This window comes from Euleptes europaea, chromosome 7, assembly GCF_029931775.1.
Source record: "Euleptes europaea isolate rEulEur1 chromosome 7, rEulEur1.hap1, whole genome shotgun sequence".
NCBI lineage: Eukaryota > Metazoa > Chordata > Lepidosauria > Squamata > Sphaerodactylidae > Euleptes > Euleptes europaea.
The window spans coordinates 99664144-99805686 of record NC_079318.1 but is presented as its reverse complement, the minus strand read 5'-3'; the positions used below and the strand labels follow the sequence as shown (position 1 = coordinate 99805686).

General features: G+C 49.6%; 6 protein-coding genes across 6 annotated transcripts in view; 2 read left to right on the top strand and 4 right to left on the bottom strand.

Annotated features, from left to right (window-relative positions):
* LOC130481035 (zinc finger protein 687-like) overlaps positions 1-221 on the bottom strand; it is a 12758-nt gene extending 12537 nt beyond the window's left edge. Inside the window, exon 1 of the mRNA XM_056853686.1 lies at positions 1-221. This exon is cut by the window's left edge and continues 791 nt beyond it. Coding sequence (XP_056709664.1) covers positions 1-208 — 208 coding nt within the window. The 5' untranslated portion in view covers positions 209-221.
* Positions 222-245: 24 nt separating this feature from the next.
* LOC130480924 (zinc finger protein 687-like) lies at positions 246-1472 on the bottom strand. Its single transcript, XM_056853547.1, has 2 exons — positions 315-1472; positions 246-267 (listed from the first exon to the last, which is right to left on the bottom strand). The coding sequence occupies exons 1-2, from the start codon at positions 1454-1456 to the stop codon at positions 246-248; spliced, it is 1164 nt and encodes a 387-aa protein (XP_056709525.1). The 5' UTR covers positions 1457-1472.
* A 27348-nt stretch (positions 1473-28820) lies between these two features.
* LOC130480923 (uncharacterized) lies at positions 28821-38652 on the top strand. Its single transcript, XM_056853546.1, has 7 exons — positions 28821-28853; positions 28996-29142; positions 33023-33145; positions 34981-35091; positions 36898-37015; positions 37906-37973; positions 38530-38652. The coding sequence occupies exons 1-7, from the start codon at positions 28821-28823 to the stop codon at positions 38650-38652; spliced, it is 723 nt and encodes a 240-aa protein (XP_056709524.1).
* Positions 38653-42054: 3402 nt separating this feature from the next.
* Positions 42055-55364, bottom strand: PSMD4 (proteasome 26S subunit ubiquitin receptor, non-ATPase 4). The gene is made up of 10 exons (XM_056852479.1): positions 55324-55364; positions 50466-50606; positions 49132-49246; positions 48471-48557; positions 47780-47848; positions 46859-47074; positions 46667-46775; positions 45650-45781; positions 44065-44132; positions 42055-42311 (listed from the first exon to the last, which is right to left on the bottom strand). The coding sequence occupies exons 1-10, from the start codon at positions 55347-55349 to the stop codon at positions 42144-42146; spliced, it is 1131 nt and encodes a 376-aa protein (XP_056708457.1). The 5' UTR covers positions 55350-55364; the 3' UTR covers positions 42055-42143.
* An 8815-nt stretch (positions 55365-64179) lies between these two features.
* On the bottom strand, positions 64180-124175 carry PIP5K1A (phosphatidylinositol-4-phosphate 5-kinase type 1 alpha). Its single transcript, XM_056852589.1, has 15 exons — positions 124152-124175; positions 97183-97220; positions 94518-94604; positions 89176-89306; positions 87923-88040; positions 85247-85399; positions 84414-84713; positions 81086-81291; positions 79639-79722; positions 75942-75990; positions 75181-75265; positions 73725-73862; positions 72923-73052; positions 66927-67011; positions 64180-64267 (listed from the first exon to the last, which is right to left on the bottom strand). The coding sequence occupies exons 3-15, from the start codon at positions 94602-94604 to the stop codon at positions 64265-64267; spliced, it is 1569 nt and encodes a 522-aa protein (XP_056708567.1). The 5' UTR covers positions 97183-97220; positions 124152-124175; the 3' UTR covers positions 64180-64264.
* An 11343-nt stretch (positions 124176-135518) lies between these two features.
* The window catches only part of VPS72 (vacuolar protein sorting 72 homolog), an 8478-nt gene continuing 2453 nt past the window's right edge, over positions 135519-141543 (top strand). Inside the window, exons 1-5 of the mRNA XM_056852858.1 lie at positions 135519-135667; positions 137366-137518; positions 138296-138407; positions 138513-138695; positions 141201-141345. Coding sequence (XP_056708836.1) covers positions 135530-135667; positions 137366-137518; positions 138296-138407; positions 138513-138695; positions 141201-141345 — 731 coding nt within the window. The 5' untranslated portion in view covers positions 135519-135529. The remainder of the gene's footprint in view (positions 135668-137365; positions 137519-138295; positions 138408-138512; positions 138696-141200; positions 141346-141543) is intronic.

Below are 141543 nucleotides of genomic sequence, written 5' to 3'. Positions count from 1 at the left end.
CCAGGCTGATGATGTTCTTGGCCACAGCTTTGCTGGGCAGCACCACTGCCTTCTGCTGGGCCACGCTGGCAGCCATGAGCATGGCGCTGCTGGCGTTCTGGATAGTGGAGACAGGCAGCACCGTCCCTTTGATCTTGGTGCCGTTGCCCAGCTGCACGCTGACAACCTTTGGCCCTTCGATCACCTTCAGAGGGCTGGCCACCGGCATTTTCGGGTTGGGGGACTCCACCACGCCCTCCTCTTTCTCAGCGGCCGCGGGGGGCGCAGCTTCTTCGGCCATGGGGCCCACTTGGGAGTCCTGGTCGGAAGCTGGCTTGGCTGCGCCGGGCTCCGAGTCAGAGGAGACCCTCGTGACGGTCCTCGTGACGCTCCCAGAAGAGGTCTTGATGGTCTTGATCCTCACTTTGATAGGCCGCGAAGAGTTGGACGAAGGTGAACCTGTACTCTCATCTTCATTCTCCTCTTCCTCCCCACTGGACACGTCCTCTGGGCACTGCAGGGGCTTCTCCATTGGCTCTTCCTTTATGGACTCTCCTCCCAGTTGTTTGGGGGATAGAGAGGGGCCGAGGCTCCCATCTGCTGGTGGAGAGTTTTTGAAAAACGGATCTGGAGGGCCGGCGGGAGAGCGCTTGACTCCGGGGACGCTGCTGGAGCCACTGTCGAGATTTGTGTCCGAGCTAGACCAAGGTCCTCTGGCAGAATCGTCAGTAGGATAGCAGACGGAGCTTGGTTTCGGGGGGCCCAAAGGACTAGCCCCTCGGCAGGGCGCATCGGCATCTGACTCCTGTTTGATGGCCAAAGGAGCCAGCGGAGGAGGGCTAGGAGGAAGTCCCGTTCCGCCAGTCGAACAGCTTTCAAATGGTGGCGGAAAGGCCGGCGGGAGAGACCCGGTGCTCTCCATCGCCGGCTCTCGGCAGTCCAGCGGCTGGGCAGAAGAAAGGGTGGGGGATGGAGAGAGGGAAGGCACAGAGAGGGCTTTCTCCTTTGGCTTGCATTCTCGCGGCTGGTCGATCAAGTTGGCCGCACCGTCCTCGCTGGGGTTGGGGCTGAAGTGCGAAAAGAGGTCCAGCCCCTTGGCCGATTTCTCTTTTGGCGTCCAGCACTCCCCGTTCGTAGAGGCCGCTGCTTCGGCCGGGCCAGCCGACGGGGAGTGGGGGACCTCGGAGGGGGCAAACCCGTTCTGCAGCAAGCGGGGGCCGATCACGTGGCCGTCTTTGACGCGGCCGTCTGGGGGGTCGAGCTGCTCCGGGCAGACGGTGTTCTTCACGATAACGCTGACTGTGGTGATGTCGCCGTGGAGGAGGACGTGGTCCGGGACCACGGCCTCTGCTGGGATGGGCTTGATGTGAGCTTCAGCCTCCTCGGGGCCAGAGTGGATGGCCTCGTTCGTGTCTATGTCCGGGATGTCGAAAGCGGCCAAGAGGTCATCGAAATCGGGTGTCTTCATGTCACCCATGGCGAGGACTTCAGAAGGTTCTAGAAGGCAACAGGAAAAAGAACAACCGGGTCAGCCTTCCTGGGGTGATCATAGAATCAAATCTTAAAGTTGGAAGGGACCACCAGGGGCATCTAGTCCAACCCCCTGCACAATGCAGGAAATTCACAACTACCTCCCCCCCACACCCCCAGTGACCCCTACTCTATGCCCAGAAGATGGCCAAGGTGCCCTCCCTTCTCATCATTTGCTTAAGGTAATAGAATCAGCATTGCCGACAGATGGCCAATTAGCCTCTTCTTAAAAACCTACAAGGAAGGAGAGCTCACCACCTCCCGAGGAAGCCTGTTCCACTGAGGAACCGCTCTAACTGTTCGAAAAGTCTTCCTAATGTCTAGACTCCAGCGGATGGATCCAAGATGGTTGCAGTCAAGAAACCCAAACTGCAGAAAGAGAACCTCAGAGAGAACCTCAGAGAGAGCCTCAGAGAGGAATTCAAGTCCACGGCAGGCTTGCCCACCCAGAGTGTATGGTTACCAACCTCCAGGTGGGGCCTGGAGATCTCCCAGAACATTTTTCATAAGAACATAAGAGAAGCCCTGCTGGATCAGACCCAGGCCCATCGAGTCCAGCAGTCTGTTCACACAGTGGCCAACCAGGTGCCTCTAGGAAGCCCACAAACAAGACAACTGCAGCAGCATTGGCCTGCCTGTGTTCCACGGCACCTAATATAATAGACTTGCTCCCCTGATACTAGAGAGAATAGGTATGCATCATGATTAGCATCCATTTTGACTAGTAGCCATGAATACCCCTCTCCTCCACAAATATGGACACTCCCCTCTTAAAGCCTTCCAAGTTGACAGTCATCACCACATCCTGGGGCAGGGAGTTCCACAATTTAATTCTATGTTGTGTGAAGAAATACTTCCTTTTTATCTGTTTTGAATCTCTCACCCTCCAGCAGATGATCCCATGTCCTAGTATTATGAGAGAGGGAGAAAAGCTTCTCCCTGTCCACTCTCTCCATACCAGGCATAATTTTATAGACCTCTATCATATCTCCCCTCATCTGCCTTCTTTCCAAGCTAAACAGCCCTAAGGGTTTTAACCGCTCCTCACAGGGAAGTTGCTCCGGCCCCCTGATCATTCTGGTTGCTCTTTTCTCTCCAGACTACCGAGATCAGTTCCCCTGGAGAAAACGGATGCTTTGGAGGGCGGACTCTACGGTACTGTACCCTACAGAGGTCCCGGTCCTCCTCAGATTCCATCCCCAAATCCCCAGGAATGTCCCAACCTTGAGTTGGCAGCCCTACCAGGTAGGCCTGTCTGTACAGTCACCACTCCGCAAGCAAGCCAACTCACATCCCTGCCCATTTGTTGAGAGAGTAACTGAGGGGAAATTTCTCTTAAGGACAAAATGGGTGGGGAGCAAACCAGCAGCTATTTTGCTACTGCAGGCCCTTGATCCCTTTTGGCTTGGTTTCGTTGCTGTTGGTTCCGGCTGCTCTTTTCCGATTCTGAGTCCTTTAAGTGCTTGCTGTTTTGAAGAGAAAGGGAAGGGAAAATGGCTTTTCCGGTCCCCTTCCTGATCTTCCTAGAAACACCCCCTCACACACACACACACACCCCATGTATTTTGCTCTCCAGAGGAAGCCGCCGGACACGCATTTGCCCTCTCGCCGGCCTCCTCACCCCTTGGGCACAGCTGCCGCTCATGCCAACTGGGCCGGTTGCATTGCCAACAGTGCCGTGACTTAGGCAGATTAGCTTCTGAGGATTGGGGGGGGGGCTTCTTTGGAGGAAAGGCACCCGCCAGCTGGCCAAGAGCTAAATAGCAAGACCCAAGCACCAGCCTCAGAGAGATAAGAACACAAGAAAGGCCCTGCTGGATCAGACCCAGGCCCATCCAACAGCCTATTCACACAGTGGCCAACCAGGTGCCTCTAGGAAGCCACAAACAAGACGACTGCAGCAGCACCAACCTGCCTGTGTTCCATTCTGTCCTCTGATCCTGGACAGAAGAGGGATGCATCATGAGTAGTATCCATTTTAACTAGTAGCCATGAATACCCCTCTTCTCCACGGACATGTCCACTCCCCTCTTAAAGCCTTCCAAGTCGGCAGCCATCACCACATCCTGGGGCAGGGAGTTCCATTTCCCCTCTCTATCTCTTCAGCAGGGGCTGCCCTTTTGAACTAGACTCCTGCATTTTCAGCAGCAATCTCAGGCATGGAAACCAAGAGGATGAAGTTGGTGTTGGGAGTCTGGAAAAGCTTCACCTGGCAAATTCCTGCAAATTAAAGGGCACAGGAAAGAGGCCGGTCTGCGTCTCAGCCACCAAGACCCCCTTTCAAGGTTCCACAGAATGATAGAGTTGGAAGGGGACACCAGGGTCATCTAGTCCAACCACCTGCACAATGCAGGAAATTCACAACTGCCTCCCCCCCCCCAGTGACCCCCCTACTCCATCCCACCTGAAAGCAGATCCCTCATGGCTGAAAAAGACAGCTGGTTCCTGCTTCTCCTTCCCTTTCTCATGCCTGCTAAGCCAGGACTAGAAAGCCCCCTTTCCCCATGGGGACAGGAAAGGAATTGGGGAAAGCTGTTCCTATTGAGGTTCTGCCACACAGCTGTTGAAAAAGCACAGCAGCCCAGCCAGGAAGGAGAGAAAGCGTCGACAACCTTCCCTGACCCCCTTGTGTGATTCAGGGTTCACACAAAGGCTGTGTGACGATGCTACCAACCATAGGTCACAGAAACACATGAAGCTGACTTATACTGCCTTTTGGTCCATCCAAGTCAGTACTATCTACTCAGACCAGCAGTGGCTCTCCAGGGTCTCTCACACCACCTACCTACCTAGTCCCTTTAACTGGAGATGCAGGGGACTGAACCTGGGACCTTCTGCATGCCTAGCAGATGTTCTGCCACTGAGCCACAGCCCCTCCCCTGTAGGATCAATGTCTGTGAGATGTGTGTTAAGGCACACGTTTCATTTTTAGAATAACAACTTTTCAGATTAGTGTTACAGTTATATCAAAAAAATTACTGATTTGGTTATAGTATTAAAAATACGTAGATAATTTTGAAATTATTGCATGGTGAACTATTTCCAGTTTCATTCGGGCCACCAGGCCTTGCCTTTCTTTGTTGCAGTATATGCATTTTGCTCTCACCCAACTCCCTCCGGGCCTCACGGGCGTCTGGCCTCCCTCCCTGGCAACTCTCTTCTCCTGCCCCCTCCCCTTACCCATAGGAAATATTATTAAAATATTCCTCTTTTCATGGCCTGCTGCCAATATAGATGTTTTCCTCCAGGGAGAGAATAATACAATAAACTTCAGGCCATACATACAAAGTTCCCAATACTTGTGGGGTATTCTGCTGAAAAGGATGCACATCTCTTTTGTGGGGGCGTTGGGGGACAAAAAGGGACACCCCCCCCCCCAGTCCATAGGTTTCCAGACACCAATGTTGACAACAGGAAGGCGGATGAGACAGACCTGATATAGCATAGAAATTCTTAGGCAATTTGACCTCTGATTTCCAGAGAGGAGGGGCAGTCAGCTTAACATCAGGGGTTTAAGCTACAACACTAACAAAGCTTCTCGGTAAAATTTATTAATTTTCATTTTATTTACTTCATTTACACACACACACACCCTTTTCTCTCCCACGGGGGACTCAAAGCGGCTCACGCCGTTCTCCTCTCCTCCATTCCGTCCTCTTAACAACCCTGTGAGGTAGGCTGGGCTGAGTGTGCGTGACTGGCCCAAGGTCCCCCAGGAAGCCTCCGAGGCAGAGTGGGGATTCAAACCTGGGTCTCCCAGATGCTAGCCCGGCGCGCTAACCGCTACCCCACGCTGGCAATGGGGCACGAGGAAGCCAGGATGACGTTTCCAAGGACATGAGGGTTTGCAGGGCAAAATTCTGGGAGGGAGGGAAACGTAGGGAGGGGCCGTGGCTCAGTGGCAGAGCATCTGCATGGCATGCAGAAGGGCCCAGGTTCAATCCCCGGCATCTCCAGTGAAAGGGGCCAGGCAAGTAGGTGAAAGGCCTCCGCCTGAGACCCTGGAGAGCTGCTGCCGGTCTGAGTAGATAATTCTGATTTTGATGGACCGAGGGTCTGATTCAGTATAAGGCAGCTTCATGTGTAGAAGGAAGTGGAGAGGAAAAGAGTCCCGGGGGGGGGGATTTCTTCCAGTGCTCAGCAGATAGGCCAAGAGCCTCTTGAACACAGAACTCACCTGATGATGTCAGTTACCAGAGAGCAAAGGCCTGAGCAGGTGATGAAATCAAAGGAATGAGGTAGGGTGCGGCGGGGGGGGGGGAAGAGAAGAAAGGTGGCAGAGCGAAGGGGCTGGGATCAGCTGCCGCTCGGAGGCAAAGGGCCATGCCAGCCGCCTCCGCCAGCATCCCAGCACGATCCCATGAGGTCAGGACGGGGGGGGGGGTGCAGCTGCGAGGAGAGGGGCTTAAACCACAATAATAATAATAAAAAGAAACCGTGAGCAAAACAAGCACCCAACTCCCTCCGGGCCTCACGGGCGTCTGGCCTCCCTCCCTGGCAACTCTCTTCTCCTGCCCCCTCCCCGCCCCCCCATCGCAGGGCCCCCATTTCATAATGAGCAGATAGCAGCTCTGCCTGCCCTCCGCCTCTGCCATCTGCCAACAAGGCAGGGGAGCGGGCGGAGGGCTAGAAATTCGACACAGCCCCCCCGGGACACCCAGCAAAAAGCATTTTACGAGGGAGGGGGGGCGGGAAGAGGAGACAATGGCGGCACCCGCTCCAACACTAGGGCTGCCAACTCCGGGTTGGGAAATTCCTGGAGATTTTGGGGGGCTGGGGAGGGCAGGGTTTCTGGAGAGGAGGGACCACGGCGGGGTTTCTGGAGAGGAGGGACCACAGCAGGGTCCACGCTCCGAAGCATCTGTTGACAGCAAGGGAACTGAATGCTGCCTGGAGATCAGCTGTCATTCCAGGCGAGCTCCAGGCCCCACCTGGAGGTTGGCACAGCCCTCTCTGAGAAACTGACTCGACACCGGCTTTGTCAGAGTAGAAGGACACTCTGAGATGAAGGGGGGGTAAGGAGTAGGGTTGCCATCCAGGGAGCCAGCGTGGTGTAGTGGTTAAAAGCAGTGGTTTGGAGCGGTGGACTCTGATCTGGAGAACCGGGTTTGATTCCTCTCTCCTCCACGTGAGCGGCGGAGGCTAATCTGGTGAATTGGATTTGTTTCCCCACTCCTACACACTAAGCCAGCTGGGTGACCCTGGGCTAGTCGCAGTTCTCTTAGAGCTCTCTTAGCCCCACCTACCTCACAGGGCTATTACAACTGATCTCCAGGAGATAGAAATCAGTCCCCCTGGAGAAAATGGCCACTTTGGTAATTGGACTCTATGGCATCGAAGTCCCGCCCCTTCCTAAACCCCACCCTTCTCAGGCTCCACCCCCAAAATCTCCAAGTATTTTTCAACTCAAGAGATGGCAACCTAGTAAGGACCCATCCTTGGAGTAGCCTGATGCCCATGCCCACAATCACCATCAGCTGCAGGGCTGGCAAACCCAAGCCAAAGGGGGCATTTTGGCCCAGCGGTTGCCAGCGGCAGACCTCACTCCAGGGGATGCCTAGAACTGCTCTGTCTTTTTTTAAAAGGGTAAAGGTAAGAACAAAAGGACATAAGAAAGGCCCTGCTGGCTCAGACCCAGGCCCATCAAGTCCAGCAGTCTGTTTGCACAGTGGCCAACCAGGTGCCTCTAGGAAGCCCACAAGCAAGAAGACGGCAGCAGCATGTATCCTGCCTGTGATCCACAGTGCCTAATATCATAGGCCTGCTCCTCTGAGACAGGAGAGAACAGGTACGCATCATGACTAGTATCCTTTTTGACTAGTAGCCATGGATAGCCCTCTCCTCCTTGAACATGTCCACTCCCCTCTTAAAACCTTCCAAGCTGGTAGACCGCTGGGCAAGCACCGGGTCATTCCTGACCCATGGGGTGACGTCACATTCCAGCGTTTACTAGGCAGACTATGTTTATGGGGGTGTTTTGCCATTGCCTTCCCTGGTTGTCTACACTTTACCCCCCAGCAAGGTGGGCACTCATTTGACCAACCTTGGAAGGAGGGAAGGCTGAGTCGACCTTGAGCCGGCTACCTGAAACCGACTTCCTTTGGGATCGAACTCAGATTTGGGGGCGGGGGGAGGTAGATTTAAGAAGCATTGTCCAGACATTTGCCCTGGGTTTCAAAGTGGCTCAGAGGAAGGTGTTGTCACAGGGGCGGCCGGTGAAGCCGCCTTCCCTCAAGAGCCCCTCGCCTGCCATATGGGGCTCACAGCACAAGCCCGCCTTACAGGGGTCCACCGCAGCGATCTTCTCAATCTGACTGGTATCCAGCCTTTCCCTCCTACGGGGCCACGCACGTGGGGCATCCACCCCATTTTTATCCGCACAACCACCCCCCACCCAAAGGAGGTCAGGTGGAGAGCACGGGATCTGAACCCAAGACACCCCAACCCTAATCTGGCACCTACACAGCTTCAGCAACACGCAGGTGTGTCGCCCCCAGCTTCGGATGAGGCCTGTCTGGTTTTGAAATTTGCTATTAAGCAGGCGTGTCTGGTTGAATTTATGGTTCTTGTGAGGTTGCTGGGGATTAAAAAGTGAATTCCAAAGGCATTCCCCACCCCTCCCACTCCCCTAGTAGTATGATTTTATTCAAGAGGGCTTTTTGTGCAGGTAAATAGGACGTCTCTTGACTCGAAAACTGTACAAGGTGGCCATAAATCAGCTGGGCTTTGTCAGCAAAAAATAATAAAAAATAGGACTGTACTGTAAATGAAATCATCAGAAAGATGCACTGGTAAAGGAACTAGGGACTGTGGCCTACATCACTGTATTACTGCCTATGAAAAAGAAGAGTTGGTTTTTATACCCTGCTTTTTCTCTACCTTTAAGGAATCTCAAAGCGGCTTTTACTCTCCTCCCCTCCCCTCTCCAACAGACACCTTGTGAGGTAGGTGGGGCTGAGAGAGTTCGGAGAGAACTGTGACTCGCCCAGGGTCACCTACCAGGCTTCAGGTGGAGGAGTGGGAAATCGAACCCGAGTCTCCAGATTAGAGTTGGCTGCTCTTAACCACTACACCACACCGACTCTCACTGTAAGCATGCTCCAGACTAGGTACTTCTAACATGACTTAACGTATCATGTTTTAAAACTCACATGAAGTTTCAACTCTATTTTGAGATTTTTGCTTGTTTTCATATTTCTGTAGGCCAAACCCTCTCATACTGTGAATTGGGTGTCCCATCCGGTTTACTGGACTTTATTTACATGCAATCTGCCTTGAGTCAACAAGAAAGGGGACCCATAAATAACTCAGAGAAATAAATAAAACTGGCCAGGTGCCTCTAGGAGACCCCAAAACAAGACGACTGCAGCAGCATTATCCTGCTTGTGTTCCAAAGCACCCAATACAATAGGCCTGCTCCTCTGATCCGGGGGAGAATAGGGATGCCTCATGACTAGTATCCATCATGACTAGTAGCCATGGATAGCACTCTCCTCCATGAACATGCCCACTCCCCTCTTAAAGCCTTCCAAAGTTGGCAGCCATCACCACATCTTGGGGCAGGGAGTTCCACAATTGCCTCGAAAATCCTACAGGGTTGCCGTAAGTTGGCTGCAAAAAATAAGGGGGTAAGGTGCTGCCAGACTCAAATCCAGGTGTCCAAGACAAGCACAATCTGGGCCCAGCTGACAGTCTGCCCAATTATCCTGGAGGCACGAATGCTGGAACCGTTCCCAGTGACCTTTTGATGCACGCATTCCTTCGAGATCCTCCCAGCAACTGCTGAAGCAGAACCACCAACTTGCAAGCAGACAAGAACATCAAACCACAACCAGGGCCCCCCAAATCCTATCGCCATCAGCGGGGGAGGGGGGGAACGGGATGTCAAGCATTTTGAGTTCAGGGCATTATAGGGTTTTATAAAGAGAAAAGAATAATGTATTAGTAGTGAATTAGTGCTCTGTATGTTTTTGTGTATTTTATGTTTACTGTTGTTGTATTATGATTTTATTATTTTATTACTATTATAATTTTTTTTCTTGTTTGTATGTTTTATTATAAAAAGCAATAAAAATTTTTTTAAAAAAAGCATTCAGAGAGAGATCAAGCCAAGCGCCCTTGTTTTCAGCCATGGCCTGCAGCTAGGCAGGATCTAACTGATGGGGGCATTTGTATTTAAATAGAAGGCTGCAGCTAAGAGGAGGAAATCGGCCCACTCAAAGGCACAAGCTTGGGGGCGGGGAGAGCGAAGAACCCCCTTTCCAACCCAGAACTTCCCCTTCAAGGACTGAAGCTTAAGTGCGGCATTGTGGGGGTCACATGCATGACAAAGCAAGCACATGGAACCCTATAGGTTGTGTTTAAGGTACTGTAATTAACGATTCGCCTCTATTCCTTCCAAAGATTTTTTTTTAAGGGGGGGGGTGGACACTGGGAGAAAAACACACTCTTGGCAGAGACTAAAGAAGAGGAGTTGGTTTTTATATACCGACTTTCTCTACCACTTAAGGCAGAATCAAACCGGCATACAGTCACCTTCCCCTCCCCTCCCCACAACAGACACCCTGTGAGGTAGGTGAGGCTGAGAGAGCTGTGACTAGCCCAAGGTCACTCAGCTGGCTTCGTGTGTAAGAGTGGGGAAACAAATCCAGTTCACCGGATTAGCCTCTGCCGTTCATGTGGAGGAGTGGGGAATTGAACCTGGTTCTCCAGATCAGAAGCCACTACTCCAAACCACCGCTCTTAACCACTACACCACACTGGCTGGAAACTTGCTCTCAGGAGCGGCTAAGAAAGAATCTCTTGTTTCCAAGTTCAATCTATGGTGATGGTTTTGACCTTTCAAGCCCTCCAAGATGTGGGATCCACATCTTTGGAGAGCCGCCTCCTTCTGTATGTCCCTGTGCGCCAACCACGGTTGGCAGGCAGCCATCTGCTGGCTAGCCCACCACAACTCAAGGTGGGCCGGTCTGGCGTCGACCAGAGCCCGGGACCTTTTCCGTTGTGGCTCCCTGGAATGGGCTCCCTGAAGAGGCGAGAAGGGCCCTCTCCTTGGAGTTCTTCTGGAGGCGCTTGGAGGCCTGCCTCTTTGCCAGAGCTTTTGATGGAGGTGGAATGGCACAGGGGAGATGTGGCTCAGTGGTAGAGTATCTGCTTGGCATGCAGAGGGTCCCAGGTTCAACCCCCAGAATCTCCAGTTAAAGGGACTAGACAAGTAGGTGATGTGAAAGACCCCTGCCTGAGACCCTGGAGAGCCGCTGCCTGTCTGAGAAGACAATACTGACTCTGATGGACCAAGGGTCTCATTCAGTAGAAGGCAGCTTCATGTGTTCATGTGAGATTTGGAGTTTGCTGTTTTGTTTTTGGGTTTAGCTGAGAATGTTTTGAACTATTATTCCAAGATGCCTTGAACCACAAGGAAAGCAGGGGTGTCAATGTATTAATAAGTAGCTAAGTGGTGTTGGAGGAGAGTGTTAGGGATCCTGTGGACGGCCAAAAAAAACAAACCAGTGGTTTATAGATCAAATCAAGCCTGAATGGACACTAGAAGCTAAAATGACTAAACTGAGGCTGTCGTATTTTGGTCACATCATGAGAAGACAAGAGTCACTAGAAAAGACAGTCATGCTAGGAAAAGCTGAGGGCAGCAGGGAAAGAGGAAGACCCAACAAGAGGTGGATGGACTCCATCAAGGAAGCCACGGCACTCAATTTGCAAGATCAGAGCAAGGCTGTCCAAGATAGGACTTTTTTTTTTGGAATTTTTTTATTTTTATATCATGAAACAAAAACAAAGAATAAAAAAGAACAATACAGAAGGGTATATACAAATTGTTAAAAGTTCATAATAACATAAAATTACAATATTGAAAATACCCTATAAACCCACCACCCACCTAAAACTGTGTCCCATCACCACATAAATGGACTTCCGGAGAAGTGTCAAGATAGGACATTTTGGAGGACTTTGATTCCTAGGGTCGCCACGAGTCGGAGGCGACTTGACAGCACTTCACACACACAAGATAGTCAGACTTGCTGGGACTTCTGGTCTGCTGCTGCTCATGATTTGCTCGGCCTAATCAGCAACTGCCCCACACTAGGCATCCACATGACAGTCTGAACTGCAGTGCGCGTGCATGGTGAAGGGGCACGCGCATCTCACCGCGCCTCTCAAAACTGCCCTGCGTCTGGCACCAGGCAAAGGACAGAGTGCCATACTGCAGGCTCGCCATCTCTGGGGTTGAACCGGGGGACCAGGTGACCTTGGGCCAGTCACCCACTCTCTGCCTAAGCTACTTCACAAGGTTGTTGTGAGGATAAAATGGAGGAGACGAAAGTAAGCTGCTTCGGGTCCCCCCACTGGGGAGAAATGTGGGATATAAAAGAAGTAAACATATGTCAGTCTCCGGCCTGATTTGGAAGCGACGCCGTCACGTGGCATGAGGCACTTTCCTTTCCATTGAGCGACCAGCTTTGCAGGTGGCGGCCCAGTTTAAGCGAGATGCCCGGCGAAAGCAAAGTCCCGCTGCCGCCTTGCCAAGGTCACGGCTAAATCAGGTCCACGTAGGCTATCCTCTTGCAGCCTCCTCCCATTACGCAAATTTTGCTTGCAAGCTCCTTGGGGCAGGGGACAGCGGCGTTTGCTCCCATTACCCTTTAAAGCACCCCGTTCAGCAATGGCACCACACTGACCCCATCAATAAGAAACTCTTCATGCCTGCGTGCGCATAACACAAAGTCCAAAGCACCGACAAGAACCATACTATAGACACCAATAAAAAGAACTACACCTGCATCAAAGACAGAATGCACAAAAGGTAAGCGGACTTGCTTTCCTCCCGCTTTTCAGTTTTCCCACCTTTCCCTCTCCTGGCCTCCCCAGACAAGACCAAGTACTTGAAGGGCTGTCACATAGAGGAGGGTGCCAAGTTGTTTCCTGTTGCCTCAGAAGGTCGGACCAGAACCAACGGGTTGAAATTAAATCAAAAGAGTTTCCATCTAGACATTAGGAAGACTTTTCGAACAGTTAGAGCGGTTCCTCAGTGGAACAGGCTTCCTCGGGAGGTGGTGAGCTCTCCTTCCCTGGAGGTTTTAAATCAAAGGTTAGATGGCCATCTGTCAGCAATGCAGATTTTGTGACCTTAGGCAGATTATGAGAGGGAAGGGCACTGTGGCCATCCTCTGGGCATGGTAGTTGTGAATTTCCTGCATTGTGCAGGGGGTTGGACTAGATGGCCCTGGTGGTCACTTCCAACTCTATGCTTCTAAGATGCAGCATGCGTGCCTATCGAGGGCAGGAATCGCATCTGACGGACAAAAGCACAGCCAGCGGTGCGACAGCAAACCCACGCCCTGACAAAACCTCACCGAGTCAGATTTCCACCGCTGTGGCTGAGCGACCCAATAAGCCGCTACGGTTGGAAGAGCTCTGTGGTTATGCCGAGGCTGGCCACTGATCTGCAGAACTTAGTCCTGCCTGCTGGGCCTGGCACGGGGGTCTCAGTCCTACCACCGAACTGGAGACACACACTTCCCACAGGCCCCTTTTCATGCCACTAAGTTTCTTTTTATGCCAATTCACAACCATAAGGTTCTTGAGACAGTGTATTTAAAAACAAAGCACAGTAAACTCCAAACAGTAAAACCAACTTCACAACACAGATCAGCAAACAGAGATACAAAATATAGAGACCACATTGAGCAGCAATAAAATTCAGCAGTAAAACCACTAACAAACGATTAAAACGGGGATCAGCCACATGTATAACCACTAAAAGTCAGGGGGAACCTCAAAGTTATTGCTAGTGGTGGAAAGTGCTGTTAAGACACAGCTGACGTTTAATGATCCTGGAGGGTTTTCAAGGCAAGAGACATTCAGAGGTATTTTGCCACTGCCTGCCTTGGCATCACAACTCTGGACTTCCTTGGTGGTCTCCCATCTGAGTACTAATCAGCGCCGACCCCGCTTAGCTTCTGAGATATGATGAGAGCAAGCTAGCCTGGGTCATCCAGGTCAGGGTAAAAGACATACAGAGGTAGTTTGCCATCACCTGCCTCTGCACAGCAACCCTGGACTTCCTTGGTGGACTGCCGTCCAAGTACTAACCAGCCCCGACCCTGCTTCGCTTCTGAGATCGGATTAGATTATACTAGCCTGGGCCATCCAGGTCAGGGTAAAAGACATACAGAGGTAGTTTGCCATTGCCTGCCTCTGCGTAGCAACCCTGGACTTCCTTGGTGGTCTCCCATCTAAGCACTAACCAGGGCTGACCCTTCTTAGCTTCCAAGGTTGGACGAGATCAGGCTAGCCTGGGCCATCCAGGTCAGGGCAGATCTGGGTTCCTGAGACCGAACCATGGAAGCAGTAGATGCACCCAGGTCGGGAAGCGTTCCACAAATGAGAAGTCCCCACGGAAAAGGTTTGGTGCGCACATCTTCCTTTGCAAAAGCGGGGGCAACCCCAACAGAGCCTCAGGAAACGACTGAAGCATTTGGACTGCTATGGTTCCGACGTGTCAGGTGGGATTCATGAAACAAAACAAACCATGAACAGAGTACTGTGGCATCTCATAAAACGATGAAAGCTTGTGATGCTGCTGTTTCCCATGCGGCACAAGGAACTCCAGGAAGCCAGCGCACCTGGGGGCCGTTGAGAAGACCATCACCAGCGACTCCAGAGATGGACTCCATAGCAGCCCTTCAGACCTCTGTAACCCTGAGTTTCACTCACTCCCGACAGGCCCCAGATTTTTTCCTTAGCCCTTTTATCTCCAGCCAAAATTGGGGCGCAGTTAAGATCTTCTACAGAGGTCCCCAGTATGGACGCCTCCACACACACACACAGTTTGATTCCCCTCTCCTCTACATGAGCGGCAGACGCTAATCTGGTTAACCGGGTTGGTTTCCCCACTCCTACACACGAAGCCAGCTGGGTGATCATGGGCTAGTCACAGCTCTCTCAGCCCCACCTACCTCACAGGGTATCTGTTGTGGGGAGGGGAAGGAAAGGTGATTGTAAGCTGGTTTGATTCTCCCTTAAGTGGTAGAGAAAGTCGGCATATAAAAACCAACTCTTCTTCTACTGGGGAGAGGTCCTTCTCTGTGTTGGCCCCCTCCCCAAAAAACCTGGTCAGGGGCCAGCAACAAAAACAACCCCCCTCCAGCTTTTAGAGGTAGGCGAGTTCTTCACTTTGCTGCATTGATGTGGTTGCTTACCTGTGGTTGTTATTTCGTAAACACCACGGAAGCGTCACAGTCAAAAGACAAGTCGGCAGTGGCTTTGCGAAAACCAACACAGAGCCGGACGCGCCGGTATTTGCTCACATTCCTCTCGCTAAGCCAGCCTCCCCCCTCCCTCCATCTTCCAACCCAGCCGCAAAATCCAGCCTGCGCACTGGAGCAAACCCTGTGCTGGCAATTGAGTGCCCATACGGGGCACTGGCCGCACTGGGGAGAGCTGGGTTCAAATCTCCACCCAGCACTGGCTCCAAACTGGGGGATGTTATAAAGGGAAAGATTCAGGAGGGTGATTTTATACAGGAAATAGGTTGCAGCCTATTCCACTGCTTATTGTCTGGGCGATCCTGTTCTGTCTGCATTGTTTTCTATTTTTGTAATTCCGTTTGAGAGTTTGCTTGATTTTTTTGGATTATCATAATATCATGTCTGACACTTTTTGGCACCCTTTATACATTTTGTAATCCTGTTGTTGGCTGTCTCATGCTGTGGAACACATGAAGCTGCCTGATACCGAATCAGACCCTTGGTCCATCGAAGTCAGTATTGTCTACTCAGACCAGGAGCGGCTCTCCAGGGTCTCAGGTAGAGGTATTTCACACCACCTACCTGCCTAGTCCCTTTAACTGGAGATGCCGGGGATTGAACCTGGGACCTTCAGCGTGCCAAGCAGATGCTCTACCACTAGGCCACGGCCCTTCCCCACCCTTGGCCCATCAAGGTCAGTCTTGTCTACCCAGACTGGCAGCGGCTCTCCAGGGTCCCAGGCAGGGTCTTCATCTACCACCTACCGGTAATCCTTTAGCTGGAGATGCCAGGATTGAACCTGGGACCTTCTGCATGCCAAGCAGATGCTCTACCACTGAGCCACGGCCCCACCCCATGCTGTCTGGGTGCACAGTCTTGTGCTGTCTGAGGGAGAAAGGCTGGCTATAAACAAGGTCAATGAATAAATTTTGGGCCGGTCGTCCCCAGCCTGAACAACTCTGGAAGACTGTTGTGAGGATAACATGGAAGCCGACTACACAGCCTTGCCTCCAACGAGTCAGGGTGGGATAAAACCATGATCGAGATGATGGATAAGCTGGGGGGAGGTCCAATCAACCCTCGTCTCCTGGTCACCGAAGACAAGTAAGAAATACTCACTGCAAGACGACCAGCTGGGGAAAGTTTACAAAAGCAGACACAGATTTTTCTTCCAGTCTACTTGGGTTGGTTTTGGTTGGGTTTTTTTTTTATATGCCAACTTTCTGTACTATTTTAGGAAGAATCAAACCAGCTTACAATCACCTTCCCTTCCCCTCCCCACAACAGACACCCTGTAACATAGGTGGGGCTGAGAGAGCTCTAAGAGAACTGTGACTAGTACAAGGTCACCCAGCTGGCTTCATGTGGAGGAGTGGGGAAACCAACCTAGTTCACCAGATTAGTGTCCGCCACTCATGTGAAGGAGTGGGAAATCTAACCCGGTTCTCCAGATCAGAGTCCACCACTCCAGATCACCGCTCTTAACTGCTACACCACACTGGCTCACATCCATGGACAATTATTGCCTTTGAAAGCCACTCCAGATTTTATTAAAAAATTAGAATGGAGGCAGGCTGTCAGACTAGGATCTGGGAAAACTCAGGTTCAAATTCCCCACTCTGTCACGGAAGCTCGCTGGCTGACCTTGGCCGGTCATGCCCTCTCAGCCTAACCTACCTCACAGGGTTGTTGTGATGATAAAACGGAGGCAAGGAGGATGACGTGAGCCACTTCGGGTCCTCGCTGGGGAGAAAGTCATGGTACAAATAAAGTAAATAACATAAAAATAAATAAAATCTGGTGGTTGAGTAGCGGCCTGACACTTGTGCCAGTGGTCCCTCTGAGCATGTGCCAAATGTCTCCGCTGTGTCTCCACAACTGAAGGGATATCATAGAATCATAGAGTTGGAAGGGGCCATACAGGCCATGTAGTCCAACCCCCTCATCAATGCAGGATCAGCCTAGAGCATCCCTGACAAGTGTTTGTCCAGCCTCTGCTTAAAGACTGCCAGTGAGGGGGAGCTCACCTCCTCCCTGGGTAGCTGATTCTACGGTCGAACAACTCTTACTGTAAAAAATTTTTCCCTAATATCCAGCCGGTACCTCTCTGCCCACAATTTAAACCCATCATTGCAAGTCCTATCCTCTGCTGCCAACAGGAAGAGCTCCCTGCCCTCTTCTAAGTGATGGCCCTTCAAATACTTCAAGAGAGCCATCATGTCCCCCCTCAGCCTCCTCTTCTTCATACTAAACATTCCCATCTCCCTCAGCCTTTTCTCGTAGGGCTGAGTCTCCAGGCCTTCAAGTCACCCTCGTTGCTCTCCTTTGCACCCGCTCGATTCTGTCCACATTTTTTTTGAAGTGAGGCCTCCACAGAATCATAGAACCATAGAGCTGGAAGGGGCTGTAAAGGCCATCTAGTCCAACCCCCTGCTTAATGCGGGATCAGCCGAGAGCATCCCTGACAAGTGCTTGTCCAGCCTCTGCTTAAATACTGCCAGTGAGGGGGTATCTGTCAACAGGAAGATCTCCCTGCCCTCCTCTAAGTGACAGCTCTTCAAATGCTTAAAGAGAGCAAATCTGTCCCCCCTCAACCTCCTCTTCTCCAGACTAAACATTCCCAACATCCTCAGCCTTTATTCACAGGCCTTTGAACTCGGGTATCTCTGAAGTTCGCAGAATTAAGTACCATATTCCAGGTGAAAAAATGCAAAACTCAGTTACCCCAAAGCTTGACCCACAAGTCCCGTCAAATGGTGAACTATTCCAACCACAGCTGCCCTGCACACCGCCACGGCACAGTCTGGCAAGTGATTAAATTCCAGTTACTTTAACTGAATTAAGTCTTGACCATCTGCTAACTTCCACTCAGGCACCAAGGCAGAGCCGGGCTGGGGGAAATCACTGCATACAAACACGAGAAAGACTGTCAGGCACGAACTGGGAGCTGTTTCAGAAACTGCAGACTGGCCCAAACACCTGCCCAGAAACACTGGCCCAGAAATCCACACTGCCCGGCCCCCAGACCAAACTCTAAAAGCCAGGGTACGCTGGCAGGAGGATCTAGGGGTGAACCTTTGTGGGGACTGTATCACCTCAGGCTGCCAGTGAGAAGAATTTTTTTATATGGCGACTTTCTCTACAACTTAAGGAAGAATCAAACCGACTTACAATCACCTTCCCGTCCCCACTACAGACACCCTGTGAGATAGGTGGGGCTGAGAGAGTATGACTAGCCCATGGTCACCCAGCTGGCTTCGTGTGTAGGAGTGGGGAAACAAACCCAGTTCACCAGATTAGCCTCCACCGCTCATGCGGAGGAGTGGGGAATCAAACCCGGTTCTCCAGATCAGAGTCCACTGCTCCAAACCACCACTCTTAACCACTACACCACACTGAGGAACAACGCAACTGATCGAGCATGATTGTGACTAAATCCCTGCAAACAGAAAGGCACCATGCCGGTAAGAAGGATCGAGCCTAGCTCTCCCCTCGATTCTAGGCTTTTCTTGGTGCAGGGGTTATTGCCCACCGTGTGTAAAGAGCACCCACTCCGTGCCTGTGCCTGGCATACTTCGACCAGGAGGACCCAGCTGAAACAGCCATGTTTTTGGAATAGCTCCCAGATCTAGGAGACTCACGAGGGTGTGCAGTCATGTGACTCTATCAGCAACCCAGCACACGAGACCCGTCTTGGCAAGACCAACGTGGGACCCAAGAGAACGGTCCCTCCGTCCCCAAAGAGGCAGAAACATCTTTGGTTGGGAAAAAAAATTAAGATATTTCAGCAATCTAGGATAACCAGTGTCAGGATCAGGCGTCTGTCCCTAGCATCCCATAAGCAAACTCATCCAGGCAGGTAGCTCTGAAGCAGTGATACTTTATTAGGAGCAAAAAGACAGATTAAAGGACTGACTGCCTACAGGCAGGTGAGGCTAGTAATGGTGAACACAGGCAGGTTACATGCTTAAGACACTACGGACTGAAAAAGTAAACATTGCTAGGCAACCCCGAGATAAGCGGTTCCCAGGAAGACAGACTAAACATTATCGCAGCTGCAGAAAACAGGATGAGCGAAACTGTACACAGACGTTCATAGGCATGAGAACCAAGGAATTGACGTGTGGCCAGAACCTGGCCTAACTCATGTCAAGAGCCTTTGCTCCAGCTAAAAGGCAAAGGCCTGACATTCTGCTCCCCCTAAGGCCCCCCTCCCTCCCAATAGCTGGGCAAGGTTTTTGGGGGTAAGCATCGTGAAACTGGCGAACTAGACGGGGGGCAATCACATGGTGCTCAGCTACCCATTCATCATGACCAGGCCCCATGTGTTTCCAGCGCACCAGATAGTAGAGCACCTTATTGCGGATCCAGGAGTCTAGGATCTTGGAAACTTTGAAATGTTCTTCCCCCCACCCCCACCAACACCGGGGGCTCGGGAGCAGGATCGGGATGCCATTTTGGTGCGTGCTTGTATCTCTTTAGCAAACTGATATGAAACACCGGATGGATGCCCCTCAGGGACGGAGTTCTACTGTGACTTCGTTTATGAGCCGCGAGACTGGGAAGGGTCCCACATACTTCTCACTGAGTTTTTTACATGGGCGTAGAGAGCGATGGTTTTTTGTTGTCAGATATACTTGGTCCCCCACTTTGATGTCCCACCCCGGAGAATGGTGCTTGTCCGCCTGTGCTTTGTACTTGCACTTGGCCCGTTCCAAATTTTTCTGTAACCAGGGCCAAGTATTTTGTACCATGTTCACCCAATCAGCCACTTCAGCGTCGGCGCCCTTCCCAGAATGATCCATACTCCCAAACGGTCCGAAGTCCTTTCCATACACTACCTGGTAAGGGCTAAAACCAGTGGACTGATGGGAGGCATTATTATAAGCATAGCATACTCAGAGGACAGCAATCAATGCATATCTTTTACCTTTATGAAATTTTGTGGGTGGGAGGCAATTAATTGCTACCTCCCAAAATATGGAACCTCACACTTTCCAAAAAGGATTTTCTGGGGGTGGGGGAAAGACACTGACACCTAATTCTTGAACACATGAAGCTGCCTTCTGCTGAATCAGGCCCTTGGTCCATCAAAGTCAGTATTGTCTACTCGGACTGGCAGCGGCTCTCCAGGGTCTCAGGCAGAGGTATTTCACATCACCTACTTGCCTGGCCCCTTTCACTGGAGATGCCGGGGACTGAACCTGGGACCTTCTGCATGCCAAGCAGAGGCTCTACCACTGAGCCACAACCCCTCCCCTCCTCTTCAAAGTTGATGGGTTGGGTAGGGGGATTGCGTATTAACCCCTTCCCAAGTGAGAGTTCCCAATGCCCGAGCAGACGTTTTGGGTGACGGGAAACCATGACAACGAAATGCACACAGGCTCTTCGTTAGAATGCCAGACTAGGATCGGGGAGACCCAGGTTCGAATCCCCACTTTGCCATGGAAGCTTGCTTCGGTGACCCTGGGCCAGGCACACTCTCAGCCTGGCCTCCCTCACAGGGTTGTTGTGAGAAAATAGAGAAGGGAAGGACGATATCCTCAAGCCACTTTGTGTCCCAAATTGGGGGGGGGGGGTGGATAAAGAGATCAATACATAAGTGACTGCAAATGCATGCACTCTCAGCCTAATCTACCTCAAGGGGCTGTTGTGAGAGTAAAATGGAGGTGAATTAAGTATTTTTTTTTAAAGCAACACTCACCACATTCCACTCAAAACCTCGGACGCTGCCAAACCCCAAACAACGGTGCATACCTTGATTATCCCCGGCTGGTGAATTGACCCCCCCAGGAATCGACAGGAGCCCCAGTTCACTTCCTGCCCCCATCACCAAACCTGGAAACTCAGCCTCGTAGGCAAAGCGGGGCTGGACAACCAGCAGGCCATGCCCCTTTCATTCTCCCAGAATGCTTTGGGGACGGATGGGGGGGGGGAGAACAGGACACCAAAAACACCGAAGACTCAAGGCCACCCCCCTCCCCATGAACCTTGTGGGGGGGGAAGGCTTCCCCCCTCCTAAAATCTGGAGGGTCCCCCCTCCCCGAATTCGTCCCTCTCTCCTACACAGGCGCAAGGGGGGGGGGTCACCATGCCATATTGGAAAAGGGGGGGAGAAGGGGGGGAAAGGCAGGGACCACTTGCTGGCAGCAGCCCCCTTCCTCTTCCCAAGCCCCCCCCCCCAATTTTGGAGCGGGACAGATCATCGCCTTCCCCCCCCCGCCAAACATCCCAAACGACCCCCATCGATCACCCCCCTTCAAGATGGACACCCCCTTTTCAATGGAGGAGCCCCCCACCCACAAGCCGTTTCCTTCTGTGTTTTTTTTTGGGGGGGGGGGTTACGAAGGCACCCGCATCTCACGTGTTTCCTCGGGGGGGGTTCCTGCATTCCCCCCCCGGGTCTGCAAATGCAAATTGCCTGCTTGGCTCCCCCCCCAAATCACCACCACTTTTTTGGGTGGGGGGTCTAATTTATCCAGCCCCCCCCCAAATACACTCCAGACCCCCCCTTCACGCCCCCTCCCGAGCACAACTGGGGAGCCCTTTACGCGCGGGGGGGCCCTGTGATTTTTACCCCCCCCGCAGGCCCCTCCCCCGCCCGGGACCGCGATCCCCCGCGGGGGGGCTTGGGGGCGGGACACAGCGAGGCCCCTCCCCCATACCTGTAGCTCCGGCTCCCCTCTCGGCGGCGCCGTGTCCGAGGCGGGCGCGGGGCGGCCGGTCCCTCCGGTGCCACAACCCCAAGGCCCCTCTCCGGACTGCAGGGGCCTCCGCCTCCTCGGCCGCTTCCTGCTTCTCTCCGTCCCGGGTTCCGTTCTCCGATTGGCGGCGCCGCTTGTCAATCTAAGAGTGCCCCTTGCCACCCTGGCGCGCCGTTGGGCCCGGCGCCTGTCGCTCAAAGGCAGCCCCGTTTCCCATTGGGTGGAGGGTTCGGTCGCTGAAGAGGAGCGCCCCGCCCCTTCTCCTTGGTGCCTTATAGGATAGAGAACGGGATGGAGGGAGCTTTTCCAGTCTTCACGGTCTGATTGGCCGGCTCACTTGCCGCTCAACAGTTTGACCAGCCTCGTCCGCATTTTATTGGATGGCATTTCGACGCTCGACCTGAGGAGCGAGATCAGCCGAGATGCCGCCCTCAGCCAATGCTCGTTGGCTAAAGAGGTTATCAATCACAGACAATTTTCTTCAGTCAATTGGTCAACTGCAATGTCGCTCGGCTCTTCACCAATTAGATCGTTTCAATTGGCTGAAACGACGAGAGAGGCGGTTCTTTAAGTCCATTGGCTGGTTGGCTGAGGTACACAGAAACTGCCGCAGGTGTCCATTTGCTGAGGAGGCCGGTCTCGTAAACCTCCCACAGAGGTTGGGTGGGCGGAGCCTCTGATTATTCTATTTCAATTGGATATTAAAACTGTCAATCGAACATTTACGCTTATTATTCGGAGAAGTAGCTGCCACTCTAATTATATTCCCTTATCCTATTTCGTTTCCCTTTGATGATTCTGCTTCTCGCGTATTGGCTAAAGGATTCTTAGAAGGCGGGCCCTACTCCTGCCCTGCAAAACAATGCGCCCGCCCTCATTTAACATTCTCAACCTATGAGCAGCCCGAGCTGATCCTGAGGCGCACGTTGATTGGTCAAGATGAGCGTCCCTCAAGTGGTCCTACCTGCAAACGGGTGGAAAACACTGAGCTGAAAGGGATTCTGGGGTAATAGGCTTACGAGAAGGCGGCGCGCAAAGGGTTCTGGGGAAAGTGTTAAGGCTTGAGAGGGCCAGACTGTGGAGGATTGTGGGTAATGGGTTGTACGGGCTAAGGGCTGCCAACCTCCAGGTGTGGCCTGGAGTTCTGGAATTAGAACTCAGATCCAGGCTATGGAGATCAGTTGCCCTGGAGAAAATGGCTCCCTTGGAGGGTGGAGTCTATGGCATTGTACCCTGCTATGGTCTCTCTCCTCCCCAAGCCCCCTCCTCCCCAGGCTGGGCCCACAATTCAACCAGAGTTGGCAACCCTATCAGTGCATATTATTCAGCTCTCAATATATATATAGAAGAGCCATTTCCTCTAAAAAGGGTTTGCCCTGGCACTTTATTTATTTCATTTGTGCCTTGCCTCTTCCCGGCAGGGCCAGGCTCAGGGCAGCTTATATAAGCACAATCAATAAATAGATATATAATATAATTTTAAAACATGTAATGATAACTATAATAGCTAAATCTAATAACAATACAGGATGGCCCCTGCTGAATTACAACTAATAATGAAGCTCAAGACTATGCATGCTCCAGGACTTAATAGAGATCTGGGATTCCTGTCTCATTACCCATGCTGATATGGTCCCTACAACTACGTGGTGGCTGGCAATCTCCTGCAATGACAACTGATCTCCAGGCGACAGATTAGTTCAGCTGGAAAAACTGGCTGCCTTGGAAGGTGGACTCTATGGCATTATACCCTATTGAAGTCCCTCCCCAAACCCTGCCCTCCTCAGGCTCCACCCCTAAAATCTCCAGGTATTTCTCAACCTGGAGCTGGCAACCATACCTACAACTCACTCTAGTCAACATCCTGGCAGCCGCATTCTATACCAACTGAGGTTTCCAAGCACTTTTCAGGGGCAGCCCCGTGTAGAGCACATTAGAGTAATCTAATCTAGATGTAACCAGGGCATGCTCCACAGGGCTCAGACCTTTTCTATCCAGGAATTATTTTATATAGAAGAAGAAGCGGAGTTGGTTTTTATATGCCGACTTTCTCTACTACTGAAGGAAGAATTAAACTGGTTTACAATCATCTTCCCCCCCCCCCACAACAGACACCCTGTGCGGCGGGTGGGGCTGAGAGAGCTACAAGAGAGCTGTGACTTGCCCAAGGTCACCCAGCTAGCTTCATGTGGAGGAGTGGGGAAACAAACCCGATTTACCAGATTAGTGTCCGTCGCTCATGTGGAGGAGTGGGGAGTCAAACCCGGTTCTTCAGACTCCACTGCTCCAAACCACTGCTCTATTTTTTTAATTAATAATTTTTATTTTTATAAGTAGGATACAGGAAAAAAAAGAAAGGGGGGATAGTGAAAACATTGTATCTGTGTCCAAGTATCAATGAAACAATGCATAGATGCCTCCATCATCAGCTCTTATCTCATCCAAATCGTTATAACACTAATTATTAATTCATACCTATTGTTAATTGATTATTGACCTGCTAAAAATATATTTATATCAGATGATTAAAAAACATTTAATTAATGTTTTCTAGTCCACTACCAACTATTGTATAATTGTACTTTTTTCACTCTATATCCGCAAACTAAATTTAAGTCTACACACTCTATGTTCCGATGGACATAAAAATGTTTTAAATCCATAAAAACGAAGGCAATTATTTTCCGTGTCCCTTTGCAAAGGTGCTCCGGTGGGCCCTGAGGAGTTAAAGGGAGCGGAGTTTTGCAGGGCTCCAGTTTCCTCTCCTTGAGCCATCCCTGCGCTTTGTTTTTCTGCTGGCCCAGAGAAGCCAAGTCTGATTTTTATCTCCCCTGCCTGTCAATTGCAACTGATCTCCAGCTCGCCTTCTCGAAAACAATCTTCCTTTTATGCTGCCTCGAAACCGGCTCCCTTTTCCCAAGGCCGAGGCCCTGCTCTTGGGAGCGGACCGTGACGTGGCGTTTTCCCTCCAAGACAAGCTCCCATTTGTGCCCTGCTCTTGAGTGTTCAACAGCCGGGCTGTGCGGCTCAGTTGTCGGGACCTCCCGTTGTCTTTCAAGAGTCCTTTTTTTCCCCAGGAGGCTGAAGGAGGAACCTGATGGCATCATCCGAAAACTGAGAAGGGCTTTGCCTTCTGGACTGTTAAGGACAGGACCCAGCTCCTCTGCACAGCACATGGGGCTGGGTGACGAGGAGGATCAGGGGCCTGGAGACCACCCGAGCCCTACCAGGAAAGGCTGAGGGAGTTGGGGATGCTCAGAAGAGGAGGTTGAGGGGGGACAGGGTTCCTCGCTGCAAGTATCTGAAGGGCTGTCACTTTAGAGGAGGGCAGGGAGCTGTTCCTGTTGGCAGCAGAGGATCATAGGACTCGAAATAATGGGTTTACATTGCAGGCAGAGAGGTAGCAGCTGGATATTAGGAAAAATTGTTTACAATGAGAGTAGTTCAGCAGTGGAATGGGCTGCCGAGGGAGGTGGTGAGCTCCCCCTCACTGGCGGTCTTTAAGCAGAGGCTGGACATGCCCTTGTCAGGGATGCTCTAGGCTGATCCTGCATTAAGCAGGAGGTTGGACTAGATGGCCTCTATAGCCCCTTCCAACTCTATATGATTCAATGGACCGGCCTCTGTTTTCTTGGGCCAGGATGCTGGGTTTTTAGTAAAAGCAGGAGAGAAACAGGATGACATTCAACAGATAAAGCTGGGGGGGGGTTGGTTGCAGAAGGCAGCTTACCTGGTGAATTTCTAAATGTCAGACTACTATTTAAAAGCACCAGAGTAAAGCTGGCCACGGGAACGTGGAATGGTATGGTATAACTCAGTCTTGTCAGATCTTGGAAGGTAAGTAGGGTCAGTGCTTGGAAGAAAGACCACTTGAGGGGAAGACTCTGCGGAAGGAGGCAATGGCAGACCGCCTCTGCTTCTCACCTGCCTTGAAAGCCCCTTGCTGGGGTTGCCATAAGTTGGCTGCGACTTGACAGCACTTGACACTAGGGTTGCCAACCTCCAGGAACTAGCTGGACATCTCCTGCTATTACAACAGATCTCTAGCCGACAGAGATCAGTTCACCTGGAGAAAATGGCCGCTTTGGCAATTGGACTCTATGGCATTGAAGTCCCTCCCCTCCCCAAACCCGCTGCCGGTCTGAGTAGACAATACTGACTTTGCTGGACCAAGGGTCGCCCATCATGTTTCTAGTTAAGGGGAAGGAGGCTTTATTCTGTCTTACACTGGGAGAAAAGGGGTCACCCCCAGGCCCCCCCATGTCCACAAGGAGAAACAGAAGTGTCCGAGCAGACAGACCTTCACGGTTGATGAGCACCAGGTATGGTGGGGGGGGGGGGATAAAAGCCTAACTCCACCTGCCCCCAGGAAACCAGACACCTCAATCCAGGCACAGAGAGGTATTGTTCAGCTGGGCTGGGGGCCAGCGGCGGAGAGCCAGCCCCCACCTTATAAGAAGGCACCCGGGGGGCTCCTTGTTGCCGCTCAGCAAGGGGATCCATTCGCTTCAGAGGGCAACCCGCACAGGCAGGATGGCAAGCGAGGAGAAGAGCACTGACTCATGGCCGGCGGGGCTTCACCTCAAAAGCCCCCCCTACGTAAGTGGGGAGCAAACAGGGAGGGTGGCCCCCATTCCTGTGCAGTGGGACAGACAGAAATCCACTGGGGTGAGAACTCCACTGCACTTCCATGCCGAGGGAGAGCTGCCCCGGTTGGACTTCTGCCTGCTTTTGCAGCCTTGCTAATATGAAAAGAGCACACAGCACAACCCACGGCTAGGAACAAAAACATGGCTTTGCAGTGAGTATTGCAATTATAATTTCCGCAAATATTAAAAGAGAAGGCCAGACAGGAACGGAACGCCTGTCCTTTGCTTTCGAGGGCATCTAGGATTAGTGGGGAGGGGGGACCAGGGGGTCTTTCCAGGCAGCGGCGAGTCCCCCAAACCCGCCCAGTATGGAGGAAGTCCAAACTCTCCCCGCTTTCAACTGCTATTACCACAGGTAGGGTTGCCAGCTCCAGCCTGGGAAATTCCTGGAGATTTGGGGGATGGTGCCTATGGGGATGGGAATTTGGGGCGTGATTTCATCTAGAATCGATGGTATGCCATACAATCTTGACATCTGAAGCTGCCATTTTCTTCAGAGGAACTGATCTCTGTGGTCTGGAGTAATTCTGGGAGATCTCCTTGCCCCACCTGGAAGTTGGCAACTACCCCAGTGTGAAGGGCAGCAAACAACTGCAGTCTTTTTTCTGTATGGTGGTTTGTAATCCCTCCCTCAGAATTAAAAACAATCTGGCAACGGCTCATGTTCAACATCCCCAAACGTTGGGAGAGACCGTTACATATTAGTGGATTAAAAAAAAAAGTTGTGATTTGTATTTCCTGATAGTAACGCCAGCAGTACGATCAGAGAGCTGATCTTCCATAATACTGATGGATGTTGAACTTGTTTGCTTTGAAAGATGTTTTGGTTCCCCTGCATGACTAGGGCTAAATCTTGCAAATCCATTCCACTAATGAAAGCGGTTTCCCCAGTACAAATAGTCCCCCCGACCTGAGATGTAATATTTCCAAACATTTTGAAGCTATTGGGGGGGGGGACATGCCCCCCCTTTCTTGGGGGAAAAAATTGGGGGAAATCAAAATATGTTCAGTACTTACTTTCCTATCAAACCAATTTTTGATTGATTTAACAACTTAGAATGCATCATTTACACCTTAGTACAATTTAATTTGATAACTATTTGGCATACTTATATAATTTAAAAGTGCAAATGACTTTATTTTCTGTAAGAAAAATTGCAAATGTAGAGGGGAAATAAGTGAAAAGTAGAAAACAAATTCTTGAATAAACAAAAGTGTTTGGATTGAAAACCTTTCATACAGTCACAATAGGTTGGACTATTGGTGTACTTGGATATTAAGTTAAGCTTAATAAAATTTAAAACAAACTCTTTAATAATATACAAACTCTTTAATAATATATTATTGAACTCTTTTTAGCATATTAATTTGTTGCCAACATTATTTACATTTAAAAAAAAAATCTTGAAAATTGTGAATGCATAAGAATTATTTATGTAAGACAATCTACAGTATGAGATAATAATTTCATACTACACATTTTGAGTAAAACCCTATCTTTCATGTCACTCTTTCCAAAGGAGAGGAAAAAATATAGGATTTTTTTCAGTATTCCCCCAATTCCCCAATTTTTCTGTTGGAAACATTGAAAAGGAGGCCTAAAAAAAAATTGGGACTCCCCAATTTCCCCAGTTTTTTCTAGACTTTCCAATCTACTCCCAGAGAAAGTTTTGCCCTGTGCGAAAGAGATCCACGGCATCTAAAATACTGTCATGTTTCATCTTCCTCAATTTGATGCCCAAGAAACTAGTCAAGATACTTTTTGTTTCTTAGATGATAAAATTATCCCTTATACTTAGGGGAAACTGTTCCCTTTTTCTAGGGTCCTCCAATCGATACCGCTCATGGAGATTCTGCATTGTGTATATTTAAGAAGAAGAAGAGTTGGTTTTTATATGCCCGACTTTCTCTACCACTTAAGGAAGAATGAAACTGGCTTACAATCACCTTCCCTTCCCCTCCCCACAACAGACATCCTGTGAGGTCGGTGGGGCTGAGAGAGCTGTGACTAGCCCAAGGTCACCCAGCTGGCTTAATGTGGAGGAGCAGGGAAACAAATCCTGTTCACCAGATTAGCCTCTGCCGCTCATGTGGAGGAGTGGGGGATCAAACCTGGTGCCCAGATCAGAGTCCACCGCTCTTAACCACTACACCATGCTGGCTCTCCATGTGCGATTATCTAATTGCTGGGGAGACCCAGATTCAAATCTACCTCTCCCCCCCCCCGCCAGCTATGAAGCATAAAGGGTCACCGGGGACGGGCATATTATCTCGGCCAGACCTACATCACACAAGTAGGTTTGCCAACCTCCAGGTGGGGCCTGGAGATCTCCCAGCATTGCCGCTGATCTCCAGACTACAGAGATCAGATCCCCTGGAGAAAATGGCTCCTTTTAGAGGATGGGCTCTATAGCTTGGTACACCACTGATCCCCCACTAAACTGCACTGTACACCACTGAGCTCACCCCTAAACTGCGCTGTCCCAAAAGGCAAGAAAAAGTCCTGATTATGTCGAAATGACAGCTACTCAGTCTTGGAGAAGGCCCACTGTCGTTCAAATCATTGTTGTGGACATGAGTCTGCTCAGGATGGGAATGTTTACTAGGTTTTTGTCCCGGGTGTGATTAATGAATTCGGTCACAATGATGCAGAGAAGGTGAATTACAAAGATACAAGGCCAGAGCAGGTAATCATGCCAAGACACAACAAGCAACCTCCTTTGCGGGTAGGTGTTTTGAGCTTCCATTATTTGAGCCATGGGTTTCTTGGGGTGGACTAATGTTTGGGAATTAGTGGCCGAGACCAGGAGCAGCTCTCTGGACTTTGTGGCAACTGGACTCTCCCCCTTGCCCCCAATTTCCCCACAGACCCTCCATTCTGGCCTCGAGCAGATGGATCCTCCGGCTACCAGCCGCAAGCTGGTGATCATGACGGTGGGGGCGGTGTCGGCTCTGGCCATCAGCGTGGTGGGGGTCCTCGTGGCCACGTACCTCGGACGGGCTGCGTGCATGCCGGTAAGCGGGGGGGTGGGGGTTGTCGTTGCTTCCTTCCTCTAGGAGGGGGCCGATGTGACAGGTGAGCAGGACGCTGGCTGGAGACGATGACCGGTTTGCACGGACGACGTTTCCGGAAACGCCACGGTGCTTGTTCAGAGCTCGGTATTGAATGAGAGAAGGAAACCCTCGAAAAATGAGGGTGAGGAGACGGAAATTATGGGCTGGATGCCGCAGCTTCATTCTGCTACTGGTGGTGGTTTCCTCCAGCGCAAGGAGCCCGAGAGGAAGGCTCCTGCTGCCAAAGGGAAGCGCCGCTGTTAGTGGCGCTGATCTGCCCATTGTGCACACACCTGCACCCACCGCATGGCAGACACCAACTCCCTCTGGAAAGGTCCAGAAAATGTAGTCCAGGGTTCCGCAACATGGTGCCTGTGGGTATCATGGTGCCAGTGTGGTGCCTGAGTAATCACACCTGCATCACTGTGCAGACATACACGCAAGCTACACGCATGAGCTGCTTACAAGCAAAACCACAGACGCCGCTTCCCAGTGGCACCCCCTTTCCTTTAGCACCAAGCACGTAGGCACACACACACACTCCAAAGGCTGGAAACCTTCCTCTCGCATCAGGGAAGGCTCCAGCAGCCTCCCTGCCACCTATTCCTCCCCTTCAGCTACTTTCGCTTCATCCTGCAAAGGGACCCTCTGAACTGCTCAATAAGATAGGCTCCATTCATTAATGCAGCAAGGCTCACGCAGGCGCTGTAGAAACTAATGACGTGGCGTTGACAAGCCAACATCGGATGTTCAGGAAAAAGTATCTTCTCCTGTTGGAATGTGAAAAGTCTATATAATGTTTTGCTGTGGCTCCGCCTCGGTGTGAGACTGGATCTTAGTCCCCGTTGGCTTCAGATCCTGCTTTCACCCAGCTATGGTGTATTGATCAATGAAACTGGGTGTAAGCTCAAACCAACTTCCTTGCCCTCATTGCTCTCATTAGACTCTACGACAATGGGGGGGGGAGCACATCACCAGCCAACACCTTTCCTGGGGCCTGCCAAGTATTTTTAGAAAGTGGGCAGGGCCAGGTGGGGCTTTTGCCCAGCTGGGCTTCTAAATAGCCACTGGAGATTTGTTAGGGTTGCCAACTTCCAGGTGGTGGCAGGAGATCTCCTGCTATTACAACTGACCTCCAGCCTACAGAGATCAGTTCAGCTGGAGAAAATGGCTTCTTTGGCAATTGGACTCTATGGCATTCAAGTCCCTCCCCTCCCCAAACCCCGCCCTCCCCAGGCTCCGCCCCAAAATCCTCCCACCAGTGGCGTAGAGTGACCTGGCAACCCTACATTTTGTGGCTGGTTCTGCCCCCAGGGGCATCCTTTTTGTGGCTGCACCCAAGATGTGGGATCCGAATTCACAAGGGGTCCACAGGCTCAAAAAGATTGGGGGGGGGACCCCATGATGTAGACCATCTGAACAGCTAGCAAACGACAGTCCTCCCTACAAGTGATTTCAGAGAACCAAGAGGAGATAGGGTTGCCAACCTCCAGGTGGAGGCTGGAGATCTCCTGGGATTACAACTGAACTCCAGGTGACAGAGATCAGTTCCCCTGGAGATAGGGTTGCCAACTCCAGGTACTGGAGCAAAAAAGGCACGTTTACTATAAAAGTCAAGCTGAGAGAAAGTATAGTAAGGGCTCTATAAATGACATACAAACTCTTATTCTATAAGCCAGTGAATTTAGTGACAAAAGTGAAAAAATTACATACAATCTAATAAAGGAAACTTATGAAAATAACTATGAGTACATGTGAGGCAATACAATACAATACAAAAATACAAAAAAATATATATATTTTGGCTTATCTCATTCAATGACTTATTAGTCTCTTAGAATTTTTTGTTTCCATCTTAAAGGAGCTTTGACTCCAATTGAAAGGAGAGCTGATGAAGCTGCCCACGGGGTAGTGAAAACGCAAAGCATCCGGACGGCGTTCCTCTCCACCTATCGTCCATCATCTTTCTCCCGGTTCCTGAGGGAACAATAAGCATATGAACTGTACAAAAATTCTAAGAGACTAATAAGTCATTGAATGAGATAAGCCAATATATATATATATATATTTGTATTTTTGTATTGCATTGTATTGCCTCACATATACTCATAGTTATTTTCATAAGTTTCCTTTATTAGATTGTATGTAATTTTTTCACTTTTGTCACTAAATTCACTGGCTTATAGAATAAGAGTTTGTATGTCATTTATAGAGCCCTTACTATACTTTCTCTCAGCTCAACCTCCAGGTACTAGCTGTAATAGCTCCTGCTATTACAACTGATCTCATACATATATATATATATATATATATATATATATATATATATATATATATATATATATATATATATATATATATATATATATATTCAAACAAAATAAAACAAACAACAACAAAAGTATAACAGTTTAGAAAACTACATAATAAGAATGATATATATATATAAAATAAAAAAACCCAAAATACAATCATTACATTCTTATTATATTTATCTTACCCATTTTATTCCCCCCACCCTCCACCAGTGTGCCCTTAATCCCTCCCACCACCATGTTGAACTTCCGGAGAAGTGTCTAAACAGTTTATTAATACATTATTTTAGCATTAATCTGAATTATCAAAAATTGAATCTACAACTCGTTCACTATATTAATAAAATTCATTTTTGCCAGCTTATCCCAGTATGCGAAGGCTTTTGACCACATAGTTTTAAATTCTTCCACATCTTTCCCATGTAGGGAATCTGTTAATTTAGCCATCTGCATATAAAACCATAATTTTTCTCTCCAGTCCTTAATTAGAGGTCTATTTACTAGCTTCCAGGATTTCGCAATAATAATCCTTGCTGCTGCAAAACATTTTTGACATATGACTCTATCATTCCTATTCAAATTATCTCTAGGGATTCCTAATAAATAAAAAGCTGGATCTATATTTATTTTAGTATTAATCTAGTTATTACTCTCCCTTACTCCCTTTCTCCAAAACTTTTTAATTTTTTTACAAACCCACCAGGCATTCCACATTTCCAGAACAAATCAGAATTTCCCCCTTTAAATTTACTAACCATCTCTGGGGTAATATACCATCTATAAAATGTCTTATATAAATTCTCTCTTATTTCATTGGTGATTGTGAATTTAAATTCTATTTTCCATAATCTTTCCCAAACCTCAAGATTAATATTATACCCCAAATCTCTCATCCATTTTATCATAACTGGTTTTATCCTCTCTTGCTCTAAATTTGTTTCAATAATAAATTTATACATCTTTGCTATCTGACCTTTGTTTCCCATATTTAATATTAATTCCAATTTAGATTCATTTCTATTAAATCCTATTAATTTATCTTTATTAAATATATCCTTTAATTTATAATACATAAACCAATCTCCAATCTTGAGTTCTTCTCTTGTTTTAAGAGTCCAAGTGTCACCACAATACTCAATAATATCCCTATAATTACCTATATCCAGATTAAGCTGTGTTCCCCTTTTCATAAATGCTTCTATAGGATTAATCCACCCTGGTGTTTTAACTGCTATTACAACTGATCTCCAGCTGATAGAGGTCAGTTCCCTTGGAGAAAATGGCTGCTTTGGCCATTGGACTCTATGGCATTGACGTCCCTCCCCTCCCCAAACCCCGCCCTCCTCAGGCTCCACCCCCAAACGTCCCGCAGGTGGGGAAGAGGGACCTGGCAACCCTACCCTGACTTCCGCAGCAGAACTGCCCGTTAGGGGGGCTCAAGGCAGCCTCCGCCCTGGCAGATTGGTCGGCATTGCCCCCTCATTTGACTCTGTCTCTCTCTCTCTCTCCCCTATGCCCTGCTCCAGAGAGACGCCTACGGCTACCTGCCCCCACAGGTGAACGTCCAGAACGAAGCCTCCCTGCTCCTGGCTCTCAGCGAACTGGGCGAACAGGGCGTGGCCCCGGGGGTCACCTGCGACCTGAGAAACGTGAGTGGAGGCACCGCTGGGCGAAGGAGCCCAGTGCCTGCAATTAGGGGGTGGGAATCTCCTTTAAAGTCTCCATAGTGCCGTAGAGTTCATTGGGCAACGCTAGGCTAGATGTATGGGCTACGGGGCCTTGGAGAAGATGGATTTGTCAGTGGGTGGGGGTTTCAAAGGGGGGGGGGAAACCACGACTGCAGTGGCATTTTTAGTCACTCCCAAGGCACTTTAGATCAGATATTCAGAAAGTGCGCAATGCAACTTGTCGCTCTGCACGTTGCCCGGTGGCCCCTGTGGCTTCATCCACAGTGCACTAGTGCAGTAGAGGTAGTTGCACAACACTGGAGTGCTCTCTCAGTTTACTTGTTTTCTGACCAGATGGTATTACAGGTTTTATTTCACCCAAAATGCTTCCAACAGCATCCTAGTTAAAGAATTACCAAGTCTGATAGGGAGCCAGTAAAAGCAAAGGAGAGAGGCAGAAGATATTGGGGTGGGGCCTGCAGAGCTGTTGCCCACCTCCAGGTGGGGCCTGGAGATGCCCCACTATTATAGCAGATCACCAGGTGACAGAGATCGGCTCTCCTGGAGAAAATGGCTGCTTTGGAGGCTGGGCTCTATGGCATTATACCCTGCTGAGGTCTCTCCCCAAACCCTGACTTCCCCAGGCCCCACCCCACAAATCTCCAGAAATTTCCCATCCCGGAGGTGGCAGCCAGTGTGGTATATTGGTTAAGAGTGGTGGTTTGGAGCGGTGGACTCTGATCTGGAGAACCGGGTTTGATTCCCCACTCCTCCGCATGAGCTGCGGAGGCTAATCTGGCGAACTGGATTTGTTTCCCCACTCCTCCACACGAAGCCAGCTGGGTGACCTTGGGCTAGTCACAGCTCTCTTAGCCCCACCTACTGTTGTGCCTAACACGTTACCCCACGTAGATCTGATCAAGGATAACGCCTTGGAGATCAGGAATTAACTTTCACAGCTTATGCTATTTAATGGTACCAGTTTAACAGTACAAGCTGGGATCAAGTTTCTCCAGCCGAAAGCAAGAGAAAGGATCACACTGCAGTTCAGCATTGATCAACTTTTATACACTTCTAACAATTGTCTTCAATAAGGACACATTTCTAATTTTCCCATGGTGTCATTCTTGGCTATTGAAATCAGCAACTCAGCAACTTTGGCAGCGAGCGATTCTCTAATTGCGCATGTGTTAGGTCCGAACAGAGAGTCCCCTCGCCGGGAACATCGGAGTCCCTTTAACTAGATAATGTGTTAAATGCCGGCAGCTGTTACTTGTTGCAGTTAGAGGAATGTACGTGCTTATGCAGACTAAGTGAAAGGAAAGGAAGATGAAAAGAGAAGGGAGGTAGTTCTTGACACGCATTTATCTACACGAGTGTCACGTCTAAAAGGAGGATTCCTGCACCTGTTTATGTACACAGGGGCAGTTTATAGTGCCACAGGTAAAAGACCTTTATTGGGAGCACTTCACTACCTTACAGGGTGTCTGTTGTGGGGAGGGGAAAGGAAGGCGACTGTAAGCCGGTTTGAGTCTCCCTTAAGTGGTAGAGAAAGTCGGCATATAAAAACCAACTCTTCTTCTTCTTCTGTGTACAAAGCACCTTCCTCTGACTCAAGAGGTCTCTTGCATCAGAGAAATGCTGCTTGTGTTGTGTGGGAGCCAACCAGACATCACGTATTGATTAATTCTGTTCCTGATTATTCGGGGTGGGAAGGGAGGTGCAGGCCAGGACCCGAGAGATTCGGAAGCCGGCCTGCAGTCCATCTACTCAAAGCGAGCCGCCCACCTCTCCTCTTTCTTCATTACTTTTTCCAGCACCTGATGGTGTATCACGGCCAACCCGAAGGCTGCGTGGCCCGGAAAATGGAAGCCTCCGAACCGCTGCCGTCTTGCCAGGATCTGGAGGGTTACTTCCAAGCGGTGCTGGTAAGGGTCAGCAGCGGTCCTGGGTGCAGCCAGAGGCAAAGCAAAAGAATCTTTGCATTTGCCCCGTCGTCATAATTCAGAGGAGCAGATTTCCTTGTCTTGAAAGCCTCCAAGATTCTGCATGGACCGTTTGCAAACTGAGAAAACAAAAAGCCGCAGGGGCTCTCTCGCAAATCCTTTAGATGGGAATGATAACCGTTCAGTCACTTCATTTTAACAGGGGAACCAGACGGGGCGTTCTATTGATTCTGCCCCCCCCACCTATCCTTAGAACCAATTCGGGTCAGTGTTTTTCTCATAACATAAAAACACAATTGCATTTCCAATAGGGTTGCCAACCTCCAGGTGGTGGCTGGAGATCTCCCGCTATTACAACTGATCTCCAGCCGACAGAGATCAGTTCCCCGGGAGAAAATGGCCGCTTTGGCAATTGGACTCTTTGGCATTGAAGCCCCTCCCTAAACCCCGCCCTCCTCAGGCTCCACCCCCCAAATACCCAGGTATTTCCCAACCCAGAGCTGGCAACCCTAACTTCCAAACTATCTGTGCGGGTATGCAAAGCGCTGTTTCTTCAAGCGGCTGTCCCTAGGAACGTTCAGTCTCTTCTTTACTTTCCAGCCTCATCTATTACTTCTTGTTCTTTCCCATAATTCCCTACAGCTGGTCAGAGCATCCATGAATTAGTTGTTAACGATCAGGCCTTGGCCAGCAGGTAGATCAGGGACTGCTTTGCATTTTATAGCCAAAGCCATTAATAAGGACATAAGAATACAAGGCAGGCCATGGCAAACCACCTCTGAATATCTCTTGCCTTGAAAACCCCGCCAGAGGTCGCAATAAGTCATCTGTAACTTGACTGGGGTGGGGGTGGCGCGGGGGGAGAGGAGGAAGAAGAAAAGCCCTGCTGGATCAGGCCCAAGACCCATCTAGTCAGGCATTTGGTTCACATAGGTCATTTATGCGTGGGTACTTTTACTCACGTTTGCCCCGATCTGTCTCTGTTGTTCCTTGGAGTTATGCATGAGTTTTCCCTCCATTAGAGATGACCTCGCTGCCAGCCCTCGCAATGTCCGGCCCTTCCCGTTCCTCTGTTAACCCGACTCTTCCATCTTCCCTGAGCTCAGCCCAAGTGAAATCCCCATGCAGAAGGCAAAGTGCGGGCCCACAAGCTTGGTTTCACTCGCAGCCAATTACAAAGCAGCATGTCCAGAGGCGGGGATTGAAATGCTTCCTGGGAGCTCTTTCTGAGCAGAAGAAAGGCCTTTTAAAACTGGGGCTTGGATTTCTCCCACCACCCCTGTTCAGATTGCTCCGTTTTTTGTTTTTTTTGTTCTTAAAATGCTTTTTTTCTGCAGTTGGGTTGGGGGGGATTTTCTCTCACCGTAAACTCTACAAAGTAAGCCAATTACAAAGCAGCACTTAAAGGGGCAGGGACTTGATTTGAGCTTGGTGAGAGCTTGGTGCAGATGCCCAACTGGAAAGTGTGGGTCCAGCCAGCAATGAACCTCAGGTAAAACTTCCCATGCATAAATGACCTCAATCTAAGGAATCCTCATGTGTGTTCAAACAGCTTAATTCCAACAAATGGCAGGAAGAGCTGCCCCCCCCCCCCAGCCGCAGTGGTACCGGACGGGAGGGCATATGTGGCTCAGCTGATGGGATTGCAATCAGACCATTTCTCTCTCTCCCCCCCCATTTTCCAAACCCATCAGCCTGCCCTGTGTGAAAGAGGCAGCCAGAGTGGTTAATATAAGCGAACCAGCCAAAGGGCATTCTGCTGAAACGTGTTTCTCCTCCCTGTTGCAGAGAAATGCCACGCTGGGCATTACCACAGAGGTGCAGCTGGTGGGCACCGGCTCGCTCGGCAGCCTGACCACCCTCCTGTGCAGCAACAAGCCCACGTACCTGGTCAACAGCTCTGCACGTAAGTGAGAGGAGTCTGTGGCGCAGCTGCAGTCCTGGCGAAGGGCTGGCACTGGAGACTTTTGGGTGGCTGGCTGAGAGGCGGCCAGTTCTCACTCCCTTCCTCTTCCCTGGGACAATGTGGGGGAGGGGCCGTGGCTCAGTGGTAGACCCTCTGCTTGGCATGCAGAAGGTCCCAGGTTCAATCCCCTGCGTCTCCAGTTAAAGGGACCAGGCAAGTAGGTGATGGGAAAAGACCTCTGCCTGAGACCCTGGAGAGCCCCTGCCTCTCTGAGCAGACAGTACTGACTTCGATGGACCCAGGGTCTGATTCGGTATAAGGCAGCTTTACGTGTAAAATTCTTGCTTTGGAAGGGGCCAGAAGCCCCCCCACCCCACCCCCCAAGCCCAGCGATGCCTTGCCCTGCACCGATCCAACGACATCTGCAACGTTTGGGCCCATCGCCAGGTTTTAAATTCACAAAGCCAGAGCAGAGGCCAAGGGTCTTGCTGCAGTTCAGTGCTGGGCTCTCCCATTGTGATCGGGCTCAGTAGCTTCTGCCTGCCTGCTTAAATTAATCAGATATTAAAATGTGGAATTTTGAGGGGGGCCCTTGAAGACTATCCAGTATGTCCTGGCCTAGCCTTTCATGAACTAAAGAACCCACTTTCCCCCAGTTGCACAGAGCAGCGTATGAATGTACAGATAGATGCGAGGGCATTCTAAGAGGGTGGAAGTGCTCGGACTCAGTCATAGTGGGCCTGGGGCTTATTTCAGGGCACATCCAAACCATAAAGGCTGAAGAGAACTTTTTTTTTTGTGGCAAGGAAGGTTCTTGGCTGGGGAGGCCCAGAGAAGTAGGGGGCCTTTGGGCAAGTGCAACCCAACAGCCGGGGTGCTTCTCCCCACAGAAAATGTTTTGCACCCTCTGTGCCACCCATTCAGTGGGGAACGAGACGTGTCGGCAGGCGAGCATCAGGCAAAGCAGCCATTTGTTGTAAGCTGCCCTGAGCCTGTCTCTGGCTGGGGAAGGGTGGGGTATAAATCTAATAAAAATAAAATAAAATTGCTAGTCTTTAAGCGGGGCAAGACCCTCTCCTGTTGGCTTCAACAGACAACCATCCCTGCTAAAGTTCGGCAGTGCAGATGGCACAGAACTTCCCTACTGGGGTAAAACATTGATTCTGGCTTAAGTTGCTGTGGTACAGTCACACCCCAGCACTTCCCTGCAGATCTAAGCATTGACCTTGGCTCGAGCAGATGGGGTAGTCACACCCCGGCACTTCCCTGCAGATCTAAGCACCGACCTTGGCTTGAGCAGATGTGGTACAGCCACACCCTGGCACTTCCCTGCAGATCTAAGCCCTGACCCTGGCTCTAGCAGATGTGGTACAGTCACACCCCAGTTTTCTCCATTAATTGGGACATGTGCCCTCTTTCTGGGAGAAGATTGCTGCAGCACCCTCCAAAGGTGGCAGTTTTACCCACACAAGCCGGTTTTACTGTAAACCGATTTTCATCTTGTTTCTCTGTAGCGTCTCCAAGGCCTGCTTAAAAGAGCCATGAAGACCACCAAGCAGACACCCGTGCCGACACACCGTTCACGAAACCGCAGCTCTCGCCCTGGGGGTCTGCCTGTTCTCGGGAGCAACAGCTGACAATCCTTAGAAGGAAGAGGCTGAGACGCCATTTCTCTGCAGGGCAGATGTGGGAGGGGCTCTCTTCCACCCCCCACCCCCTGGCTTTGTATAACCAGATTGGTAGCAATAAAAGTGAGTGCGTGTGGCCATTTTTGTCTTCTGGGTACATGAAGAGGATCAATTTGGGAAGACTGATTCCTCCCTTGCCAAAGTGGGGCAGCTAGCTTTGCTGCAATTCTATAAGAGCAGAGAGAGTGCATTTGACAAATTCAACTGCTGCAGAATCTGCATTTTGGGGGGTAGCTTTTAAAATGCAGGTTTCTATTCCTCATAACTGCAAACCCATGCCCACCCCCACATTATTGGCAGTTCCAGCAGCCTCCTGTGTAACATTTCTACAGGTCAGCCTTTTAGTTCCCTACAGAGCTGTGGACCCACCTTCCCCCAGCTAACAAAGCCAGAATGAATCGGGCAGAACAAGAAAGCAGAGGCGTATCTGCAAAATTAATGTACCGTGGGGGGGGGGGGTTGGATCCCACAGAGACATTCCACTAACGGGACAAGGAATCTTGTGGGAGAGCCGGTGTGATGTATTAGTGAAGAGCAGTGGACTCTAATCCGGAGAACCGGGTTTGATTCCCTGCTCCTCCACATGAGCGGCGGAGGCTAATCTGGACAACTGGGTTGGTTTCCCCACTCCTCCACATGGAGCCTGCTGGGTGACCTTGGGCCAGTCACAGCTCTCTCCGAACTCTGTCAGCCTCACCTACATCGGAAGGTGCCTGTTTGGGGGGGAGGAGAAGGAAAGGCGATTGTAAGCCAGTTTGAGTCTCCTTAAAAGGTAGAGAATACTGGGGTATAAAAACCAACTCTTCATATTTCCTTGAAATAAGCTCCAGGGGGGAAAGCTGCTTGTACTCGGGGGGAGTCGTGTTAGCAGGACATACCTGGAGGATTCACTGTATATCCCCTCATGGCACAGCACTTAAGTTTGTTACAGCGGGACCATTGGAAACAGCATACACTCTGTACATGTTCCACAAAAGATTTTGCTCAGAACTCCAGAGAATAAAAATTGGTAGTACGGTGACTGCTGGAAAATTCAAATCAATAGGCAAAACTCTAATAATCTAGTTTAAAAAAACTGGATGTACGATGTGTATCCAAACAGCTCTTTCCCCCCTCCAATAAACCTATGAATTTGAGGCAATATAAGAATTGATTGAGGCTGGGGTCCCCAAACTTTGTGTGCCTGTGGACACCTTTGGAATTGACACAGGACGGTGAGCCCAAACACAAAATGGCTGCCACAGGAGGAGGAGCCACCCAGAGAAGCCCGAGTGCAGGGGACAAGAGGGCTAATTTCAGAAAATACACTGGGAAAATCACAGAGTTGGAAAGGGACCACCATGGTCATCTAGTCCAGCCGCCCTGCACAATGCAGGAAATTCACAACTACCTCCCCCACACACCCCCAGGAAAGAGGAGTGACAGGGAATAAAACCAACACTGCGGTGGCAGCTGCCACTGAAGTAACGTCGCTTTAATGTGCTCAGCTGGCCAATCTCCAGTGGCCAAGTCAGAAGCCCCACGGACAAACGGAGTGAGCTTCTGAGTTTCACTATTTTCAGCCAGGCCGGGGATCAAACGAATGGGTCTGTGTGCAGCTCTCCCAGGGCAGAAAAGGCCCTCTGTGGCAGGCCGGTCCCCCATAGAGGGGCCCTGGAGCCGAAGGCCGCCTCGGGGTCAGCCATAAATGGGGTTTGCGTCCCTTGCGCCGCCCTGGCTGAATGATCCGAATGCGGCCGGACGGCTCCCGGTAGGCATGAAAAGGCCTTTTTCTTCTCCACATCCCCTCGCTGACCTTCTCTCCAGCCCTCAATTTCCCTCCACTGATCCCCCCTCAGTGGCCCACAGGGTTGCCAACCTCAGGGTGGCACCTGGAGATCTCCTGCTGTTGCAATTGACCTCCAGATGACCAAGATCTGTTCCCCCAGAGGAAATGGCTGCTTTAGAGGGTGGGACTCTATGACATTACACCCCACTGAGGTCCCTTCCCTTCCCTCCCCACACCCCACCCTCCCCAGGCTCCACTCCCAAAATCTCCAGGCATTTCCCGACAAGAAGAAGAATAGTTGGCTTTTATATGCCGACTTCCTCTACCACTTAAGGGAGACTCAAACCGGCTTACAATCTCCTTCCCTTCCCCTCCCCACAACAGACACCCTGTGAGGTGGGTGAAGCTGAGAGAGCTCTGAGAGAACTGTGACTAGCCCAAGGTCACCCTGCTGGCTTCAGGTGGAGGAGTGGGGAAACCAACCCAGTTCACCAGATTAGCCTTCGCCGCTCACGTGGAGGAGAGGGGAATCGAACCCGGTTCTCCAGATCAGAGTCCACTGCTCCAAGCCCCGGCTCTTAAGCACTACACCACACTGGCTTCCATAACCTTCCTTGAGACAGATCTAAGGTGCCACTGGACTTGAACCTAGCTCTTCTACTGCAGACTGACATGGCGACCCTGGGAAACGATCTTCTGAGTTTCACAACTCTCTTGATCACCCACAGGGAACATTCTTACACCACCTGGCCCAACAGAAAGTAGTTTATAGGACACAGCCAGTGTGGTGGAGTGGCAAAAGTGTTGGGCCAGGATACAGAAAACCTGGGTTCTGACCACCAGCGCTGTGAAGTTTGCTGGGTGACCTTGGCCTAGCCACTCCCTCACCTGAACCGCCAGGGCAAACGTGGTGGGAGGATAAAAAAGGGTGGAGACCCACCTGCATCAGTCTTGGAGGAAGGGGAGGACAAAAAGGTGATAAAACAAGATCAATTTCTCACTATTTGTCCCCAGAGGAAAGCAACGAGGATGATCAGGGGCCTGGAGACCCAGCCCTACGAGGAAAGGCTGAGGGAGTTGGGAATGTTCAGTCTGGAGAAGAGGAGGTTCTTGAAGGATTTGAAGGGCTGGCACTTAGAGGAGGGCAGGGAGCTGTTCCTGTTGGCAGCAGAAGATAAGACTCACAATAATGGGTTTAAATTGAGGGCTGCATATTAGGGAAAATTTTTTTACCGTAAGAGTTGTTCGACAGTGGAATCGGCTGCCTGGGGAGGTGGTGAGCTCCCCCTCACTGGCAGTCTTTACGCAGAGGCTGGACAAGCATTTGTCAGGGATGCTCTCTAGGCTGATCCTGCAGTAAGCAGGGGGTTGGACTAGATGGCCTGTATGGCCCCTTCCAACTCTGTGGTTCTATGGGCACAGCAGAAGCCACCTGGGGTTTAGGAATACAATTTTAAAGAACCCATGGGGGACATGGAGAAAATTTAATGTGTTTATTACTTGTTAAACCACAACCCCGAAAAAAAAGTCCTACCCCCCCTCCCCTCCCTAACCCGTGACGGCTCACCAGCTAGCCTGGAAAGATTACAGAGACCGCGGGTCCTTGGCTATGCAACCCGGGCATGCAGAGCGGAGGGGCTCCCGGCCGTGTGCCAGGGAAGCCCGGGTGGCATCATTTCTTCTCCTCCTCGCTCTTGTCTTTGTTCTCCTTGGAGGCCTGGGAGGCCAGGGAGCCCATGGCGTTGCGGATGGCCTCGTTGTTGGGGTCAACGCCCGGCAGGTTCTCCAGCACGCTCTGCAGGAACTCCGGGTCCTGCATCACATCGTAGTCGTCTTCTTCCTGCAGAAGGGAGGGACACAGGAGAAGCTCATAAGGAGTGGCTGCTAGCCATGGTGACTCAAGGGGAACCTCCATGTTCAGAGGCAGTGAACCTCTGAATCTCCACGCTAGGAAGCAACATCGGGGGAAGGCCTGGGCCTCTATGCTGTGTTCGCTGGACCTCCAGGGGAACTGGTTGGCTGCTACGCCAAGAGGTTGCTGGACCGGATGGACCTCTGACCTGATCCAAGCCGGGCTCTTCTGATGTCCTCATGGACTCAAGAAGGGTGTGGAGAATAGGGGGAGAGGGCAGGCTGGAGAGGAAGCGCTTCAGGCCACGGCCTGGGAATAAGCAGCTGCCCACATTTTAGCCATGCTCACACTGCCTTATCTGTTGAGGAACCCGGGCATGGTGCAAAGGGTTCTGGGAACTATTTCTTCATTAATTAAAACATTTCTATCCAGCCTTTCCTCTTGGTTCAAGGTGGTGTTTACTTTTTAAAACATTTATGACTCTGGGGTTCACTGGCCCCTTGTGGGTCCGGAAAGCAAGCCTTGGTGTAGTGGTTAAGAGCGGGGGTTTGGAGCGGTGGAGTCTGATCTGGAGAACCAGGTTTGATTCCCCACCCCTCCACATGAAGCCAGCTGGGTGACCTTGGGCTAGTGACACTCTCTCAGCCCCACCTACCTCACAGGGTGTCTGTTGAGGGGAGGGGAAGGTGATTGTAAGCCGGTTTGATTCTGCCTTAAGTGGTAGAGAAAGTCGGCATATAAACACATACTCTTCTTCTACACACCCAAGAAGTGCACGATGACCTTCGGCTCCCTCGAAGGGGACTCTGCCTGTCACAAGGAACCACGAGATTCCTCAGAATCAAAGAGCTGCAGCCACATGGAGCCCGGTTTGCCCACAAGCTGCACTATGCACAAGGGGAATTCGGAAGAGTGTGCAAATTCCAGCACTGAACGGAAACTGCGGGCTTGTCTGGCTGCAGAAAGGAGGCCGGGGTCCTGAGGAGGATGGCTGGTGAAGTCTGACTTCTTAGTGGAGGGATCCACAGGGCAGAACAGCTGGGGAGGGGGGAAGAGTGAGGCTTTGTCCTCCCCCACCCCAGTGACTTGTGGGATCAAAATTATGAAAGGCAAGCACATTGAGCAGGTGTGCATCTATGCCTGGTACATTCAGCCTGCACGCATTTGCATGAGAGCTGAAGGACAGACACGCAACTGGAGGTGAGGTAGCCTCGTCTTATGAGCCAGTTTTGATTTCTGGTTGACATTCCCCCCGACCCCAGTCCTCTGGGGGAAGGACAGGGACTTCTTTCATGAGTGCTGGGTGTGTGCACATAAGCACAAGAGGCTTCTTCTCCATATTCATACGCAAACAAAACCTGTGTTGGGTGACCCGCTTGTCAGAGAGAAGGAGTTGCTTTTTATGTGCTGACCTTTTCTACCACTTAAGGAAAAATCAAACCAGCTTACAATCACCTTCCCTTCCCCTCTCCACAACAGACACCCTGTGAGGTAGGTGGGGCTGAGAGAGTGTGACTAGCCCAAGGTCACCCAGCCGGCTTTGTGTGTAGGAGTGGGGCAACAAATCCAGTTCACCAGATTAGCCCCCGCCGCTCATGTGGAGGAGTGGGGAATCAAACCCGGTTCTCCAGATCAGAGTCCACTGCTCCAAACTACCCCTCTTAACCACTCCACCATGCTGGTCTTGTGGATACCTGGATCGGGGCCTTCACCCCTAGCCCTCTCCTGCCCCACCACAAACCTTGGTGGGCTCTGACGTGTCCATCTCCGCACTGCTGTCCACTTCGGCCGACTCGCCCTGCCCAAACTCTGAAGAAAAAGGGGAGAAAACAGGAACGGTTTAAGCTCCCTCTGTCCTTTGTGGAAGGCTTCACGGAAGGGGTTCCAGCTAGAAACTGGGGAATGAAGCCGGAACTAGAAAGCACTTCCATCTAGAGACCCGGGTTCTGATCTCCCCAAGAACAGAGGGACTCGTGTTTCCTGAAAACTTACGCCTCCGTATTATATAGAACCATAGAATCATATAGTTGGAAGGGACTCCCAGGGCCATCTAGTCCAACCCCCTGCATAATGCAGGAAGTTCACAACTACTTCCCCCCCCACACCCCCAGTGACCCCTACTCCATGCCCAGAAGGTGGCAACAAAACAAAACAAAACCTTCAGGATTCCTGGCCAATCCAGCCTAGAAGATTTGTGTGTGCATGTCCATGAGGCTGTAGCCTGGTATTTCATGTTGGGCATGGAAAGAATGGTTGTCGCAGACTTGAGCCCCAACACCTGGTAGAATGCCTCTGAATACAGAGGTTCTATTTGAGCTCTGGGGTCCCCAACCTTTTCCAGTCTGCAGGCACCTTAGTGATTGCAACACAAGGTGGCGAGGGCTCAGCCACGAAACAGCTGCCACAAGAGGCAGAGCCAGCCACAAAATAGCTGCCTCAGCTTACCTTCCGTCACACAACGAAGATCCTTGTGCTGTGGGGGCAGCTGCTGCCGAACCGTTTAATAAAACTCATACAATCAATCAAGTCCCTAACAGCCAATCAGAAGTTTTGCTGGGCAAAAGCCCCACTTGGCAGGCACCCGCAGGCACCACACTGGAGACCCTTTTTAGTTAACAGCCCCAGATAGACTCCGCTGCCACTGAACTGGCCTATTGTTTGAGAATGTAGCAACTGATACAATTTACGGCAAAGAAATCCCACAAACTGCTTTCTGGAACTGCTCCCTCGCTACTTCTGCCTCAACCAGCAGCCCATCGGCAGCACCAGGATGCGCCACCCCGCTCTGGCGCAAATTACCGAACGCACAGTGACCCTTTTATTCTGAATTATAGATAGAGGCATCCTTTGCCTTTACACCCCAAAAATGCTTGACTTTTACAATAGGAATTGTTCATCTGCAGCGGAACCCACCGCATGTCCCTGCGTGAAACCGTCTCTGGGTGTGCGTGAGTGCAAAGAGTCCAGAGCAGGGGATTGCAGAGACACAACAGGGGATCTCCTCTGGGGGTGTCTAATGTCCCTTGTGAATTCAAGGTCTAAAGCGTGGAGAGAGGAAAGCTACCCAGTTTCCCCCGCCCAATTTCTGCCACTTAAAGGTGCCTGGTGTTTGACGCTCTGCTGGTTTTGAATGGAAGGTTTTAATCATTTTTATGATGTTTTATGTTTCGTTTTGTGAGCCGCCTTGGCAGGTTCCCAAAGAAGCAACATAGAAATATTCTAAATAAATAAACGCATGGAGGTTCAGGCAGCCGAAGCCAACCCAGAGGGGCCATGGCTTTGCCAAAGGTGGTGAGCCCAAGTTGAGGGCTTCAGCCGAGACTCACCGGCCCCTTGCAAAGACATCTGCATGGCATACGCGATCTGCTCCTCTTCGGTCATGGTGCTGAGGTCGGGCAGGCCGGCCCTGCCAAACTCCTGCTGGCCAATAGTCATCTTGAGGAGGGCGTCGTCTGACTCTGGGGCACCAGGAGAGACACAGAAGCTTCAACATGCTGGATCTTCCGCTTATACCCCACCCACTGCTTTCCCAAAAGAAGAAGAGTTGGTTTTTATATGCCGACTTTCTCTACCACTTACGGAAGAATCAAACCGGCTTACAGTCACCTTCCCTTCCCCTCCCCACAACAGGTAGGTAGGTGGGGCTGAGAGCTGTGACTAGCCCAAGGTCACCCAGCTGGCTGAATGTGTTGGAATGGGGAAACCAACCCAGTTCACCAGATTAGAGTCCACTGCTCGTGCGGAGGAGTGGGGAATCAAGCCCGGTTCTCCAGATTAAAGTCCACTGCTCCAAACCACCGCTCTTAACCACTACACCACGCTGGCTCTCAAAAGCAGCAAGAGATACATCCTAGGTGCCAAGATGTCTCGGGTAGTGGTTATTTAGGACCCGATGAAAGCCGAAAGACACCCCAAGCCCCAAAGCCTTCTGAGGCATAAGAGCATAAGAGAAGCCCTGCTGGATCAGACCCAGGCCCATCAAGTCCAGCAGTCTGTTCACACCGTGGCCAACCAGGTGCCCATAGGAAGCCCACAAACAAGGCAACTGCAGCAGCAGCAGCATTTATCAAACCATCTTACAATCACCTTCCATTCCCTTCCCCACAACAAACACCCTGTGAGGTGGGTGGGGCTGAGAGAGCTCTAAGAGAGCTGTGACCAGCCCAAGGTCACCCAGCTGGCTTCATGTGGGGGAGCGGGGAAACCAACCCGGTTCTTCAGATCAGAGTCCACTGCTCTTAACCACTACACCGCGCTGGCTCTCTAGGATGGATCTGTTCTTTGGCTCCTCCAAGAGAAGGAGAGAACCATGAAGAAAGTCTTGCTATGGTCCGGATGCTCACCATCCCCACCAGTGGCTGGAATGCCGGCTTCTGCGGCAGATGCTGCTGCGGCCCGCCGGGCCTCCTCCTCTTGCCTCTGCCGCTGCTCCTCCATGGAGACGCGGAGTGCCTGGGGAGAAGAGAAGATGGCGGGTCAGAGCCCGGCGGTCCCTTCTGCCAACCAACGCCACCCCCCGCCGCCTCCATGCATACCAGAGCCAGCTCCGGGTCAGCGCTGGGGTCCACGCCGAACTCAAAGTCACTGGCCCCCAGGCCTAGCATGGCTCCCCCTTCCCCGGCCAGGATGGGAGAGCTGATGAGCGCGTCGGCCAGGCTGGGGCCCGGGGGCACGGTCACTAGGTGGGAACCGGTGCCATCCTTGCCGTTCAGGGTGTTGATGAAGGCTGTCAGCTTATCTGTGTTGGCTTCCTGGGGGAAAGGGGTGACAGAGAGGTCAGAAGCACTGCCGAGAAGCTCCCTGGTGGGCAACCCAACTCATAGAATTGTAGAGTTGGAAGGGACCACCAGGGTCATCTAGTCCACCCCCCTGCACAATGCAGGAAATTCACACCTACCTCAACCCCCCCCCACACCCCAGTGACCCCTACTCCATGCCCAGAAGATGGCCAAGATGCCCTCCCTCCCAGGAAGTGTCCAGGGTCGTAGAATCAGCATTGCTGACAGATGGCCATCTAACCTCTTCTCAAAAACCTCCAGGGAAGGAGAACTCACCACCTCCTGAGGAAGCCTGTTCCACTGAGGAACCGCTGTAACTGTTAGAAAGTTCTTCCTAATGTCTAGACGGAAACTCTTTTGATTTAATTTCAACCCCATTGGTTCTGGTCCTTCTGGGGCAACAGAAAACAACTCGGCACCATCCTCCATATGACAGCCCCTCAAGTACTTGAAGATGGTTATCATATCCCCTCTCAGTCTTCTCCTCTTCAGGGCGGCTAAACATACCCAGCTCCTTCAACCTTTCTTCATAGGACTTGGTCTCCAGACCCGTCACCAACTTCGTTGCCCTCCTCTGGACACGTTCCAGCTTGTCTACATCCTTCTTAAATTGGGGTGCCCAAAACTGAAAATACTCTAGGGTGAGGCCTCCCCGGAGGCCGGGCCTGCACACCTCACCTCCTCGCCAAAGTTGATGATGTCCACGTTGACCTTCTCCTTCTTCAGGCGCTTGGCCAGTTTCACCAGCTGGAACCAAAGGAGGGCCTGAGAGTCAGCAGAGGGGCGGCGGCCTGGCCGGCCCAAATTAAAAACACACCAACGGCTTTGCCATGCAAGGAGAGTCTACAGCAGGGGCCTCAGAGTGATCAGGGCGGACCCAAAGTCCCTGGCTGCCAAATAGCCCCCTGCCGCCCACTTTAATTAGGCTGAACAGAGAAAAGGTTAAAAGACAGGCTCTGCTGGCCGTATCTGAATCTGTCCTGGGACCATTCCCCCTCCCCCATTTACAGCTGAAGCCACCATGCCCCAGGGCCTGGTACGCTCCTGCCCAAATCCCCTGGGCCTCCTTGGGCCATCCATGAGTGGCAAGGCCGCTCTGTACCCCTCCTCCCAAAGGCCAGCATGCCCACTGCCCGCCTACACACTCCAGGAGGACTCGGGTGTCTGGATTTGTACCACCCTGGCCTCCTGGGTGCAGAAGCCAGGAGGTCTGACTACCACCCCCCAATTTTGCTGCTTCTAGCTTGAATTGGGGAGACCCGGGTTCAAATCTCCCATTGGCTAGGTGTGACCGCTGGTCACCCTCTGACAGCCTAGCCTACCTCGCAGGGCTGTGTTGAGGAGAACCGGCAGGAACCAGGATACTCACATCTTTCTCGTTGTCCTCCACGGGACTCCCCACAAAGGCGATGATGCGCATCTTGTGGTTCTTGCCCTGACGGTGCTTCAATGCCAGCTGGGACAGAAGGGCTCATGTTACATGTTAAAACCCCTCTCTTGCCCTTGTAGCTATTTCTGAATTGCCGTTTCCCCCATGAAGCTTCAGTGAAATCCACAGATGTACAATTTAGCTGCCCAAACGCCTGTCATCTATTCCTTCCCTCTTCAGCCCCCATTGCCTGCTGCATAAGGCCAAGTGGTGGAGGACTGAGCAGGGGATGGTTCGGGGCATAACTGGCTGGCCAATGCAGCCCGTGGTTATCCCTGCCAGTGTAAGCATTTGCTGTAGTTGCCTCGATCATGGGGCGAAACATCCCAGCAAGATACACGCCAAGCAAAACAGGCTGGAGAAAGGCCTACTGCCCATATCCTGTCTGCCTTCCCCCAAATACTACCCCCCCAAATATAGTGGCTCTCCCTTAGAACAGCCTCGTCCTGAGGAAAAGCTTCACGCTCACCCACCTGCTCGCAACCCAAGGCGCCTCAAACGAGAGGGGCCCGCACGCTTCTTTCAAAGCCTCATTAATGAAATACCCTCTTTTTTTGCAACCCGGGATCGGCAGAGAGACACGCAGGGGAAGGGTACTCACATGGGCCACTCGGATCCCCGTGCAGAAGGTGATCTTCCCTTTGGGCTGCACCGAGTGCAGCTTGGATAGGATGCGGCCCGTGTCGGGGGTCAGCGTGGTCAACACCTCGCAGTTACTAAAAGAGAGAAACACTCAAGGTATTGTGAGAATCTCCAAAGGGAGGTGGGAAATGTTACAATCCAGCAGAGGGGGGGTCTTACTGAAGTTCTACAGGTAGATGTAAAGCTGCCTTCTACCTCCCCCCCTTTGCTTGGCCCACTGTTGTCTCCGTTACCTGCCAACGGCTTTCCAAGTTCGCAAGACAGAGCAGGGTGTGTGTGTCTTTCTGGCCCTAACTGGAGAGGCCACAGATGTAAGGTGGGAACCTCTCCATGCTCGGAGCTTGGCCACCAAGTCACAGCCTCTGCCCTACAGCTGTTTATTTTTATTTTATTGATTTTGTACCCTGCCCTCCATCACTGGCTGAAGCTGGGCTCAGGGCAGCTAACAACATTCAATCTATACAATAAATATCTATCAAATACAGTAAAACCACTATAATTAAAACCATAAAATTCTACAAAGTTGGTGAGTCTAGACACCAAGTCCTATGAGGAAAGGCTGAAGGAGCTGGGTATGTTTAGCCTGAAGAAGAGAAGACTGAGAGGGGACATGATCACCATCTTCAAGTACTTGAAGGGCTGTCATAGAGAGGGTGCCGAGTTGTTTTCTGTTGCCCCAGAAGGTCGGACCAGAACCAACGGGTTGAAATTAAATCAAAAGAGTTTCCATCTAGACATTAGGAGGAATTTTCTAACAGTCAGAGCGGTTCCTCGGTGGAACAGGCTTCCTCGGGAGGTGGTGAGCGCTCCTTCCCTGGAGGTTTTTAAGCAGAGGCTAGATGGCCATCTGTCAGCAATGCTGATTCTATGACCTTAGGCAGATCATGAGAGGGAGGGCATCTTGGCCATCTTCTGGGCATGGAGTAGGCATCACTGGGGGTGTTTCTAGAGAGCAAGCTCCAAATCCTGGCGATCAGTGGCCGCCATCTCCATTTGATTCCCAGCCTGATTGTATGCGCCTCCTTTACTGCTTTCACAGAAGGTCATTCCCAGAGTCGCTTGGGAAAAGCCATAACAGCAAAAGCAGTTTAAAAACTTGGCGCAATAAACATAACACAGGCTGGGGCAGGTGGACACAACAGTTCCAGAGTGTGAACGCGCATGCACACACATGGCCTGCCCCACTTCCATGGGGCAAGGACAAAGTAACTAATGAAGACAGGGGCCAACCGCAACAGATCACACCCTCTGACCCACACTACTTCAAACGCAAAGGAGCTTAAACGAGCATACTTGGCTAAAGTGATAAGGCCCACGTTGTTCTCGGGGTTGCTCCGGGTCTTCGAATGACAGACGATGTTGACGGCATCTTGCTGGGCTTGCAGGCGAGTTGGCAAGAAGTCCCCGTTCCTCATGTACTCGCTGTTGTCGACGCTAAGAGGGGCCCAAAGAGAGCAGAAATTCAGGCTTTGCTGGAAATTTATTTATTTAGAAAAAAATATTTATGCTGCCTCTGTAGGAACCTGCTGGAGACAGAGGAGGCTGAGGGGGATGGCTCTCTTGAAGGATTTGAAGGGCTGTTACTTAGAGGAGGGCAGGGAGCTGTTCCTGTTGGCAGGAGAGGATAGGATCCAAAACAAGGGGTTTAAATTGCGGGCAGAACAGTACTAGCTGGATATTAGGAAAAAGTTTTTCACAGTAAGAGTTGTTCGACAGTGGAATTGGCTCCCCAGGGAGGTGGTGAGCACCCCCTCTCTGGCAGTCTTTAAGCAGAGGCTGGACAAGCACTTGTCGGGGATGCTCTAGGCTGATCCTACATTAAGCAGGGGGTTGGACTAGATGGCCTGTATGGCCCCTTCCAACTCTAAAATTCTAATAAAAAAATAATAAAACCAAAGCATTACAAGGTATTAATTGAAACCCAGTGTTTTTTTTGTAATGTACACAGATGAAACTGTCTTCTACTGAATCAAATCCTCGGTCCATCAAGGTCAGCCTTGTCTACTCAGATGGGCAGCGGCTCTCCAGGTTCTTAAGGAGAAGTTTTCCACAGTTTTCCACAGCACCTCTTACCTGATCCTTTTAACTGGAGATGCCGAGGATAGAACCTGGGACCTTCTGCATGCCAAGCAGATGCCCTGCCACTGAGCCATGGCCCCTATTCAAACTGACAGCCGCTCTCCAGGGTCTCAAGGAGAGGTCTTTCACAGCACCTCTTACCTGATCCTTTTACCTGGAGATGCTGGGGATTGAACCTGGGACCTTCTGTATGTATAGCAGAGGCTCTTCCATTGAGCCACAGCCCTTCCCTAATCTTTACAATTGGCCTGTAAGGTCATTATGTCGATGTTACTGAGGCTTTGGAGCTCTCTCAGCCCTGAGGCCACACCAGATTCTTGGAGGAAGCCTCTAAAAAGCAAAGCAAGAGGGTTGTTTGCAATGCGAAATGAAAAGTATCGCCATTTTAAAACAGGAAATTTAGGCCCAACATTTACTTGGCAGCATTTCAGCCTGCCCTGTGGAGTTTGCCACAGAAGGGAGGAGGCAGCAAGACAAAGGGAGCCAGGCTGGCTAACATTCAGGGGTTGCCACCCAACAACATCATGGGCATTTCAGCACTGCAGGCACCCTTTGTGGAAAAGGTTGGAAGTCTTATGTTTTAATTATTTATAAGGTATTTATTATTCTAATTGTAATTCTGTGTTGTCAGCAGCCCCCAGCCTGGCTTTAGTTGGGAAGGGCAGGATAAAAATTAATAAATATAATAAAAAGGCACTTCAAAAGCCCCCCAGAACCCTGGCCTGTGGATGGCTTTTTTCTCAAGAGCAACCACTGGTCCTCTCCATGCACCGAACAAAATCTAGGCCCCAAAGTACCTCTTGAAACATTACTATTAATCATCACATTCATGTTTTCATACAGAAGGTCTCAGTTCCTCCGCTTGCCAGCTCCAGAGTAAGTGCTGCACAGTGGTTAAAGCATGTCACTAGGACTTGGGAGGCCCAGGTTCAAATCCCTGCCCGTGCCATGAAGAAGAGTTTTTATATGCCGACTTTCTCTACCACTTAAGGAAGAATCAAACCAGCTTACAATAACCTTTCCTTCCCCTCCCCACAACAGACACCCCGGGGTTGAGTGAGCTCTAAGAGAGCTGTGACTAGCCCAAGGCCACCCAGCTGGCTTCATGTGGAGGAGTGGGGGATCAAACCTGGTTCTCCAGATCAGAGTCCACTGCTCTTAACCACTACACCATGCTGGCACTGGAGAACTGGATAACATTAGGCTAGTTTTAGAACTTAAATTTATTAAATTGTAGATTGAGGTGGAAATAGTCAAATAGTAACTAAAGTAAAGATAGAATTAAATGTGATGTTCGCAAAAGAAATAATATATATAATATTCTGTTCTGTATGAGGAGAGTTGGAAGTCGGTTTCTTTTTTTATTTCTGTATTGTTTTATATTTCTCTTTCTTTTTTTGTTGTATTTAGGTTTTTTGTATATTTTGACATATTCTGTAATATTCTCACATACTTTAATAAAACTTAAAAATATATTTAAAAACATGAGGCTAGTCACAATCTCTCTTTCTACCTCACCTGCCTCACTGGGCTGCTGCGGTAAGTCTAAAGTTTAGAACAGTATGGTGTAGTGGTTAGTGTCGGACTAGGATCTGGGAGACCCAGGTTCAAATCCCCACTCTGCCAGGGAAGCTTGCTGGGTGGCCTGGGCCAAGAATACATTCTCAGCCTAGCCTAACTCACTGGGTTGTTGTGAGGATAAACTGGAGCGGAAAACAAGCTGTGCTGAGTTCCCATTGGGTAGAAAGGTAGGTTATAAGTGAAATCAATAAAAAGGTGGGGGAGAGAATGAGGTCTGTCATTTTAAAAGAGGATTAAACAGACACATGGAGAAGAGGTCTGTCAGTGGCTCCTAGCCCAAGTAAATAAGGGAACCTCCACATTCAAAGGCAGTCAACCTCTGAAGTCCAGTGCTTGGAGGCAACATCAGGGGAAGGCCTCGGCCTCTATGCCCTGTTGTTGGCCCTCCAGAGGAACTGGCTGGCCACTGCGTGAGGCAGAATGCTGGACTAGAGGGACAGGCAGTCAACCTCTGAATTCCAGCACCAGGAGGCAATATCACGGGAAGGCCTCAGCCTCTATGCCCTCAGGCAACTGGCTGGCCACTGTGTGAAAGAGGACGCTGGATTGCATGGACCACTGGTCTGATGCAGCAGGGCTCTTCTGATGTTCTTACACCATGGGGACTAAAGGGAACCTCCATGTTCAGAGGCATTCAACCTCTGAATCCCAGTGCCAGGGGGCAGCACCAGGGGAAGGTCTTGGCCTCTGTGCCCTGTTGCTGTCCCTCCAGAGGAACTGGTTAGCCACTGTGTAAGACAAGATGCTGGACTAGATGGACCACCAGTCTGATGCAGCAGGGCTTTTCTTCTGTTCCTTCGCCATGGAGACTAAAGGGAACCTCCACATTCAGAGGCAGTCAACCTCTGAATCCCCGTGCAAGGGGGCAGCATTGGGGAAGGCCTTGACCTCTATGCCCTGTTGTTGGACCTCCGGAAGAATTGGTCGGCCACTGTGTGAGACGGGATGCTGGACTAGATGGACTCTCACTGGTCTGATGCAGCAGGGCTCTTCTGATGTTCTTACACCATGGGGACTAAAGGGAACCTCCACATTCAGAGGCAGTCAACCTCTGAATCCCAGTGCCAGGAGGCAACATCAGGGGAAGGCCTCGGCCCCTGTGCCCTGTTGCTGGACCTCCAGAGGAACTGGTTGGCCACTGGGCAGTGGGAGGCAGGATGCTGGGCTGGATGGACCCTCACTGGTCTGACCCAGCAGGGCTCGTTCTCAGGCTCCCACTGAGAGTAAGAAGGGCAGCATTTCAAGAACACGCAGTGAATAAAATACTTGATAGGGGAGGTGCCGTGGCTCAGTTTGTAGAGCCTCTGCTTGGCATGCAGAAGGTCCCAGGTTCAATCCCTGGCATCTCCAGTTTAAAAGGACTAAGCAAGTAGGTGGTGTGAAAGACCCCTGCCGGAGAGCCATGGAGAGGAGCCGTGGTTCAGTGGTGGAGCCTCTGCTTTGCACGCAGAAGGTCCCATGTTCAATCCCTGGCATCTCCAGTTAAAGGGACCAGGCAAGTAGGTGGTGTCAAAGACCCCTGCCTGAGACCCTGGAGAGCTGTCTGAGTAGACAATACTGACTTTGATGGATCAAGGGTCTGATTCAGTAGAAGGCAGCTTCATTCATGTGTGTTCAGCTCTTGGGGAGGGGCCGTGACTCAGGGGTAGAGCCTCTGCTTGGCATGCAGAAGGTCCCAGGTTCAATCCCCAGCATCTCCAGTTAAAGGGACTAGGCAGGTAGGTGATGTGAAAATCCCCTGCCTGAGACCCTGAAGAGCCGCTGCCAGTCTGAGTAGACAATACTAATTTTGATGGACTGAGGGTCTGATTCAGTAGAAGGCAGATTTATGTGTTCATGTGTGTTCAGCTCTTGGGGAGGGGCCGTGACTCAGGGGTAGAGCCTCTGCTTGGCATGCAGAAGGTCCCAGGTTCAATCCCCGGCATCTCCAGTTAAAGGGACTAGGCAAGTAGGTGATGTGAAAGACCCCAGCCTGAGACCCTGGAGAGCCACAGCCGGTCTGAGTAGACAACGCTGACTTTGATGGGCCGAGGGGGGTCTGGTTCAGGAGAAGGCAGCTTCCTGTCCCCCTGGGTGCGTGTTCACGTGACATCCACACAACCCGGCAGGGATTTCCTCCCCAGCCCTCCTCCGCCTAGGCCAGCGCTTGGCGACCCAGGCGAAAGGAGGGGAGAGCCCGCCCGCACCCCCGCCCATCCCCCACTCCCACCCCCCGGTGTCAGACGATCCTGCTGAGTCACCTGGCCCAGCTTCCCCCCCCCCCGGCTCCGCAAAGGTAGACTGCGCCTGGGCTCGGAGGCTCCACTAGGCCCTCGCCGGCGACTGCCGCCCCACCCTCGGCCCGGGAGGCGCCTGCTCCGTTCCCCACTCAAGGCCGGGCGGCTCACGAGGCTCCTTTCCCCGGCCTGGGCCCAGCCATGACTCAGGCCAACAGCCTCCGCCGCCGCCGCGATCCTCCAGCCCGTCCCGGCCTCCTCCTCCTCCTCCTCACCAGACCATGGTGCTCTCCAGCACCATCTTGCCCCTCCTCAGCCGGGCCCGGCGGCAGCAGCGACCACGACTCTCCTCGCCCGCCGCCCTCACGGCTTCTGCCTCCCCCTCCTAAAGGGCCGCTTCCGGTCCTCGCCGGAAATGGTGCCGACGCAGCCCCGGAGAACGCTGGGAATTGTAGTTCCTGCCGCCCCGTCCCCGCGGGCGGGCGGGGAGTGCAGGGAGGGAGGAACCCATAAAAGGGGCGGGGCGAGAACGCAGGGCAAGGCTGGCTCTGGGAACTCAGTTGCCAGTGGGTCGCCGTGGGAGTCTGTCTGCAGCAGTAGAAAAGGGCAAGAGGCCAGGAGCACCTTAGAGACTAACAAGAATATTTTTTGTTAGGCTACCAGAAAATATTTTTGTTAGTCTTTAAGGTGCCAGTGGACTCTTGCCCTTTTCTGCTTCTGTGAACTTAGGCAAGATCACGAGAGGGAGGGCAGGCAGGGATGAACCAGTGGTCAAGTCTCGTGGTGACCCTTACTGGCATGCTGTCAGGGTTTCAGTACCTCGTAGCATTCCAGTAATATAAACGTCACTCCAGACGTTACAGAGAGTTTAAAGTTTATTTCAGAGAAGCTTACGAGATCAGCATCCTTGAGAAATCCAGCGACAGAATGGCAAGAGAAAGACAGATACCGCATATATAGAACATACAAAGAAATAATTACAAGTAGACTTTGAAATGCAAAAACATCAATGCCCTCACTGACACATGCCCAGGGTAATGCCAGTCCATCACCACTTTGGGGTCAGGAAGCAATTTTCCTCCAGGCCAGATTGGCCAGGGAGCCGGGAGGTTTTCTTCCCCATCTTCTGGCCACGGAGCAGGGGGTCACTGGGGTGCTGGGGGGGAAGGTAGTTGTGCAGTTCCTGCATTGTGCAGGTGGTTGGACTAGATCAGAAGGGCTCTTCTTGGGCAGATGATGAGAAGGAGGGCATCTTGGCCATCTTCTGGTCACCTGGGGGTGTGGGGGGGGAGGTAGTTGTGAATTTCCTGCATTGTGCAGGGGGTTGGACTAGATGACCCTGGTGGCCCCTTCCGACTCTTATGATTCAAATGTTCTTATAAAGCTGCTGCTTATTGGGTGGGGCGGGGGTCGCCCCACCACTTGCCAAGTTCTTCCATTGGGCAGCCCCACTGTTTGGCTGCTGCTCCTTTTCAAACTGGTTTTGTTTTGTTTTTATAATAGAACAACAGAAAAAAAGGGGGGGGGAGACCTCAACCAGATAAGTCCAGTGCTGGTCTTTTATGAGGAGGGTGAAGTTGGTTCCCAGTTCCTTATTTACATTTCCTAGTTCCTGAATTATATGGAGGACAATTTAACAGCTCTGCACCCAAAAAGAAAGTTTGGAGCACCGCATATCATACACCTCCCACATTCAGGGGACTGGGCCCTCCAAGGGGGTTCATGCTGGGTTTGGGGTGCAGAGCTGTTAAACTGTCCTCCATATCGTTCAGGAACTAGGAACTGGGAACCAACTTCAGCGTCCTTTTATGTTGAATGTATATGAGATTTTTGTAACATGTTTTTATAAGCAGCCTGCATTTCAGGCCCTGTGTTTTTAAAAAAACAAACAAATTTACAGTGTACGCCTTGTAATAAATATAATTACTTTGTTACAGTTTATAGTTTCCAGCTCAAGCTTTGAAGCCCCCTTTCGGTTTTATAAGCCACTTTGAATCCTGGTTTGCAAAAAAAGGGTGGCCAGGAAGCGTGACACCACACCCATTCTGCAGTCGTTCCATTGGTTACCAATCACGTACGGGGTCCAGCTTAAGGTATTGGTCATCACTGCCAAAGCCCTACATGGCCTCAGACCCCACACCTGCAGGACCACCTCTCTCTGGCTATCCTGTATTGCACAATAAACCAAAATGGAAAGCCTATGCTGAAATCATCAATAGTATATAAAGCAAACAGCACGATGGCAACAGTAACTAGCTGTATTATAAATCATACACTCCAAATGCAGTAAAGGAGGTATTATAGAAATGCAGTCACGTTAATTGGAGTCAGTTCACAAGCGAAGTACTCTAAACCCCAAAGTTCATGAGCTATACTTAACACCATGCTAGGACGATGCTGGGGCAGCAGAAACCTGCCCAAATCCAAATGTGGTAGATGCTGTTGTAAGCTTGCTCAGGCATAGAAAAAACGAGTTCAGGGTTCAATTGCAAAATCTCAAATGATATGTGTACCATCAATGTACGTCTTGTTTGAGATTGTGCAATTGAACCCTTTGTGGTCTATTGTATGCAGGCTGAGGAAGCATTTGTTCGAAACGTGAAATAATAGATCTGGAGGTCCTGTTCCTGCACTCTTTTTTCTACTCCTAGGCAAGCCTATACCCTGAACTCTTTTTCTACGCCTGAGCAAGCTTACAACAGCATCTACCATGTTTGGATTTGGGCAGGTTTCTGCTGCCCCAGCATTGTCCTAGAGTGGTGTTAAGTATAGCTCATGAACTTTGGGGTTTAGAGTACTTTGCGTGTGAACTGACTCCAATGATGTTGTATTGCAGGCATGCCCAACATGGTGCACATTGTTTTTTAACAGTGTTTAACAGTGTTAAAAACAGTGTTTTTTAACAGTGGGCAGGGTGAGGTGGGGCTTTTGTCCAGCAAGGCTTCTGATCAGTGGTGGACTGGGTCTAAAAATACTGGTTGCCAGGGGACAAAGGTGGCCCACCCACAACTATAAGGCTATCATTTAATTTTTATAAGAATTAAATAAAATTTTAAAAAAATACATAAGTGGAAAAAGGTAAAGGTCCCCTGTGCAAGCACCGGCTCATTCCTGACCCATGGGCTGACGTCACATCCCAACGTTTCCTAGGCAGACTTTGTTTGCGGGGTGGTTTGCCAGTGCCTTCCCCAGTCATCTTCCCTTTACCCCCAGCGAGCTGGGTACTCATTTCACCGACCTCGGAAGGGTGGAAGGCTGAGTCAACCTTGAGCCGGCTACCTGAAACCGACTTCTGTTGGGATTGAACTCAGGTTGTGAGCAGAGCTTGGACTGCAGTACTGCAGCTTACCACTCTGCGCCGCGGGGCTCCTAAGTGGAAAAAAGGTACAATTAAAATTTTCATTGCGTACAGCAATAGTATTGGAACGTCTGTTATATTTTCCAGCGACTAAAAGGTCATTAACATTTTAAACATATTGTCTAATGTTTAAGGGGGCCCACTTGCCATCGGGCAAGCTGACACCCGGGCCAGTCCGCCACTGCTTCTGATTGGCCGTTGGGAGATTTGATTGGCTGTGCAGATTTTTAAAAAGGATGGTTTTGGAAACAGCTGCCACCACAGGACACGAGTCTTCACTTGCGTGACTGAAGGTAAGCTGTGGCGGTCATTTTATGGCTGCTTCTGCCCCCCCGTGGCAGCCATTTTGCAGCAGCCATTTTGTGGCTGCGCCCACCACCCTGGGTCACTATTCCAAAGGTGCCCACCGGCTCAAAAATGTTAGGGATCTCTGCTCTATTGAGACAAATTTGTTCAGTGGAGCGAAGAATGTGCAGCTCTGCAAATGGGCAACAGCCACAATAGCCTATTCTGAGTGAATTTGAACTTGACATAAGCGGGGCCATCTTTATTGTCTGGCTAGGTTCCTCTGGCTGAAAATGAATCTTTGCACCCTGACAAGTTTTTTCTGCTGTCTTTGCTATTCTGAAAGGACTAAGTGTCAAAGAAAACAAGGCCTCTGTCCTTGAGTGCTGATAAAGGAGTATAATTTTGACTCACCCTCCCTGAGACTTCATGAAGGAATACTGCAAGAAGGGAAGCTGCAATTTCTAAGCGGCATGAATACGTCAATGCTTATGTCTAATTGGATGGGATAATTTTCCTTTTCCAGTTCTTCCCTAGTAACGCTGTGATGGCGTTACTAACCCTAACCCTAAAAGTATAAAGCCTGTATGCATAATGAGCTTATTAGAACTTACCTGTCTTTAGGTGACTTAAGACTAGGTGAACTTCTCAGCTCGAGCTTTTAATAAAACCTGCAGTACATTCCCCGTGACCATAAACATGCTTCCCGTTTTTGCTCTCACACGGTGGAACAGCCCGCTTGAGGTCAGTAAACGCTCCCTTCATAGAATCATAGTTGGAAGGGACCACCAGGGTCATCTAGTCCAACCCCCTACACAAAACTACCTCCCCTCCACACCCCCATGACCCCCCTACTCCATGCCCAGAAGATGGCCAAGGTGCCCCCACTCTCATGAACGAAGGCCATAGAACCAGCATTGCTGACAGATGGCCATCTGTATGTGTGTAAAGTGCCGTCAAGTCGCAGCCAACCTATGGCGACCCCTTTTGGGGTTTTCGTGGCAAGAGACTAACAGAGGTGGTTTGCCAGTGCCTTCCTCTGCACAGCAACCCGTCTTCCTTGGTGGTCTCCCATCCAAATACTAACCAGGTCTGACCCTGCTTAGCTTCTGAGATCTGATGAGATTAGGCTAGCTTAGACCGTCCAGCTCAGGGTGATGGCCATCTAGTCTCTGCTTAAAACCTCCAGGGAAGGAGAGCTCACCACCTCCCGAGGAAGCCTGTTCCACTGAGGAACCGCTCTGACTGTTAGAAAATTCTTCCTAATGTCTAGACGGGAACTCTTTTGATTTAATTTCAACCCGTTGGTTCTGGCCCAGCCTTCTTGGGCAACAGAAAACAACTCAGCACCCTCCTTGACTGCTGTCATTCCATAGAATGTGCAAAATAAAACTGTTCAGGCAGCCATTTTTTAAAAAAAGGGGTTAGAATTGCAATATAATGGAACAGCCCTGGAGGGAACTTTTATAAGGGAATAGGAATGTTGTCTGTGGTGTGTTGCACCCTGCTTTTATTGCACAGTCTACTTTCCTAATCCCCTTTCTGCAATATGGTGTGGCGCGCCTTAGCCAGTTTTCTGTGTGTGTTGTTTTCAAATTGCATCATCCTAATTCAGTTGTGTTGTTTATCTTGCAGTGAATTCTTTAAAAAAAAAAACATTTTGTAATCTCTCTCAAGTCTCCGGGAAAGGCAGGCTATAAACAAAGTCAATAAATAAACGGGCAGGTGGAGGCACCATGCACCTTCCAACCAATTGTACTCATGAACGCAGTTAAAGAGTATGTGACGCAAGCACATAATATTTGTCGATACATGAACACTCACTATCCCTGCACGTTTCTCTCTCTTCCTTGAGATGGTTTTACTCTCGAATGCTTATACCCTGAAACTCTTGTGGGTCTCTAAGGTGCTACTGGATTCGAATCTGTTTTACATGTTAAGCCCCTAACCGTGGCACCCACCAACACCTTTCCTGGCACCGGCCAAGTGTTTTCAGAAAGCGGGCAGAACCAAGTGGGACTTTTGCCCAGCAAGGCTTCTAAGTGGCCACCGGAGATCCGATCGGCTGGGCAGATTTTTTTAAAGGTTGCTTTGGCATCAACTGCTACCCAGTGTAAGGCTCTTCAACCTTTGAATAAGCAGGTGTGGCAACCATTTTGTGGCTGTGCCCACCATGTTGTATCAGCATTCCAAAGGGAAGAGGAAGAGTTGGTTTTTATATGCCGACTTTCTCTCCCACTTCAGGAAGAATCAAACCGGCTTAAAATTCCCTTTCCTTCTCCTCCCCACAACAGACACCTTGTGAAGTCGGTGGGGCTGAGAGAACTGTGACCAGCCCAAGGTCACCCAGCTGGCCTCATATGTAGGAGTGGGGAAACCAACCTGGTTCACCAGATTAGCATCTGCCACTCATGTGGAGTGGGGAATCAAACCCAGTTCTCCAGATGAGTCCGTCGCTCCAAACAACCGCTCTTAACCACTGCACCATGCTGGTGAACCGCTCCATTACCAGTAGCCCTCGGCACATAGTTCTAAGAGACCAAAATGGCTACTTGTCTGTTAATAGACCAGTTTGTCAGCCAACTCCTGTCGAAGCTGATCTGATCAAGACAACGGCGATCTACAATCAAACGCCCAACGACTCCAAGAAAAAGAAACGAGGACAAACTTTATTGAGCTGAGTAGCATACTGCAGGTTATGTCCCATCCCTTACAAGGGACACGGCTGATAAAACATACCTTTGATCCCCCCTCCCTCCTACATCCATTTCAACAGGCGGTAAAATGCCCAAACCAAAATATAGAGTCACGAGGGTGACGAAATCCACAAGACGGCAGGTCGGGATGGATAAGCTCAGAGCCGAAAGCTCTCTTCTCTGCAAAGCAAGCCACGGATCCTGCCACATGGGGGAGCGGAGGGTGCGGTGCCCACGGGCAGGAGAGCGGGCACCTCCTGGCATCCCCCCCCCTCCACTGAGCTGAGGAAGGGAGAGACAGATCAGTCCCGAGAGGAGCCGGGGTCCAGCTCTGAATCCACCGTTGTCTCTTTGCAAGGAGTTTTGAACGTCCAAACTGATTCAAGGCTTGGGTTTTGTTTTTTAAAATGTAGATCAAACCACCCAGCTGCCATTCTCTTCAAATTGTTCAAAGCAAAGTCTATGACAAAGCGCTAGCCGGCAAAGTCACGTCCCTCCCGCCCCGCCCCATTTAAACAGCTAAAGTTTCGAAGGAAGGAGATGGTATTTAAATACAACTTCATAAATAGTAACGTTAAGGGAAAAAAACACCCACCCCAACATCTTGTTCTTTCTTCCTCCTTGTAGCATAAAATTAAGCACTGCCGAAACATTTTCAGAAAAAAACCCAAAATCTAGAGTGTCTAATATAGACAGTTAAACAGAACTCTGTGAACGGGAGGGAAGGGAAGGGGAGAGAGGAGAGAAGCCGGGTTTTAAAAACTTGCTAGAATTCTCTAAAAAAGCATAAAAATTTGTTGTTGCAGGGAACTCACTTTTAGGCTGGCGTTCTTCATGGACGTCTGGCTAGTGTTAGGATGACAGGAGAATAAAATTGGGGGAGGCTCGAGCATTTCAGCATTAGCTAATATATAGGGCCGGATCTTGTGCATCCCGTTCCCCTAACGGTGGCTCTAATCCCTGACACAACAAGCTTTCTGCAAACGCAAGAGACTTTTTGGGTCAGGGAGGGGACTTTTGCTGGGCGGGGGGGGAAGCACCACCCTGGGAGGAAGGATCCACAGAATCCGGCCCCTGGCATTACATCCGTTTTTAGATCCCTGCTGATTGTAGTCCATTTGCTTCCTGGCTATCTCTGAAACCCTAGTTAGCATTATTCTCAGTGCAGGCCACCCCCCACAGTTGACCTTGAAAAATGAACGGAGGGTCCACAGAAGCCTGTCAAGCGCCCCCCCCCCCTATTCCTGAACGGGTTGCAAGGCAGGCAGTAACAATCTCTGCACTGGATTTTTAAAAGGCGTTTGGGGCTTTGAAGATGAGCTCATACTGGGGTTATACTACAGTTGTCAACATAATTTAATATAAGAAGGAACCTGTCTTGCTATAATCGCTACATATCTTATTGCATCGGTCTGACAGAAAAATACAAAACTCTGTTTTGGGGGAAGCAAAAGGATCCCCCTGCCCTCCATTTATTATAAAAGGTACATGTAGAGAGAAATATAGATTCTTTTTGGGGTAGGGGCTATAACATTTCACGTGATCTGTTCATTTTTTCTCTTGATCTATTCATTTTTTCTCAAGAAAATGAGAGCTAAATTTAAAAAAATAAAAACCGGCACAATGCACACCCCGACCGGCTGAAGGGGAAGGTTGGTGCAGCTTTGGATAGGAAAATACAGCCATGCATCTCTGACAGTTTTCAGTTTTTTTCCCTCCTCTGGCACAGAACATTAAAAAAAATAAAACCCTGGAAATGGAAAGGGGGGGAAATAAAGACTGCTTAAAAATGAGAGAAAAATTTGTCCATTTTTATACAGCCTGGCAGAATTGCCCCAGAATCAAGATCCAAGCACTGCTTTTTTTTTGGGGGGGGGGTCTTTTTAAAAAAAGGAGGAGACCCTAAAAAGGCTTAATACTGAGAAATGGGAGGATCTCCCAAGGAACAGGGGAATCAGTTTGGTCCATTTGCAAAATACGAAAGGCTTAAAAGCCGGCAAGTGTCCTCGCTTCTGTGCAGAGACACAGACACGGTGCGGTTTAAAAACCAAAGGACTATAAAATTCCTCTCCTTCACTGCGCACCCCCGCCCCACAAGTAGAGAAAGAGCACCAAGGCAAGCAACAGAGAAGAGAGGAAACGCCCCCCTCTCCTCTTACTCACCACTATGTGTCTCTACTGGGCAGGGGTCTGCCGCCCACACCACAAAGTCAAGCATTTAGCTAAGGTTTGCCCCCTAGTTCTAGTGAGGCCCCAGATATGCGATCAGAGAAAGAGAGGAGAAAAAATGTCTCTCTTGGACATGTTTTGGGGTGTTAGCTTGGGATGGGGAGGGGGATTTCTTGGCCTAAAAGTCACACATTTAAAAATAAAAAACCCCTTATATGGCAATTCAGGGAAATAAAAGTTTAAATACATTTTAGAAGGTTTGAAATTTAAAAAAGCATGACGACAACGTTGATCTTCTGCGAACCTGTTCCGAGCGGGGCTCACTTCCCACTTCTGGAGGAACTGGAGCACAGACGGGAATTCTTGGCTGGGAAACCTACTCTGCCCTCAGAGGAGTTTGGGCCACAGGCAAAGGCCCTTTCTCAAGAGATGTCCCATAAAGCCCCACGTAGGGCTGGGGGATGGGCAGCCTCTATGCCAACACCGGAGGAAATCGGTAGCCTTTGGAGAGCCGACAGGCTCCGCGGAACGGTACGTCGTTGCTAACACTACACTGCCGGGTGCGTTCCCCCACCCTTTGACCTTCCGGAAGATTCGGCGGTTGAGGTCAACAAAGTTCTTGATACCAGCTGCCTGGGAGGGCTGCAGGTTTCTCAGACGTCACAGACCAGGAAGAAATCTTCTGCTTCCATCAAAGAACCCCGCATTTCACTGCAAAGGAGAAAAGCGCACAAATCAGGCAACTGGCAGACCAGAGACAGTATCCACGCCGTAGCACTGCGGGGGAAAGAGGAGGCGGCCCTTGACAAGCCCCCGGGATTTAGACCAGAGAGGCTCTGTACTGTGTGCCTCCACCTTCAGAATAAGCGAACAGAGACGGAGCCCTCTCCATGGCAGCCCATCACAGAAGAAGAAAGAAGAGTCGGTTTTTATATGCCAACTTTCTCTACCACTTAAGGGAGAATCAAACCGGCTTACAATCACCTTCCCTTCCCCTCACCACAACAGATCCACCCTGTGAGGTAGGTGGGACTGAGAGAGCAGTGACTAGCCCAAGGTAACCCAGCAGGCTTCGTGTGTAGGGGAAACCCACCTGGTTCACCAGATTAGCCTCCGCTGCTCATGTGGAGGAGGAGTGGGGAATCAAACCTGGTTCTCCAGATCAGACTCCACCGCTCCAAACCACACAGCTTTCCTTTATCATCATCGCCGTTGTATGTTTACATTCTTTTATTGTTTCTTTGTTTATTAATTCATTTCCTCACATTCATATCCCGCCCTCATTCCCGTCAAGCCGGGCTCAGAGCGGGTCACAACATTTAATATAAAAACATAGATTAAAACGTACTTAAAAGTACACTTCCTAGTAACAAATAAAACAAGATGGCAGCAGTAAAATTTGAAAAACAGAGCCACTGGAAAAACCAGGCCAGGCAGTAACCCCCAACCTACGTTGGGGGGGGGGAGAGGATGGGGAGGCCAGCAACGATGGGGGAGGGGCCGTGGCTCAGTGGTGGAGCATCTGCTTGGCATGGAGATGGTCCCAGGTTCAATCCCCAGCATCTCCAGTTAAAGGAGCCTTTAACAAAGCCTGAGGAGGGCAGGGTTTGGGCAGAGGAGGGACTTCAATGCCATAGAGTCAAATGGCCAAAGCAGCCATTTTCTCTAGAGGAACTGATCTCTATTGGCTGGAGATCAGTGCCAATAGCAGGAGATCTCCAGCTAGTACCTGGAGGTTGACAACCCTAGTCAGGCACCCAATCTCCAGAAATTTCCCAATCTGGAGTAGGGTAGGGGCTGTGGCTCAGTGGCAGAGCATCTGCTTGGCATGCAGAAGGTCCCAGGTTCAATTCCCAGCATCTCTAGTTAAAGGGACTAGGCAGGTAGGTGATGTGAAAGACCTCTGCCTGAGACCCTGGAGAGCCGCTGCCGGTCTGAGATGACAAGACTGACTTTGATGGACCAAGGGTCTGATTCAGTATAAGGCAGTGTCATATGTTCATGGGATGGTATTGGAAAAAATGTGCGGCTGCTCTCATTCGTAAGCCTAGCGAAACAGCTCCGTTTTACAGGCCCTGCTCATTTAGGTCCGGCAGGCCCCTGATGTTATTGGGGAGGTTGTTCCACCAGGCCGGGGCCAGGGCTGAAAAAGCCCTGGCCCTCATCGCGGACAGCCACACACTCCTCAGGCCAGGGACCACCAATAAATCGTTATTCATCGAGCACAGCACTCTGGGGGGCATACCAGGAGAGGCGGTCCTGCAGATTAAAACATTTATATCCCACTTTCCCTTGTGGTTCACAGTGGCTTACTATAATAGTTAAAAACATCTTCTGTTAAAACTGAAAATAAAATAGCCAACCCAAATCTGTACCCCACTTCTCCGCTTAAAAGATGCCAGCCAATTCAAACCCCCTCCAAAGTCCTGGCAAACAGGCAGGCCGTGAAGCGCTTCCTGAAGATCTCCGAAGGGGGGCTTTCACCTCTTCAGGGAACGCATTCCACAGAGCTGGAGCCACGATGGAAAAGGCCCTGGGCTCGGGTCGATGCCCAACGGACCACTCTAAGTGGTGGGAGAGCCAGCAGATGGCTGGCTGGCAACCGTGGTTGGGGCACAGGGACATATGGAAGGAGGCGGTCCTTCAAAGATGTGGATCGTGGGCCATGGGGGGCTGAAAGGTCATAATCAGCACCTTGTATTGAACCTGGAAACAGACTGGCAGCCAGTGCAGCTGTTTTAAAACGGGCAGCGCATGTTCCTGGCGGTTGGGCCCTGACAACAGTCAGGCTGCTGCATTCTGGACTAGTTGTAGTTTCCGGGTTGTTTTTCTTCACGCAAAGCATTGTCAAATTATGGAACTCCCTGCCCCAGGATGTGGTGATGGCTGCCAACTTGGAAGGCTTTAAGAGGGGAGTGGGCATGTTCATGGAGGAGAGGGGTATCCATGGCTACTAGTCAAAATGGATACCAGTCATGATGCATACCTATTATCTCCAGGATCAGAGGAGCAAGCCTATTATATGAGGTGCTGTGGAACACAGGCAGGATGGTGCTGCTGCGCTTGTCTTGTTTCTGGGCTTCCCAGAGGCACCTGGTTGGCCACTGTGTGAACAGACTGCTGGACTTCACGGGCCTCGATCTGATCCAGCAGGGCCTTTCTTATGTTCTTAAGGGCAGCCCCACTTAGAGCCCATCGCAGCAATCCAACCATGAGGTTTCAGTGGACCGGAATGCCAAAGGCCTCTCTCCTCGGCCCAGACTACCAGTCTGGCTTCACTTCCTGCCTCGGAGCCCGGGCCTTCAGTGCCACGGGCAAAATCTCAGGCCTCCCTCCCCACCCCCTCCCCAAGACCCTCACGAGGACTTACAAAGCTGATCTCTGTCTCGGGCAAATCCTCAAACGGCTCCGTCAGCCCTGACGGCTGGTCTGACACGGAGGGTCCGGGGGAAGCACTGTGGGGGGGGGGGGGAGAGGAGGAGGGGAGGTAAAGGTGAGTGGCTGCCCATACAGCACTGTGCGTACCCCAAACTAACCCCGCAGCGGCTTACAGAGGGCCACCATGTTGCCAAGCCAAGTCCCCTCCCTCCACACACACACTCTGCTGCAATGAGCAGTTCTGGACTTCAGCGGCTGCACGGTTCCCTCTCTGCAAGAATGCAGCAACGGGAAAGCGAGCCGGGCCACACCCTCGGGCGCAAAGCCTGAACCCCCCACCCCATCCTGACCACCAGCTGCTCCGTGGATGTCGGGGAAGGTCAGGCCAAGTGGCCTCAGGCACAAAGGCTGTTAGGTAGAAGAAGAAGAGTTGGTTTTTATATGCTGACTTTCTCTACCACTTAAGGAAGAATCAAACCAGCTTACAATTACCTTCCCTTCCCCTCCCCACAACAGACACCCTGTGAGGTCGGTGGGGCTGAGAGAGCTCTAAGAGAGCTGTGACTAGCCCAAGGTCACCCAGCTGGCTTAATGTGGAGGAGTGGGGAAATCGAACCCGGTCCACCAGATCAGAGTCCGCTGCTCATGTGGAGGAGTGGGGAATCAAACCTGGTTTTACAGATTAGAGTCCGCCGCTCGTGTGGAGGAATGGGGAATCAATCCCGGTTCTCCAGATTAGAGTCCACCTCTCTTAATCACTACACCACGCTGGCTCCAGAGCTTTGGACAGCTGCTCCCCGGCATGGTTCTCAGTGAACTGGCAAGCTTGTTCCTGGTCCAGACCGTCTGAGATGGCTGGTGGGGGTTCAAGTAGTTGGCCCTCCATTCCAAACAAGTTTCCCCCAGGCATGGTAGGGAAGGGGCCTGGCCCCATCTCCCAACTAACACGTGAGTTTTTGGTCTATCTCGTGAGACCCTGAAGTGTCCCAACCAAAGCTTACCCACTCCAGCAAATCTGTGCTGAACTCCACCTGGCAGCCACCCTCTTGAGTTCCTGCATTTCCAACCCCACCCCCACCCCCACCCCAGCCACTCACAGGAAACAGACATCTGTTGGGCTACTCGTGGCAGGGACCCAGCGCAACCCCCAGCCTCCTCCTCCGCCCAGTTTTGGTCGCACCTACTTGAAAACATGCTGAACTAGCTACCTCCTCGGATAAGTTGTCTGAACTGTGGCTTTCTTCTCCCTCTGATCTAAGTGGAGATTGAGAGACAGACTCACTGATGGAAAGACTGGCACGGCTGGTCTCTAGCTAGGGTCACGTGGCAGAAAGAGAAGCCAGGGTTTAAAGCCCCAGCGCATGCCCGGAAAGATTCCTGCCATGCGCTCCGGTTTGAAGCTGAAATGCACAACTCCAGAGAAATTACGGCAGTTCGAGGCTGCAAATGTGTGACAGCTTCTCCTAGAAAGAGGGAAGGCGGAGCTTTGCAGTGGTGCCCCCAAACGAGTGCAAAAGGGGGGAGCCCCGTGGCCGTTGTGGGATCACAGACCCAGAGGGCAAGAGGGCAAAGCAGAGCAAAAGCCAGTGGGGCTCCTGGACTTCAGCGCTTCCAGGGGCAAACCAACAGCTCCTATGGGGCTCGGCTGACTTAGCTAGGTCTCACCTCACCTATCGGAGTAGAAGCTGAGTATGGTCACCATGGACATGGTTTCTTGCCCTGGCTCTCCCTTCGACCTGCGCAGAGATGGACAGAGGTTAGGGGCCTCTCCGGCATGGGCCTGCCCCAAACAAAAACTGGGCAAGGTGCTACAGCCAAGGGCAAGCTGAGCTCAGGGCGGATTCAGCTGAAGAAGAGACCTCAGAAAGCGACTCCCTCAGTGGCTGCTTCTGGCGCTCGCTTCGGTTCTCTCCGGCTACCCTTGAAAGCCATTCCTGAGAGCAGGGGTCTCCAGATCTTTCCAAGCCTGCAAGCAGCTTTGGAATTCCGGGCGAGAGACCCACCTGGCCCCGACCACTATCTAAAAAAACACTTGGTGGGAAAGGCAGGAAAGGAAAGTCCACCGCTCTTAACCACTACACTGCACTGGCCAGCATCCAGATACCTTTCCCTAGTCTTCAGGCAATCCATCCCCTGGGCAAAATGAGAATTTCCTCATCCCCCACAGGAGTTGGACTGTGAACCTCTGAGTGCCCTGAGCAGCTGGACATTCTGAGCCGTTCTGTGCCTGAGGCTTCAACGTCACACACGCGAATGCAGTGGAGAGATGTGGGGGAAGCTGGGAATCCTGTCATGGGGGGAACAAAGCCCACCTCTCCGCCCTCAATAGCGGGCAGCCTCGCCTTCAGCTGCCAGGGGTCCTGCAGGCAACCATAACACAGTCCCCCAAAGAAGCTCTGCACGGCCCCCCAAAGAACCCTCGCAACACGCAAGTCTTCTCTCCACACACACACACGCACGCAGCCCAACGCAACCAGGGGTATTCCAGTGATACAATGAATTCGTTCTCAGAAGATTTATCGAGAATATATCATAAAGGCCCCTTCTTGAGTTCAAAAACCCACAAAAGAGATGCTAAACGCGGTCGCCGTCTGAAAAGCCCCCAGGCCCCCTCACCTAGTGGAGCTCTCCGGAACGACTGGAGGAGTCGCATCCTTCGAGGCACCCGGTTTGTGCACTTCGACGCCTACTGACCTAAGCACAGAAGGGGTTTAAGAACAAGAAAAGAAAAAAGGAGGAGGAGGAGAAAAAGACCTTGCTGGGGAGCAGGTTTCACAAGAAGGAGGCAAGAACGTCTCCCGGATCTGAACCAGTAGGCCACGAAAGCCCCTCATCTGCCTCTTCTGGACAGGGAATTGCGGGGTTTACTTCTCTGACTCTGGAACAGCCAAAATGGAGCAAAGAGGAACACAAGTTTGCATTCAGGGCTCGGGTTTCGTTCTGCTGCCATCCCTGCTTTGGCAAGCTTGGCTCTTTGGTGCAAAAATTGCTTCTGCAAACAGCAGCCACGCACGTGAGATTCCAATGGCCGGCTGGATTCCTGATTCCAGACAGACATTTTTGTAACCATTTGGGGGACCCAGGCAGCGGCTTTCAGGAGGAAGCACGGCGGCCCACCTGGGGGTGGGGGAGCATCACCTTTCCCTTCCAGCCGGCCCTTGTCCTCTTTTTGTGATGGGGGGGAGCAAGACCCTTTCCGAACACATCTACCAGAAACGGGGAAGCAAATGGCTGCGGCAGGCCTGCTTTAAAGCATCCTCAAGCACCTTTTCAGATTTTATTTTGGGTTTTTTGCATTTGGTAGAAGCAGCCTAAATCTAGGTTTTCTCTTCTTTTAAATGTAGGGATAAAGAAGAAGAAGAGTTGGTTTTTATAAGCCGACTTTCTCTACCACTTAAGGGAGACTCAAACCAGCTTACAATCACTTTCCCCTCCCCTCCCCACAACAGACATCCTGTGAGGTAGGTGGGGCTGAGAGAGCTCTAAGAGAACTGTGACTGGCCCAGGGTCACCCAGCTGCCTTTGTGTGTAGGAGTGGGGAAACAAACCCAGTTCACCCGATTAGCCTCTGCTGCTCATTTGGAGGAGGAGTGGGGAATCAACCCCAGCTCTCCAGATCAGACTCCACTGCTCCAAACCACCGCTCTTAACTACTACACCATGCTGGCTCTCACACCACCCTGGTTGAAGCAGCCTAAATCTAGTTTTTCTTCTTCTTTTAAATGCAGGGATAAAAAGCAGAGGGGGAAGGAAAGATTTACAAAACAGCGAGAGGTGCATTCATTCAAATGCATTCATTTCTGGGGACCGCCCTGTGGATCCGTTCTGCTAACGGCAGGGCTGCAATTAGCGTAATGGATCTGCGGGATCCTTCTTAGAGCTAGGCATCCTGGACGGCAAGCGACTGCTCAGATTATACCCTTGCCATTAAATTTGGTTTGGGGAAAAAAAGGTTTGCCTCGAGGGGCATTGGAAAGGCAAGGAATGCTCCCTGCGTCATGAGCCAGGGCCACACAAGAAGGGAGGGGGAGCCAGCATGCTGTGTGAACTCCGGCAGCCGCAAGGCCCAACACAACCGAGAAACCCATCCATGCATAATCCACAGAACAGGCTCTTGCAAAAGACTCCATGCGGTTTCAAGGCATTAACAGGGCTGAAAGGAGACACATGCACAGATTCTGCCTTCTCTGCCTCATCTTTTAATTCAAACCAGCGACACTACAGCTTTCAGGTGGGCCTACGGCAATCCACCAAATTTAACAGCCAGCTGCAACTGTAAGACACGATCAGGTGATTAAGGATACCTCCTAGCAAAAGCAGATAAAAGAACTCGCCTCTCCCCCCCCCTCCCCACTTTGCCCAAACATCCTGTCCCTGAATCAGCCCCCCCCACACACACCAACGGCATAAAATGTGTCCAGGCTCGGCCCCACAAGCTGTCCCTCTGGCCTTAAATAAACTATATTTTCACTATTGATTTATTTCATTTATTCCACCCAACTCTGGGTACCCAGCTTCTACAGGAAGTGGGACAAGGAACAGGTGTGGGAGCCAAGCTCTTTTTCCTTGCCCTTCTCTGCCATGTGAATGCCCCAACGTGGAGACTTGGAGGGCCGGAGAGGAAGTCTGCAGTACTGGTTCTAATCTCCCTACGTGGGGTGAGGATGTGGAAGAGACAGGGAAGAGCAAAACTCAGATGGGTCCTTCGGCAATTCCATGGCGCTAGCGTTCAACCATAGTGCTCGCCAGATTCTGGCAGTCACGGCCTTCGACAAACCCTAGAAATGGCTCGTTTGGAAATTAGAAATTAGCACTCAGAGGTAGAGCTAGATTCAAATCCAGCAGCACCTTAGAGACCAACAAGATTTTGGGGGTATGAGCTTTCAAGAGCCAAAGGTCTCTCAGAGCTTCGACTGTCAAAAGCTTAGGATACATGAACACATGAAGCTGCCTTATAACTGAATCATACTTCCTTTTATCGCGGCTCTCCAGGGTCTCAGGCAGAGGTCTTTCACATCACCTGGTCCCTTTAACTGGAGATGCTGGGGATCAAACCTCGGACCTTCTGAATGCCAAGCAGATGCTCTACCACTGAGCCACAGCCCCTCCCCTAATGGTTGGACTAGAAGAAAGAAAGCAGCAGCATCTGTGGTGGGATAAGCATCATCCTCGGCACACCCTTTCAAGTTCTGTGGATGTTCTTGCTGTCCTGTGACACCTCTCTCCTTTTTCTAAAGCTGCTTTTTCTAAACCTGTGAAAACGAGCTGCTGACCAGGGTGGTAGGAACCACCGATAGGCCAGGTTGCAGACAATCTGCGCCAGGACAGAAGTCCTGATTCTGCGGCATGGGAAAACCAAAGCAGGTGGCAAACTGCACAAATGTGCTCCCCTTGCACCACCGACCCCGATTCTAGAAGCCGAAAGGGATGAAGTCATTCAGGGCAGACACGTTTCATCTCTCAGCTCCTGCAAATCCCGTCCCTTAAACTTCTAAGCTCATCTGCAGCTAGCAGGACCAGACCCTTGCTTTAACTAAAAATTAAAAGCCAGGATTCTTCAGACGCCGTCTTTGGCATTCGGGCGGCAGGATTATGAAAAGAGCAAGCATCCAGTAGCACCTTAAAGACTAACAAAATTTTGCTAGTCTTTAAGGTGCTACTGGACTCTTGCTCTTTTCTACAACTACAGGCAGAATAACACAGCTACCCAACAAGGATTATGAAAGAAACACATGCACACATATACAGCCATGCCTCCACATCTCTTCTTCGGCACATTCCTCTAATTCCATCAGAAAAGCCGACAGCGGCTTTAAACCCCTGCCACCCTTAACACACGGCAGGCCTTTGGACAGCCGGGCTTTCAGAAGCTGGCGCAAGTCAGGAACGCAAAACTCACGGAAAACACAGAAAAAGCTCCCGAGAGGCCCCAGCCAACAGCAGGCAACCCGGCCCTCACGTGCGTCAGAAGCCCCAGCGGAGGCTCACCTGTTGGCTGGGGAGTTGTAGCCCCTGCTCCCCAAAGAAGAGGTGGACAGCGTGGTGGCGGCAGAGTCGCTGTTTGTTTCGTCCACGGGAGGAGTCTGAGGGAGAAGGTCTGGGCGGCCCAGCTGGGAACCTGGAAGAGGAAGAAGAGCTGGTTTTTATATGCCGACTTTCTCTACCACTTAAGGAAGAATGAAACCAGCTTACAATCACCTTCCCTTCCCCTCCCCACAACAGACACCCTGAGAGGTAGGTGGGGCTGAGAGAGCTCTAAGAGAGCTGTGACTAGCCTAAGGTCACCCAGCTGGCTTCATGTGGAGGAGTGGGGAATCAAACCTGGTTCGGTCAGGCCTGCTAGACAGAGTTGTTCCACCGGGTCTATGGTTGAGGACGGCTACGGCGTTCCATCTGAGCTGGCCTCCCCCACCCTTTTATACTGTGGTTCTTTAATACTGTGGTTGCCCCATCGATGGAACTGGGGCCCTGGCTGCTGGAGGGCTATGGCAATCGTAAGATTTAGAGCCATTGTTAAATTACTGGTTTTAATCTTTTTGAATTTGCATGTGATTTTATTGAGATAATTTTTATTGTATTCAAATGCATTTGTATGGTTTTATGTGTTGTTAGCCGCCCTGAGCCCGGTTTTGGCCAGGAATTGAGGGTGGGGTATAAATCAAATCTAAAAACAAATCAATAAACGTAGCAAAAAATGCTTCCTGGGTGGTTCCCTGCCTTGCTCTTTGCCCTGGAGAGGAAGGCAGGGCCCTCTCTCTACACCCTCGCTTCTCTGTGGGCAACAACCAACCTGGCTCCACCTCGGCCTCCGTCGTGACCTGCACTTTTGTTTCGTACATTCCTTGCGTCTGGGAAGGCGCTCCGCTCTGGCCTGACCGTCGAGGAGCTGCAATGCCCGACCGGCTCTTTTTCGAGGGGGACGGTTTTACTGCAAAGAGAAAAAGCACATGTGCACGTCCACCAGACGTTGCCTTCATTTGTCCAGAAACAAGACACAAGGACTTCAGACAGCAGTAGCAGCAGCAGCACCCAAAAAACAGCAGAACCCACCGAGATGCTGGGGGGGGGGGGAGAGAATGTCAGGCTCCTCTCACCCACACCCAGCCTGTCACCTTCCCCAGCTTCTTGTCATTCTTGCACATGCATGTGCTGCAGGGTGATGCGTGGATGGTGTGGAAAAACGGGAGAGAATGGAGGAACCAGGGATCGACGGTGACTGCAGCCACCGAGTGCAGCAAAGCCAAACAATACAAGGCCTCTGGTAGGAGAGGAGCGGGGGCCAAAGGGAGCCCCCCCCTTCCAAAGCGCCACTTGTTAGGGCTTCAGTATGCTGGGACTGGGATACTTGATAGGACCCATCCGGCAGTGCTGTTAGCAAGTAGGCAGGTAGACTGTGTCACAAGTCTTTGTAGCCGAGATTTGTTCAGCTGCAAACAGAGCTGGTATACTGGGCCCCGGTTCGACTCATTCCGACAGCTCATGACTCTGGGTTTTGGGAGGCACCTTCGCAAGACACCCAGGTTGGAGCCGAGTCCTGTTGGGCTCGGACCCCCTGACTTAATGATCAATTCAGTCCAACGTATGGTCAAACATAACTGGCAGGAGCTTTTGGGGGTGCTCTCTGGGCCTATGAGCCTCGAAGAAGAGTTGGTTTTTATATGCCAAATTTCTCTGCCACTTAAGGAAGAATCAAACTGGCTTACAGTCACCTTCCCTTCCCCTCTACAAAACAGACATCCTGTGAGGTAGGTGGGGCTGGGAGAGCTCTAAGAGAGCTGTGACTAGCCCAAGGTCACCCAGTAGGCTTCATGTGGAGGAGTGGGGAAACCAGCCCGGTTCACCAGATTAGCCTCTGCCGCTCATGTGGAGGAGTGGGGAATCAAACCCGGTTCTCCAGAACCCACCACTCTTAACCACTACACCACGCTGGCTCTCTCGAACTGGATGGAACCCAGGACTTTCTACATTCTCTACCCCCGCGGAACTACCGGCCATTTCCCAGCACCCCCTGTGAAAAACACCCAGGAGACAAAGGAGTTGAAAAGGCAACTGCCCAGGGGCCTGCTGACATACTGCCAGTCCAAAGATAGCAGTGTTTGCTTTAGGAAAGAGGCTTCCACCTGGGCCCATAGAAGGCAGGATGAGGCCTGGATGGGGTGGGGGTCATCTAGGAGCACCTGTTACTACACTACCTGCACAGGCACAAAAGGCTAAACTCATACAGCCCGCTCAAAGAGATAACTTACAGGGGATTTTCTTGAACACCATGTTACACATGAACCGCTGGAACCGTTCTGCGTAGAAGCTGGGCCTGTGAACTGACACCGTATCCTGAGGAAGAGGAGGAGGAGAAGAGTTGGTTTTTATATGCCAACTTTCTCTACCACTTAAGGCAGAATCAAACCAGCTTACAATCACCTTCCCTTCCCCTCCCCATAACACATGAACACATGAAGCTGCCTTATACTGAACCAGACCCTTGGTCTATCAAGTCATTATTGTCTACTTAGACTGGCAGTGGCTCTCCAGGGTCTCAGGCAGAGGCCTTTCACATCACCTACTTGTCTAGTCCCTTTAACTGGAGATGCCGGGGATTGAACCTGGGACCTTCTGCATGCCAAGCAGATGCTCTATCACTGAGCCACAGACACCCTGTGAGGTAGGTGGGGCTGAGAGAGTGTGACTGGCCCAAGGTCACCCAGTTGGCTTCATGTGTAGGAGCTGGAAAACCAACCCGGTTCGCCAGATTAGAGTCCACCGTTCATGTGGGAGGAGTGGGGAATCAAACCTGGTTCTCCAGATCAGAGTCCACCGCTCCAAACCACAGCTCTTAACCACTACATCATGCTGGCTCTCCGTGTGGAAGTGAAGAAGTGGAGTGAAGAAGCCGCGCGGAAGGTAATGGGGGGGTGCCCTGTCAGAGGCACAGGTGGCGGATCTCCTTCAGGAAGATTCCTGCACTTTTTAAGAAGAGGAAACAAAGAGTCAGGGAGTTTCGGTTGCTCACCCCATCGTGGACGAGCGCCTTCCAGGAATGTTCCAGCTTCTTCATGAACCTGAAAGTGAAGATTTGAGAAGGTGGGAAAAGGATAGTTTCAAGTGGAAGATTTAAAAAGGCGTGATTTGGGGTAGGGGAAGCAGTGGAAGGGCATGTGAAGGAAAATATCCCCCCCTCCGCCACATATCACTGTTTGTGTCCCCCTCCACCATCAGTCAGTCCACCTTGCCAAGCAACGTGATCCCTGCAAGGTCAGCTTCTTTTCAGAAGGACCTTCCAGGCTCCAGCAGGAAGTCCAACTTGTCTGCTCTAAGCGGCCAACGTAATTACATTAAAAGGCACTAAGTGAGGATCCAGCTGCTGCTTTTAGCAGCCGCATTTATTTAAGCTTATTTAAATCCCACTTTCCTCCTGAATGGGGCCTGTCATTCTCCCCTCCATTTGAGGCCTAACAACCACCCTGTGAGGTAGGTTAGACAGACAGTAACAACAGGACTAAGGTCACCCAGCTAGCTTTCATGGCGAAGTGGGGATTTGAACCTGGGACTCCCAGACTTTAGTCCAATTCTCTAACCACTGCACCACATGCCCAGAAACTTTTAAAAAAGGTCATATATCCAGTGACCAGCTAGATGAAGTCATGGAGAGAAATTTACACATCAAGCTTTCTCCCACTGGATGACCTGCTGACCATGCCAGCAACCCAGATCTCATACAACGTTTGGCTCTGGTCACTGCAGCCAGCTCGACGTAGTGGTTAAGAGTGGCAGACTCTAATCTGGAGAACAGGGTTGGTTTCCCCACTCCTCCCTCCTCCTGAAGCCTGCTGGGTGACCGTGGGCTAGTCACAGTTCTCTCTGAACTCTCTCAGCCCCACTTACTTCACAGGGTGTCTGTTGTGGCGAGGGGAAGGGGATTGTAAGCCGGTTTGATTCTCCTTAAAAGGTAGAGAAAAGCAAGGTATAAAAAACCAACTCTTCTTCTATTTATTTTTATTTTACTTTGTTTATATCCCACCTTTGCCCCTCAACAGGGAACCAAATTGGCGTACATCCTTCTCCTCTCCATTTTATCCTCACAGCAACCTTGCGAGGTAGGTTAGGCTGAGAGTAAGCGACTGGCCCCAAGGTCACCCAGGACAGGCCCTGCCAGGAAGACGAGCTTATCTGTTCCTAATTTTAGTAGCGCATTTATTCTAAAATATAATATTAAAACGGGTGAGGTGCTTTAAAAAAAAAAAATCAGCCCTGCATTCCCTCCCCCAATGCAAGCAATTTCCCTTTGGTACATTTTCTAAGGCAATTATCCATAATGCGCCAAAAAAACACACCAACACCCAACAGCTTTGAAGTAAATTAACCTGAGCCTCGAGTGCGCGGTTCACTGTCCCGGCGCCACAGCAACGTCTCGCAAACAAGCCCCATCATCAAAAACGCCTGGCACATGCAAGCTGCTGCCTGCCGCCTGCCCAGCTCTCCCCCATCATTTCCTGCCTGTTTCCCTGGGCATAACAGCCTCGCCTCGTGCAGAAACCTGTTCTGCGAGGGCTCGCCCTCCCCGGCTGCTGCGTCAGCTGTAATGACTTCCCGTGTGAAGGGCGGACTCCCCTTTTCGGCCCTCGCCGCGGAGCGGATGCAAATGGTGGGCTGCTGAAGGGGAGAGGGATTTATTAGGACGGTCCTTGTGGCCTTGCCGGTCCCAAGGGGGTTTGGTTTTAAAAAACCAAGTCTTGTGATCCAAACACCGAGGGGCTTTTCTTGGGAAGGTGGTAAGCGCTCCTTCCCTGGAGGTTTTAAAGCAGAGGCTGGATGGCCATCTGTCAGCAATGCTGATTCTATGACCTTAAGCAGTTCATGAGAGGGAGGGCATCTCGGCCATCTTCTGGGCATGGAGTAGGGATCACTGGGGGTGAGGGGGGGAGGCAGTTGTGAATGTCCTGCATTGTACAGGGGGTTGGACTAGATGACACTGGTGGTCCCTTCTCTATGATTCTATTCTAAGAGACAGAAGACTAAATTCCAAAACTGAGCGAGTCCGGCAGAGGCTCTTGGGTACACGCTAGCAGCTGGGTGCAGAGGTACAGGCTGCCTCTGGAACACAGAGGCTCCGCTCCACCATTATTAAATTAAAATACTTTATAGCTGCCTTTCTACCTGGTGCAACTGAAGGCAAATTGCAATATAAATAAAACAATTATTTTTTTTTAAAAGGCCACCGTTTAAAATCTCCAATTAGAACCGCCAATAAATAAAACACTGAATCAGTCAAACAGAGGCCAAAATTATAATCATAGAGTTGGAAGGGACCATAAGGGTCATCTAGTCCAACCCCCTGCACAATGCAGGGAATTCACAACTACCTTCCCAGCAACCCCTACTCCATGCCCAGAAGGTGGGGAAAACACCCTCCATGATCCCTGGCCAATCTGTCTGGAGGAATATTCCTTCCTGACCCCAAAGTGGCAATCAGCACTACCCTGGGCATGCAAGAAAGGGCGACGAGAGCCAAACACTGGTGCAACCCTTCCTGCCCTCCCTCTCATGATCTGCCCAAGTTCACAGAATAAGCATTGCTGACAGATAGCCATATAAACTCTGCTTAAAAACTTCCACAGACGGAGAGACCACCACTTGTCTTCAACTGCCTCCTAAAGATGGAAATTGAGGGGGGGGGGGGCAGGCGCACTTCCCTGGCATGGGGGAGCCATCAAAAAGGCCCTCTCTTGTGTGCTCACCAGACAAGCATCTTTGATGGGCCTTTCCTTGTGACCTTAATAACGGCTAACAGTCACTCCTGAACTCTCTTTAGAAGCTAAAATGACTAAACGGAGGCTGTCGTACTTTGGTCACGTTATGAGAAGACAAGAGTCACTGGGCAAGACAATCATGCTAGGAAAAGTGGAAGGCAGAAGGAAAAGAGGAAGACTCAGCATGAGATAGATTGACTCAGTCAAGGAAGCCACGACCCTCAGTTTGCAAGATCAGAGCAAGGCTGTTGACTATAGAATGTTTTGAAGGTCATTAATTCATAGGGTCGCTGTAAGTCAGAAGCAACTTGATGGCACAGAACACAAGCAACAGTCATTGGTAAACGTCTCCTGCTCTACGCATTTGACTAGTCTCCTCTTCAGGCGATCTCTTTCCCCCTCTGTCGCAACTTGGAAATACATTTCTATTTTTCCACGGGGGCAGACCAATTTTCTTCTCCAACCTGACTAATGTTTCCACCTCTGAACATTTCTTGCCCTGACCTGGACGGCCCAGGCTAGTCTGATCTCCTGATATCTCAGAAGGTAAGCAGGGTCAGCCCTGGTTAGGACTTGGATGGGAGACCACTAAAGAAGTCCAGGGTTGATACACAGAGGCAAGCAATGACAAACCATCTCTGAACATCTCTTGTCCTGACCTGAACGACCCAGGCTACCCCGATCTCGTCAGATCTCAGAAGCTAAGCAGGGTTGGCCCTGGTTGGTACTCGGATGGGAGACCACCAAGGGTCCAGGGTGCCATGTGGAGGCAGGCAATGGCAAACCACCTCTGAACGACACCTGCTTGGAAAACACTATGGGGATGCCATAAGTTAGCTGTGATTTGACGGCATGTGATGTGGGGCAGCTGTTTCAGGGCTGAAGAGCCTGGTCAAGAGCCCTGTGGCTTCCCCATCTACAACCGGCATTGGGGAGGTGGAGAGAAAGCGAGAGCCTTACCTGTAAGATTGCAACACGTCTATGATTCCAATGTACAAGAGCAGCCTCTCCCCCTTGGAGTTTCGAGATGGGATCCCTCCCATTCTAGAAGGGAGAAAGTGACAAATGAGGACTCGTGAGTCGACGGGCACCCAGCCAGGCCCAGAAGCCTTTCCCATTCACTAGGAACCAGCCGCAAGTGAGCGGAACGCCGGCAACTGGGCTCGCCGGCTGCCTGAACGAGTGGCAAAACGTGTCGGGGAACAGCTGAGCCGGAAGCTGTGCCATGCTTTTAGGAAATGGTGCTACAAACAATTCTGTGGGTTGGCTGGTCGCAGGTATCCCCAAACCGCGGGGCAAATTCAGCTGAGCTGAAAGCTTGATCGGATTAAGCCCCGCACTGAGGCAGCAATCCGCAGGATCCGCTGTAAGGATCATGAAGCTGCCTTTATACAGAATCAGACCACTGGTCCATCGAGGTCAGTATTGTCTGCTCAGGATGGCAGCAGCTCTCCAAGGTCTCAGGCAGAGAGGTCTTTCACATCACCTGCTACCTGATCCTTTTAGCTGGAGATGCCGGGGATTGAACTTGAGACCTTCTGCATGCCAAGCTGAGGCTCTTCCGCTGAGACATAGCCCATCCTCATAGGGAGCTACCCTACAGAGTCAGGCCACTGGTTATCTAGCCCGTCTGCTCCAAGCAGCTGAAAGAAGCTCTCAAGTTCCTTTTAACTGAAGATGCCGGCAATTGAACCAGGGACCTTCTGTATGCCAAGCAGATGCTCTACCACTGAGCCACAGCCCCTTCCCCATGAACCTGGACACACGAGGCTGCCTTATAATGAGTCTGACCCTAGGTCCATCAAAGTCAATACTTTCTAATCAGACTGGCAGTGGCTCTCCTGGGTCTCAGGCTGAGTTCTTTCACATCACCTACTGCCTGGTCCTTTCAACTGGAGATGCTGGGGATAGAACCTAGGATCTTCTGTATGCCCAGAAGAAGGCAAAAAACCTCCAGGATCCCTGGGCCAATCTGGTCTGGAGGAAAAGTGGCGATCGGCATTACCCTGGGCATGCAAGAAAGGGCCACAAGAGCCAAACACTGACGCAACCCTTCCTGCCCTCCCTCTCAGGATCTGCCTAAGTTCACAGAATCAGAATTGCTTCAAATGGCCATCTAGCCTCTGCTTTAAAATATCCAAAGAAGGGGAGCCCACCATCTCCCGAGGAAGCCTGTTCCACTGAGGAATCACTCTAACTGTCAGGAAGTACTTCTTAATGTTTAGCCGAAAGAAGGCAGCTTCATGTGTGTCCAGGAAACGATCGAACCCACAGATCTGCTTCACCAGCCTCGTTCTTTCTGGTAATGATCCGGAATTCAGGTGGGATGACTTTCAATCATCTCATTCGTCTCTCCCCACCCCCATCCCCCCGCCCATCCTCAACTCAACCACCACCATGGACTTACTGGTCGTCGGTCTCCACAGTGCCGCCCCTTCGTGCCTCCCCCTGGATTGATTCCATGGCCGTGGAATAGAGGGCCTTCTGGGCTGCGGGCCGCCGCATGTCAGCGTGGGAGGACCCATCCACGACCGCCCGCTCCCTTTGAGCCAGGTCAAGGTTGTGGACGGCCACGAGTAAACTGTAATCCATGATTTTGAAACTCTGCAAAACCTGAACGGGGAGGGGGAGACACAGATAAGCCAACACATTCCAAAGCCAGGCAAAAAAGGAAAAAAGAAAAAAAAAACCCAAACTTGGATTGCATCAAACGTTTCTAGCAAAAACCCATGCATTATTTTGTTTTTCAAACCTGCCCCATCCCAAGGGCTTTCCCACTTCTTCCAACCAAAGTCTGGTGTATATTTGGTTTGCGTCACACCCTAACCTTGATGCATAGGGCAGAAAGATTGCTTGTAAGCTCACATAATTTTTTAAAAAATTGATAAAGTAATACATTAGTCCCATGAACTAAAGTGGTCTGGATTAGGACATTTTCAGTCAGAAAATTACGGAGTGTTTTACAAATCTGTAATTTGATCCGGCGGCTCCAGCTGGTTCAGAACACGGCAGCAAGGCTTCTGACGGGAGCCTCGCCCAGGGTGCATATAAAGCCAGTGTTTTACCACTTGTACAGGCTCCAGCTGGAGTATCGGATCAGGTTCAAGATGCTGGTTTTGACCTTTAAGCCTTACACCAGGGATGGGGAACGTCAGGCCGGGGGCCATTTAAGGCCTGCAAAGTCATTTGGTCTGGCCCTTCATGGGTCCTGGCAGATCTCTAGCTCAGAAGGATCTAAGAGTGGTGATCTGCCCCCTCTCGCAGACAGGAATAGCCTCTATTCAAGGCAGATGTGAGTTTGTTTTGCAGAGAAAAGATACCTTTTCCCCCCCTTGCAGAAGAGTCGTTAGCTATGGAGCTGCTAGGACTGCCCAAGAAACTGTGTCAACCCTTTCCCACCCGGACCATGAAGAAAAATATTCCCTCTGTACTACAAGAGGGTAGGGGCAGAAATGGCGACAATGGAGGGGTTAAAGGGGGCAGGACCAGAATGTGCAGGGGGGGAGTTCTTAGCCAGTGTCTCCTCATTTCATCCCTGCAGGCTGTTAACAAAGACAGCTTGGAGGACGCTGATTCATAGGGTTGCCATGAGTCAGAAGCAACTTGACAGCACTTAACACCCACACAATACATTCCTCGTGGGGAAAAGGCAATAATCCACAAGGACTTTTGCTGGAACAAAAAACATACCTGGCTCCATTTAAAAGCAACATTGGTGAAGCAGAAGCCCTGTCCTTGGGGGCTTTCAACTAGGACTGCCTCCCTCCATATGCCCATGCACCAACTACGGTCATCAGGCAGCCATCTGGCATCGACCAGAGCCCGGGGCCTTTTCCGTCCTGGCTCTGGCTCTGTGCAATACGCTCCCTGAAGAGGTGAGGGGGTCCCCTCCTTGGAGATCTTCAGGAGGTGCGGCAAGGCCTGTCTGTTTGTTTGCCAAGGCTTTGGAGGGGTTTGAATTGGCAGGCATCTTTTAAGGGGGGAGAGGGGAAGAGAGGTTAGGGGTTTGTAATTTTTTTTTTTTTTTTTTTTAGCTGGGGATAAGAACATAAGAAAAGCTGGATCAGACCAAGGCCTGTCAAGTCCAGCAGTCTGTTCACGCAGTGGCCAACCAGGTGCCTCTGGGAAGCCCACAAGCAAGCCGACTGCAGCAGCATTGTTCTATCTGTGTTCCACAGCACCTTAGATAATAGGCCTGCTCCTCTGAGCCTAGAGAGAATAGGCATGCAACATGACTAGTATCCCTTTTGACTAGTAGCCATGGATGGCCATCTCCTCCATGAACATGTCCACTCCCCTCTTGAAGCCTTCCAGGTTGGCAGCCATCACCACATCCTGGGGCAGGGAGTTCCACAATTTACTCACAACTACAGCAGCTCTGAGCCGTGAGGAAAGGTAGAAGAAGAAGAGTTGGTTTTTATATGCCGACTTTCTCTACCACTTAAGGAAGACTCAAACCGGCTTACAATCACCTTCCCTTCCCTCCCCACAACAGACGCCCTGTGAGGTAGGTGGGGCTGAGAGAGTGTGACTGCCCCAAGGTCACCCAGCTGGCTTTGTGTGTAGGAGTGGGGAAACAAATCCAGTTCACCAGATTAGCCTCCGCTGCTCATGTGGAGGAGTGGGGAATCAAACCCGGTTCTCCAGATCAGAGTCCACCATTCCAAACCACTGCTCTTAACCACTACACCACGCTGGCTCTCCAGGTGAGATATAAATGTTTTAATAAGTAAATAAATAGATGCTGCAGGAGAGCAGTTGCCCCACCTGGACAGAGCTTCTGCCTCGCCAGTGAAACCATTAAGAAAAACCAAGCCTTAAGTCTTTAAGCCATCAGAAGACTCAACCGCTCTAGCCAAGAAAGCAAACGGGAGTGTGGGGAGAAGAGACAGAAAACAACAGAAGAAGAGGACAGCCACACAGAGGGGCAGCCAACGTCCAATATGATGGGTAGCAGGGTACATTCCCGATTTGACGGTACTTTTCAGAAATGCACATGTGCCCCCCCCTTCTCCCCAAGGAAGAATGACATGCTCAGTTATTAATTCCTTTATCCCTTAGAAGCTCCTTGATCCATTGATCTTGAGCAGCATATATCCAATGTTTGAGGGATATAAGGACTGAAACAAATCTTGCCACCGACAATGTAGCCTTGGGATCCCTGTCACTTAGTAAAAAAGGCATTATGTCAGACACAGAGGCATTAGATTTATATGTTAAAAGGGGAGAGATATAATGTGATCGAAGTTCCTCGTAAAAGCGGCATTCCAAGAGGGCATGAACTAATGAATCGATAGAGCCGGAAGAGCAAGGACAGGTCCTGTCTGGATATGGTATATCCGTTACTAATGCATTTCTAGCATCTGTCAGCCACTTTTCTACCTTGCAGAACTCAAAGGGGCTGACCATGTAAATAAAACAAAGATAAAAAACACATAAAAGGCCACCGTTTGAAAACTCCAGTTAGGACCGCCAGTAAATAAAAAACTAAATTCATCAAATGCAGTCCTAAATAAAACCATTTTCAACTGCCTCTTGAAGATCGAAAAGTGAGGGGGGCCAGGCACAACTCCCTGGGGAGTTTGTTCCATAATCGTGGGGGCTGCCACCGAAAAGGCCCTCTCTCGTGCGCCCACCAGACGAGCTTCTCTGGTCGGTTGCAACAGTCAGGAGTTCTGCAAAGGTCCAGCTGCAGAGAGAGTGAGTGCACACACTCACGCCCCGCCCCCACCTACCAAACAGTCCCTCTGCAGCGTCTTGCACAGGGCGCTGTACATGTCTGCGTCCAGGAAGAGGCCGTCCTGCATGTCCTGCATGAAGTCCAGGTCTTTGTAGGTGGGGAAGACCTTCTCGCGCTCCTTTTGGGACGCCCGGCGTTTGTAGGTGGAGCCTTTCAGGTCGTACTTCTGGTGCATCCGGACGGAGCGGGGCAGGAGGTTGTTCATCACTACGATTCGGATGTTCTTGCCTCCCGCCTGCACGCAGTACAGTCCGTAGAACTTGGGCAGCAAAGTACGGGGGTTCTGATTCAAGTTCTAGAAGGGGAGAAGAAGAAACGTTCCTGTGTACCTTTTTAAAGAGGGACTAGACAAACCCACGCTCATTCAACAGGAAGCTGCCATATACTGAATCAAACCACTGATCCATCAGGGTCAGTATTGTCTACTCAGATTGGCAGCAGCTCTAACTGTTAGAAAATTCTTCCTAATGTCTAGACGGAAACTCTTTTGATTTAATCTTAACCCGTTGGTTCTGGTCCAACCTTCTGGGGCAACAGAAAACAACTCGGCACCATCCTCTATATGACAGCCCTTCAGGTACTCAAAGATGGTTCTCATTTCTTATAGGCACGTTTGAGACTGCCCTGTCCCTAGGGTTGGGGAGTCTTCCCTAAAGCAACCAGAGACCATCCGAGGGAGCAACGTTATGCAGTACCCCCCCCCCTCCAGCAGCCAAATGCAGACCAGCTCAAGAACATTCATCGCTCAACCTCACTATCCAATGCCTCAGAGAGGGAAGACGCAGCCGGGCTCTTTCCAGCCATGCCCCCTCCTCCTGGCCAACTCACCATATAGTAGCCTGGCAGCAGCTTCTGCAAGAACTCGGCTTCTTTGTGCTGAACGGTTTTGATGATGAACTCGTCATCGCTGGAGACGTAGAAGATGGAGCCACTGGCCCCGGAGTTGGAGAGCTCGATGAGGGGCTCGCTACACAGGGAGCACTGGAGGGGAGGGGGAGAAGGACGGGGGAAGACACTGCTGTCAGGGCAGAACACAAGAGGCCCCCCGATACCAAAATGAACCAAAGCTTTCACTGGCACGCGCCTGTGTAACCCAGTAGGCAAAAGTCTTTAACAGCTGTACTTAAAGGAAAACTTCTCATTTGTTTTATTAAAATGTTTATATCCAGCCTTTCCTCGTGGTTCAAGGTGGCTTGCAACAAGAGTTAAGAACATTTACAGTTTAAAACAAAAATAAGACAACAAACCCCAAAGCTCTCCCCCTCTTCCCATTAAAAGATGCCTGCCAAGTCAGGCCCCCTCAAAAGCCCAGGCCAACAGGCAGGCCGGTCATGCAGGGCTTCCTGAAGCTCTCCAAGCACCCCCCCCTTCAGGGAGCCCAATCCACAGAGCAGGAGCCACGGTGGAAAACGTCTGGGCTTTGGTCAATGCCAAAGGTGGTCAGGTGCGGCCTGACCAATGCAGTGTACAGCAGAACGATGATATCTTGCGATGTGGATGTTATATTACATACTCCTTCTTGGAAACTATTACAGATCAGGCGGGGTAGAAAATCAAACCCAACAGAGCCAGGCAACAGGTGCTCTGGGCCCCAGAATAAAGGTTTCATTTCCAGTATCTACCCAACGGACTGACTGACCCATCCTTTTCGAGCTGGTGGGCACCGTTGAAATTCTGGTACAGTGTGGTTAGCGCAGCCACAAAATGGCTGTATCAGTGAAAATCCTTGTGTTAAGGGGGCCGCTGATGCCAAAGCAACATTTCTGAAAATCTGCATCAAATCTCCCCTGGTCAATCACAAGCCCTGCTGGGCAAAACAAAACAAAAAAACCCATCTGGCCCCACCCACTTTCTAAAAACACTTGGCGGGCACCAGGAAAGGCATCAGCGAGCGTCATGACACCCACGGACACCACGTTGGGGGCCACTGTATTAGAGTAAGAGTTCAAATACAGCACTGTCCCACAAGAACATAAGCCATGCTGGATCAGACCCAGGCCCATCAAGTCCAGCAGTCTGTTCACACTGTGGCCAACCAGGTGCCTCTAGGAAGCCCACAAACAAGACGACTGCTGCAGCGTTACCCCGCCTGCGTTCTATAGCACCTCATAAAATAGGCATATAATAGGCAGATGTCCCCTGCACATCTACGGTCCTCAGGTAGGCAAGTGTGAAGATGTACAGGTGGGAAGGCTGCCAGCTCCCTACCAGGCTCAGGTAAGGTAGGAACGGCCATCGATGGTGAAAACAGGGGAAGGCAAACAGAAGTTCATCTGCCAATCACGCCACTGCCCAAGGCTAGTAATCAATTGGTCCTGGTTGAGAAACCAAGGGGCGAATGCCACCCAACCCTCTTGACACCCAATCATTACCCGCCCCAGTTATCAAATTTGCCCCATTTGGCGCACATAAAAGGCAACTTGGGAAACCTCCACTAAGCTCTTTCAGGGCAGGCAAACCACACAGAAAAGAAGAAGAGTTGGTTTTTATACCCGTTTTCCTCTACCTTTAAGGAGTCTCAAACTGGCTTACAATTGCCTTCCCTTCCCCTCCTCACAACAAACACCTTATGAGATAGGTGAGGCTGAAAGAGTTCAGAGAACTGTGAGTAGCCCACGGTCACCCAGCAGGCTGCATGTGGGGAAACAAACCCGGTTCTCCAGATTAGAGTCTGCCGCTCTTAACCACTGCACCACGCTGGCTCTCTCACAGTCTGCTCTCGTCTTAGCTGCAACAGACGACAGGGTGAGCCTGCACCCTGAGAGGAGGAGGCAGGAGAAGGCCAGAGGCGACAGGTTAAATGCCTGTTGCTTTGGTTCTGGGACAGAGCGTCTGCAGCAAGAGAGGGAGGGAGGTGGGAGTCGATTTCAGGATTGCGTGGGTACAGGTTTGCACGGGTGACTGTAATTACCGCATTCAATCACACCCAGGTTTTAACCAACTAGGGTATAATTAAGGGCTGGGAACACACCAGGAAAGCTACAGCTACCAAGAGAGGCATGAGAACATAAGAAAAGCCCTGCTGGATCAGACCCAGGTCCATCAAGTCCAGCGGTGCCTCTAGGAAGCCCACAAGCAAGATGGCTGCAGCAGCATTATCCTGCCTGTATTCCACAGCACTTAAGATAATAGGCATGCTTCTCTGATACTGGAGAGAATAAGTATGCATCGTGGCTAGTATTCATTTTAACTAGCAGCCATGGATAGTCCATAAGAACACAAGAAAGGCCCTGCTGGATCAGACCCAGGACCATCAAGTCCAGCAGTCTGTTCACACCGTGGCCAACCAGGTGCCTCTAGGAAGCCCACAAACAAGACGACGGCAGCAGCGTTTTCCTGGGCTTAAGGAGAAACAGAGGAGGTTTCTGGCCCTCAAGGTGAGCTGAGGAAGAACACAGCTTGTGGGCCGGTGGGCCAGGACTGTTCCTCCAGGGCCCCACATTCTGCTGGGGCACAGACTGTCACATGACCCAACGCACAGGCAAGGCCTCCCCAGCAACTCACCAAGTAGTCATCCGGCCGTATGCCGAAGAGCTCGCGGAAATAGCGGAAGGCGACAGGGGCGTAGGTCTTGAAGCGGAAGTCGTTGTAGTGATGGGCCGGCGTCAGGTTGCTGCCTTCACTGGAGGGAAAGGGACAAAGTAAGAACCCCCACACCCATCTGAAAGCCCCCTCCCAGGAGTCCAAGGCCTGCCAAAGACACCTTCTTTTAAGCAACTCTCTGCTTGTCAGTTCTTCCGCAAAGAATCTCTGCACGCCACCAGGAACATGTAGGAGGCACACTTTGTACATGAAGGGGAACTGGTTCCCCTAATTGTATTGAGAACAATGACCTCCCCAGAACATCATTTCCTGCACATGTCAAGAAAAGCCTGCTCATGACAAACACGCCATCTTTCAGTAGATTTAGGACGGACAAAAGGAGGTAACTTCTTTACACCGTGAATGATCAGAATGTACTGATGGCAACAGCCACAGGTGGCTTTAAAAGGGGATTAGACAGATGCACAGAGGGTGGGTCTATCTAGGGCTGCTAGTTATGGTAACTAAAGGTTGGAACGGCTGTGGCTCAGTGGTAGAGCATCTGCTTGGCATGCAGAAGGCCCATGGTTCATCTCCAGTTAAAAGGACCAGGCAGGAGGTGATGTGAAAGACCTCTACCTGAGACCCGGAGAGCCACTGCCAGTCTCAGTAGACAATACTTACTTTGATGGACTGACTGTCTGATTCAGTATAAGGCAGCTTCATGTGTGTTCATGTGATCATGTGAAACTATCATCACAGAACAGACTTTGAGAGCGAATGTGTTCTGTAAGTTGCCTTGAGTGTGCAGAGATAAGGCAGGGAATACAGGAAGTAAGAGGAAAAGGTCTCTCTTACCCCATGTCTACATGGCACAAATGAGCTTTACCGGCGGCTCCAGATACATGCAGCCTCAGAACATGAATATACAGAGCTGCCTGACACAGAGCCAAACCATTCATTCCTGTAGCTTCATATTCCGACTGGAAGCGACTTCTGCAAGGTCTCAGGCAGAGAAGGGCTTCCTTCCTGCATGGAAATGAACCGGGGGGGGGGGTGTACAACGCTTGCCCCCCTGCCACCAAGACAAGGCCATTTGCCATACAAGCCTGAAAAATCTGATCTGTCCTTTGCCAGTTTTAGCATGGAAGAAATATGTAGTCTCCTGGCTTGCTGATCACCCCGTCACACCCTGGGCTCGAGACGTGGGTACCTGAGACAGAGAAAATGCTCACCCGGGGAAGAAGATGCTCTCCACTACGTAGAAGTCCTGCATGAGGACATCGCGCTCGGGCTTGGTGCTCAGGCTTCCCACCGTGTGGGTGATCCCGAGCTGGATGGCGCCTTTGAGGGCGGACGATGTTGTCTGGAAGGCAGCAAACACAAAGGGCAAAGGGTCACGCCTCTTTGGTAAAGCAGACAGAATCATGGAATCATAGAGTTGGAAGGGACCACCAGGGTCATCTAGTCCAACTCCTTGCACAATGCAGGAATCCCCCCAGTGACTCCTACTCCATGCCCAGAAGACGGCCCAAAAAACACCCCTCCAAGATCCCTGGCCAATCTGGCCTAGAGGAAATTTGCTTCCTGACCCTAAAGTGGCGATCAGCATTTCCCTGGGCATGTAAGAAAGAGCCACGAGAGCCAAACACTGGAGCAACCCTTCATCCCCTCATGATCTGCCTAAGTTCACAGAATCAGCCTTGCTATCAGATGGCCATCTAGCCTCTGCTTCAAAACCTCCAAAGAAGGAGAGCCCACCACCTCCCGAGGAAGCCTGTTCCACTGAGGAACCGCTCTGTCAGAAAATTCTTCCTAATGTTTAGCCTAAAACTTAAGTTCTACCCGCTGGTTCTGGTCCAGCCTTCTGGGGCAAGAGAAAAAGATTAAAGGTACCTTTCAGAAGTAAACACACTTCTAGGGAGGCTATTCCCATCATTGTTTCAAAACAAAACAAAAAACTTTTAAGCTGCTTTACATCACATTGATGTTTTTATTTTGCAAACCACTTTGGAAGTGCTGTTTAAAGGCAATGTACAAATAAAGTTTTAAAAACCCAGCAAGGTCTTAAATTCCTCCATGCAAAAGAGCCCAGTCAGAGGGCATTCTAAACCCATACATATTACTCTTATCCTGGCATGCGACCTACACTGGAGAAGACACACACACACACACCTTTTGCTCTGCAAGGGCAAACACAACCCAAAGCTCTTGGCTACAGCTGCTTTTTCTCATGCCTTGGTGTGTTGATTCTTAGGGGCTATTCCTTCAAAACACACAAACCACCATCTCTGTACAACAAAAGGTCCCCCTCCCCCGTGCTGTGTCTCTTGGACACCTAACTAGCTACAGCTGCTGTTTCTCATGCCTTAGTGTGTTGATTCTTGGGGGCTATTCCTTCAAAACACACAAACCACCATCTCTGTACAACAAAAGGTCCCCCTCCCCCGTGCTGTGTCTCTGGGTCACCTACTGGTGACACCGCGAAACTATTTAAATAAAATAAAGTAAAATGCAAACTATATGAGGCTCTTAACACCCCACACTAGAGTAAATGAGCTACATTTTCTAGACTTACGGAGGCCAGTGCAATGTAATTGTTAAGAGCATCATGCTGGGACCTGAGGTTCGAATCCCTGCTCTGTTGCGGAAGCTTGCTGGCAGACCTCGGGCCAGTCACGTGCTCTCAGCCTAACCTACTTCACAGGGTTGTTATGAGAATGAAATGGAGGGGAGAAGAACAGGCCTAAATTGTTTTGACACAACCTGAACTTCATGGGATGGAAGTTTTTATTTCACAGAGGTCTGAAATATTTTTCCAACCCGGCTTAAGAGAGAGGTCACTGTGGGCAGCACTGGAAGCAAATTCGGGCCTCTGGTCTCATCAAGCCGGAGAAAATCCCAGAGTGTCTTATGGGAAGGCTGAAGCTTGAAAATTGGAGTCCCGGACAACTGAAGGCTGACACAACTAATAACTGGAAGGAAAGGGATGTGGAAATGGCAGGGGATCTGGAAACTTTTCAGCCTCTTAGGAAAGGCGGGAGGGAGACAATGAAGAGAACAAGGAAGGGACCTCACGGGTGCAAGGAAAACACATTTTTTTAAAGACCCTTTAGGGGTGGGGGGTATTTAAAAACCCTCTTTGCAAATACACACAAATAAGTTTACTAGGCTGTGGTCACCTTGTACTGGCCCATTCCCAATAGGGACACAAAGCAGCTTACATTGTCGGCCTCCCCTCTTCTCACAACCCTGTGAGGAAGTTGGTTCTTGTAGGTTATCCGGGCTGTGTAACCGTGGTCTTGGAATTTTCTTTCCTGACGTTTCGCCAGCAACTGTGGCAGGCATCTTCAGAGTAGTAACACTGAAGGACAGTGTCTCTGTCCTTCAGTGTTACTACTCTGAAGATGCCTGCCACAGTTGCTGGCGAAACGTCAGGAAAGAAAATTCCAAGACCACGGTTACACAGCCCGGATAACCTACAAGAACCAATGAACTCTGACCGTGAAAGCCTTCGACAATATCCTGTGAGGAAGGTTAGGCCGAGTGAGTGACCAGTCCAGGCTCACCCAGCGAGCTTGCACAGTAGGGTGGGGAATCAGGACTCCCAATTTCCCAAATCGTAGCCAGACATGCCAACCTCTCACATGTGGACTCATGAGCCCCTCCTCCCCCTGAAAGTTTTTATCAAGTTTCTTTCTTGCTTGATCAGGCTTTGAGGGGAGTGGACATGTCCATGGAGGAGAGGGGTATTCATGGCTACTAGTCAAAATGGCTACTAGTCCTGATGCAGACCTATTCTCTCCAGGATCAGAGGAGCAAGCCTATCATCTTGGGTGCTGTGGATCGCAGGCAGGATAATGCTGCTGCACTTGTCTTGTCTGTGGGCTTCCTAGAGGCCCCTGGTTGGCCACTGTGTGAACAGACTGATGGACTTGATGGGCCTGGGTCTGATCCTGCAGGGCTTTTCTTATGTTCTTAGGGGCAGCAGCATTTAGGAGGGAGGCCAAAATCCCTCCTTATTCTTGTGCCTCGCACAAATGGCAGCACTACTTGGTGGCAGACTGGGGGGGGGGAGCTGCCCCCCTCCATCCCCCAGCCCGCTTCCATAAGCTGCTTCCATCTCAAACACCAGCCCAAATCTCCTTCCCTGTTGCTTTTTGGTTGTTAACACACACACCCAACTCCCAGGAGCCCGGCAAAATGGCCCAGTGCTGGAGATTTCCTCCAGCTCAGTGGGTAGTCCCCCACCCCCACCCCCACCCCCAGCCCATTGTTCTACTAAAGATCTCAGGCTTAATTTTTAATCCCCAGAGATAAAAGATGCAAGGTCAGGGAAATCTCCACCCTGGAAACTCATTCACAGGGGTGCTTGTAAGGGGAGGGTTGCTCACTTTACAACTCTTTCTCAGCGGGGGGACACGTCCTTTGTCTATTGCGTGTGAGTGAGCATACTTTATTTAAATATAACTAACCTGAGCTGCTAGTCCTTATGACTACAAAGGCAGGCTTGGAAGGACACAAGGCAAAATCTCAGAAACTGGAACAGATCTTAACAGCAGCCAGGGAGTAACAGGCCACAGTGAGAGTTACTGCTGTCTCGGCTTCAGTCAGCTCCCCCACCCCCCAGTTCTGCAATATGGAGCTAATACTGGCCCACCTTAAAGGGTTCCTGTGAAGATTCCTGAAAGAATGCATGTCATAAGAACAGAAGAAGAGCCCTGCTGGATCAGATCAGGGGTCCATCTAGTCCAGCATCCCGTCTCACACAGCGGCCAAACAGTTCCTCTGGAGATCCAGCAACAGGGCATAGAGGCAGAGGTTTTCCCCTGACATTGCCTCCTGGCACTGAGATTCAGAGGCAGGCTGTCTCTGAACGTGGAAATTCTCTTTAATCACCATGGCATAAGAAGAGAAGAAGAGCCCTTCTGGATCAGACCAGTGGTCCATCCAGACCAGAATCCTCACACAGTGGCCAACCAGTTCCTCTGGAGATCCAACAACAGGGCCCAGAGGCTGAGGCCTTCCCCTGACGACACTGATAGACCTGTCCCCTCGTCAAGCACTTTGAATGCTCTGCCTGCTATAGGCCGTTTATGCATAGGCCACTTATGTGGCACTTTAATCAGACTTCCCTTCTCCCCTTGACTGAAGAAGCAGCAGCAGATGAGTTGGTTTTTATATGCCGACTTTCTGTATCACTTGAGGGAGAATCAAACAGGCTTACAATCACCTTCCCCTCCCCACAACAGACACCCTGTGAGGTAGGTGGGGCTGAGAGTGTGAGACTGCCCCAAGGTCACCCAGCTGGCTTCATGTGCAGGAGCGGGGAAACAAATCCAGTTCACCAGATTAGCCTCCACTGCTCATGTGGAGGAGTGGGGAATCAAACCCGGTTCTCCAGATCAGAGCCCACCGCTCCAAATCACTGCTCTTAACCACAACACTAGACTGGCTCTGTTTTATGCAAAATAAGTCAACCAAACTATCTGCATAAGCATGAATGAAGTTAACTGGATCTCCCACCACCCTGTAAACATCCATGGAGAGCCTGAGCCTACAGGCTCTGGAGTGGGGGGCAAGCAAACCAAGAAGGCTTCAGCATTTTCCCTGGGCATAACACAAAGGGGAATGGGAGGGGCGGGGTTTTTGTGAAATCCTGAACAATCCAAAGAAGAACCATTACAACAAGCCGACGCCATGCCCCTGGGGAAGGCGGAGGCCAGCCACACTCATGACAACGAGCCAAAAGGAAACAGGAAGTGATGCCTCCTGGCGCTCTCTCGCTCACACAAGCAGCTACGCCTGCGAAATGCCGGGGAGCTGTTCCTAAACTCAGCGTGCCAGGACTGGAGGAGGCAGAACTGCTCCTATCGGACACAAACAGCCCCAATTGAGCTTTGCCGCGCTACTGACAGAAGCAGTTAAGAAGGGTGAAAGCACCGGCTCTTCAAACCTCTGCCTCTTCCCCCTTTTCTCCGTGCTCTGGCTCCATCACCACCACCCCTCCCTCCAACCGCAGGCAGGATTTATGGTCTCCGTCCACACGCGGCCACTTACGTAAAACGACCACTGTCCAGGCGAGGGGGTCGCGCTAACATCCATTTAATCCAGACACGGGAAGCGGTCTCTGCGGCGGAATGAGCTGGCACATTCTGAGGAGCTCCCCACTTAAGTCAGGGGCTGGGTACCAAAAGGTTACCCATTTAAAACACTCGTTGAGGGGAAGGGGGGGAGATAGAACCCCACAGTATGCTCGAGAAAATCAAATCCGGGTGAAATCCCAAGCTGGCCGGCCCCCTAGTCCCTTTCTGAGGTGTAAGAGAAGTCCGGTCTCGAAACAGAAAGGCAGCTCTTTGGCCTTCGCCCCTGGATCTGCTAGCATGTGCTTGCCGGGAGCAGCTTGCGATGGTGTTTGACGTTTACCTGAATTGCCTCCACCTTTTATGCTCCAGTGGATGACTCAGACGCTCAAGAATGTGGGGCGGAATCTAATTGAGGGAGGAGAGAAGGAAGGAGAGAGAGGGGGAGGGAGAGACACACTCCAGGGGAAAAAAGATGCAAAACAGCCACCTACCTTTTTGTAGGTGGTTTCCCCTGTGGAGTCCACGCTCCTGTGCCCTTTCTTGATCGTCTGCAAAGAGTGCCCAGAGGATCCGGCCATCTAGGATCCGAAGGAAAGGCAACAAGAAATAACAAGTCTTTAAAAAGAAATATCTCAGGTGTTTTGCTGTGGAGGGATAAACGGACTCAGGAGGGGAACAGTCAATGGTCCAGATTTGAGCTGTGGGGCTCCCCAAACAAAGGAGAGGAGGAAGAAGAGAATGTTCCAATTGATGTTGTTAACAAGAGCCACTTAATACAAATGGGGGGGGGGTAGAAGAGTGAGGATTTGGCTTGCAGCTACTGAATGCTATTCAAAAAGAAATTAACACCTTTGTGCTCAGAATGGAGAGGAGAGCCAGAGCTCTGCAAGATCTGCCTTTGTGCAGAAGGTCTCCCGGTTCAGTCCCCAGAACCTTCTGCTCAGGTGATGTGAACCATCTCAGCTGGAGAACCTGGAGAGCTGCCACCAGTCAGAGGAGACAAATCTGACCCTGATAGGGGCCTTGCTCAGTACAAAGAAGCTTCCAGCATTCTTAGTGTGGGAGAGACTGTGGTTCTACAGAGGGAAAGTTTGGAAGCTGGATTACAAAGAAAGGCAACCAGCCTGAAGCTCACATCTCTTCATGTGCAGCAGAGCAGTCTTCCAGTTACGGAGCCACATGCTGGAGAATCCATGTCTCATTCATTCATGTGGTGGTGGAGGTGGAAAATGCTCTCCAGTCATAGCTGACTTATGGTGACCCTGTAAGGATTTCAAGGGGCAGGGGCTGTGGCTCAGTGGTAGAGCATCTGCTTGGCATGCAGGAGGTCCCAGGTTCAAATTCCGGCATCTCCAGTTAAAGGGACTAGGCAAGTAGGATGATGTGAAAGACCCCTGCCTGAGACCCTGGAGAGCCGCTGCTAGTCTGAGTAGACAATACTGACTTTGATGGACCAAGGGTCTGATTCAGTATAAGGCAGCTTCATTTGTTCAAGAGACATTCAGATACAGTTTGCCACTGCCTGCCTCTGCGTAGTGACCCTGGACTTTCTATGTGGTCTCCCAGCCCAGCACTAACCAGGGCCAACCATGCTTAGCTTCCGAGATCTGACAAGATTAGGCTAGCCTGGGCCATCCAGGTCAAGGCCATTCAATCATACATATATAAAGAAATACTTATTTCATGCTTCCTTAATCATGTTTGCGAAGAAGAGTTGGTTTTTATACCCCACTTTTCTCTACCTTTAAGGAGTCTCAAAACAGCTTACAATCACCTTCCCCTCCCCACAACAGACACCTTGTGTGGTAGGCGAGGCTGAGAGAGTTCGGAGAGAACTGTGACTGGCCCAAGGTCACCCAGCAGGCTGCATGTGAAGGAGCGGGGAATCAAACCCAGTTCTCCAGATTAGAGTCCTGCCTCTTATGTGGAGGAGTGGGGTATTTGTGTGTGAGCTGTGAGAATAAGAAGAGCTCATTTGGGGTGGGGGGAGAATAAGAAGAGCTCCTTCAAGTCCATGCTAGCACTTGGCCCCACTATATGGCAGAAAAGGGACCACAGTAGGACTAGAATAAAATTCCAGACTAGAGGGTTTCAAGACTACAGGTTGTCCTAAGAATCAGTAAAAAAGACTAGCAACGTCCCAACATTGCAGGTTGCCTGTGCATGACATCCTTCCACGATCAGCTGGAGGACTGTATTTTTAGGGCATCGGGTAGATCCTCCTCTTCTCCACTGAGTTTATCTTGTGCACCTTATAGAATCCTAGAGTTGGAAGGGGCCATACAGGGCCATGTAGTCCAACCCCCTGCTTAATGCAGGATAACCCTAGAGCATCCCTGACAAGTGTTTGTCCAGCCTCTGCTTAAAGACTGCCAGAGAGGGGGAGCTCACTACCTCCCTAGGTAGGTGTTTCCACTGTCAAAGAACTCTTACTGAAAAATTTTTCCCCTAATATCCAACTAGTACCTTGCCTCCCGCAATTTAAACTCACTATTGCAAGTCCTCTGCTGCCAACAGGTACAGCTCCCTGCCCTCCTCTAAGTGCCCGCCCTTCAAATACTTCAAGAGAGCAATCCTTTCCCCCCTCAACTTCCTCTTCTCCAGACTGGACATCCACAACTCCCTCAGCCTTTCCTCGTAGGGCTTGGTCTCCAGGCCCCTGATCATCTACATCGCTCTCCTTCTGCACTCCTCTGTAAGAATGACCAACCCAGAAACAGATCTGATGTTCATCAGACCACAGCATCCACAGCACTCTCTCAGCAACACAGACAACCACTGATTATTCTGGGGGTCTCATTTGCAGAGGTGTTTCCACCAGACCATGGTGCTGACGAAGTGACCACTGTGTTCACCCTACTGTAGTGAAAGGGCGTCGTGCTGGCTTACAGGGTCCTTTTGCATTCCAGTTCTGGTTGGCTGAAGGTTGGAGAAAAGGCTTAAAACCCTTGGTTTTTTTAAAAAGCAACCCTCTACTTGCTCCTGGGTCAAGTTCTCAATCCCTGGTTTATGATACCATCTTCTCTTCTCACTGCATTAGAACATGACTGATCGATTGTTAGCACTCTAGACTGACCTGTCAGCCCTAGCTAGGAACAGGAAAGTGCAAACACACACAAGCGTGCAACATGCATTTTGCCAGCCACTGTAGCTTACCTCGAGTGACTTTTTCAAAGAACTTGCTCCCGGCACCCCTAGCAGCAGAAGAGAGGAGAAAATATCAATTAGTCGCTTTATTTAATTGCGCAGATGTTATACCCAAACCAACTGAACAGGGACTTCTTGTTCTCTCATAAGATAATTCTGAACACAGAGGGTCCCTTTAGGCACTGGGGCTGGCAGTAGCCATTGATGGGCCTCTCCTCCCCAAATCCATCTAATCCCCCTTTAAATGACCATTCTCTGTTGTGGCCCCCACCTTAAGGACCGGTCTTGCTCCCATCCTCCAGACTCCCTGCAAGCTACACAAAACTGAATTATTTAAGAGAGCTTTTGCACAGCTGCGCTGTAACAACATGGTTCACAAAGAAGCTTGGGGTGAAAGAGTTAGGGATTGTGGACTACACCACTTTGTATAGTCCATACTGTTTGCTGCTGTAAGTAGGGTCCTACTATCTAGGCTTTGCTTTCGTTTAACATGTCATGTTGCTATCGTACTGCCCTTGTACAAATCCATGGTGAGACCACACTTGGAATACGGAGTACAGTTCTGGTCACCACACCTGAAAAAGGATATTGTGGAGCTTGAGAAGGCGCAGAAAAGAGCAACCAAAATGATCAGGGACTAGAGCAACTGCCCTATGAGGGGTGGTTAAAACGCTTAGGGCTGTTTAGCTTGGAAAGAAGGCGGTCAAGGAGAGACATGATAGAGTTCTATAAAATTATGCATGATTTGTAGAGAGTGGGGCAAGAGTCCAGTAGCACCTTAAAGACTAACAAAAATATTTTCTGGTAGGGTATGAGCTTTCGTGAGCCACAGCTCACTTCTTCAGATACATCTGAAGAAGTGAGCTGTGGCTCACGAAAGCTCATACCCTACCAGAAAATATTTTTGTTAGTCTTTAAGGTGCTACTGGACTCTTGCCCTTTTCTACTACTGCAGATAGACTAACACGGCTACCCACTGTGAATTATCTTCATGTAGAGAGTGGACAGCTTCTCCCTGTCTCATAATACTACAACACAGGGTCATCTGCTGAAGCTGGAGGGTGACAGATTCAAAACAGATAAAAGGAAGTGTTTTTTTTCCCCACACAACGCACAGTTAAATTGTGGAACTCCCTGCCCCAGGATGTGGTGATGGCTGCCAACTTTGGAAGGCTTTAAGAGGGGAGTGGGCATGTTCATGGAGGAGAGGGGTATTCATGGCTACTAGTAAAAATGGATACTACTCATGATGCATACCTATTCTCTCCAGGATCAGAGGAGCACGCCTATTATATTAGATGCACTGGAACACAGGCAGGACAATGCTGCTGCAGTCGTCTTGTTTAGGGCTTCCTAAAGGCACCTGGTTGGCCACTGTGTGAACAGACTGTGTGAACAGACTGCTGGACTTGTTGGACCTTGGTCTGATCCAGCAGGGCCTTTCTTATGTTCTTATGTTAATACTTCTGCTCTGCTTCACCTCTGGTGGGTTTCCAGATCTTTACAAGTCAAATCCTACTGCACTGTCTTTTGGCTGCCCCCCTCTGTCGATTGTACTGGTCTATTCTATGTAATGTATCTTGAGTCCCAGAGAGAAAGGCAGACTATATAAATAGAATAAATAAACAAACCCCGCCCATGCTTGTGGCCATCACTTACCACCACTGACTTCATGGATTCCATGAATTAATTAAGGATGCATTTTATCTCCCTATCTGCTCAACCTATATATATGCAGAACATATCATAAGGAAAGCTACATTAGGTTTAGATGAAGGTGGGGTGAAAACTGGGGGGAGGGACATTAACAATTTGAGATATGCCGATGATATTACATTACTGGCAGAAAATAGCGAAGACTTGAAACGACTACTGTTGAAAGATAAAGGAGAAAGCAGGACTACAGCTGAACATCAAGATGAAAGTAATGACTACTTGGGAATTTTTAAGGATGATAATTGGGGGAGGGGCTGTGGCTCAGTGGCAGAGCCTCTGCTTGGCATGCAGAAGGTCCCCGGTTCAATCCCCGGCATCTCCAGTTGAAGGGACTAGGCAAGTAGGTGATGTGAAAGACCTCTGCCTGAGACCCTGGAGAGCCGCTGCCGGTCTGAGTAGACAATACCGACTTTGATGGACCAAGGGTCTGATTCAGTATAAGGCAGCTTCGTGTGTTCATGATGATCTGAGCAAGGCTGTTAACCATAGGACATTTTGGAGGACACTGATTCACAGGGTCACCATAAGTTGGAAGAGACTAGACAGCACTTACACACACACACACACAAACTATGCTGATGATGAAGAAACGGAAATTGTTCAAGATTTTCTGCTCCTTGGCTCCGTCATCAACCAAAAGGGAGACTGCAACCCAAAAATCAGAAGGAGATTGAGACTGGGAAGGGCAGCCCTGAAGGAGCTACAAAAGATCCTTAAGTGTAAGGATGTGTCACTAGCCACCAAGATCAAGATAATTCATGCCATACTATTTCCTATCACTATGTATGGGTGTGAAAGTTGGACAATGAAGAAAACTGACAGAAAGAAAGTATATTCATTTGAAATGTGGTGTTGGAAGAGAGTGTTTCAGATACTGTGGACCATCAACCCCCCCCCCCCACCAATAAGTGGATTCTAGATCAAATCAAGCCTGAACTGTCTCTAGAAGCAAAAATGACTAAACTGAGGCTGTCGTACTTTGGTCACATTATGAGAAGACAGGAGTCACTGGAAAAGACAATAATGCTAGGAAAAGGTGGATGCAGCAGGAAAAGAGGAAGACCCTCCAGGAGATGGATTGACTAAGTCAGGGAAGCTACAGCCCTCAGTTTGCAAGACCTGAGCAAGGCTGTTAACAATAGAATGTTTTGGAGGTCATTATTTCATAGGGTTGCCATGTCAGAAGCAACTTGATGGCACTTACTTACACACAAACACAATTTAATTTAGACATTCAGTAAAGAAGAATTTCCTTTTGCTTCCTTCTGAATCTATTATCCATCAACCTCACGAGGTGACCCCAAGTGTTAATATTGTAGAAGGACAAGAAGCTCTTTCTTTCCGGGAAGCAGTGCCCACACCTATTCCCCCAGCCCAAGACTAAAAACATTTATTTTAAGAAAAAGGAAAAAAGAAATCAAGAAAAAGGGGGGGGGAGAAAAAGAAAAAAGAGAAGAAAAAGAGAAAAGAGGAGAAGAAATGAGCTTTCATTTGAGTCACAGCTCATTTCCTGAGAAATTTGGTGAAGGGAACTATGAATTACTTAGGTTAATATGTGGATAGTCTTTTAAGACGACACTGGACTTCTATTTCATCTTGGGATGACCGGACCTGCAGGGGTATATTATCTAAACCCTGTCCCAGTGTATTATTAATTATTAGATAGTCCCACCCTATGTGTGCATTTAAACCCCGCCCCAGAGAATTATTTCTGCATTGTGATATCCAGGTTCAATAGGATGTAAAAAATTATGACCTTCTCCAGAACGGGAGAGGGGAGGGCAGAACAAAGCTGAAAGTTTCCCTCTTAAGTTGGTTCTTCTCTGGCTCTGCATAAGGGCTAGCTCTCAAGCAGGGAGTCAGCCAGAATGTCTAGATGTCCATATACCTGTGGATGGACAGAGGAACTTCACCAGGAAGAAAGGGAAGTGGACTTCTGTTGTGTTTTGCCAAGGCAGACTGCTACCCCTCTGCAATCTTCCCATGACACGCAGGTGTACGTGTGCAGCGTCATCAAGTCGCTTCCGACTTATGGCGTCCCTGCGAATTAATGACCTCCAGAGCATCCTATCGTTAACAGCCTTGCTCAGGTCTTGCAAACAGAAGGCCGTGGCTTCCCTGATTGAGTCAATCCATCTCATGCTGCGTCTTCCTCTTTTCCTGCTGCCTTCAAACGTCTCCTAGCATTATTGACTTTTCTGGTAAGTCTAGTCTTCTCATGATGTGACCCAAGAACAATAGCCCCAATTTAGTCATTTTAGCTTCTAGGGAGAGTTCAGGCTTGATTCCCATAATGACAAGGTTGACAAGTCCAGCCAAGCTTTATTTAATTTGATGCTTAAATATTAATTATTTCAATTAAATGGGAGCTGTAAATGATGCATCAAAGGCAGTTTTTACCTTTGCACCAAATAGGGGAGCCAGTTGTGTGGGTTACACACTCCTGTCTCCTGCTTTTGTGGCCACATGAGGCTCAAGTCTCAGTAGACATGACTCCAGAAAGTGATGGTCTCCTTCTTTAGTTGGTTGTTTATGCTCCCGGGTGCTGTTTCCAATTATTGAGAGCCAGTGTGGTGTAGTGGTTAAGAGCGGTGGTTTGGAGCGGTGGACTCTGATCTGGAGAACCGGGTTTGATTCTCCACTCCCTCAACATGAGCTGCGGAGGCTTATCTGGCGAACTGGATTTGTTTCCCCACTCCTCCACACCTGGGTGACCTTGGTTTAGTCACAGCTCTGATAGAGCTCTCTCAGCCCCACTTACCTCACAGGGTGTCTGTTGTGGGGAAGGGAAGGAGGTTGTAAGCCGGTTTGATTTTCCCTTAACTGGCAGAGAAAGTCAGCATATAAAAACCGACTCTTCTTCTTATTGTAAGATCAAAAAATGAGGGTTAGGGTGACCCTGCTGGGTGAGAAGCCCTGACCTGGATGGCCCAGGCTAGCTCAATCTCATCAGATCTTGGAAGCGAAATAGGGATGGCCCCAGTTAGTACTTGGATGGGACGCCACCAAGGAAGTCCAGGGCAGACAATGGCAAACCACCTCTGTTTGTCTCTTGGCTTGAAAATCCCAGAGGGTTGCCACAAGCAGCCTGCTGGGTGACCTTGGGCCAGTCAGAGCACTTTCCACCAGCACCACCGTTGGGTGAGAAACGCCTTAAATAGTCCAGCTGCCTTTGGAAACTCGACAACTGTTTCTAGATGGTGCCGTGCTAGATCTTAGGAACCAAGTTCCAGAAGGTGAAAGTCCCGCAGCAGAAATATATCAGGAGGTAGCGAATCATTTCAGATCATTTGTGTCCACAAAATATCCTTATAGAAATTATACACAGTCAGTGGGCACCTGACATGACAAGAACTGTCAGGTCGGAGAAAAGATCATATCTAGGTGAATTAGGGAAGCTAGGGGAAGCGGCTTAGCTTGATTAACTCAGAGAATATATGAAGGCTAATTAAGCAAAAGCAAGCATAGGAAAGGAGGGAAAGACTTGGGTCAGTGCATATTAGTTAAAGATGAAGCTAAAGTTTGGAGACTTGATGGGGGAAAGTGGTGTCAAGTCACAGCCAACTTACAGCAAACCTGTAGAGCTTTCAAGGCAAGAGACAAACAGAGGTGATGCGCCATTGCTTGCCTCTGCATAGCAACCGTGAACTTCCTGAATGTTCCCCCATCTGAGTACCAGCCAGGGCCAACCCTGCTTAGCTTCTGCAATCGGGCTAGCCTGGACCATCCAGGTCAGGGTGGAGACTCATTGCTCTGCAGGAAGATAAGGGAACCCCTTTGGTATATGCCCTAATTACCCTAACGGCACTCATACTTGAATAGGATCTGTAGAGGACGTCTGATTAATCAATTTCCTTCCCATTATTTGTTACCTGTACAAGGTATGCCCATACTGCAGCCAGTTACTGCAAGAGAGGTAATTTCAGAAGGGTTGATTCAGGTCCAGGAGCTCCTTAAAGACCAACTAGATTTTTGGTGTATCAGCTTTTGATTGTCAAATCTCCCTTCGTCAGAAAGAGAGGTAGTGAAAATATGCTACCACGTGAAATACTTGAATGAAATCCTGAAGGGAACGTATCAATCTTTGTAACACTGTTTACACACATTGATGTAACAGGAAATTTCCCCCAAAATGGCAGGTCTAGTGTGGCAGTCCCAATCTATCTGTCTGTAGATCTATATATATATGCTGTCAAGTCACAGCTGACTTCTGGAAACTCCATAGGGTTTCCAAGGCAAGAGATGAGCAGAGGTGGTTTGCCATTGCCTGCCTCTGCATAGAGACCATTCAAATACTAGCCAGGGCCAACCCTGCTTAGCTTCCTAGATCAGGCTAGGCCAGGGCTATCCAGGTCAGGGCAAGGTAATAATAGCGACCCTCAAAACTATAGACCTATAAGCTTGTAAAAGGTAACTTATAAGGTACATGAATATTATTTTATTGCATAAATTGGAGACTTGGCAGGAAGCCGGAAAATTTATTAATGAAGAATAAGCAGGTCTCCACAAGGAAAGAAGTAGCGTATACTGCAGCTTTGTACTGCGTCATCTGGTTCACAGGACCACTCACGGACCCTACGGAAACTTGTATGCCTCATTTAATAATTTCTCGCCTGCCTGTGTTGATCCAAGAAACAGGGATCATTCATGAGGAAAGCTAGGTAAGACAATTATTGATAAATGCCTGGCTAATTTACAAACTTCATTCAAATAATTTTATGTGGGTCAGCACTGGTGTAGATGGATATCTCACGGAAAGTATTAATATTCTGCTGCAAAGTGCCAGAGAGGGCTGCACTAGGGATCCTTTTTTATTTATTTAATCTTTAGACTTGTAACCCACCCTCTATCCTGGTCGAAGCTGGTCTCAGAGCGGCTAACATCAGGTAAAAACATTATATGTACAATAAAATATATAAGAAAAATGCAATCCTACTTAAAACCACTAGCTTCTGAGATTTATTTATGTTTTACATAAGGTGGGCCTTACAATCCCCCCCACACACACACACACTGGGGTGAGATAAAGTTTCAATCGGGAATATGTTGATGACAGGGTTTAATTAGCAACAAACCAAATATGTCTGAGACGTTTGTTAGCTAAGTTTCGTTCTTTCTGTAAGAAGGGAGCAGATATGCACTAACTAAAACGAAGAGTTTTTTTGAAAATTTAAGAAGTATAGTCTATAGATGGACATCCTAAAGAACAGTACATAAGAACATAAGAAAGGCAGTGCTGGATCAGACCAAGGTCCATCAAGTTCAGCATTCTGTTCACACAGTGGCCATCCAGGTCCCTCCTGTAAGCCCACAATCAACTGCAGCAGCAGTATAAATATATCTAGGGATACATTTTTAATTAGCACTTAAAAGAATTCAGCTGGAAGATGCCGAAATCACAGGTTCACAAACTGTTCAGCAGATTTTAAAATTAGGGGGAGCTCACCCCTAAAATATATGTGGAGAAAGAAGTTGCACAGGTTTTATGGAGCTGAAATTCAGGGAATGGGTAAAAATGACCTATTAAGAGTCCCTGGAAAACAGCTTCTTAAAGAGCCTTTTTTATCGGTATCTCCTGGAACGCCAAAAGCTAGGCTGAGAACACAGACAGGGCCCTCTTGTACTGTATCCAGAACAATGAAAGGATGATTTGATACCGGTACAGATTAAATGATAAGGTAGATTCCAGGTTACCAAAGAAACAGCAGTACGAGCAACTGAGATGGGGGAGGGAGGGGCAAGGCAAGGGGATGGACCAGATTTGCCAAGACAAAATGAGGAAATATTCAATATCCCCCAAATAGGCAATTACATGGGTTTTATAAGCAGATCTATAAATTTAATGTAAGGTGGGATACAGAAGTAATAAATAATAACTGCTTTACTTATTAGTATGTAGCTAGTTCCTGCCTCCCTAGCAAGGAAAGGTAAATAACCCGAGCTGAAGACGCTCTCCTGCCTCAGAGCGAGAAGTAATAAATAATAACTGCTTTACTTATTAGTAAGTAGTTGTAGAAAAGAGCAAGAGTCCAGTAGCACCTTAAAGACTAACAAGATTTCTGGCAGGGGATGAGCTTTCATGAGTCACCGATCACTTCTTCAGGTACCAGATACTGGTATGTAGTTACATAGTTATATTTTTAAAATTATATTTTTGGTTATTTACAAAACATCTCTTTCCAAATTTAAGAAACACAATCACAGAACTGAGATTCCAACAGGTGCCCACAGCGGGGGTCCCCAATGTGGCGTCCGTGACCACCGTGGCGCCCACCAGCATCTCTTTATGGAGCCCACGTGCTTTTAGAAACTGGGCAGGGACAGGTGGTGCTTTTGCCCAGCCGGGCTTCAGATTGGCTATGCACATTAAAAGGCATCCTGTCAAACAAAGCTTCTGCCTGAACTGCTGAACAAATGAAGCTGCCTTACACTGAATCAGACTCTGGATCCATCAAGGTTAGTATTGTCTGCTTGGACCGGCAGCTGCTCTCCAGGGTCTCAAACAGAGGTCTTTCACATCACCTACCTGCCTAGTTCTTCACACAATGCAGAGTTAAATTGTGGAACTCCCTGCCCCAGGATGTGGTGATGGCTGCAGACTTGGAGGGCTTTAAGAGGGGAGTGGACATGTTCATGGAGGAGTATTCATGGCTACTAGTTAAAATGGATACTAGTCATGATGCACACCTATTCTCTCCAGGATCAGAGGAGCATGCCGAATATATTAGGTGCTGTGGAACACAGGAAGGAGAATGCTGCTGCAGTCGTCATGTTTGTGGGCTTCCTAGAGGCACCTGGTTGGCCACTGTGTGAACAGACTGCTAGACTTGATGGGCCTGGGTCTGATCCAGCATGGCTTTTCTTATGTTCTTATAGTCCCTTTAACTGGAGATGCTGGGGATTGAACCTGGGACCTTCTGCATACCAACTAGAGGCTCTACCACTGAGCCACAGCCCCTCCAGTTGAAGAGTTACTTATAAATACCCTCTCTCCCTGGCATTTTATGGTTACGCCCACCACCCTGTGCCAGAATTCAAAAGCTGCCCACAAACTCAAACAGGTTGGCGACCCCTGGGCCTACAGCATATCTGGAGGGCTGGTATCAGCATACCCCTGTTAAAGACAGACTGTATACATGTCCATGATCAAATTCATTACTTATTGTTTACCCTTGCATAATTTCCCCCCCATCCCCAAAAGAGCAATTTTTTAAAACTTTTGATCTTTCTCGACATACTATCACAGGATATGATTGTTTATGTGTTGTCTCTTAAAGAAAAAAAGTATATCTTATCAGGTTGCATTATGTGCATCAAAGAAAATTCAGGCAAAGCAACGTGGGAAAACAGCAGCCCCCCAAAAAACACTTTTTATCCCCATGCAAGCGACGGCTCTGACTAATGTGGATTTAAGCTGACGATGCTGAGTTTAACCAGCAGCCATAGCAGGCATCTTCAGAGGAGTAACACTCCTCTGAAGAGTTGGTTTTTGCATGCCAACTTTCTCTCCCTTTTAAGGAGCATCAAACCAGTTTACAATCCCCTTCCCCTCCCCACAACAGACACCCTGTGAGGTAGGTGAGGCTGACTTTGAAGAGAACTGTGACTAGCCCAAGGTCCCCCAGCAGGCTTCATGTGGAGGAGTGGGGAATCGAACCCAGTTCTCCAGATTAGAGTCCTGCCTCTCATGCGGAGGAGTGGGGAATCGAACCCAGTTCTCCAGATTAGAGTCCTGCCGCTCATGTGGAGGAGTGGGGAATTGAACCCGCTTCTCCAGATTAGAGTCCGGCATTTTATGTGGAGGAGTGGGGAATCAAACCCAGTTCTCCAGATTAGAGTCCAGCCTCTTATGTGGAGTGGGGAATCGAACTCGGTTCTCCAGATTAGAGTCCTGCCACTCATGTAAAGGAGTGGGGAATCGAATCATGTCCGTCACTCTTAACCACTACACCACGCTGGCTAGTGGTTAGAATGTCAGACTAGGATCTCTGGGAGAACCAAGTTCAAATCCCTACTTGCACCATGGAAGCTCGCTGGGTGATCCTGGGTCAGCACACACTCTCAGCCTAACGTACCTCACAGGGTTGTTCGTTGTGAGGATAAAATAGAGGAGAATTATGTACACCACCTTGGGTCCCTATCGGAAAGAAAGATGGGGTATAGATGAAGTGAAATAAATAATAAAACATTTCCATTTATTTTGATTAACTAATGTGTGTGTGTGTGTGTGTGTGTGTGTGTGTTAAGTGCCATCAAGTCGCTTCCGACTCATGGCGACCCTATGAATGAAAGTCCTCCAAAATGTCCTAACTTTTACAGCCTTGCTCAGATCTTGCAAATTGAAGGCTATGGCTTCCTTTATTGAGTCAATCCACCTCTTGTTGGTCTTCCTCTTTTCCTGCTGCCCTCAACTTTTCCTAGCATTAACTAATGAGCCTGTGCATATTCCTCACTGTTCAGTGTTGACCCCTTTGGGCAAATTAGGACCGAGGCTTTCAGCCACGACTTCCTACTTTAATTTGGGTGAGCTGGACACTGAGAACTGGCTGCCAACTCTGCTGATGTGGAAGAGGACGGAATGAGCAGCAGTAGCTGCTCAGGTGTCTGTTGTGGGGAGGGGAAGGGGAGGAGATTGTAAGCCGGTTTGATTCTCCTTAAAAGATAGATAAAGTCAGCATACAAAAACCAACTCTTAAGAGAAGTGATAGCTTCTCTCCCTGCACAACTACTGCAGAGGATTTTTGTGGAGGGGAAACAGGTTTGGCGAAAGAGACAGGGACGGTACTCGACCTGATTTCAAGCGCTGTAGGCGAGAGAGTCTTTTGCTACAGAATTCTGTGTAACTTTTGAATAATACAGAGATGAAATTGAATAAAGGGAGCTTTGAAGGACACGAATATGTGTGCCTTGTGCTCACCCAAGGACTGCAAATGAACACCCACAGCCTCACTTACAAGGGTACTGCAAAGATACAATAGGGCAGGGAAACAGGAAGACAATGCATATGCCACCCTGCACTCTTGTGTGAAGGTACACAATGACGTAAATAGATGCCAAGTGAAATACCCGATAAACTTAAGGGTCGAACCATGTATAAGGGCTGAGTCATTGCTGGCTCTCTCCCAGCATTTCTGCTTTGTCGTGGTGGCGGGAGGACAAGGAAGATTCCAGCCCAGCTCAGAGGCAAAACTGCTCTGCTTAATAGTGCAAAGTCATCCCCCGCCGCACCTCTGCTGAGCTTGAGATTGGGTGGCTCTGGGCTGCAGCAGGACTTCCTCAAAACTTCACCTGATTCCCCAAATTCATTGTGCTTTTGTGCAAACAGACACACATCCAGATCTGAGTCATCTAGACGCCAACAGCTTCAGTGCTTATCGCACAAAACACTGATCACGCTGAAATCCTTTGGCTCGGTGAGACCTGAGGCAGGAATGGTTGCTTCGGGGAGCCCAGAAGAGGTCTGGCGGAGAGATCAGGAAGTTCCTAACAAAACGGGCACCCTCCAACAGTTATGCAGCCCAGGCGCTTAGGAACAGTGTTACACAGAGAACACAAACACTTACTTTCATGCAAAATGCAAATGCAGATGCGTATCACCTACCACCCATTCCTTTCAGTTGGGGATGCCGGGAACTGAACCTGCATGCCAAACATAGGCTCTGCCACTGAGCCTCAGCCCGTCCCCAAATTCCTAACTCGGCTCCACCCTGGCGGTACTTCTTATGCAGGATCCTGGCACACCCACTTCTTGCCATCCCTCGCGTGACCTGAAGGACCGCCCAATCCATGACCCCACTCCTAGCATGCTCAAAAAACCCCTCCCCTAGCCCCACGCCCCAGCAAGGCTCTCATCAGCACCCATTAGGGTGCGCTGCCAGCATTCTCCCGTGGAAGGTGTTGTGACAGGTTCTAACATCTGTGCTCAGAGGTTTAATCACACACCCAGAACACACTCGCCTCTCCGCATGTCCTGTGCTCTCTAGTGAGAGAGAGACAGAGTGAATCACCACCTACCAGGCTGCCAAGCATACTTCAGCACGCAGATAAGTGTGCCGAGATCGCGGCGGTTTGCCGAGCCCGGCATGGCAGGTGGGAGACAATCGGAGCAGAGGAAGAGGCGGTTGTCTCGGGCTGCTCTCCATTTCCTTACGCAAGCCGGAGGCCCAAAGAGAGGCCTCTTGGTTTCAACAGTGCTGGGGAAACCAGCTCAGCATCCATTGTCGGGAATTTACACAGGCGGCCTCGTGCGCCCTACTCAAGGCTGCGTGCCAGCGAGGGCAGGTGGACAAGAGCTCCTCGGGGACTGGGCGGCAAGGATCCAAGCCCCGCCTGTGCTGGGGACTCCTGGCTCGGTCCCATGCACATCCTAAGCCTATGTGAAAAGATAAGATGGGGAGGGGCTGTGGCTCAGTGGTAGAGCATCTGCTTGGAAATGCAGAAGGTCCCAGGTTTGATCCCCAGCATGTCCAGTTAAAGGGACCAGGCAAGTAGGTGATGGGAAAGACCTCTGCCTGGATTGCTGCTGCCAGTGTGAGCAGACAATACTGACTTTGATGGACCAAGGGTCTGATTCAGTAGAAGGCAGCTTCATGTGTTCATAAGCCAGTGAAGACTGTAAAGCGTTTGATTACTGTAGAACAGGGTTCCCCAGCGTGGGGCTGGTGGTCACCAGAAAGTGGGATGGGTCAAGGGGGATTTTGCCTAGCAAGTCTTCTGATGGGCCACTGGAGATGTGATTGGCTGTACAGAGAATTAAATATATTGGCATGGCGGCACCGGTCAACACAGCACAAGGATCTTCACTGAGAGTGACCGAAGGTAAGCTGCGGCTGCCATCTTAGGGCTGGCTCTACCTCCTGTGGCAGATATTTAGTTGCCACCATGTTGGGGCTGCACCCACGACACTTTCTCAGAATTCCAAAGGTGCCCATAGGCTGAAAAACATTGCCCCCCGCTTTAGGAGCTAAGTTCGGTCCCCCTCCTAAACTTCACAGGGGAGCAGCTCTGCCTTTCGCTTACCTCTTCAGGCACCTGCTTACACCAAAGGCCATCTAAAGCAACTGCCTGCCCAGGCACCAAGTTCTGTGTTTCCCAAGAGTGTTCCCGGGCCATGCCAATTGCCTAGCTGTTCCAGCGTGGTGTAGTGGGTTAAGAGCGATGGTTTGGAGTGGTGGACTCTGATCTGGAGAACCGGGTTCAATTCCCCACTCCTCCACATGAGCGGTGGAGGCTAATCTGGTGAACCAGACTTGTTTCCCCACTCCTCCACAAGAAGTCAGCTGGGTGACCTTGGGCTAGTCACACTCTCTCAGCCTCCCCTACCTCACAGGGTGTCTGTTGTGGGGAGGGGAAGGTGATTGTAAGCCGGTTTTATTCTTCCTTAAATGATAGAGGAAGTTGGCATACAAAAACCAACTCTTCTTCTTCTAGACCACGTTAAATTGGGAGTGCCCACAGAGCCTTCCAAGTTAGCAGCCATCTCTCTACAGTAAGGAACCTCTCTCTACAGGAAGGAATGGGTGCCTGGAAGGAACATGGCGTCAGCTGCAGGGCCAGGCCTATGACCCCCCTCCCCACTTTGTGGGCTGCAGAGACAATGACAGCGAGTGGGCTTCTAGCAGAGAGCCACCTCTGCCACCATCAACCCCCGTGCCCCTGCCTGGAGAGAAAATAAAGCAGGCCGAGCTTATGGAAATCGTATATATGATCTGGCTTCTAAGCAGCGTTGGCGGAGCGCAGCCAAGCCCCTTCACCTCCGGAATTAGCTGTGCTGACATTTAATCATCCATTCACAAAACCGCCTCCTGAGCCCCAACGTGGCATTTGCCAAGGCTGCTTATTCAAAGGAACGATGACCACATCTTTTTCCCCTCCTGGTCTCTGTTCACTGCAGCCAACGCAGGAATGTATGACGCTGCCAGTTGCTTCGCCACTGTGATCGCATAATTCTACTGAACTGACCACGATGGGTAGCTGTGTTGGTCTGCCTGTAGCAATAGAGAAGAGCAAGAGTCCAGTAGCACCTTAAAGACTAACAATATTTCTGGCAGGGGATGAGCTTTCATGAGACACAGCGCAGTAGTGAGCTGTGACTCACGAAAGCTCATCCCCTGCCAGAAATGTTGTTAGTCTTTAAGGTGCTATTGGACTCTTGCTCATTTCTATTTCTGTTGAACTGAGGCAGCTAGAGAGAGGTGGGCTGAATAGGCGGTGGACTCTGATCTGGAGAACCGGGTTTGATTCCCCACTCCTCCACATTAGTGGCAGAGGCTAATCTGGTGAACCAGATTTGTTTCCCCACTACTATACACGAAGCCAGCTGGGTGACCTTGGGCTAGTCACACTCTCTCAGCCCCACCTACCTAGAATCAGAGTTGGAAGAGACCACCAGGGTCATCCAGTCCGACCCCCTGCATAACGCAGAAAATTCACAACTACCTTCCCCCCCACACCCCCAGTGACCCCTACTCCATGCCCAGAAGGCGGCAAAAATGCCCTCCCTCTCATGATCTGCTTAAGGTCATAGAATCAACAGGGTGTCTGTTGTGGGGATGGGAAGGGAAGGTGATTGTAAGCAAGTTTGATTCTTCCTTAAGTGGTACAGAAAGTCAGCATATAAAAACCAACTCTTCTTTTTCTAAGCTCTGAGCAAGCCCCGTTTCGCACTCAGACCTGCCAGAAGGCTGCAGGCTTAACCCAGCGAGCCAATTCCGCAGAACCAGGGGAGCTGCTCCGTCTGTTGCCCCCAAGCAAGAGGCTCAACTTGGGCTAGTTCAGCCTCCTAGAATCCATTTGAGACCTGCCTCTTCCCTGTCACCTCATCTCTCCCCGAAAAAGAGTCCTGCAGAAGCAAAACAAGGACGCCAAGCAGATCACATCATGCTCTGCTGGTGGGCTCCCCAACTACTGCCCTGCTTGTGTTCCAGCGACTGGGGGTCAGAGCTAGACTGCCTCTGCATGTGGAGGTTCTTGTTATCCCCACCCTCGTATTTTCCCCTCTGGACGCAGAGGCTGCTAGCACCCCACCTTTGCATTTGCCGTTTCCCTGTACAAGGGGATGGGTACTTTTCCTACGAGCTTTCCATCGGATGAAGAGAGCTTTGACTCTCAAAAGCTCAAACCCCAAAAAATCTTGTTGGTCTCTAGTTAAATTGTGGAACTCCCTGCCCCAGGATGTGGTGATGACTACCAACTTGGAAGGCTTTAAGAGGGGAGTGGACATGTTCATGGAGGAGAGGGCCACCCATGGCTACTAGTCAAAATGGATAGTAGTCATGATGCAGACCTAGTCTCTCCAGGATCACAGAAGCATGCCTAACATATTAAGTGCTGTAGAACACAGGCAGGACAATGCTGCTGCAGTTGTCTTGCTTGTGGGCTTCCTAGAGGCACCTGGTTGGCCACTGTGGGAACAGACTGCTGGATTTATGTTCTTCTTTGGAGGTTTTTAAGCACAGGAGAAAGGAGTGAACATGTTCATGGAGGAGAGGGCTATCCATGGCTCCTAGTCAAATGCCTACTAGTCATGATGCATCCCTATTCTCTCCAGGATCAGAGGAGCAGGCCTATTATATTAGAGGCAGGATGGTGCTGCTGCAGCCTATTATATTAGAGGCAGGATGGTGCTGCTGCAGCCTATTATATTAGAGGCAGGATGGTGCTGCTGCAGTCGTCTTGCTCATGGGCTTCCCTGGTTGGCCACTGTCTGAACAGACTGCTGGACTTGATGGGCCTTGGTCTGATCCAGCAGGGCTTTTCTGTGTTCTTATAAGGTACTGCTGCACTTGAAATCTAGCTGGTCTACTGCAGACCAATGCAGCTACCCACTGAAACGATAAAGGAACTCCTACATGAACTTGCTGGCCCAGGCTAGCCTGACCTCGTCAGATCTCAGAAGCTAAGTAGGGTCAGCCCTGGTTAGTATTTGGATGGGAGACCACCAAGGAATACCAGGGTTGCTGTGCAGAGGAAGGCACTGGCAAACCACCTCTGTTAGTCTCTTGCCACGAAAACCCCAAAAGGGGTCGCCATAAGTTGGCTGCGACGGCACTTTACACACATACATGAACTTGCAGGAAGCCCCATGACAACGGCTGGGGGAGGGCGAGGGAAGAAGAGAAAGATCTTTCAACTTCAGGAATCACAGCTGGATTCCCATCAACATACAACCTCACTGAATGCAGTTCGGCGATGCCAGGGACCCATGGGAGAAATCCAGAGTTTAGAATGAGGGCACCCCCTAGTGGTCGTGACAAGCAAGACTTTTAATGAAACATTGAGGAAAGAAGGTGGAGAGGCCAGACTGAGCATTTTGCCATTGGTCGGAACCGCAGGTCACACCGAATGCACAAACATCAGGAAGGAAACCCCCAGTCCTGAATGACGCAACAGTGCGGTTGCTCCGCAGAAAGATGTGCCAACGCTGACTGCGGATCATTACAAAGGAACTCACAAACAAGCAGCTGGGGTGTCTTTAGGGTTGTCAACCACCAGGTGGCTATTCAAAATCTGACACAGATAATCTATACACCTAGTATAGCTAAACGAAGACTGTATTATACAAAATGCACATAACATACACAAAACTGTTACATTGAATATTTTGCACAGTACAATAATCTCAGTCCTGTATACCAATAATGGATATTTATCTTCCAAATATAAATTGCAGGTAGGTATTAATTTTTAATACATTTTTATATACATTACCTAGAATTCCGTATATCTTATTCCTTGCCATAGAATTCGTACGTTAACAGTCTCACAAGGTCCTTCTCAGGATACCGGTTGTAATTGCTGACACTAGCTCCCCTATTCTAATTCAAATGACCTACATGTGTGTTTATTAAGCCCTCTCAAGAGATTTAAAGGTACATGTCCTTATCTTAGTTAAATGAAACAGGAAAGATCATTTTCCAGATTCAATCCTTTAAGTGTCACTGTTTCAAATAAATGAATAAAGTATGCTTCTTTTTGGCGTAATATCCTCTCAGTATCCTGTCTGTCAAACCTTCTGCATTCTCAGAATGTTTTAATTTGCAAAAGTGATCTATTACAGGCACGTCCATTACTCTGGCTCTAATTCTAGACCTGTGTTCTAATATGCGACTCTTAACCGCCCTTATACTTGATCCAATGTAAAGCTTATTACATGGTCAGAGGAAACAACAATATTTTTAGTATTTTGTATAATACAGTCTTTGTTTAGCTATACTAGGTGTACAGATTATCTGTGTCAGATTTTGAATAACTATGTATGTACCCAGAGGTGTCTGTTTCGGATTATTAACCACCAGGTGGTGGCTGAAGATCTCCTGCTATTACAACTGATCTCCAAGAACAGAGATCAATTCACCAGGAGAAAATGGCTGCTTTAGAAGGCGGACTCTATGGCATTAAACCCCACTGAAGTCCCACCCCTCCCCAAACCTTGCTGCCCTCAGGCTCCAACCCCAAAATCACAGAACAAAAAGGGAAGAAAAAGAAACTCAACCTTAACTTGACAAAGGACCCAGTGTTTTTAATGTGTGCACATTCCACAATATTTTGTTTGTGGGCTTCCTGGAGGCACCTGGTTGGCCACTGTGTGAACAGACTATTGGACTTGATGGGCCTGGGCCTGATCCAGCAGGGCCTTTATGTTGTTCTTTTTCTTATTATATCAGCATTTTGTATAATTTTCAGCTCAACTTTCAGGTTCTTTCTCCACCCCCAAAATCTCCAGTTATTTATCAACTCGGAGCTGGCAACCCTACACCTGAAGCTGCCTTATACTAAATCAGACCCTTGGTCCATCAAAGTTAGTATCGTCAACTCAGACCGGCAGCAGCTCTTCAGGATCTCAGGCCAAGGTCTTTCACATCACCTACTTGCCAAGTCCCTTTAATTGGAGATGCCGGGGACTGAACCTGGAACCTTCCGCAGGCCAAGAAGATGCTCTACCACTGACCCACACACAGTAGTAGGCCCTTCCGTGTCCCAAATGCCCAACTGCTCTACGGAAATCTGGCCCGTTCCACCATTACAACCAGGAGGGCCACAGCGCAGAGGATGGGACTTGCATGGTTTGGCCACGGAAAGACAAAGCCACCTACTTAGAGGATGCCATAGCTATGCAGAAAAACACAGCTTTGTTGCTTAACCCTCCATCCCACCCCTCCAACCCTCAAGAATCAGCCAGATGAGGACTGGGCAGGCTTCTGGAGTCATGGAAGGCTGAAAGCAGTGGAGAGTCAACTGAAGGGGAAATATCGGGGAGCTGGGAAAGGAAGTCAGCTTGTTTGTAAATGGCCTTATTTCCATCTTTTGAGTTTAATTGGGGTTCATGGTTGCTTTTCCCCAGGCTCTCTATGGACCTGTGGAGTTATATGGACGCCAATTGGTTTTTATTAATAATTTTATTGTTAGGTTTTTGGGAAGTGAATTTATATTTTATGTTTATGTACTGAATTTTATTTGACGTTAGCCACTCTGAGCCCAGCTTCAGCCGGGACAGAGAGCGGGATAGAAATGCAAACAAAGAAACAAATCTTCCTTTTACTCAGACTCCTGAAGAAAAAAGATGGGCTGAAACCTGGTAACTCAAGTCTACTTTGTGCATGTTAAGTGCCCGTCAAGTCTCTTTTGACTCCTGGCGACCCTATGAATCAATGTCCTCCAAAATGTCCTATCTTTGACAGCCTTGCTCAGGTCTTGCAAACTGAGGGCTGTGACTTCCTTTATTGAGTCGATCCATCGCTTGTTGGGTCTTCCTCTTTTCCTGCTGCCTTCAATTTTTTCTAGCATGACTGTCTTTTCCAGTGACTCTTGTCTTCTCATAATGTGGCCAAGGTACGACAGCCTCAGTGTAGTCATTTTAGCTTCTAGGGTCAGTTCAGGCTTGATTTGATCTACAACCCACTGACTTGTTTTTGGGGGATTTTTGGCAGTCCATGGTATCCGTAATATTCTCCTCCAACACCACAATTCAAAGGAATCTACTTTCTTCCTATCAGCTACCTATCTAGTCTACTTTAGCATGGCAATATCTTTTCCCCCAGGATACATTCTGGCCACTGTATTTAAAAGTGCCAGTTCACAGAAGAGCCACATCCAAGTGCAGAAGCACCTTAGAGACCAACAAGATTTTCAAGGTATGAGCTTTCAAGAGTCAAAGCTCCCTTTGTCAGTAGCTGATGAAGGGAGCTTAGACTCTCAAAGGCTTATATCCCAAACATCTTGTGGGTTTTTAAGGTGCTACTGGACTCGAATCCAGCTGTTCTACTACAGACCAACACAGCTACCCTCTGAAACTGCTTTCATGCTCACAGAAGTTTTCCACGTGCATCTCAAGTATCATCAATAACCAAAAGGCAGAAATGTTAGCCAATACAAGCACTTCAAAGGCTCCAGGACTTAAACACAGAGGAGCATTGTGCAAGCCAAGGAGGACAGCAAACATGCACAAAGTTTGTGAAAGCTCCTCGGAGGAAAAGCATCAGGTCTGTTAGTGCCGGCCGTCAGCTCACCCCAAGTGCAAAGCTCTGCAGAATCACGTCTTCATTAGAACCGCACAAATAATTTTCACATCAAATGAAATGGAAACCAGGAAGATCAGCCTTAAAGAACACACAACTCTTGATATCTGTCAAGAGGGGCAACTCAGTTCAAAAACGCATCAAAGCCTGCAGAGCTATGTGGAAGGGCTGAAGGTCTCTAGCCCTTGGAGAATTTTTCAGCCACCCTTGTGCAAAGAGATGCTGCATAGCTCAGTGGGAAAAGAATTGCAATGCAGAAGTTGCCAGAATCAATTCTCGGCCTCTCCATTAAAGAGATGTCTCTGGTATCTGTGGAAAGACCCCTGCTGGGGGCAGAGGAACGGCCAGCTGACTAGAATAGCTGTCTTCAACCTTAACAGATTCGGGAGCAGCAAGCAGATGACGGAATGAATGGAGAACACCGTGAGTTAAGACCTCACTACTATCAAGGTCAGGACCATGGGTGGCAGGTAGGGGTGGCAGATCTTTCCTAGCAACCGGTGGGTGGGTGGGGGGGACTTCACAGCAGCGGGGGAGGCCTAAGCCAGTGCCACAGCGATATCACTGGCAATGCAGGACGCTCTGGTATTTGGGAAAAACGTCTATGGTACATGTCTTTTTTTAACATAGAGTTTTTGCTCAAATACCAGAGCGTCCTGCACCACTGCTGGCGTGTGCCGGAAGTGGTACCACTGCGATGCTAGGCCTCCCCCACACACTGCTGCTGGTAAGTCTGCCTACTGGATTTCCCACCCCCTGTGGGGGCCTGGCAGCCCTAGTGAGAGACCCAGATAGACAAGAATAGGAAACAGAAGCTGAACACCAGGAGGAACCACGGAGGAGCCCTGTCCAGAAATCCCTCGCCTCTGCTGCTCTGCACATACGGAGGGAAGGGGGGCAAGCACCCTTGCCTTCTATGCTGCCTCGGACAATGAGGAAAGGTAGGGTTTAAATGTTTTGATAAATAAAATTTAAAAAATACGCTTGGGGGCTAGCAGCAGGTCCTTCCGAACGGCAGCAAAATAAGCTGATGACTCAGCGGGGTGGAGCTCCACCCCCCACCCCAGGGTCTCAATCCATGGGCAAAGAGCACACAGCAAGCGACATCAGTGGTCTGACTCCGAAGGAGGCAGCTTCACACTCCTGGAGTTTCCAGTTCAGCAGTTCATTCACTGAGTGGCTTTATTCATTTACTGAGAGAGCCAGAGTAGTGTAGTGGTTAAGAGCGGCGGACTCTAATCTGGAGAACCGGGTTCCATTCCCTGCTCCTCTACATGAAGTCTGCTGGGTGACCTTGGGCTAGTCACAGGTCACTCAGAACTCTCTCAGTCCAACCTACCTGACAAGGTGTCTGCTGTCTGTGGGAGAGGGAAGGCGATTGTAAGCCGCTTTGAGACTCCTTACGGCTTTTGTAACTGAACATGCACCATCTTATGTATCTTATGTATTTTAAGCTGTTTGAATGTTTTTATGGATTTCAATGATAGACATTTATGGTTTTTATTATTGGTCATTGTTATCTGCCCTGAGCCCGGCTTTGGCTGGGGATTGAGGGCGGAATAGAAATTTAAGTAAAAAAAATAAAAAAAATAAAAGCAGCCATTTTAATGCAGAAGCCACAGCCGCTCTGACACACCAGGCAGCAGCACCAATCCAGGAAGGCCCGGGGAAAGGTTCGATTCCACACCACAGCCTCAACTTAAAGACCATGCTTTTGCTCCTAATTTTACCCAAACATGTGCGCCTTCGAGAAGGTCTCACTGAACAGCAAAATAAGTTGAAAGCTATATTGGGGAGGGAGGGAGGGAGGGGGAAAAGAAGAAAGCAATGAAGTTGTTTAGGAATAAAGATTAAACACTAGCTTCAACCGCTCCTGGAGTAAGAGGACAGATGTGCAGTTCCATCCCCTTGGTTGGGGAAATACATAATGTTTATCAAGAACCCTACTTAAAAGCAAAAAGTGCACGTATGCGTGTATAGGAGGGGGAAATCACAGTATCCCTCTGCTTTACGCAGACAACTGCCTTTGTTCCGCCTGTATACGGAAGAAAAAGAAACATGAGAAAGTACCGATCTCCCACACATCCCCATGTGCCTTCACCTCCAGCACTTCTGAGCTCTGAGCGTCCTTCCCCCTCAACCACGTGTCAAGTCGCCTCCTTCCTCTTCTCGTCTCCCTGTTGTGCAGCTGTGACCCCGCTGTTGTGCAGCTGTGACCCCGCTGCCATCAAAAAACCCCACCAGGCTCCCTCAGAATGCCATGTGTGAGGGGTTAAAAGTGGCTTCAGTCATGGAAGATGTGGGGGAGGAAAGTGTGGGGTTTCCTTCTTTGGGACCACAAAGAAGAGTTGGTTTTTATATGCCGACTTTCTCTGCCACTTAAGGAACAATCAAACCGGCTTACAATCACCTTCCCTTCCCCTCCCAACAGACATCCTGTGAGGTAGGTGGGGCTGAGAGAGCTCTAAGAGAGCTGTGACTAGCCCAAGGTCACCCAGCTGGCTTCATGTGTAGGAGTGGGGAAACCAACCTCCAGATTAGCCTCCACTGCTCATGTGGAGGAATGGGGAATCAAACCCGGTTCTCCAGATCAGAGTCCACCACTCCAACCCACCGCTCTTAACCACTACACCACACTGGCTCCCAGCAAACAGGTAGGCTGCCAAACTGATGGGGTGGATTTGCTCATTTCCCAGGCCAACCCAAACCGGGAAGCTGAGGTCTAGTGTAGGCGCATTTGACCTGCTCCCTGGGATCCAGCCCAGCACTGTTTACCACATTTTCCACCACATACAGCCGTGCCTTCTAAACTGGATTGCAAATGCAGACTGTGGGTGGGCAAACCAAACCCACTCTCAAAGTGTGGGGAGAAAATGAGACTATTCAACCTATAAGCGCAAGATTTTGTGGGGTCATGGGAGAAAGCCAGTTTGGCTTACGGGGAATTCAGTGTTCAGAAGTTCTGAGGAAAACTCATAACTGACTCATTACTGACCCATGGGGTCAGATCCCAACATTTACTAGACAGACCATGTTTATGGGGTGGTTTGCCATTGCCTTCTCCAGTCATCTACACTTTACCCCCAGCAAGTTGGGTGCTCATTTTACCCAGCTCGGAAGGATGGAAGGCTGAGTCAACCTTGAGCTGCCTACCTGAAACCGACTTCTGTCGGGATCGAACTCAGGTCATGAGCAGAGCTTGGACTGCAGTACTGCAGTTTACCTCTCTGCGCCACGGGGTTCATAAGACGGGCTAAACAAAAATGGAAGTTATTTTCAAATATCCCAAGTAGTCTGGCATGGAGACGTCACCAGATTCAGTCCCTCCTGTCCCAGGTGTAAAATGAGAGGCAATCATATGGATGCAGGGAACACTGGCACTGGAGACTTACTTACTTCATTTACAGCCTGACTTTCTCGCTGAGACTCAAGAGGGATTACAAATTATTTAAAAATTGATCAGAAAGCATAAAAAATCCATAGTGCAGTAGGACAAGGATTACAATAATACAAACAAAACAAAAGCTATCAGGAGTCCTATGTGAATTCAGAGAGCCATACCTAGGATCAGCTGCCGCTAATACATGCCTATACTTTTTAAAAAGAGAGCAAACATTTATCTGTCTCTAATACCAGGTAGGTGTATTAACTTGTTTCAATAAAGCTTAAACATTCATACTTTTAAATATTGTAAACATACCCCAAAAGCATTTTATGCACCAGCGCACAACACACCAGCAAAGTGCATTTAAATCTGATAAGAAAGCAGTACTGTGTAACTCGTTTTGGCCAAAACTGGGTTGTTTAGGATCTTTCAAGTCTTCAAGATTTCCAGAAATGTTTCTAAGTGGGGATGCTGGGGTTAGCCCTGCTTAGCACTTGGATAGGAGACCACTGGGGAAGTCTAGGGTTGCTATGTGGAGGCCGGCAGCGGCAAACCACCTCTGCTCATCTTTTGCCTTGAAAAACCTACGGGGTTACCATAAGTCAGCTGCAACTTGGCGGTACTTTCCTCCACCACCACCAAACTGAGTTAACACATACTGTATATTTAAAGGACTATGAATTAATGGCAGAAATATCTGCCATGACTGTACTAGAGGCAAAGTGGCCAGGATTAATCCTTACTATTCCTGGCTTCATCTTGGAGTTGTCTGAATTCAACAGCCAGCGCCTATTAATGGCACTTCCAATTCTGCTGGATCATAGACTAGGTAAAGATTATAAGAAGAGTCCTGCTGGATCAGACCCACATCCAATCCACCATCTTGTCTCACACAGCGGTCAACCAGTTTCTCTGGAGGTCCAATAACAGAGCAGAGAGGCTGAGGTTGGTTCCTGGCACTGGAATGCAGAGGTTTCCTGCCTCTCAACAGGGAGGTTCCCTTTAGTCACCTTGGCTGGTATCCATGTTGTGCAAAAAAGACATGAGACACCTTTGATGAAACTGTGGGAGGAACCACAGGTTCTCTTAACACTCCAGAAAACACTCCAGCTCCTGCAGGAAGACAGAGGGGAAAGTATGGTTGCCGCAGCAACTATCTCTCTTGGTGGCAGCTCGCTCTGGGAGCGGGAGGGCAGGGTCCTGGCCTCCATTCCCTCCCTAAAATAGCTGTCCTATAAAACTAATTGCTGACAAGGAGGGGGCATGGAATGGGAAAATTCTCCCCCTTTATCACCTGAAAGTTTCCAGAAGTTTATAGCACATATAGTCACATAAGCAATATTAGTCACATATGCAATATTAGACCTTCATGCTTCATTGCAATTAATCAAGCATCCTCCCATGTCTGCATTGCTCAGCTGCAAACAGCATGGTAGCTTTAAACCTCTCTCTTTTCTGTAGGAATGAAATCAGAAGATGGGGAGAACCCCCCCATCTTCTCTCCACATACACACTTCCCAGTTTCCACACTCTGTCAGCAAGTCCAGCAAGGTGGTTAATAGGATGTTAAGATACTTAACGTGGTCACGGGGAGGGAAGCATCAACAGTTGAGCCAGCAATGATCACTGGCAGCAAGAGCAGAGAGCGATTAGAGAAGATACACATGAAGCTGCCTTATACTGAACCAGACTACTGGTCCATCAAGGTCAGACTGGCAGAGGCTCTCCAGGGGCAGAGGTCTTTCAGCTCACCTACTACCTGATTTTTTTTAAGTGGGGATGCTGGGGATTGAACTCAGGACCTTCTGCATGCCAAGCAGTTAATCCACCACTGAGTCATGGCCCCCTCCCCAGAGAGGCCTGTGAGGACTTGCAGACTCCCAGCTTATGTTGCCTGCCACAATATCAGGGGTTGCAAAAAAGGTGAAAGAATCCATTTCCCATTGCGCCACTTGTTTCCTTGCCTTCGTTTTGCCACAACATCACACCAGGCTCCCCGTGAAACGGAAGGCTCCCCACCCTTCCAATTTTCAACATCAAAGGAAATAATGACAGTCACATGTGGTCCTGGTCCTCTGAGTGGGGGTGGGGGGAACCCTTGCCAGACTGAGAAATTGGGATCAGCTCCCCCTACCTTGTTTCCACATGACTTCCTTAATTGTTGTGGTATTGTAAACAGTCTTTGGGGGCTTTTTAGCTGAAAGGAAGTCTATAAATAAACTATAAGTAAACAATTTCAGAGGGCAGCCACGTTGGTCTGCAGAAGAAAAGCTAGATTCGAGACCAACCAGATTTTCAGGGTATATGCTTTCGAGAGTCAAAGAAGCTCCCTTCGTCAGATACAAAATAAGCCATGCAACCATGCTTGATTCCAGACAAGCCAGTCATTTCCTTCCATCCCAAAGCGCTCTGCACTCACGGAGGATCCTATTTTTCCCCACACGGAGGTGCAGTGAAGTCAGCCACTAGCCGGCTTGCCTTCTCTGCATTCCTTTATTAAATAAAATGCTCGTCTCTAGAACTGAGGGGCAAAACTCACCAAAGAGCTTACTCCTTCTCCATAATTCATTCCCCCAACTGGCTTCCTCCTAACCTGACCATTACCCTGACCTGGATGGACCAGGCAATCCCATACTTGTCAGATCCTAGAAGCTAAGGGCCCAGCCCTGGTTAGTATTTGGATGAGAGACCACCAAGGAATACCCAGGTTGCTAGGCAAAGGCATGCAATGACAAACCACCTCTGAGTGTCTTTTGCCTTGACCTAGATGGCCCAGGCTAGCCTGATCTAATCAGATCTTGGAAGCTAAGAAGGGTCAGCCTTGGTTAGTATTTGGATGGGAGACCTCCAAGGAATACCAAAATTGCTATGCAAAGGCAGGCAATAAATCACCTCTTGCCTTGACCTGGATGGCCCAGGTTAGCCTGATCTCAACCGATCTGGGAAGTGAGCAGGATCGGCCTCGGTCAGTATTTGGATAGGAGACCTTTAAGGAAGTCCAAGGTCCTTACACAGAGGCAGGCAATGGCAAACCACTTCTGTTCTCCTCTTGCCTTGAAAACCCTACCGGGTCAGGATAAATCAGCGGTGACCACCACTAACCCGACCACTGCCCTCCTATGCCCCTTCCTCTCACTGCCCATCAACACACTGCAGCTTTTCTCCCAGAACTAGCCCCCATAACAGTTTTTCCCCTTCCAGATTTCCCCAATCACTGACATGCCCCCCTCTAAGAAGTCTCCAATATTCCCTCCTTCCTACTTGCAAATTAAGGAAGGGGGGGGAAGAGAAAGAATCCCTCTCCTCAACCTACGCCCCCCTGCCAAAGGGATTTGGCCCCCTGGAACTTTCTCTTCTTTTATGCCAAGGGGACAACCCTGCCCCACAGGCAACCTGTCGCTTCCAGCCCCTTCACCCCTTCCCCATTCCAGCAGCTTCCTCCCCCCCCCATCAAGTCCTAGCAGCCTCATCACAGCCCCTTCCCCAACCTGCCCCATAGCTAGGAGGGCCCATCTGGGCAAAAACACACACACAAAACTTCTTCCCTGTCCTCCTCCAAATCCCCCCTTAAATACACTTTCCCCTCTATCAGGAATGACAACCCTCTATGACTCTGAGACACCCCTCCAGTAATGCTAGCGCCCCTGCCATTTTAAGAACCCCCACACAGAGGTTAAACACCGCCCCCATACCCACTTAGGGTCTCCCCCACTCCAAGATAAGACGCCTCCCAAGAAGGGGCTGATTCAGAAACGCATATAATTTATTATATTACCATAACTCCCCCCCATATCAGACTCCATAAGGACTTTTTCTTTTCTGCAACCCCCCATCTCCACTAGATCCCATAAGTGCCTCAGACTCCCCCCCACACACCAGAGGACCCTCTCCTTTCTCGCCCCTCCCCACAAGTGAGGGTCTGCCCCACTCACTGGCCCCATAGGTGCCTCAGATCTTCCCCACACACACCAGAAGACCCCCTCCTTCTCCTCCCCACAGAAAGTGAGGATCTGCCCCATTCAATGGCCTCATAAGTGACTCAGCCTCCCCACACACACCAGAGGACCCCCTCCCTTCTCGCCCCTCCCCATAGAAAATGGGCATCTACCCCACTCACTGGCCCCATAAGTGCCCCAGTCTCCCCGCACACCAGAAGACCCCCTCCCCACAGAAAGTGAGGATCTGCCCCACTCGCTGGCCCCATAAGTCCTTCAGATTCCCCGCACACCAGAAGACCCCCTACTTTCTCGCCCCAATGGGCGTCTGTCCCCCCCACTAGCCCCTCGAGTGCCTCAGACCACCCCGCACCAGAGGACCCCCTCCTCCCTCGGCCCTTCCCCACAGAAAATGACCCCCCTCACCTGTCAGGCCGCCGCTGCTGCTGCTGCTCCCCCCAGACTCGGGCCCCGCCGCCGCCATCTTGGCTTTTCCCTCACGCTTCTCCGCCTCCTTCCCCCCTTCTTCTCCTCCTCCTCCTCCTTTTGCCGCCTCCTTTCCCCTCACCACCCTCCCTTTCCGCGCCTTTCTCCTCTCCCCCCCGCGCTCTTCACTTGGTCTCGTCCGCCTCGCTTCAAGCGCCGCCTGCGGGCCGCACCATCTGGGCGTCCACGGGGTGGCGGTTTCCGTTCCTTCTACACTCCCCCCCTTTCCTTCCGTGGATCCGCCCAAACGGCTTCGGAACAGCCCACTCCGTGCGAGCGCGGGAGGGGGAGAGAAAGGAAACGGAAAGGAGAATGAAATCACAGCCTTGTTTATAACCAGCAGAGGACCACCGCGCAGGCGCGCAGGGGGGTGGGCGGTGGAAGAGCTGCTGGAGGCGGCCCTGCCGGTGTCACGCGGCGGTTGGCGTGGCCGCCTCCATGGCAACAACAAAGGGTTCTCCTCAGGCGCCATGTTGGTGGTTCCTATAGCAACAGAACCTGCACCTCTTGAAGAGTCAGAGATGCTGCATAGCATCGCTGTTGTCATAGTGATGCTGCTTTGTTAGGTCACTCTCTGACTCTGATCTCACTGGCACCGGGGTCACATTCCTTGCGTACAAAATGACATCTCAGGATTTCACTTATCACTCACAAAAGTGCTTAAAATGCCATTTGGTTACCCAACAGGCTTGTGATGCATCCACTTGCGAGACCAGCAGAGAGATATTTTCCCTCGTTCTATGGCAGGCCTGGGTTCTAATTCTGTCACAGACCTGAAGCTCCCCTGTAAGAACATCAGGAGAGCCCTGCAGGATCAGACCCATGGTCCATCCAGTCCAAACTCTGCTTCACACCTGGTGGTCTAACAACAGGGCATGGAGGCTGAGGCCTTCCCCTGATGTTGCCTCCTGGCACTGGGATTCAGAACTTGACTGCCTCTGAACTTGGAGGTTCCCTTTAGTCCCCATGGCCCAAGAACATAAGAAAAGCCCTGCTGGATCAGACTGAGGCCCATCAAGTCCAGCAGTCTGTTCACACAATGGCCAACCAGATGTCTCTGGGAAGCCCACAAACAAGACGACTGCAGTATTATCCTGCCTGCGTAGGGTTGCCAGGTTCCTCTTTGCCATCAGCGGGCAGTTTTGGGGGTAGAGGTTAAGGAGGGGAGGGACTTCAATGCCATAGAGCCCAATGGCCAAAGTGGCCGTTTTCTCCAGGTGAACTGACCTCTATTGGCTGGAGATCAGCTGTAATAGCAGGGGATCTCCAGCTAAGTACTTGGAAGTTGGCAACCTTACCGCAGGGTGACTTTGGATAAGGCATCCTCTCCTGGCCAAAGGATAGAAATCACTTGTTTGTTATTGACACAAGGAGATTTAGGTTGTATTTGCCCAGTGCAGACCAACAATTTCAAAACCGAAAAACAGAAGGGTTCTGACTACTGAATGCCATCTACGAGGGCCAGGCGGGGCTTTCCTTGGAACAGATGACACAATTGTCTTCAGCTGCTTGTGGAATGACAGGAAAGAAGATGATGTAATTTCTGTTGAAGCACCATAGCCCTCGGGATGTGGGAGGCACAGGGGTCAGCAGCCCATATCCTGAAGAAAAAAGAAATGTCTAGCGGCAGCACAAACTCAGAGGGAGCCATGCAGACACAGACTTCTGCGAGGGCCTCCAGATAATGACGAAGGCCATTTCCTTCCATAATTGATAAAATTTGGTTCTTCACTTCTTCAGAAGAATGTACTCACTGATGGGCCCCTCACCCCTTGACTCCGCCCAAACACAAGCCATGTGTAGGGTTGCCAACCTCCGGGTGGCGTCTGGAGATCTCCCGCTATTACAATTGATCTCCAGCCGATAGAGATCAGTTTCCCTGGAGAAAATGGCCGCTTTGGCAATTGGACTCTATGGCGTTGAAGTCCCTCCCCTCCCCAAACCCCGCCCTCCTCAGGCTCCACCCCCAAAATCTCCCACCGGTGGCGAAGAGGGACGTGGCAACATGCAGCACGTTCAGCAGAGATGATCAGGGAGAAAATATCACAAACCAGATAAAGTACAAGAATAGGAAGCAGAGACTGATGATCTATTATTGATTCTAGATGATCCTAATCAATCTGCGATTAATTTGAAAGAGATTTTGGACTCTTACAGTAAAGTCTCAGGATTTAAAATTAATCAAGAGAAAACGCAAACGATTTTTAAGAATGTTTCTGGCTCAGAACAACAATACTTTATTGCAACGACAAATTGGCAGAAAGCGACCAAAGTGAAGTACTTGGGGAATATGGATTTCTACAAAAAATGTGGATATGATTACTAACAATTATATCAAATTGTGGGAAGAAATAAAGAAAGATATGTTGATTGGTTCTTGTAGGTTATCCGGGCTGTGTAACCGTGGTCTTGGAATTTTCTTTCCTGACGTTTCGCCAGCAACTGTGGCAGGCATCTTCAGAGTAGCAACACTGAAGGACAGTGTCTCTCAGTGTCAAGGGTGTAGGAAGAGTAATATATAGTCAGAAAGGGGTTGGGTTTGAGCTGAGTATTGTCCTGCAAAAGTATTGTCCTGTAAGTATCAAGATAATGTGCTAATGAGGGTATGGTATGTTAATATGGAACCATTGTATCCTGAAGTGATCTGTTAATGTGTGTAATCCAAAGCTAATCTGTATGGCTATTGTTGAATGTTGTCTTTGTCAGTCTGGAGGTTTTTCAGGGCAGGAAGCCAAGCCTTATTCATTCTTAAACTCTCCTCTTTTCTGTTAAAGTTGTGCTGATGTTTATGAATTTCAATGGCTTCTCGGTGCAATCTGACAAAATAGTTGGTAGAATTGTCCAGTCTTTCAGTGTCTTGGAATAAGACCCTGTGTCCTGTTTGTGTCAGTCCATGTTCAGCCACTGCTGATTTATCAGGTTGGCCAAGTCTGCAGTATCTTTCATGTTCTTTTATCCTTGTTTGTATGCTGCGTTTTGTGGTCCCGATGTAAACTTCTCCACAGCTGCAAGGTATACGATATACTCCTGCAGAGGTGAGGGGGTCTCTTTTGTCTTTTGCTGATCGTAGCATTTGTTGTATTTTCTTGGTGGGTTTAAACACTGTTTGTAGGTTATGTTTTTTCAAAGGTTTCTCCATCCTATCAGTGACTCCTTTAATAAATGGCAAGAATACCTTTCCTATGGGAGACTGTTTTTCTTGAGTTTTCTGATTTTTGTTTGGTTTAATGGCCCTTCTGATTTCATTCTTGGAGTAGCCGTTTGCTAGCAGTGCGTGATTTAGATGATTAGTTTCTTCCTTGAGAAACTGTGGTTCACAGATCCGTCTTGCACGGTCCATTAATGTTTTGATTATTCCTCTTTTCTGTCGGGGGGGGGGGTGGTTGGAGTTTTTGTGTAAGTAGCGATCTGTGTGAGTTGGTTTCCGGTAGACCTTGTGACCTAACTGAAGGTTTGTTTTACGGATGACAAGGGTATCAAGAAATGGGAGTTTACCCTCAATTTCCTTTTCCATGGTAAACTGAATGTTTGGATGGATATTATTAAGATGGTTTAGAAAGTCCATTAATTTTTTGACTTGTTGTCAAACAATTTTCACCATTGTTTGACAACAAGTTATTTCCTATGGGATCAAGAATTTTATGAACAGATTGATGGAGTAGCTATGGGAAGTCCACTCAGTCCAGTAATAGCAAACGTTTACATGGAATATTTTGAAAAGACAGCATTAGAATCAGCACCTTACAAACCTACAGTCTGGTTCAGGTTCATAGATGATACATTTACCATTTGGAGCCATGGTGAAGAAAAATTAATGGACTTTCTAAACCATCTTAATAATATCCATCCACTGAGAGACACTGTCCTTCAGTGTTACTCCTCTGAAGATGCCTGCCACAGTTGCTGGCGAAACGTCAGGAAAGAAAATTCCAAGACCACGGTTACACAGCCCGGATAACCTACAAGAACCAATGAACTCTGACCGTGAAAGCCTTCGACAAAGATATGTTGGTTTGGACAAATAAGAATTTATCCCTGTTAGGCCGAATTTCTACAATACAAATGAATGTATTACCAATATTATTATTTCTGTTTCAGAATCTTTCTATTATATCCCAAGTAAAGTACTTTAACTCCTGGAAAAAAGACTTAATGAATTTTATTTGGCAAGGTAAGAAACCAAGGATTGCAGACAAATACCTGATTGATTCAAAAGAGAGAGGTGGACTTGCACTTCCCAATTTTAAAATATATGCTGAAGCGGCTGCCTTAGTATGGCTGAAAGACTGGATGGATTTAAAAAACATTCGTTCATTGGACTTGGAGGGTTATGAAAATAGAAGTGAATGGCATGGTTATTTGTGGTACAATAAAGCTAAAACTCATGCAACATTTCAGCAACATATGGTTAAATCATCCCTTTACAGCACTGGTTCCCAACCAGGGGTCCATGGACCCCCAGGGGTCCGCGAGAACTAAATTAAGGTCCGTGAAACAAAGTTATAAACCCATAATAAATTAATATTTTCAATTAAAAGTTTTCTATTATAAAATATATATATTCAAATGTTATTCTAAGTTTAATGTTTAACTAACAGTTATGATTAAAGTTTATTTTCAGATTCTTGGAATTTTTATTTTGAACCTTGGGGTCCCTGCACCGAACAAAAAAGTCCTAGTGGTCCCTGGTCAAAAAAAGGTTGGGAACCACTGCTTTACAGGATATGGATTAGATATAAACATTTATTAGAAGCAAAAACCCCGTTATGGATTTCACCACAAGAAACGTTAACTTTACGCCCATTAAGACCTGCTCAATTTGTAATTTACCAGGATCTTTTGAAATGGGAAGGTACAAAATGTTCACTTAAAGAGTATGAAGAAGTTAAAGATTTACTATCCTGGTTCCAATATCATCAAATAAACTCGTTTTTTTTAACAAGATTTGAACATAGGATTTTCTAAAACTAAATCAACTTTACAAAAAACTATTACTGGATACAAATGATCATCTCATATCTAAGATGTATAAAATTCTGTTAGAACTTTATTGTGAACAAGAACGAATAAAACCTACTATGATCAGTTGGGCGCAAATGTTGGGACATGAAATAATGTTACAAAAGTGGGAAAGGTTATGGACAAAAGATTTGAAACATATCTTCGCAGTTACTCAGAGAAAATGTATATAAAATGATGTATAAATGGTACTTAATGTTGGAAATACAATGTCTAGTGCACAAAGATTGATTAAAGAAAGGAAGATCAGCAGGGGCAGCAAGTGTGAGAGTTGGATAGATAGAAAGGTTGTGATCCTTCTCCCTTCTCTTCCTGTGTTCTTGTTTGTTCCCATAATGCACCCCTCCTCTTCCTTCTTGTTACAGTGAAAAAGAGGAGCAACAGGCCGCATGTTGCCCTGTTAGTTATGGACCCTAGTTAGAAATAAGTCTGTCTCTTAGTCGTTTACCAAGTTTGTGGTTTCTGAATAAACTCACTTTGTTTAGTCCTTAATCAGACTCAGGATCATTCTTAAGAAAAACTCCATTTCCTTCACTGAACACCGAAGAAATTAGCAAAATCATTTCCCTCGTTGTCACCAAACTGTTGGAAATGCAACAAAGAAGTAGGATCTTTTCATCATATTTGGTGGACTTGTGAAAAAGCTAAGAAATTTTGGGAGATGATACACAATGAGATAAGGAAGATTTTACAACAAAATATCTCTAAAACACCTGCAATGATGCTATTAAGTATGATACCAGGCACTATTTTTACTCATCGGACTTTTTTGATATATGCCACCTCAGCTGCACGTGTGATATATGCGGCTAAATGGAAATCTGGCGAGTTACCAACTAAAAATGACTGGATAAATAAGATGCTGGAACTGACAGAGATGGCGAAACTTACAGCTTTGATAAATCAGAATGATAATGTACAATTTTGGGGGGAATGGGAGGCGTGGAGAATTTACTGTGAAAATCAATTTTTAATGGGACCGTTTAAAGGATATTCTTTGGTTTAATCCCTGTCATATATTTTCTATGATGTTTATATTAAGGTATTGAATTAACAAATTTTAACAAGATAAGATAAGTATATACTAATTAAATAATATGGGGATTAATTTTGTTAGCAAAAGTATACAACTTATCTTTAGATGGAAAAGAGGGGGAAGTCTTTTTAAGTTTAAATTACTATTATTTTTTGTGTTTTACTACTTTTATCAATTTTTAGTAAATAGATGTTAATGTATATGTTGATATATTAAATGAAGAAAAATAATAAAAATATTATTTTTTTAAAAAAAGAATGGGAAGCAGATTGCTCCCTTCCCCTTATCAGAGCAGAGCAGGTGATGCAATCCTTTGACCCAAGTTGATTTCACTGTGGAAGCTTATCCTCTAAATCTTTGTCAATTATAGAATGTTATTTTGTTATTTTGAATGTTTGGAGCTTCGCCCCCCCCAATCAGGATTGCAGCTTTAGCTATGTGTAATTTAGTTAAGCCTGAGGATTCTCCCAGACATAGTAATGACTTGTTAACATTTTTTAATCTACAATTTTTGTAGAATTAAACATATATGTTTATGCTGTTATATTGTAGTAATGCTTGTTGCTGTGCATAATATAAGTGGTCTTATATAATTTACTTATAATAATGTATTAGGAATATCCCTTTAAATTGCATGTATGTTGTATCTATTATCATACAGCTGCACAGAATTCCCATAATTGCCCTCACTTCAACTATGCCTCTCTTGTGAATACCAAACGAAAGAGTATTAGCCAGCACGGGCAGTGTTAGCCAGTAAAACTTGTATTTTCTTTTCTTCTTCTTCTTTTCTTAATTGCAATATGTTTTTCCCAATCCGCGGCCTACTACAGGAAAAACCGACGAAAACACAACCTGTGCTCCCAGTTCCTTCACCTTTCCCCCCAAAGCAGTATAGTCCCTTTTAATACTTTCTGGGCTATGCAGGGCAGTATCATTTGTTCCCACATGAATAAGAAGGAAGGGATAATGATCCGTCTATCCAGACTTTCCGTCACATCCCGGATGTGCGCCCCCCCCCCCCGGCAGACAACACACCTCTCGAGACAACAAGTCTGGTCGACACACTTTACCCTCTACCCCTCTCAGTAGGGAATCCCCAATAATCCCCAATCCTCTCAGTAGGGAATCCCCAACTCGCCTATTCCTACATTGGGGAGCAGAAGTTTGAGTCCTGTCATCCACAGGAACCTGAGAGACCAGAGAGGACTGGGCGCTGAACCTTTGTTCCAATGATCCAGGCTCAGCATCTATAGGGAGGTTTTGAAACCAATTGCTAAGCAGCAGAGGAACGGAATGTCTCCTTCCTATTTCTGCGGGTAACATTCTTCCACATATTCTCCTCCTGAGATGGGTCCCCCTCCCTACACTGAGTTATTTGGCCCTCCTCCTCTTGTCCTCCCAAGAGGTTTTCAAGAGTTTGGTCCTCTGATCTGTTTGCGAGGATTATCTCTCAAAAAACAGATGATCTGAAAGCCATCAGATTCCTCTGATCTGTTTGCGAGGATTATCTCTCAAAAAACAGATGATCTGAAAGCCATTTGTACTGGCGTGTGGGATCATGCAACTGCCGGTTGCCGCTTTGCCAGACATTCTACAGCTCAACCCACACAATCCAGCTAAACCAAAGAACTCAATTTTAATCCAGGATTTTTAGTTGAGATTTTACACCATCTTCCAATGCTGCCTGTTTCACTGGGACGTAAACTACCTCTGCAAACGCAACCATTGAATTGCAGCATTTTATTTATTTGCTTTCAGATTGATCAGCTTATATATTAGTATTTTATTTATTTACATTCTTTATAGACCACCAATCTCACATGGACTCAAGGCGGGTTACACACAGTGAGTCAGTACAATCAACAAAATGGGATATTCAGTAACAGCATGTGCTCACTTTGTATCTCTGTATCACATTTTGGTAATTTTCATAAAATTTCAAACTTTTTCATTATTATTACAGTACATTTTTTAGACATAATTACGGTTGCCAACCTCCAGGCACTAGCTGGAGGGTTCCTGCTATTACAGCTGATCTCCAGCCGATAGTGATCAGTTCCCCTGGAGAAAATGGCCGCTTTGGCCATTGGACTCTATGGCATTGAAGCCCTTCCCCTCCCCAAACCCCGCCCTCCTCAGGCTTTGCCCTAAAAAACCCTCCTGCTGGTAGCGAAGAGGGACCTGGCAACCCTAGACATAATGCTATTGTACACTTACTAGACTACAGTATAGTGTAAACATAACTTTTATATGCACTGGGAAATCCAAAAATATTTGTGCGACTAGCTTTATTGTGATTTTTGCTTTATTGCAGTGGTCTGAAACTGAACCTGCAATATCTCCGAGGGTCCGCCTTGAGTGACTCTGCTAGGAGTTTAGACTCTTGACAGAGTCTAGACTAGGGTTGCCAGGTTCCTCTGCCACCGGCGGGAGATTTTGGGGCAGAGCCTGAGGAGGGTAGAGTTTGGGGAGGGACTTCAGTGCCATTGAGTCCAATGGCCAAAGCAGCCATTTTCTCCAGGGGAACTGATCTCTACCTGGAGATCAGTTGTAATAGCAGAAGAGCTCCGGCTAGTACCTGGAAGTTGGCAACCCTAGTCTAGACCCTGCACGGTATTGTTCCCAGCTTCGTTGACACACACAAACATTAATGTGGTGACCCTCACCACATTGTGCGTCCAAAAGGGAATTCTTACCCTGCATATTGCAGATGGGGGGGCAGTTCCTGTTTTGGTTCCAAGAATGTATGGGAGACAGGAAATGCCTTCTAGCTAGAGACAGGAAGCTGGCCTTGTATCACTTATTTGAAACTACTCCTGTTCTGCTTTCTGCTTCTGTCAACGTGATAATGCTTGAGAGAACCCCCAGGACAGGAATGTGCGGCAACAGCCGACAAAGCTGAACTCAGCAGGGCATGACAGAGATGCAGGACAGCTTTCCCTTGGCCACTTGCCCAGGCACAGGGCACAGGTCAATCACCAAACCTCAGATGCTTTCCCTGTTTGTCACCTTTGGGCCCGGCAGCCAATGTGGATCTCATCAAGAAATGCCAGTGGCCCCCATCGACGTCATACCTTTTATTAAAACCAGCTACAATAGAAAATAAGAAGAGTTGGTTTTTTATATGCTTTCTCTACTACTTAAAGGAGAATCAAACCGGCTTACAATCCACCTTCCCTTCCCCACAACAGACACCCTGTGAGGTCGGTGGGGCTGAGAGAACTGTGACTAGCCCAAGGTCACCCAGCTGGCTTCGTGTGGAGGAGCAGGGAAACCAATCCAGTTCACCAGATTAGCCTCTGCTGCTCATGGGGAGGAGTGGGGAATCGAACCTGGTTCTCCAGATCAGACTCCACTGCTCCAAACCACCGCTCTTAGCCATTACACCACGCTGCTGAATCAGACCAAAGGCCTATCTAGTCCAGCATTCTGTTCACAGGGTGGCCAGGCAGCTGGCTCTAGGAAGCCCACCAGGAAGAGTGCGACAGCTCCCCAGCAACTGATATACAGAGGCATACTGCCTCTGGAACTGGGGGGGGGGGGAGAGTAGATATAAAGTCATAGAATCAGAGTTGGAAAGGGCCATAAAGACTATGTCCAACCCCATGTACAATGCCGGATCAGCCTAGAGCATCCCTGACATGTGTTCATCCAGCCGCTGCTTGAAGACTCACCTGAACTCTTTCTCAGGCTGGAAGTTACAAGATTGTGTTGTTTGTATATTTAAATGCTTTTATTGAATTGCTTAAATATTTTAAATGCTGCTTTAATTTTTAAAAAGTTTTAATGTTTGCTGCCCTGGGAACCCTATATAGGTGAAATGTTTTAAATGAGGTAGTGGGAGAAAAAGATATTTCAGGCCATCGCTGATGTCTCTGAGCAAGAGAGGGGAGGAAAAAGACAGAGCCAGCACGGTGTAGTGGTTAGAGTGTCGGACTGGGATCTGGGAGAGCCAGTTTCGAATCTCTACTCTGCCATGGAAGCTTGCTGGGTGACCTTGGGACAGTCATACACTCTCAGCCTAACCTATCTCATAAGGTTGTTGTGAGGATGAAATGAAGGAAAGAACATAAGCTGCTTTGGGTTCCCACAGTGTAAAATATTGGGGTATAAATGAATTAAATACATAAAAAAATTGTATCTATCCATTGGAATTACAAAGTCCAGCAGAATTCCTTTGATGTCTCTGAAATGCCACTGATTCTATGACCTTAGGCAGTTCATGAGAGGGAGGGCCTCCTGGCCATCTTCTGGGCATGGAGTAGGGGTCACTGGGTGTGTGTGGGGGAGGTAGTTTGAAAATCCTTCATTGTGCAGGGGGTTGGACTAGATGACCCTGGTGGTCCCTTCCAACTCTATGCTTCTGATTACTGGATTGGCTGGAAATGTGCTCAAACAGCAAGAAAAAGTACAGAATTGTAGATCAAGTCGCCTGGTTCTCTGGCCTTCTATTTCTGAGCACTACACAAAGCATCCTTAGTAGCTCAGATCTAAAAGAATTAATAGGGCTGCTAAGTACTCCCTGGCCACCAGCAGGGGAATGGGGGAGGCAGGTCCAGGTTGGGAAAATCCTGGAGATTTGGGAATAGAGTTTGGGGAGGATAGGGACCACAGTGGGGTATGGTGCCACAGAGTCCACCATCCAACACATCTGTTTTCTCCAGGGGAACTGACCTCTGTAGTCTGGAGATGTGCTGTGATTCCAGGGGATCCCCAGGTCCCACCTGGAGGCTGGCATCCCTAGGTGGTACCAGGCTGAGCCCCTACTAAAAGGAGGCTGGGGTTACGCGTTTGTTTTTAAGCCACAGGCTGTACCATGTGAAGCAATGAAACTTAAGGGCAGGCAAATAATTTTTTAAAATCAGATGACTCGTGCCAGTGAGCCAGGCCACAAAATACAAGGAATAGTGCAAGTCCGCTGGGTAAACTCCTCCTCGCTTGCACCTCTTGCAGTTTTTTGCTTGCTGGACTAGGCGGGCTTTCCCCCTTTTGGTTTCCTTCCAGCAAAAGTCCACGCTGCCATCGCATCGATCTTCATGGCGTTCGATTTCTTCCCCTGCTTTTCGACGCCCACTCCGTCGATCGGCGCTCGGCCGCCGGTGCCTACCGTTGATCCTTCTCAATGGCTCGGTGCTCGATTGCTGCGCCGTACCTCCTCCGGCCGCCAGCCTAGACCGATCGGGCCAGCCAAGCCCAGGCTGCGCAGTGGCGCGCCGAAAGGCTCGACCCGCCACTCCTCAAGCGGGAGAAAGAGACCAAGATGGCGTCGGCGCCGTCCGCTTCGACGGGCCTGGCGGGGGGCCGAGCGCCGCGGCGCACGGCCGGGAACCGGCTCTCGGGACTGCTCGAAGCGGAGGAGGATGAGTTCTACCAGACGACCTACGGGGGATTCACGGAGGTGGGGCGCGCTGTCGGTCTGGGGTAGAGCGGTGGGGGCGGGTCTCCGCCGGCGTTTACGCGGAGCGCTGTCGTCTGGTTGGCTGAAAGGGGTCTTGATGGGCGGGCCACCGAACCAATGGGTCTGATTAGTTGGAGTCCGCGTTGCAGCGAAGCCCCAGCGTCCTGCTACCAACGAGGGACAGCTAGAGGTCTACCCCACCCGGAGGGTAGCGCACAGAGAAAGGCAGGTTCGATTCCCCACTCCTCCACATGAGCGGCGGAGGCTAATCTGGTGAACTGGATTTGTTTCCCCACTCCTACACATAAGGCCAGCTGGGTGACCTTGGGCTAGTCACAGCTCTCTTAGAGTTCTCTCAGCCCCACCTACCTCACAGGGTGTCTGTTGTGGGGAGGGGGAGGGAAGGTGATTGTAAGTCGGTTTGATTCTTCCTTAATTAGTAGAGAAAGTCAGCATGGAAAAACCAGCTTATTCTTCTGCTCTCCCCTTTTTAATCCTGACTCCCCCCCCCCCTGCAAGGAGCACAGGTTGACATTCCAGGGGTTGGATTCCACAGATCTTTTCCAGCCACGGTGGTGCCTTCCCGCAGCACCAATGATAGCGGAATGGATCCACGGAATCCATCTCCCAGTCTTTAATTCTCACCCCAACCCTGTGAGGTAGGCCGTGCTATGACATAGTGACCTGCCAACAGTCACCAAACGAGCTTTGTGGCTGAGCGGAGATTTGGACCCGGGTGCCCACCGTCCAAATTCAGCTTGCTAACCGAGACACTGATACAGATGGCTCAGGCTAGCCCGATCTCGGAAGCAAAGCAGGGTCAATCCTGGTTAGTATTTGGATGGGAGACCACCAAGGAAGCCCACAGTCATTACGCGGAGGCAGGCAATGGCAAACCACCTTTCTCTTGCCTTGAAAACCCTACAGAGTTGTGACTTGATGGCGCTTTCCACCTCCATCAACCAAGACACCAACCCGGTTGTCTTTTTGCAGGGGTGTGACTTGGAGAGAGGATGTAGATCAGGGGTGTCAAACATAAGGCCCATGGGCCAGATCCGGCTCCTTGAGAGCTCTTATCCGGCCTGCGAGGCAGCCGAGGCAGCCACCCCCCACCCAGTCAACAATGAAAGACTGTTAAATAAAAAAAAAATACTGTTAGAGTGTTATTGTGTTACGCATATTTGTGTTTTAAGTAAAAATAATAATTAATTGGTTTTGCCTGTGTTTTTAATAAAGTTTGTATCTCTGGTACCCGGCATTAAATGTTATGGTACACATGGCCCAGCCCAACAAAGTGACATTTACTTTATATCTGACCTTTGTAACAAATGAGTTTGACACCCCTGATGTAGATGGCGAGGCTTTTGGAGGGGGTTGATGAAACAGGGCCATGCTGACAGAAGGGGTGGTGGTGGCTCAGCAAAAGAACCTCTGCTTGGCACGCAGAAGGTCCCAGGTTCAATCTCCAGCATCTCCAGTTAAAGGGACCAGGCAAGTAGGTGATGTGAAAGACCTCTGCCTGAGACCCTGGAGAGCCACTGCCGGTCTGTGTAGACAATAGCTGAGACCCTGGAGAGCTGCTGCCAGTCTGAGCAGACAGTACTGACCTTAATGAACCAAGGGCGATGGTGGTTTGGGTCTGGGCTGGCGCAGCGGTCCCTCGCTAACAGCCAGGCGCTTTGCTGGTCTCTTTGGCAGGAGTCGGGGGATGACGAGTACAAAGGCGACCAGTCGGACAGTGACGACGAAGTTGACTCTGATTTCGATATTGATGAAGGCGACGAGCCCAGCAGCGACCAGGACGATGACGGGCCCAAGAGGAAGCGCAGGGTGGTCACCAAAGCCTACAAGGTACGCAAGAGGGTACAGGAGCTTTGGCACAGTCTGGTTTGGAGGGGGCGTGGCTCAGCGGTAGAGCATCTGCTTAGCATGCAGAAGGTCCCAGGTTCAATCCCCGGCATCTACAGTTAAAGGGACTAGGCAGGTAGGTGATGTGAAAGACCTCCGCCTGAGATCCTGGTTTTAACGCATAGTTAAACTGTGGAACTCCCTGCCTCAGTGTGGTGATGGCTGAGTAGACAATACTGACTTGATGGACCAAGGGTCTGGTTCAGTATAAGGGAGCTTCAGGTGTTCAATTTCAAAATTTGCTTCAAAGTTGTAGTGAATGCCGCCTTGGGTACCCTGAACTGGTCATCCAGGTGAATAAAGAGGCATTTTAATGTGCTTCCCGTGCACAAAACATAATTTCAGATGAAGAGAGTAGAAGATAGTTTCAGACTTGGGAGGGCTGTGGCTCAGTGGTAGAGCCTCTGCTTTGCATGCAGAAGGTCCCAGGTTTAGCATCTCCAGCTAAAGGGACCAGGCAGGTAGGTGATGTGAAAGACCCCTGCCTGAGACCCTGGAGAGCTGCTGCCAGTCTGAGTAGACAATACTGACTTTGATGGACCGAGGGTCTGGTTCAGTATAAGGCAGCTTCATGTGACTCCCATTCTGATGGGCCTTGGGCTTGTTTATCTTCCGGAAGCTGTTCTGGTGCATTGGGATTTTGTAATCCCAGATGCGAGGCAAAACTGCTCTTTGGTTCAGGTCAAGTGGCAGCTTTTCTTGTTAAAACTCCTGTTGTAGGAACCCATCAAAAGCCTGAGGCCCAAGAAACCGGATGCACCCGCCAGCAGCTCCCAGAAGGCGAGGGAGGAAAGGTCCATGCCAGCTGAGCTCCAGGATGACGTGGGAGATAGTGAGTGTCCAGATGGCAGAAAATGTCATCTTTTTTATTTGAAGCCTTTAAAATGGAAGCTATCCGCTCATTACTTTAAACTTTCCCCTTGCGCCCACTTTCCAGGCCGCAAAACCATGCGTCAGTCGACGACGGAGCACACGCGCCAAACCTTCCTACGCGTGCAGGAGCGCCAGGTGCAGTCAAAGCGCAAGAAGGGGGCTGGCCCGAGCTACGACCGGCCGCTCACCCAGGAAGAGCTGCTCGAAGAGGCCAAGATAACGGAGGAGATCAACTTGCGCTCTCTGGGTGAGCCTCTGGACCGCAGCCTTGCAGGAAACAGGACTAGTTGAGAATTTGGCCGACTAAGCAGTTTTTAGAAAGTTGGCCACTGTGTGAACAGACTGCTGGACTAAGAATCATAGAGTTGGAAAGGACCACCAGGGTCATTAGTCCAACCCCCTGTACAATGCGGGAAATTCACCACTACCTCACCCCCACACTGCCTAAGGTCACAGAATCAGCATTGCTGACAGGTGGCCATCTAGCCTCTGCTTCAAAACCTCCTGGGAAGGAGAGCTTACCACCTCCCGAGGAAGCTCGTTCCACTGAGGAACCGCTCTGTTAGAAAGTTCTTCCTAGTGTTTAGACGGAAACTCTTTTGATTTAATTTCAACCTGTTGGTTCTGATCTGACCTTCTGGGGCAACAGAAAACAACTCGGCACCATCCTTTATATGACAGCCCTTCCAGTACTTGAAAATGGTTAACATTTCACCTCTCAGTTGTCTCCTCTCCAGGCTAAACATTCCCAGCTCCTTCAGCCTTTCCTTGATGGGCCTTGGTCTGATCCAGCAGGGCTGTTCTTATGTTCATGCCTATTCTCTCCAGGATCAGAGGAACATGACTGTTATATTAGGTGCTGTGGAACACAGGCAGGATAATGCTTCTGCAGTCGTCTTGTTTGTGGGCTTCCTGGAGGCACCTGGTTGGCCACTGTGGGAACAGACTGCTGGACTTGATGGGCCTGGGTCTGATCCAGCAGGGCTTTTCTTACAGTGAGGGGGAAAAGTATTTGATCCCCTGCTAAATTTGCCCGTTTGCCCTCTGACGAAGAAATGACCAGTCCATAATTTTAATGGTAGGTTTTTTGTAGCTGTGAGAGACAGAATAACAACAGGCCCGTCTGCAGTTTGCCAATGCACATCTGAATGACCCAGAGGAGAACTGGGTGAAAGTGTTGTGGTCAGATGAGACCAAAATCTAGCTCTTTGGCATCAACTCAACTCGCCGTGTTTGGAGGAGGAGGAATGCTGCCTACGACCCCAAGAACACCATCCCCACCGTCAAACATGGAGGGGGACATATTATGCTTTGGGGGTGTTTTTCTGCTAAGGGGACAGGACGCCTTCACCGCATTGAAGGGACAATGGACGGGACCATGTATCGTCAAATCTTGGGTGAACATCTCCTTCCCTCAGCCAGGGCATTGAAAATGGGTCGAGGATGGGTATTCCAGCATGACAATGACCCAAAACACACGGCCAAGGCAACAAAGGAGTGGCTCAAGAAGAAGCACATTAAGGTCCTGGAGTGGCCTAGCCAGTCTCCAGACCTTAATCCCATCGAAAATCTGTGGAGGGAGCTGAAGGTTCGAGTAGCTACACATCAGCCTCGAAATCTTACTGACTTGGAGAGGATCTGCAAAGAGGAGTGGGACAAAATACCTCCTGAGATGTGTGCAAACCTGGTGGCCACCTACAAGAAACGTCTGACCTCTGTAACTGCCAACAAGGGTTTTGCCACCAAGTACTAAGTCATCTTTTGCAAAGGGATCAAATACTTATTTCACTCATTATAATGCACATCAAGACTTTTGTCTTCTGGGTTTCCGGGGGTTTTGCTGTTGTTATTCTGTCTCTCACAGCTACAATAGACCTACCATTAAAATTATGGACTGGTCATTTCTTCGTCAGAGGGCAAACAGGCAAATTCAGCAGGGGATCAAATACTTTTTCCCTCACTGTATGTTCTTCTGTAAGAACATTTGATGGTCAGAAATGGATTCACCTGGATGTGGATTGAGACAGTCTCTCTCCCAGGATTTCTTTAGAGTTTTCTTCTGCTCTGCTTTCAGAGAGGAGGCTCTGGGTTCAGCATGGCCCCGATTGAGTAAAAAAAGCTTGACCCCTGCATGTCCAGGTTGGTGCGTTCCAGGAACAGGCTTTGCTTGGGGTTACATGTAAACCGAGGGTTGTCACCCGAAGGCACAGAGTTAGCATGCCAGCGTGGCCTGCTGCCCAGGTGATGCAACCGTCATGTGCCAACACCACACTTGTAGCCAACTAGTCATGCTCCTCCCCAGTTTAAATGTGACTTATCCACACGGGGCAGGGCTTTTCTTAGGTTCTTAGAGATCCAGCGTGGTGTAGTGGTTAAGAGCGGTGGTTCGGAGCGGTGAACTCTGATCTGGAGATCTGGGTTCGATTCCCCACTCCTCCACATGAGCGGCGGAGGGTAATCTGGTGAACTGGATTTGTTTCCCCACTCCTGCACATGAAGCCAGCTGGGTGACCCTCGGCTAGACATAGCTCTCTCAGCCCCACCTAACTCACAGGGTGTCTGTTGTGGGGAGGGGAAGGGAAGGCGACTGTAAGCCGGTTTGATTCTCCCTTAAGGGGTAGAGAAAGTTGGCATATAGAAACCAACTCTCCTCCTCCTCCTCCCCTGCTTTGACTAGGCCAGGGTCCCATTCATGGAGAAAGGAATTGCAGGACCTAATTTGCCCTTTTCCCTCCTCTCTGTTGTTTTGCAGAGACATATGAGCGCCTCGAGGCAGACAAAAAGCGGCAAGTCCAGAAGAAACGCAAGTGCCTGGGGCCGACAATCCGCTACTACTCGGGGGCTATGCCCCTCATCTCTGACCTGGGCTACAAGGAAGAGAACGTGGATGTTGAAGGGTAGGTTGTACCTGGCCTTGTGCGGGGGGGGGGGCAATGAGGCTTGCAGAGAAGGTATTTTGTGCCAGCGGCCTTCCTGCCCACAGGCATTGGGGGTTGTCACACATGAAGCTCTTTTATACTGACCTTGGTCCATCAAGTTCAGCATTGTCTACGCAGATCGGCCGTAGCTCTCCAGGGTCTCAGGCAGGGGTCTTT

Coding starts and splice junctions, on each gene's coding strand:
- LOC130480924 (XM_056853547.1), bottom strand. CDS start 1,456: ATGGGTGACATGAAGACACCCGATTTCGATGACCTCTTGGCCGCTTTC. Junction 268..314: donor TCGGAGCCCGGCGCAGCCAA/GCCAGCTTCCGA, acceptor TGGCCGAAGAAG/CTGCGCCCCCCGCGGCCGCT.
- LOC130480923 (XM_056853546.1), top strand. CDS start 28,821: ATGCCAAGACACAACAAGCAACCTCCTTTGCGG. Junction 28,854..28,995: donor ACAAGCAACCTCCTTTGCGG/GTAGGTGTTTTG, acceptor ATTTCCCCACAG/ACCCTCCATTCTGGCCTCGA. Junction 37,974..38,529: donor TGTCGGCAGGCGAGCATCAG/GCAAAGCAGCCA, acceptor GTTTCTCTGTAG/CGTCTCCAAGGCCTGCTTAA.
- PSMD4 (XM_056852479.1), bottom strand. CDS start 55,349: ATGGTGCTGGAGAGCACCATGGTCTG. Junction 49,247..50,465: donor GGCCTTATCACTTTAGCCAA/GTATGCTCGTTT, acceptor TCTCTCTTTTAG/TAACTGCGAGGTGTTGACCA. Junction 46,776..46,858: donor CTGACCCGGAGCTGGCTCTG/GTATGCATGGAG, acceptor TCTTCTCCCCAG/GCACTCCGCGTCTCCATGGA.
- PIP5K1A (XM_056852589.1), bottom strand. CDS start 94,604: ATGGCCGGATCCTCTGGGCACTCTTTGCAGACGATCAAGAAAGGGCAC. Junction 84,714..85,246: donor TGCTGCCAGGCTACTATATG/GTGAGTTGGCCA, acceptor CTCCCCTTCTAG/AACTTGAATCAGAACCCCCG. Junction 75,266..75,941: donor AGGCGCTCGTCCACGATGGG/GTGAGCAACCGA, acceptor CCTCTTCCTCAG/GATACGGTGTCAGTTCACAG.